General features: G+C 51.6%; 6 protein-coding genes across 7 annotated transcripts; 4 read left to right on the top strand and 2 right to left on the bottom strand.

Moving 5' to 3' along the window:
- The first annotated feature begins 446 nt into the window (after nt 1–446).
- Nucleotides 447–5175, top strand: OXTR (oxytocin receptor). Its single transcript, XM_026074999.1, has 2 exons — nt 447–1377; nt 4928–5175. Exons 1-2 carry the CDS (start codon nt 447–449, stop codon nt 5173–5175), a joined length of 1179 nt encoding a protein of 392 aa, XP_025930784.1.
- Nucleotides 5176–7281: 2106 nt separating this feature from the next.
- Nucleotides 7282–9530, bottom strand: CAV3 (caveolin 3). Its single transcript, XM_026074933.1, has 2 exons — nt 9417–9530; nt 7282–7623 (listed from the first exon to the last, which is right to left on the bottom strand). The coding sequence occupies exons 1-2, from the start codon at nt 9528–9530 to the stop codon at nt 7282–7284; spliced, it is 456 nt and encodes a 151-aa protein (XP_025930718.1).
- Nucleotides 9531–22791: 13261 nt separating this feature from the next.
- Nucleotides 22792–29599, top strand: LOC112970476. Of its 2 annotated transcripts, none has more exons than XM_026074930.1 (6): nt 22792–22864; nt 25332–25390; nt 27014–27112; nt 27320–27374; nt 28297–28426; nt 28967–29599. In XM_026074930.1, exons 1-6 carry the CDS (start codon nt 22842–22844, stop codon nt 29276–29278), a joined length of 678 nt encoding a protein of 225 aa, XP_025930715.1. In that variant the 5' UTR covers nt 22792–22841; the 3' UTR covers nt 29279–29599. The 2 variants fall into 2 exon arrangements, with proteins under 2 accessions (XP_025930715.1, XP_025930714.1); XM_026074929.1 differs by lacking the exon at nt 22792–22864 and adding an exon at nt 23844–23973.
- Nucleotides 29429–39561, top strand: LOC112970514 (protein SSUH2 homolog). Its single transcript, XM_026075000.1, has 8 exons — nt 29429–29498; nt 29625–29776; nt 30480–30542; nt 31980–32071; nt 32766–32858; nt 33694–33799; nt 34598–34699; nt 34911–39561. Exons 1-8 carry the CDS (start codon nt 29429–29431, stop codon nt 35049–35051), a joined length of 819 nt encoding a protein of 272 aa, XP_025930785.1. The 3' UTR covers nt 35052–39561.
- A 6229-nt stretch (nt 39562–45790) lies between these two features.
- LOC112970515 (protein SSUH2 homolog) lies at nt 45791–54206 on the top strand. Its single transcript, XM_026075001.1, is given in 9 exon segments — nt 45791–45913; nt 46711–46780; nt 46875–46990; nt 47581–47643; nt 48559–48644; nt 49838–49930; nt 50474–50579; nt 51715–51822; nt 54045–54206. Coding segments are annotated over 9 exon segments (924 nt in total). The 5' UTR covers nt 45791–45793.
- An 11055-nt stretch (nt 54207–65261) lies between these two features.
- Nucleotides 65262–83084, bottom strand: LMCD1 (LIM and cysteine rich domains 1). Its single transcript, XM_026075002.1, has 5 exons — nt 82996–83084; nt 79700–79955; nt 72298–72633; nt 65996–66211; nt 65262–65420 (listed from the first exon to the last, which is right to left on the bottom strand). Exons 1-5 carry the CDS (start codon nt 83082–83084, stop codon nt 65262–65264), a joined length of 1056 nt encoding a protein of 351 aa, XP_025930787.1.
- Nucleotides 83085–102444: the final 19360 nt, after the last annotated feature.

The raw sequence follows: 102444 nt of genomic DNA on the forward strand, positions 1-102444 counted from the left end.
GTGCTCCCTTTTTCCCCTAGTGCTCCCTTTTCCCCCTAGTGCTCCCTTTTCCCCCTAGTGCTCCCTTTTTCCCCTAGTGCTCCCTTTTTCCCCTAGTGCTCTGTTTTCCCCCCTAATGCTCCCTTTCCCCCCCTAATGCTCCTTCCGCCTTTTGTGTTTGTTTGGGGGCAGGAGTCTGAGGAGACGTCAAGTGCCCTGGGAGGGGACAGGGTGGAGTTGCTGGCCGAGAGCATTTCTGCCCCGGGAGGACGGAGCCCTCCGGCTCATCCGGAGGGAGGAAAGGACGGGCTCCCCGCCGCCGGGCAACGGCACACCGCCGACGAGATGACAGCCGGGAGGGGGAAGCTGTAAAGGGGCCACGGCTGCTTCGCATGGGGACACGTCCATAGAGGATCTTTCACCCGACCCCTCTCTGCTGCAAAGCTCTGCATGGGAAGGAGCTGGCCATGGGTAAGCTGTACCTTGCAGGGAACAACTTATGGACGATCAACAGCTCACTGGGGAACAGCAGTCTCATCCTGGAGAACCAGACGTCCGGGAGGAACAGCACCACTGACCCCTTGAAGAGGAATGAGGACATGGCTAAAGTGGAGGTGACGGTCCTCTGCCTCATCCTCTTCCTGGCCCTGACCGGCAACCTGTGCGTGCTGCTGGCCATCCACACCACCCGGCAGAAACACTCCCGCATGTACTTCTTCATGAAGCACTTAAGCATTGCTGACCTGGTGGTGGCCATCTTCCAGGTGCTGCCCCAGCTGATCTGGGACATCACCTTCAGGTTTTACGGGCCAGATTTCCTCTGCCGGTTGATCAAGTACTTGCAGGTAGTGGGGATGTTTGCTTCTACCTACATGCTCTTGCTGATGTCCCTGGACCGGTGTTTGGCCATCTGTCAGCCGCTGAGGTCTCTGCACAGGAGAGCTGATCGGGTCTCTGTCCTCCTCACCTGGCTGCTGTGCCTGCTGGTCAGCATCCCTCAGATCCACATATTTTCCCTGAAGGATGTGGGTAACGGGGTCTATGACTGCTGGGCAGATTTTATCCAGCCCTGGGGACCCAAAGCTTACGTCACCTGGATAACCCTCATGGTGTACATCATCCCCGTGTTGATGCTGAGCATCTGCTACGGCTTGATCAGTTTCAAAATCTGGCAAAACGTGAAGCTCAAGACAGCTCACGGGCCRAACATGAGCCTGAGCTCCACCTCCCGCGGTGGGACAGCGTTTGCCAGGGTCAGCAGCACCAGGCTCATCTCCAAAGCCAAGATCCGGACAGTCAAAATGACCTTCATCATAGTGTTAGCTTTCATAGTGTGCTGGACTCCCTTTTTCTTTGTGCAAATGTGGTCCGTGTGGGACACGAATGCGCCGCAGGAAGGTATGTCCTCTCTTTTCTCGTACCTGCAGGTCTGCGTGGATTGCTTGGTCTGAACGATCCAAGCGACACCTAAGGTCCGCTCAGCTGCCAAACAGCAGACTCGGAGGCTGCGCGTGGCAGCCAGAAACTCCATTTTGAGCCGGGTCTCATCAGGGGGCTGGGAGGGAGAAACGAGCAAGCCTTGGACCTGGAAAAAAGTCTGAAACGCAGCCGTAACTTCACGGGAGTGTCCCCAGTGCTACGCGAGGGCTGGCTTAGCAGATCCGGAGGCGGCAGGCTCTCGGGATCCTTGCTCGGCAGCTCCCCGCGGAAGAGCTCTGCCTGTGCCCGGAGAGCTCCCGTCGCTGCCGCTTCCCCCGGTGCCGCCGCGGTCTCTGCCCGCGAGCGCGCCTGCTGCTGAGCACCACAGGCTGGGGCATCCTCGGCAAGCGTGGGCAGACACCTCGCTCTTCGGGGGTAAATCCAGGGTCGCCTGTGGCTTCGGCAGCTGGGCTTTCTTGGGAGCAAAGGCTGGATGCACAAGCAGAGCTCTGCCTGGGGTGTCCAACGCGGAAACTGTTCGCCTCTCGTCCTGCTCGGCAGCGCAGCACTGGGCAGCAGCTCTCGGAGCTGGGGGAACCGCGGGAGAAAACCCCAAATCTTCCTGCGATGCCTGACATCCTTGCTTTTGCATTTTGCCCGCTTTGCTTGCTCCTTCTTTGCTTTTCTTTCCCTCACTTCGGTCTCCTCCTGTTTTCGTTCCCACAACTGCCCTGCTCTTGTTTTATTGCTGCCTGTAGCACTGCTCCTTCGGAAACCTGCTGATTTATGGGGAAAGGCTTTTCCTAAAGGACGCGGTGTCGCTGGTTTGCTGGTTTTTATGCTTGGCCCCSGCTGCCCTGTCGTTAAGGTTGCAAACAGTAAGATATATTAGCCTGCTCGGTGTCGCATGCTCGTGGCTTGACACGTCTGCGTTGCGGCCGGGGCGGAGGTGCCCGATGGTCTCCCTGCGCCTGCGGGAACCGGCCGGGGAAGTTCGAAAGGAAAACTCTGCGTGGTTGGGGAGGGAGAGGAAGGGGGCAGGCAGCGCCTCCKGGGGAGAGCGGCCCCTCGAAGAGCCCGGCCGGAGCTCGGCAGGAGCCGCTGCCCGGGGGGCTGCGAAAGGAACGTGACCGCGGAAGAGCCGCGGCTCCCGGCCGCGTCCCCCGGACCCTCTGCCCCAGCGGGGCTCCGCCACCGGCAGCGCTGGCGCAGCCCCTTCGCTCCGGATATTCTCGTCTCTTCTTTAACCGACCCCGTTTCGGTTATAAATCGCTCCGCAGGAAGCCTGACGCTTTGCAGAGCGCGTCTGCCCTCAGATGAAGGAAAGCAGATGCGCTGCCGGCGTGACCGCTCCTTGCTTCTCCTTCACGTCTCCCTCCGCTCCTTTTATTGCAGCTGCAGGGTTAAACCGCAGCCCTGAAACCTTCCCACATACTCTAAGCGTTTACCTCGTGGTTCTCCACCTGCTTTAAGCTGGTCAAAACCTCTGGTTTTCAGATGCACCCCGAGATGAAGCAGCACCTCTGCCTTTTGCTGTATTTTAGATGCGCAATCTGGAGGAGCTGCCTTTGGCTCATTCGCCGGCAAACCCCGCGGCCGCTCGGCTGCTCCCATCRGCAGGCTCGCCCTGGAGCGGTCGGGCCAGTCGCTGGGGTTGCTTGCAAACCGCTTCCACGCTCGTGTTTGTCAAACTTGCTCCCGCTCGGTCTGTTGAGCGGCAGCGCGAGGCTTTTTATCGCTTTGCATTTACGTGGCCAGGCGGGTTCCCGCGGGCTCCTGCCTCCGCGGCTGGTGCTGGGCAGCCACTGGCTGCGGGAACCGCGCTTGCTGGGGAATTTCCTGGCGCGGGGAGGGAAAGCCCTCGGGCGYGTTATTACGAATAGCCAGCGCCGGAGACCTCGGCAGGGGTCGGCAGCAGGAGCCGCGCGTAGGTGTGAACGGGGTGAATGGCTTCGGGCCGAGCTGGGGAGGGACGTCCCGTCCCTGATGGACGGCAGCCCTCGGCTCGGGCCCCGCGGCAGGCGGCCTGCTCCAGGCCTCCCCGGGGACRGAGGGATGGAGGGACGGAGGGACGGACGGAGGAGAGCGGGGGCGCAGGTCCCCTGCGGCACGCAGCACCCGCAGCCCTGCGGCTCGCCCTYGCCGCTGTGCCAAACGCACGGCGGGACGCGTCCCTGCGGAGCAAGAGGAATAGGTTTCCCCTGCGGCATTTCTGGACGTGTTGTCCCACTCGTGGGCTTTTTTTTCCTTTGCCCAAAGACCTGCAAAAGCATATCCGAAAGGCTGCGTGRTGAGGCATTGCTTGTTCCGGAAAAGGTTTAGTTTGGTGTTTAGTTTGTTCAGTTATGTCAAACAGAGCATCCCCAGCAAGGCGAAGTCTGCTTGGACTTCACCGAACCCTAATTAATCCTGATGAGGCGCCCTGCAGCTTTTTGCCCTGAGTTATGTCTTGGCGAAAAGCAGGTCTCGGGAATTAGCCCAGGGACCTGGAGCAAACGGCCGCTCCCTGCTCCCATCCCGTCCCGGCGTGCAGAGCCCGGAGCAGCTCCCGGCTGCAGCGCCCCATCCCGTCCCGGCATGCCGCTGCAGTCACATGTGGCATATTGGGCTTTACAGATGCTTCAGGCCAACTTGGATTTAAAGATAAGAAGGAGGAAAGAGGGGCGCGCGCCCCGGGGCTCCCGCTGCCCTGCAGAGAGCACCACGACATGCGGTTCAGCTAAGTCGAGAGCAAAGGGCTGAGGCAGCAGGGCTTGCGTGTGGGGTTTGTTTCTTTCGGGTTTTTTTGTTTTTTAAGTGGATTGAAATGCTGTGATGCATTTCAGGCCTCGTGCCGACGATTCATAAGCAAATCATCTTGGCTTTCTTCTAACGCATACTTGAAATTAAGAGCAGTTGGACTAGACGTCGCTCGAACAGGAATTAGGCAGGAGCCAGTAGAAGGTGAATTTGGAAACTACTATTCATTATTCATACTTCTTTTCTAGCTTAAAAACTTTAAGTGGATTTTTGCAGAGGGTTTTTCAATGGAAAAACAAAGTTTTCTCTTACCTTTTTCTCTTTTCTTAAAAAAAAAAAAAAAAAAAGAGGGAGAGGAAAAGGAGCCAACCCAAACTACACGTCCTTGTTGCTAACACAAGGAGACGAGAAGAAGGACCGAGAGCTTTGGGGCTGCAAAGCAAGGGCGCTCTCCCCACTGCTTCCCCCGGTGCTCAGCGAAGCCCCTGTCCCGGTGGCCGCCGCTCCRGCCTCGGCCGCGCTGGCAGCAGGGAGCTGGCACCGGAGCCGGGCTCGCTTCCAAAGCCCATCGCCTCCTCGGTCAGCTCATCCAGCGTGGAAGTTAATCATGGGGGGGGGCGAAAGGCTGCACCGCGAACAGGAACCGCACGGACGCCCGGCRCCGCTCTGCCTCTCGGCGGAGCGTTTCCAGGCTGAKGCACGGGGGGAAAGTTAAAAGCGAGGTGCTGCGGCGGGGGGCGGYGCGGGCCGGGGGCGCCGGGCTAACGCGGCGCTGCTCTCTGCCTTGCAGCGTCGCCCTTCATCATCGCCATGCTGCTGGCCAGCCTCAACAGCTGCTGCAACCCCTGGATCTACATGCTCTACACGGGCCACCTCTTCCACGACCTGGCGCGCCGCTGCCTCTGCTGCTCCGCGCGCTACCTGAAGGCCCGGCCCGCCTGCGAGCTGCCCGGCAGCCGCCGCAGCAACTCCTCCTCCTTCGCCCTCGGCTGCAGGAGCGCCAGCCAGCGCAGCGCCGCCCGGCCCGCCACCCCCTGAGCGCCCGTGCACGCTGCTGCTGCCCGTGCACGCTGCCGCCGCCGGTGCACACTGCTGCTGGTGCACGCTGCTGCCCGTGCACGCTGCCACCGGTGCACACCGCCGCCACCGCGGGGCCCCAGGCAGCACGGAGCGGCACGCACCGACCGCCTTCCTGTGCAATGCCTCCTCCGGGAAGGCAGCGGGCTGCGAGGGAGCCTCCCCCCCCCCCGGGTCTGAGCTTTCGCTTCGGGTCGGCCGCGGGTTGCGTTTAGCCCCTCGCGCCGCTGCGACGGTCTCGCGCTGTAACGCGCCGAGTCGCGACGGCCACCCGGATTTTTATTGCTAAGACGCGGCTGCAATAAAACGTCCTGACTCTGGTTTGAAGGCGAGCGGGAGCGGGGTGCGGAGGGAGCACTGTGCAGCGAAATGCCGGAAACCTGGACGGGGGACAAGGCGTGTTCAGTGCAGCGGTGCGTTGGCACGTAGCAAAGCGCCCAGCGCCGCGTTACCAGCATGCGGCAGAGCCGGCCGGGGCTGAGCGCAGGGGTCCGGCACCGACCCCGCGCTGGGGTTGAGCGCACATCGGTTTTGTTTTCTCATGGTCACTCCGTTACGGCCTTCCTTCCACTTCTCTTTTTTTTTCTAGCAACCTCAGACGCATTTTCGGGCGCGTGCTGCGTGCTGGCTTGGCACGTTCAATCCCGCCATTCCTGCATCCCGCGGGAGGAGCCGGGTGCTGGGCAAAGCTCCCATGCGAGGAGCAGTGGGGCTGGTCCGAGCGACGCCTCTCGGCCCAAACAGCCCCAAAAGCGTTGCCCCAAAAGGGGGAAGCGTTCGCGTGAGCCCTGTRATTTGGGGCAATCGGTACGTTCATCGCCTTTCCCGGCATGGGGGAGATGCTCGCGCTTTCAGGCTTTTGCACCTTTTCTCGCGGCTTCGGCTCTCRGAGCGGCTGCAGCGCGGCTGGGGGACGCTGGGCGCCCGGCCCGCGGGAGGGGGTCCAACGCGCTGCCAAAAGCTTCCCAAAAGGGGCAAAAGTGTGATGGGCTGCTGCCGACTGAGCGGCACTTGCGGCCCACGCCGATCCCCYGGACCACGGCTGCGGAGGGAGCCTCATTTTGGAGATTTTTTGGTTCAGGCTGTGAAGCACTAGAGCGTAAAAACATTAAAAAATAATAAAATCCCAGTATTGTTTTTAATTATTTTTCTCCCCACAAAAAGCTTGAAAAAGATGCTCACGACAAAGTGGTTTTGGAGGTATTTGCTTTTCCCATGAATATTTTTCCCCTTGCGCATGGCTCCATTCGAAGGCCCGGTGTTGGGGCGTTTGTGCCACGCYGCTACGGGATAACTGGAGCCTGCGGTTGATCCCGCACGGCTGGAGCTGCTCCAACGGAGACTCTGGCTCCTCCTGGTGCTTGGCACAGCGCTGCAGGGGGCTTCGGCTCCGAGCTGCTGGGAGCCAAGGGAWGGAGGCCGTGGAGGGAAACGACCTCCGAGCCAGGAGCCCCCTGGACCCCGATTCAGCAAAGCRCTTAAGGCTGGAGCCAATAAAGCATTAAAGAGCCTCAGAATTAAAGTGAGGCTGATTTAAGGATGGACTGAGCAAACTGATTGACAGCTCAGGGGAGGAAACAGCTCTGAATGTGACTTTTATTCCTTATCCCCGTGTTTCTGCTCGAGTCAGAGGCGCCGGGAACATGCAGCTTTCGCCGAGGAGATGCTTTCTCCTCCAGGGAACGTGAGCGTGAGCATGGCCCGGCCCTGCAGAGCAGCGCGGGAAAGGTTGAGCCCTGGGGACGGGTTCGACCCGACGAGCCGCGTCTGGTGCAAACCCCCGCAAGGCCGCGCGATGCCCGTTCCCACGGGCRGTAAAGCCGCAGCTCGCACGGGGCGAAGCCTGGGGGCCGCGGCAYGTGGGAACCGCACAGCCCGGAGCCTTCGCCGAGAAGCAAACACGGTTTGAAAGCTTTGCTCGGATGCAAACACACACGGGCACCACACGCTTTATTCGTTGCTATTCGAGCCGCACACGTGCGCCGGCAGTGTCTGCCTCCGCGCGGGAGCCCCAGGGAGGGGGACGGGAGCGGCGGGAGCGCGGCGGGAGCGCGGCGGCCCCTCCGCCTAGGTCTCCTTGCGCAGGGAGACCTTTATGCTGCCGCAGACCCTGGCGAGCGCCTCGAAGAGGGGGTCGCAGAAGGTGTGGATGCACAGGGAGTAGATCCGGCCCACGCACTGGATCTCGATCAGGTAGCTCTTGATGCAGGGCACCACGGCCCAGATGTGGCAGAAGGAGATGAGGGCGAAGAGGACGCCCCAGAGCACGGCCAGGGGGACGCCCAGCACGGCCGACAGCAGCCGGTAGCACCAGTACTTGCTCACGGTGAAGGTGGTGTAGCTGGTTTGCCAGACGCCGTCGAAGCTGTACGTTCCCACCGGCTCGGCGATGACGTCCTCGAAGTCCACCTGGAGGCAAGAGCAGGTGGAGGCAAGGTAAGGGGGGGGCACCGCGCGTTTCGGGGAGCGCCCGGCCCCCGGGCAGCCACACGTGCACCGAGTGGGAGCGTGCTCTGCCAGCTGGGGAAGACGAGCCCGTTCCCACCCTTTTTTAGCAGTCGAGGGCATGGGCTGCCACACTGCAAGGCGGCAGTTTGTGCTCGCGGAGATGCAGCGGTCCTCCTGATTTATGGTGTATATATTATTTATACGTGCGGAGGCAAGGTTCTCCGTGCTGCCCGCCCGCGTGCTGCCCAAGGAGGGAGGGAGCTGGCTCGGCCGTGTCCTTACAGGGATATTGCTGCTGCGGGCCGGCACCAGCGCCRTCCCTGCGTTGCAACAGTCGGAAAGCCGCGGAGCGGGAGCAGAGGAGGCTCCTCGCGCTGTGGCTCGTTTTTAGGGGATGCACGAGCCAAACTTGTCGTTCTGAGAGACAGCAGGACGTTTGGGGGAAGGCAGGCGTGTCTCCCGGTGCATTTACATCAAACTATCYGCGACACCCCTCCTGGGCTGCAGTTTGAGTGTCGGATCGTGTTCCGGAGCGGGCAGGGCTGGAGGAGGCTTGGGGCGACGGGACGGATCCTGCTGGCGCTGAGCCGGGGCTGTGGGTTTAATGCACCATGACTGGGAATCGGGGGGTTCCTGCGCCCGGGGAGCCGGCTGCTCTGCTCGCTGGGGCTTCCCGCCTGCGCGGCCTGGCGGGCGCCAAGGGCTGGGCACGGGGGGGCTGGGTGCCGGTCGCCCTGCGCGGGGGCCCGTTCCCGTTCCGGGCTTGGCTGCACAGGCGGAGCTGGAGCCTGCGCGTCCCTGCGCTGTGCTCATCTCCCTCGGGTGCTGGCGGGGACGAGTTTTAAGGGAAGCCTTAAAAACCCACCCGGGGGAGAGCGGGGGGGGGGGGCGTCTGCTGCTCGCCTGCCAGCCGCCTCTCAGGCTTTCTCCGTTTCTCTGTTTTGCTCTGTTTTCGAGGCCAGAAAGGACCTTGGGCAGTTTGGGCAAACGCCGGGGAAGCTTCTGCAGCCGGTGGAGCGGTAGCACAGCCAGGGCAGCCCGGCCCCTGCGCTCGGCCCATCCGCAATAGATAGACAGACAGATAGATAGATASATAGAYAGAYASATAGAYASATASATAGATASATASWYASAYASATAGATASATASAYAGACAGAYAGAYAGAYASATACATMCATACATACATASATASMTASMTAGATASATASAYRGAYRGAYAGAYAGATAGATAGAYAGACAGAYAGRYAGRYAGATAGATAGATAGACAGATAGATAGATACATACATACATAGACAGACAGATAGATACATACATACATAAATAGATAGATAGACAGACAGMCAGACAGATATATAGATAGATGTTTGCAGCGCGATGCCGCTGGAAGGCGCTGGCGGCGCAGCGCCCACGGGGCTTTACAAGCCTGATGGGGCACCGCGCTTGCAGCGCTCGGCCTTCAGCAACGCGCCGTCCCGTGGAGCCAGGCCGGGCCGGGCGCTCGCTGCGGTCAGCGCCRGCRGAGGAGGCCAGTAGCGCCCGCGCAYGGCGGGAYGGTGCCGCGAAGGCGGCCACGCGCGGCCGAGCGCTCTGGCACGCAGCTGCCGGGGCCGGAGGAGCCGCGCTGTTTTTTCCCCCGGGTTCCCTTTAAATCAGCCATAGGGGCTGAGCCAGTTTTATTTTTGGCGGCAGCCGGCCGGCCAGCGTGCATGGGGGCCTGGCGCGAGCCCGGGGGCCAGCACAGCCCTGCGCCCACCTTCACCACGTCCTCGTTGATGCGCCTCGGGTCGCGGTTCACCAGGTCGATCTCCTTGGTGTGCTGCTCCTTCGCGATGATCCGCTCCTCCAGCTCGCCCCGCTCCGCGGCCATGGCTGCGCCGCGGCCGCCCGGACGCCTGGGCCCCCGCAGCAGCTGCCGCGCATAGCTGCGCCCCCGCCCGTGGCGCCGCGCCAGGCTAAAATTAACGCGGCGCTGCCGGGCCCCAAGCCGCCCTGGGAGCCCCGGCACCACCGCCGCCAGCTCTGCTCCCCGCTCTCAGGGCAGCAGCTTGGGCTCCTCCGCGCTTTCCACGCAAAAAACCTCAATGCAGCAAAACTACCAAAACCGCAGATCCATAACAGTCAAATGTGTCTTCCCCATGAACACGAGGTGCAGAGACATTAAACGTATTAACGAGGAATTATTTAACCCGTGACATGTTCCGGTGTTCCTCACCGCCTCTCTCCAGTGCTCTGTTGGTYGGGGTGGCTGAGATTTAAAGTTAAGGGCTTCTTTAAAAAAACCTAARGTTCTGTTAAGTCGGTTGTTTGGGAGCACTTTCACCTGAAGCTGGGGCTAACCAGCTCCCGTTCTCCCATCGCGCGCATCCTTGGATAAGTGAGGCCGGCGGTGCCCCCGCGTGCTGGGGTTCGCTGGAGCGAGCTTCCTCCCCTGAGCTCAGCGCTGGGCTTGAGCCTTGAAGCCAAGCGCAGATAAGCAAAGATTCAGTGAAACGCGAGCCAGCTGTCCGCCGGGTGTGTTTTAGGGCAGATTGCACATTAATGTCAACTTTCCTTGCACGAGCCCTGCTGCTGCGAGCGGCTTCGTCGCGCCCCGCGTTTGCCTTGTTGCAGGTGCCCGGCGGCACGGGGGGGGGGGGTGCGACAGCGCTGGGAGCAGGGGCGGCCGGCYGCCTTGCACCGTCCAACACCATCAGTGCCCGAGCGGTGGTGAATTGGGCCTTTCTCGCAGCACAGCACCAGGCACGGCTGTAGCTCGAGCGCCTCGGAGCGGGCTCGGAGCAAGCTGCCGGCCGGGCTCGGAGCGAGCTGCAGCCGTCTGAGTTCAGCTCCCGCTTGTCGCAGGCTCGTGCGCGGGCTGAGCACGGGCGAGCACTGCAGGGCCAAAAGAAGCACTTGGACGCCAGCTTTTGGGCCAGAAACGCTCCGTTGCAGCCGCGTCCGTCTCTGATGTAAAGCTCTGCAGCGGCTTCGGCCGGGCAGCGCAGGAGCAGGGAGCCTGCRTCTGGCTGCCGGGTATCCGCACAGAGCGCGGACGAATCCGGAGAGTGTTTCTTCCTGCAAAGGGAGCCCCAAAGCTGGGCTCGCCCCTCGGAGCTCATCCTCCTCCTTCCATCTTTATTTGAGAAGCAAAACAAAATCTACCTGCCGGGTCTCACTCCCAGGAGCATCTTCCCGCTCTTCCAACCCTGTCGCAGGTGGGAGCTCGGCTTTCGATGTCCGTCCTCGCGTTTCCTCTGCTCCCCGGGAAGGCAGCCGGGGGCGGCAGGGCCTGACACAGGTCTGAGCTGCCGACGGGGTCCCCGCTGGCGGTGGGAGAACGCTAGCGAGCGCGGGAGAGGCGGGAGGGGGGGATTTAACAGCATCACCGTATCAGCGGCAGCTGAAGCGAGCTACTTGCCAGCGAAAGTTTGAATAGCAGCTCTGTTGCATCTAATGTCAAACAAAACCAAGTTTCAAAGAGGAGGAAGTGCAGGAAAACATCTGTTTATCATTCAAGAYGAGTCTTCCCCATCCTTCATTTCAACTCAAAGCAATTTGCCCTTGGAAAGAGGGAGGAAGCCCTTGCACGCCGGCCCCTGCCCCGCAGGCGCGCGGCACCGATGCTCTCGCGTTCCTGCTGCGGGAGCGGGAATGGGAGCAGGAATGGGAATGGGAGCACTGCTTCCCAGCGCAGCCTGCAGGAAAAGCGTGCGATCCTTTTTTTTTACTTTTTCTTTTCTTTYTTTTGATGCCRTTCTTCGCCCGCGGGGGGCACAGGAGGACAGGTTTTGGAGCAGMCCCCTTTCACCGTGTGCTTATATTTTGTTTTCACCTCAGCTCTTTTTCCTCCCGCACCAGCATGCTCTAAATCCCTTTTGATTTTCATCTTGCAACAGCCTCACTTGGCTTTTCCTTATCAAGTGGGAGACTTTTCCTGATTTATCACTCRTGGCACGACCAGCTGGGTAGTCCTACAGTCAGATTTAACTAGTTCGTGTGCTGCCGAGTACAACTAGGGTCCAAAATTGCCTTCAGCAGTTATTTATCCAGGGGTTCAGGGCCTTATTAGTTTTTTTTTTAACTGAAAAGTCCTGCTTTCCAGCCCCAGCAGCGGCGTGGGAGGAGGATCCCCCACTGGGTACGGAGAGGTGGGGTTGGTGCCGCCTTGCTTTGCAGCTCGCTGCGCCGCGGCGTCCCGGCCCCCGGGTGACGGTTTGCAAGGAGCCGAGCCGGGGCGCGGGACGGGTGCGCGCACACCTGCCCCGGCGGGTTTGGGGGGGGCTCTAGCACGGGGAAGCGTTTGGCGCCTCGGGAAGAAGGGCTGCGGTCCGCTCCCCTTCCCGGCCCAGCTGGGGGGCTTGCAGCGCTCTCCTGTCCGTCCGCACGCCTATTTAGAGAACGGTTCTTCCTCGGAACGAGCCGGGCCGCCTCGGGCTTTGYGCAAATAAAGCGTTTGCACGGAGCAGACGGAGCTGAAATGCCGGCGGCAAGGCCCGTCGCCGCTCGTGAAGAAGAGGAGATATTGCTGTTCGGGTGATGTCACCGCCAAGACGCGCGGAGCCGTTCCCGCAGTGTGAATTGACACCGCCCGGCTGCGGCACGCGCAGGAGGCTGCCGGAGCCTGCGGACAAAGCTGTCCTTCGCAGAGGTGGCAACGCGGCTGCTCTCCCGGCGCGGTGCGGAGCACAGCTGCCTGCCGCCGGCCGCCAAACGCCGGGACAGATCCGGGCTCCAGTCCCACTGCGGAGTTTTTCCCCCCCAAAACAGCAGCTCCGAACCGAGGTCTGCGGGTGACAAGCTTGGCAGGAGCACGTGTCCCAGGCCGCTGTGTTGACAGCTGCCCCCAAAAGAAGCTGGGGAGACTGGCCAGTGCGGTACCCGGGGAAGAGCTTCCATCTTCCAGCCGGGTCGTCCCGCCGGCGTCGTAGCCCAGCGCTGCTCTCGCCCCGGGGCCGTGCCCTGCRCGTCGCTCGGCGCCGGAGACCCTCGGCGAGCGCCGGTCGGCCGCGTGGGAGAGGAGCCTTGCGGGGCCAGCCGGGTCCTGCGGCCGCCGGGAGTCACGCGGACTTTCCCCTGCCAGCGCCCCGGCGGCCACGAGCCCGTTTCCACCAGCAGCCGGTAACACGGAGAGGAAACGCTACCGCCTTTATTTATTTATTTTTGTTTTCTTGCTGCTAAACCTCAGCTAACCAAAATAAAACAAACCACGTGCCTTGCACAAACATTATGACATTTCGTCCTTCACACCCGGCGCGATAAGGGATGGAGTTGTTTTAGGGACTGCAGTGCATGATTTATTTAGCTTGGATGCGGGCACACGTTCGGTCTTCGGAGGCGGCGCTGTAGCTCCGTGGGAATGCGGATGCTCTCGTGTCCGCTGGAGCGCAGCCAGCGCCCAGCACCCGGTTTGCGCTGTTTTAGGGTAAACAGGGCACACAAGGCCCCTCGCACCACGTTGTGGAAACCAGGGGACTTGGCCGGTGTCTGTTTTATAAAAGCTGAGAAGTGGAAGCGCCGTGTCAGAGATCACGTCTAGCGTTGAATTTCTTTAAATGGGAGAGGGAAATTCCAGTTTTAAGATAAACATTTCTTTGGTGCATAAAATTACTTTATTCTTTACTACTTTCATGCTAAAACAAAGAAATAGAAGAAATGTTCTTCTCTGTTTTTCCRTTGTTTTTATCTTGTGGACAGATGGGAAGCGTTCTGGGGGCAGGAGCATCCTTCTGGTCTGTAGTTAATTTTCATCCTCCGTTGCTCGGTTTTCCCCCTTGAACGACCGACCTTTTGGGGGGGTGCACTGGTGGAAAGTTCCTCGGAGGTGCTGGGTGCTGGCTTGTGTTTCTGTAGGTTGTTTAGTGCAATGTGTTTAATCCTTAAGGGCTCCCCGCAGCTCGGGCCCTGTGCGGCTCGGGCCGTGCCAGGGGTTTCTGTGCGTCCTGCTGCCTGCGGGCACCTTCACAGCCCGACGCGCGCCAGCGGGGTGCGCCAGGGCTTCTGGTGGGCTCGTAGCTACCGAAGCGGTTGCTTCTTCTACGACTTATTTTTTCCACGTCAAGGTTTTAGTTTTTGCTCAGAAGCCCGTGACACTTTCCTAGGTCTGGGATGGATAGCTGCTCTACGAACCAAGCCATGCTCTGCTGCAAGAAGCATTTAGGCTGCTAAACAAGGTGGAGAAGGCTGGAGAAACTCATACTTTTTTCCTTGCCATTAAGCGTCAGAGCGCAAACCCTGCAAACCCTGCGAGGTGCCGACACATCTGTCACAGTCAAAGCTCCTGCAGGCAATAACGCCGGTGGGCGTTTGGCCCCCGCTGGCGAGCCGTGAGCGGGTATTTCGGTTTTATGCTGGAGTTTGCCAAGAGTTAACGCTGGGCTATTTGCATTTTTATGGGTGTTGGCTGTCTCGGCCTATTTATGATGGTAGAGCCAAATGAGTTAATATTGATGGAGATCGTCCTGCCTGTGCAATACAAATTGTGAGCAGTTCTCGCCGTGCCCTTGCTCGGACCACTGTGTGGCCTTTGCTTGGACTTAGCTGGAGAGTCGGTGGGCACCAATGTCGGATGTCTTGCAGGAGCCCTGCCCGGCCGGGATGAACAGGAGTTTTGCCCTTGCCTTCGGCAGCCCAAGAGCAGGTCTGTGCTGCTGCCAAAATAACGTGTTCACACCCAGCTAAATACCAGGTCTGGTGCAGCACAGGTGATCCCCGAGATGCTCGAACACCTCGATAATTAGATTGAACCTTCATCCCTTGAGTCGCTGGGTGAAAGATAAGAGAGGGCCTCGAGGAAAGAGAGGAAAACCAGCCAAAAATAATGAGGAGCGAAGGAAAATCAACAACCACGTAGAGGGAATAAAAGACAGCAGAGGGTCTCGCAGGGTCCAGGTGTGCTAGAATCGGATGGGATGACACCTGGGTGGGTGCAAACCCCTTACCAACACCGGCATCCGTGTGCGGGAGGAAGCGTGCACAAGGAGACAAGCGGCACCACTCTTTTTGGGTGATCTCGCGAATCCTGCCCCAGGCTCTGCAGGGCAGAAGAAAACGTTCAGTCTGCAGGGAAAGCAGTGCCAGAGTCCAGAAAAATAGACACTTTAATAGCTGCACGATTGAACAAATGTTATTCTTTCCCTTGTTTTTATAATAAGAAAAGAATTTTGCGAGAAAGCCTTGTCACTTTTAGAGTCTGGCATCTTCCCTCATCTAAACCTTGCTGCTAAAACACGGAGAGAGGAGGGGGAGAAGCTCACGCACTGCGGCAAAAGCCAGCGGGCGCGCTGGGGTCCCAGAAACGCTGCGGTTTGGGGGCGGCGCTGCCGAGCGGCTCGGCGAGCCGCCGGGAATCGGCCTCCCTTCTCTCTCTGAGAAATGCAGGCATTAAAAATACAGTAAAGCCTGAGCTAGTGAGAAGCACAAGTTACCTGGCGGGAAAGCTGGAGGACAGCGCTGATTTTTGGAAGAGCCGACGTGCTCCCATGCGGTTCTGCGGGGACGTGGCGGGTGGCTGGTGCCAGCTCCCCCAGCTGGGACACGGATCCGGACCCGGGCACGGATGCGGAGCTGGCCCCAAACCGGTGATGCTGCTCTGTGCCGAAGGGACCCGCTCCCATGCCCGGCATCAGCCTATGGGGCCGCTCCCGGCACTCGGTGTTTCAGCACCGGCATTCAGAAATGCTGGAGTCTCGCAGGGTAAATGGGTATCTGCAGCACGTTTTGCAGTTGGCAAGTTGGGAATTTTCCTGGAAATGGTCTTCTCGTGGGCGTGCGAGCTTTCTGAGCAAGTTCTCTTCGGTGCCTCAGTTTGCCCGTGTGACACGGAAACGGTGACGCATCTCCTTGTGCTGAGGAACRACTGGGCTCCGGGTGTCTCCTTGAGGGGAAGAAGCGAGTGTGGCACAGTCGCAGCACAGGATATCCGCATCTGATTTATTTGCACGTGGTCCCTTGGGAAGGGCAGTTGGAGCCTGTTGGCCAAGGCCAATGCGTGGCTCTGGGGGCAAGCTGGCTTGAGCCCTGGTGCATGGACCATGCCCTGCAGCCCCCACCGCGCTGCCCATGCCCACCGCGGATGCAGGACGGCATCCTGGTGCCTCGCAGCCCTCCTCCAGCAGCATCCAAAGCTGCTCGGCACCGCGGGGCCGGGAGCAGCACCCTGGGAGCTTTGCATCTCCATGCATCTCCCCTCCGGCGCCGGTGGCCTCCAYTGAGACTTGCTTCCACAGATGGAGGCTTTGGAGTTAGACCCTTGCGCTTTCATCTCACGTTTTCTTGTTTGAACGGGTTACAGGGCTCCGCGCAGGGGTGATGGTGGGAAGCTGTGGCCTCTTGCACAGCAAAACAGGCTGTGGCRATTGCCCCCTCCTGGCTTCGGCACCCGCCGGGGAGGCCCCGCTTCGGCAGCGGCCCGTCTGGCGGCTCCAGCTTCTAGCTGCTACCAAGATCTAGCCGCTTGATCCCAAATGCAGGGTGCTACGCAGACACGTGCACAGGCGACCTACCCTTCCTGGAGAAGTATCAGCACTAATAAACGGCCCGGACACGTCCCTTGGTCATGAGAAGTAGCCTGAAGCCCTGCTATTATTGTTGGTTTGGAGTCCTTTCTTGGAAAAAGCCAAAATTATGCATCCTCGGGACACAGCGGTTCTATGCAGAAGGGTAATATTTTCCAACAATTTTTTCCCAAGCAAATATAAATACAAATGTGAATATTTTGTGTACTCATGTCTGTTTTGCCATGTTGTTGGTTGCAGATGCCCTTCCCCCACCTAGGCTGAGCAATCAGAAATGCCATTTTGACATTTTCAGCTCAATACGTTGTTCTTTTTTTCCAACAGTGTTCTGCAAATGCTTTCAGGCCTGCTGCACAGAGGAAGGGCTTGCTTTGTCCGTTTGCTATGTCCCGCGTGAGCCCAACAAAAAGCGATGGGCTTAAGCGCCCTGGAGAAGACCTGCGTGTTTGGAAGAACCTTTCTGGAGGTGACAGGGAAGGTGGCGAAGGGCCACCTTGGTCCAGGTCAGACTCGCAAGGATGGAGATGTAGCCACCTCTGCTGCAGGGCAGGGTGATGGCTTGGATGACCTCTCAGGGTCATTCCACCCATGATTTCATGATGGGTTGTCAGCCAAAGCCACCTCRGAGGCCTGATACCTGGTTACATGCAGCTGCTTTTGCAAGAAGGGGAGAAGCGCTGGCCCTGATGGGCTCCACCTCCTGCGTGAGGACAGCTCGCTTTTAGCTGTTGGTTTAGAAGCATCTCTTATTGGGGCTTAAGAATAGTGAACGTGCAGCATCGTAACAAAAAACTGCAGTCAGGACAGAAATGGTTGTGTTGATCCAAAAGGCTTTTTCAGAATTGCCCCCGAGCCAAATGTGCATCAAGTCTTTCCCTGGGCTCTTTGGAGGGGGCGATGCAGACGGGGTCCCTTGGAGCATTCCCACTGCCGCGCACCCTCCCTCCCCCTCCGGCTTGTTTTTTCACCATATGCTAGAACTATTTGTCTTTGACAACAGATGCAATTTCTGGGTTGGCCAGGGGAGCTGTGTCTGCTCCACCTGCGAAGGACAAGGGCGATTGCTGAGTTACACGGAGCTGCAAGCAAAATGGCAAGTTTAATAAAAAAACGTTAAATCTCAGGTGGGTCTTCCACAGGCAGAAAAACCTTCCTTTTTGTGACAAATATGCTGTCAAATACTCTGGCGGGCAGAGGAGGACCAGGAGCTGTTGGTGTCCCCTGGGGGACTGGGTAAGGTTTTTGAAGTGCAGTCACTGCACAGTGACAAACTCACATTTCCAAGTTTTGCTATAACTTGTAGCAGCAGACAGGGCTGTATACGGCTGCTGAGGGCAAACTTGCTTCTGAAAACGCTCCGTGCTTCCACCCCAATCTCCTATTTTTCAGAAGCAAGGATACTTGGTTGCTTGTCTTGCCATTAGAGATGGTCTCAGCCGCCCCGGCTTTAGGCACTTGACGCTTCCGCCTTTGGAAATCCACACGTGAGAGCTTGCAGCTTGGCTTGGCCAGTTCAAAGGTAGCTGGAGCGTCTCGAATAAGAAACGGCCGGCGGAGAAGCAACGTGCCCTCCGCCGGGACAGCTCGCCTGGAGGACCTCCGCGTGGGCCTGGCTCCGAGGGTGCACCGGCCAACGGCGAGCGGATAAACGCCAGGTACCGTGAAATCCCCAACGGCTGTTCAGGGAGGGAACATGACACATGGGGAAACCTGTTCCAGCTTAGTGTCTCCTCCTCATTGGCCTCTCGCTGTCCGAGCTGGGGTAAAGCTCCCAGATTGCTGCGCTTTGAACCAAAAGCGTTACTGCGTGGAGGCCTTGTCACCCCTGTACGCTCTCATCCGTCCTTCTCGTTTTACTGTTACTGCTTCTGGAGTTTTATTTTTTCAGCTGATGGTCATTGTAAAACAGTAGTAAAACGAAAACAAGAGCACTAAGCCCACTGAGGATCTGAGCATAACGCCTGCTGGAAACAGGATGGGACGTGGCCCCAGTGGGTCTCAACGTTGGCTTTCCAGCGCCACATGCCTCCAGGGTATCATGAGGAGGTAGAAACCGATGATGGGAAGATGTTCACCATGGGCAGCGCAGGAGCGGTTGAGGAAGTCGTTAGCTTGGCCTCCTGGCATCTGTGATGCCCTTGCACCACCGGGATGATGAAGAGCATCCTTCTTCGGTTCCTTCTGGATCTCCTCTCCCAAGCTGATGTGGCAATGAGTAGTGCGTATTTGTTCTTTCAGGATGAATAATGTTTTTGAACACATGGAAGACCAAAGAGCCGCGTTTCCTGACCAGCTCTTCAGGCAGTCGGTGGATTGAAGATGCTGTGTGATGAGCCATGCCTGGTAATGAAACTTCTCTTATCAGCTCTTAAAATAGCATAGCTGCAGGTTTGGAAACGGAGCAACTCGTGTAGCCTGAGGTGAAGTTTAAAAAGAATTTGGACTGTCAAAAGCAGAAAAGGACGTTTGAAAACATAGCGCTCTGTTTTCCCAGTTACTTGTGTAACTAAATCAGCTAACCCATGTGTCATCTGCAGCACGATTCTCCTTTTATAGTAAAAACAAATATTGAAAGGACTCGGGGCCAAATGCTGCTTTTTTTTGTCAATCCACACTGCTGGCACGATTTCCAGAGCTGCAGAGCTATCGCATCTCCACCGAGGTCAGGAGACACGAGGACAGCTGCACCTTTCTGAGCCRGCCGTGTCGCTACCATGCTGCGGGGAAACCTCGTCGCGGGCTGCCCACCGGCATCGCTCGCTCTTTCCCTGCGGATATGGGCCAAACCCGCCCTYGGCACGGGCCGGGGGAGCTGCACCGGGGCCGGTGGAGCTGGGCAGGTGAAACCCTGTGTAACACGGTCCACGTGTCTGTACGTAGAACCGGGTTCGTTATTGTTGCCTTCTCTCTCCCTCAACAGAGGCAAACCATTGAGCAAATTCCTCTTACGAAAGTGGAATCCGTGTGGAAAAGGACACGGTAAGTCTGCTTCACGTAYGGATGGGAGAACAAGGTGTATGATGACAACCACCCCCAGAAGCGCTGTTGCTCCACCTTGGAGCGATGCTCGGTCCCCAGAGCGCCACGGACAAGGGGTGCTTCCCACCTCCAAGGCAAGAAATTAGGTGTTCAGCTGCTGTTTGAGCTATCTGCCAGCAAATCTCACTGCCGTGTGCGAATGCAGGTGTAAAGCAGTGTGGAAGGAACAGCAAACCGGGCAGGTTTGTCAAACCGCTTGCTGAACCTCAGGACTGGGCTTTGAACAACGGTCACAAACCTTCTCTGTCTCTGGGGGATTTGCTGTATGAGTCTCTGTCCCAGCCCTGTCACTAGTGAAAAAAGTAAATTTAGCCCTGAAGAAAAGTGTCACTTAATTTTTTTCCCAGCGGCTTTTGCCATTACAAAATACTGTTATTAATAGGAGTAAATCTTAGCTTAATATCTTGGGTATTTAGGAGTGAAGGAACATGGACATGCAGGTCCTTAAACTGTCTTCCCATGGCAATACTAGTGCAAAAAATATGTGATCCTATGAGCCAAAATTGGCCTGGCGTTGTACCAGGACCCAGCTGGCTCCAGTAAGGTTGGATCAGCGCAAATGAAACTGCACTTTGGACCTAAGGTATTCGCAGTGGATCAAAAGCAGTTCCACTTAGGCGGTGGCTGCACGCCAGCGAGGATGACTACAGCTTTCCTTTTCTTTGTGGACTCTTTCATGGCTTTGTATCCTTTGAGGCTGGATGATACCACTTGCTGACTCACTGACAAAGTATGACCCGGTCATGTTACAGACGAACTGAGGTGGACTGCAGTGCAATAATCGTCCTAAAACTAATGATATGGAGATCTTTTATTTGCTTTAAGAAATAGAGTTGGTTCATCAAATGCAACAACGCCAWGCCTTTACTTCAGTTGGTTTAAATGCCATAGCAGCTGGGCGGGAGCTCTAGAAAATCTCTCTATGAACGTATGCAGAGCAGGGGTGGAGAGCTTATGCTTTCACCCATGGTTGGGAGCTTGACGCTTGGCGTGGGCTGGTCAGCTGTCGGGGCTGGGAGGGCACTCGGGTAGCGCCATCGGCTCGCACAGCTGGTGGCCCTTCCCGTAGGCTCTGCTCAGGATCTGCAGAGCGTTGTGGGCCTTGCCCGGGATGCTGCATGGGTGCTGCACGATGGGGTGTTGTGCCAGGCCGTGCTGCCTGGTTTTGCTCACTGAATCGCTTGGGCATAAAAGACCCTAAAATATTATCTATGATGAGAAATCCCTTGGTTTGGAGCAAGGGCCGGCTAACATCCAGCAGAACTGCTGGTCTCGGGGAAGACTGTTCTTTGCTCAGCAAACGTACCCTTAGCTGTTCCTGAAAGTTTTACCCTACGTCACACAGCAGTGACTTATTGCAGTTTCCTGACCAAAAACAACTTTCAGCTTGACTTAATGATGCAGTATCACCTCTGTGATGGGAGCAGTTGTGCATGAACTCTTGATCTAGCCAGCAAGCCTTTCTCGAGATGATTGGTGGGAAAATCACGGAAAAGCCGTACGCTCTAGGACGCTCGAGGCACCGTGCTAAGCGCCGTGCAAGGCGCGCAGGGAGCTTTCCCTGGCCTGTCAGAGAATGGACATTTGGAAGAGGCAATTGGGCACTGGAGTTTGCTGCCCAGATGACTCGGGGCAGAGATGCTTGGTTCGAGTACAAGCAACTGGGTTTTTTGGTAGGGTGCAAGGAAGTTTTTGGCCACGCGGATTTTGGAAGGGTTCCTCTGAATTCACCGACATTTAGTTGGAAGTAAAATTGATCCTGGGACCTCAGAAAAGTGTCATGCTTTTATCCAAATCTTCAATTTTGGGGGAAGAAATGTGATTGATAGGCTGAGCAACCTTTAAAGATGGATCTAAGCATTTACCATTGTAATATTCTTATAAAATGGTCTTTATTTTTAAAAAGCTTTAAACAGGCTCTTTAAAGGAGATAAAAGAGAGCCTTTTATAAAGCACCTACATGACTGGAGAACAGATGTGTTCTTTGGAGCTTTGAATGAAAAATAAGATGTTGGATAATACAGATGTGCCAGCCTTAAATATTTTATCAAACTGGACTGACTCAACTGGAATTTTGCTTTGGATTAATAAAGTGTGGGGGATAGAGCAGGGGCTGAGCATAAGGGATTTTGAAACTATCAAAATATTGCAGTCTTTGATTTGGAAATGATTTTCCACTTCAAAGTACAGCATTTTGCACTTTACGTACCAAATAACACAAACCTAAAAGCCTCAATATTCCTTCTGGAATCGAGAGGGCTTGTTACGGTTCAGAAAGAAACTGAATTTTCAAATCCTTCAACACATTTTTCAAAACAAACGTAGGGGCTCAAGGTCCCAGCTTGTCCCAGAGGTCGGCAGCACTTAGCATCCTCTCTCTGTGTCACAAAGCTCTTCCCAAATTGCTAGGCAACACTTAAAATGTTACCTAAACTCCCTTCAGGAAGACAGCTTAGATGCGCCGATGGGCAAACATCGCAAAAATTTTTTAAACCAGAAGCATTTCTGTATCGCTCTTTGAGGCGCAGGACAGATTTATGCCCTTAGTTACTTTTTCCATGATTCTTTCATGGCATTGAGATTGCACTGTATGGAAACAAATAGCTCAGAAGAGCTAAGAGCAATGTTCAGAGCGTATCTGCAAAAAATAAAGAGGAGTATATTTAGTTTATTATAATAAACACATTCATGAACAAAAATTAGAGTTGCGTTGGCTTCCAACAATAACTTCGCCGTGGTTTAGCGTCGCTGGGGTGGTCGCTGGCGTTTCGTGGTTCAGCAGCACCATCTAGTGCGCGGCTGCGTCCAGGCAGCGCTGTCCGTTTTTCTCATAATCTTCCACGGATTTGTTCTACTCGGTCGCCCCAGTTTTTGGCTGGCAGGACCCTGGCAAGGGCCCCCGGTGCGGCCCATGAGCAAAATGCAAAAATCCCTTTTGGTGAGACCAGAATCCGTGTGAAAAGAGAGGATCTAGGGAATTTTCTTGCAGCAGTAAAAGCCCAACTTGTGCTGTGTGTCTCTGTCTCCTTTGACGTGGGCAGTTTTCCTGAAAGGCCACCGGGCAGCGGACATCCCAGCCCTTACGTCTCCTCTCGCAGGCTCTTGCAGACCTGCCGGGGTGGTGGGAAGTGGCTGGCCGGCTGCCCTGGCCCCGCGACTGGCGGGAGAAGAGATGGACTCAAGGAATAAGGCTGCGTGTGCAATGCCGAGGCGGTAAAAGGGATGCAAGCAACTCTCTGAGCTGGCATAATTTTAGTCTGTAAATCATGCTTTCTGCACGCTGCTTGGATGCCCGGGCCRTGGTCCTACGTGCTAGTGTGTGGTGCCCTCTGACGCAGAGGGAGAATTTGCATTTGAGTCCTCCAGAAGGACCATCCTCAAAGTCAATGTCCTGGAGAAACCCTGTTTGCACAGAAGAACGATAAATGCGCCTTTTTGTTCCCTTGCTTCCCATAAATGGGGCCTGAGTTGGTTTTATGAACCCTAAACTGCGGCGGTGGCTGCAGAAACACCAGCGAGCGTTGCAACATCTGTGCAGAGCCTGGAAGTACAGACTGGCGCAACTTCCTCCGGCGACGTGGTGTCGCCAGCCTGAGCACCAGCACGAGAGCGTCGCTTTTCCAGCAAACACCAGCCCTGGAGCGGCGATGGAGAARGAGGAGCTGGTCAGGTGAGCTCGGGCAGGGGGAGGTCTCCCTCGAGAGAGGAGCACAGGCCGCCTGCAGCCGAAAATACCGCGGGAATAACTGGGCAGCTCTAATCCGGGAGCAGGGGCAGGGAGGGAGGCTGCCTWCTGGCTGATCAGCAATCAAGAGCTTTATTTCAATAAAGCACTTAGGGAGGAACATGTGTTAATATTTCATAGTTGGAGATTTAGTAATACTAAAAAAATGGAGGAAATTATTTTCCCGTTGTTTTTGAAAAGCCTGGTGGAATGGATGTTAACTAGGAATGTTAATAATGTTGCTCGTTCRTGATGTTTAAAAATGTTTTCATTCTGCACTGTGCACTTATGAGTCACTTTTAGAATTTGTTTTCACCAGAAACTCCTATTTTTGTAGTTTTTGTTGCTTGGGAAAATAAAATCCATTTTGGGTGGAATATGACAGATTTATTTTCTCTAACTAACTTTTTGAGAACAAAGTACCTCTGTAAAGTGATGGCCAATCGCTTCACATATGGTAGTTACAGAGGATGTCTGTAAAATACTCACTTTTGGGGAAGGTTAACTTTTTGCACTGGYGTGAAAACCTTCCCCCAGTTTTCCATACTGAACCCACAGAAGAGTGGCTATTGGAAGAAGGGATTAACTGTGTTATATGGCACCCAGTTGCATCAAAAAGGAATTGCAAAATGTAGTTCACGTAAAAGCTGCATCTCACAGCAGTGCTCCTATAGTGCTCTGCCCCCTTGTTATGGAAAGAGGTTGCATTTCTCTTTGGGGATGCTTAAACGCAGTGTGAGCACAATTGCCTTCGCATGCTGGATAACATAATTGCAGTGAAGCTTTAAGTTCCTTTGCTTAATAAAATAGTTTTGAATTTTCTTGATARGTAGAATCAGTGTATTCATACACACAAAGTTGATTTATTATGTATTTAACATCCCATCATAATAGCTCCAAAAGAATTTCACATTTTTTCTCAGGCTCAGGTGGATATTTTATGAAATGATGTAAACYGGTGGATCGCTATTGAAGTCTGCATTGACTTGATCCTAACCCAGTTTAATGCTTCTTGTGCCTCTTAAAAGCAGTTTATCTTTGATCTCTTTGACAAGGTTGGTAATCCAAGATTTTTTTTTACCCCCTGGTTAATCAAAATTAAATGTAACTTCTTTCCCCAATTATCTTTTTGGTCTTGTCACACTTTTGTTTTTGCTGCTTCTGCTGGGATGAGCYGAAGAAATGTTTTTGCAGTATTGCCCTGCCGGGAGCATGAAGACCTAGAAGTGCTAGAGAATTGCTTCGCAGCGCTTTTAGCGATTTGGGTGAACACGTTCTCGTTCACTCACATCATTAATTCAGCAACAGAAGGTTATCTCTCTTCCCCGCCGACTTTGATAGAGCTGATTTTTTTATTTTGATATAGATTTTTTTTGTTTTTTTTTGGACAAAAATCACTTTGAGGTTTCTCATTTTACAGCTGCTGCAGCATGTCGTGGTGTCGTCAGGGATTTCTTTACCGCTTTGTGGGTCCTTGAGCAGCCCGGGAGCGCCGTCCCCCGGCGGCCGTCCCCGCGCTCACAGCGCGGCGAGCTGCGGGCGGCGGGTGGGAGAAATGCAACCGCAGGCCGGTGCGAAGRGCAAAACCAGCTCGGCGCTGGGTCTCCCAGGGGGCCGGGCTGGTTTTGGTGACAGCTGATGGCCCCGTGCAGCCGCTGGATCCCGGCGTCGCGGCTGGCTTTAGCCGCTCGTACCGCTTGTGCCCGGCGCGGAAAGGCTGGGAATCCCGTGCAATACTTTTAGCGCCTGTCCAAGGCTCCTCCAGTTCTCTCTGTCACAGATCCTTCAYGSGGCATTTTTAKCTYGGTTCATTAGTGGAGGATATTTTGYGTAGTTATTTGTTCTGCACGTCCACTAATTTTTGATTTTATTGGTCTAATTCAGACGGACTAAACAGATTCATAGAAATCTAATAATGACGCTTTTGCAAGCCAGATAAGAGCAGGCACGCGGGGACAGGACTGAGCATTTGTAAGTTTGTTCCTAACAACTTCTGAAGCTTTCCTGCAGTTAAACATGCCACACACTGCACTGGCTGTCTCAAAATACTCTGTGATGAGAGGGTTTGTAAGTAGGAAAGAGATGAATTATACATCTATGCACAGAGAGCAGAAAATTTGAGCACAATTTTGTCAGGCTCCATCACCACGAGACAGATCTGAAGGAACCCAAATCTCATTAGTTCCACCGCTCACCGAAGTACATTTGCTTGCCTTCATTTTCCCGACATCACAGAACAGATAACTCTCCCCTAATTTCCTTCGCAGAGATTCATTATTCCCTGGCTGCTGCCGTCGCTCTGACGGAGACAGGACGGAGATTGATGTAAAGCTCCCCGGCCGGGCCGTGCGCGCCTGCTTCCTCCGGAGGAGATTTGATTTGTGATGTTTTGTGTTTGCATTTCTCAAAACAGGAACAAACACRCTGTGAGCTATGGAAGCCAGGATCCCCCTCCGCCGTGCGGCAAGCAAGGTGCGGACAGTATTTGCAAACCAAAACCCTGTTCTGCAGCGAGACCGCCCAGGTCGCGGCCCTGGTGGACCCTTGCTGCCTACTTTGACGTATGCAAGGGGTACGAAGTGCAGGTTCACCGGGGCTCCCGCCTGTCTCGGTGTGGCTGGAGGTAACGTTACGAAACTGCAGTTTCCCAACAGGAACCGACGTCAGAGGTCTCGTCCCTTATGCCGGGGCTCTTGCCCCGGAGCGGCAGCTTCGGGGCCGTGCTAGGGCCACGCTCGGCTGGCGGCTTCCTCCATGCAGCTCTGCCAGATGCGCTGTGCCGCAGTGCTTTAAGACCAGCCCGGCATCCGTTTAGGGCCTTCTGGGGTAAAACGGGACTGATCCCATTTAACGGGGTGCAGTGGTTTRGCGCTGTCTCGAGGTGGACGAGGGACAGGTTGGGGTCGAGGCGAGGAACTGGATGGTCACAGATTCGGGAACTGAGAAGTTCTCCAGCGTCCAAAGCACGATCCGCAGCAGAGTGAAATGCCGGGAACTTGAAACTGGGTGTTTATAAGTTTTTAGACCTAGTGATTCTATTCCAATTGATCAAAAAAGAGTGGTCTTATTCACAGTGGGCTTTGCTGGTGTCTGAGTGAGTTTGAAATCAGTGAGGAGACTGTTCACCACCAAAATAACTTCGTTTGGCTGTTGATTTTGATAAAAGAGCACTGAGATGGGCAGATCTGCCTGGATGAATTCCCCTGGAAGCTCCTTGCTTAGATCCACTTCTTTTCTTCCCCTAGCCAATGCTTCAAAGCAGTGGATGAGATCAAACAGCCGAGAAGGGATGCGGCTGGGGACATGCCTTTGCTCCTCTTTGCTGGCCGTGCATCGCTTTCGTGCCGCTGTCTCGCCTGTTTGATCCTGCCCGCGGGCTCCGGCAGCTGCAAACCCTCCCCGCGATCCCGTGCGGGCGGCTGCTCCTGCCGCCAGCGGCTGCTCGCACGTGCTGCCGGCGGCGGGGAAGGCCTGATTAGTACCGTTTCGTGGTCCGGAAAGGAAGAACCTGAAACTACATGTCCTGCTGCATTTATTGCAATGCAGCTGAATGTTGTTAACCAGAAGTTTGGGCGTTTTGGCACTGCTGTTCCCCCCCTTCCTCTGCGTTGTATCACTGCTGCGTCTCTGCTCTTTCCCAGACAGATCTCATGCTCTGTGGTTTAAATGCTGCAGCGGGATTGCTGACACCAGAGGCTGGTTTTGGAATAATTTGGCCAGGGACTAATAGTTTCAGGAAAAATGCCTGGTTCCCAGGCCTCATCTCTGCGGCGGCGGTGGGCTAAACGCAGCGCTCCGGCGCGGGTCACCGACCTGGGCAGCGCGCCGCTGCACAGACCGTGTCTCCAGCCCATGCGTGGTCGATGCAAGGTGTCCTGCTGGACAGCACGCTTCTCACAGGCTCTCCCATCGCTACACAAACGTTGGGGAAGATCTCCCTCTATCATCTGGGAAATTAAATGCTCTCTTAGATACTGCGCATGCTATTTGCAATGCTCCTAGTGGCTATTTTCTTGCAAATCAGCGGCACATTGTAACTCTGCGCTTTTGAGAGCGTTTCTGGACTTCCCCTCTGTTGGACCTTCTCTTGTACAGACGTGGCTGCAGGTCCTGGTGCCTGGCCCGGCGCGGAGCCCTCTGCACCCCCTCTGGAGCTGGTGGACCCCGGGGCCGGAGCGGGAAGCGTCTGGGCAGGTAACTGTGGAGGGTGTGACACCGCGCGGGGCGCCGGATGCAATCGCTGAGTGGGACTGAAAGGGGCGGGAAGGCGAGGGAAGAGCAAAGGACGCCAGCGACCGTCTCGTGGGGAGGCGCCCGACGGAGCCCGTCGTAGCGACGCTGAACCGCGGCGTCGCAAGTCGGCGAATGCGAGCAGGTAATCTTGCTGCTCTCTCCTCCCAGGAAATGCAAACTTTCCTGCTCCTCCAAACGCCGAAGCGTTTCAAGCGCAGGAGAGGTAACGTGTCTTTTTGATCCGTTGCTTTTAACCCCAGCAATGTAAAGGTTTATGTGTTCAAAGATAAGCCAAGGCATTTTCTTCCTGCTGCGGAAAGCAGCGGTGGCCGTAGGGGACGGATGGGTTTGAACCCAAGCGCATACCTCGATTCAAGCCAGCCGTCCGGCGCTGGGGCTGAGCGCTCAGCGCTACGGAGCCGAGCAGCTGGAGGTCTGGGCGGAGGGAGGGATTTCGGCGGTGGCGGCGTTGCGGCACTGGCGGGACCCGGCTCCACCRGAGAGGCAGGCACCCGGGGGGGGGATCCTGATGGAGCCGGTGCGGGAGGTGTCCCGGCGGACTCGGCCCCCCGAGGCGTTATCTCCCCGTCTGCGCGCATGGGGCCAAGTCGAGATTCATCAGCAATTTCCGTGCTTCGTTTAAGCGTGCCCGGGTGGGATTTCCTTTATAGGCTCCGGCTCCGGAGGGACCCAGGGGAGGAGCTGCTGCAGCACCTTGATGGGGCACCCATGACCTGCTCAGGACCTTGTGCTTTTTGGGCCCTTTTTTTGTTTGTTTGTTTGTTTTGACTTAGTTTCTTGTTAAAAACAAACTGTGAGATTAGTCCCAATTACATAAAAAAGGTTGCAATGTGTGATGACAAGCAAACATGAGATCAAGTGCACCGAATTCTCGTTGCTTAGTGACAAACCGTTGAGCAACCAGATCTTTTCCAGGACGGGGCTTGGCTCTCAGGGAAAATCAGAATGATTTAGCCTATAAAGGAAATCTCTGCCTGGGCAAGCTTAAATGAAGCATGCAGATTGCTAATGAATCTTGACTGGTGCTTTAATTTATTTTTTTCCCCCCCTTGTGATTAAAAAAACTTCAGGAGAGCATGTCAACTATACATTCTTAAACTACCTGGTTTTTGTTCTTTTTCCAGCTTCTTATATATTTCTGAGGATGAAGCCAAAGCCGCCTTTATACGGTATGCAGCCAGCAAATGCTGCTATAGGACTGCCCCAGCAAAACACATGGTGATCCAGAAGTTGACTGCGTTAAACACATACAGGGTGAGATGACATTAATAAGTGCAACTGTATGAGAGGTTTATACCTCACCCCACTGTAATGGGGAATTGTTTCAGATATATAGTATATTTTCAAGGTGTGTAATATAACACGGTCAAAAACTCTTGAACTTTCAGCTTGTATTATGCTGCCTGTGTAAAAACAGTTCCACATCATTATTTTTCACATATAATCGTTTTGTGCCGAAAACGGGCTGTCTTTCCCGGTTGTGTGCAGAGGCCGTTGCTGCGCACCCCAGGGAGGAGCTTTCCCCACGTGCGGCCGATGGGTGAAGCCGCAGGGTCCCGTGGAGGGTAATTAAATACCACTTCCTTAATTAAGTGTAAGGACTCTTTGCAGAGGTCTTCTCCAAGCAGAGCTGCTGGTTAGCAGCACTTATTACTGCGCAGCTCTTGCAGCGGGGATGCTGGGGGTTATTGCAACCCCAGACCCGCTCCGGTCCCACACCGCGCGGAGCCGGGCGAAGCCCAGGGCAGTTCCCCTTCCAGCAGGTCACCGTTAGCTCCTGTTTGGTTTTACCAGTATCGGCTGCACACGTTCACGGAGAGCAGGAGCACGCTGCCGGCCCGCGAGCCCTACCGCGGTAAGCAGATGCCACCCGGGGTGCAGCTAAGGCTGCCGTCCTCCCCTGCCGTGGCCGTCGGGAAGCCTTCCTCCGGAAAACTTCCAGCGTGCGGTGCGAGACGCGTGCACGAGTCGGGCTCCCCCTGCCCGGGCGCTGGGAGGGACCCTGGGCGGTTTTTCCTGTCCGGGTCTGCTGAATTTCGGTTCCTGCGGAAAGTCAGGCCCTGGAGGCATCTCACGCTGGTGGGAACGGGGAACTGGAGGTGCTAAGGACCGACACAAGCAAGCCGGCCACAGCAGATTTTGCTGACTAGTTTGGCACCTATGGGAATAACATTGACCTAATCATGTGCCTTTAGCACGCGGCCTCTTGCGCGGGTGTGCATGGTGCGGTTACGTGCTGTTGTAGCCTTTAGGATGATGGATGCCGAGCCCTTGGCAGCTGATGGATGGTGTCTAAGCCCATCCTTCATGTGTAACACCAGCCCAGGTCGGCCACTGAAAATTAGGGGCGTAAATGGCAAAACCGCAGTGCTATCGACACCCTCGGCCGGCGCAGCGGGGGGCCGTCGCGTCCCCGCCGCAGCCCTCTGCCAGCCTCGCTGCTCTGCCCTAGGGGGGCCGGTGGAGACGCCGGCCGCGGCTGCCCCGCCGGCGCCCTGGGACGTGGCCGTGGAGCCGCCGCCGCCGTTCGCCGCCTGCGAGACGCCGCCGCCGTTCGCCGCCTGCGAGACGCGCCTGCCCGTGCCCCGCACCTTCGCGGTGCAGGTGAGCCCCAGCCCGCCGCTCCCCCGCGCCGGCGCTCGCTGCGCCGCCGGGAGTCATTTCTGCTCGTTGAAACGGCCCTTTCGGGGGGGGATGCAGTTATATTTATTGCTTCTTCCTTCCATGACTTAGGATGAGAAAAGATAACTCTGCTTCTGGCAGGAAACGTTGTTTTTCTGCTTGAACTAACAATAGTGTTTTAATAGCTTTAGATAAAGGATTAGCACTTGTGCTTTTGGCAAAGGATTGCTTTTACCACTTGAAATAGTTTCTGCGTTCTGGATGGGCGAGTCGCCATGAAAAACGACTCGTAGCCACCCAAACGAACGAAACCCGACTATTTTCACTCCGGGGATCAAAYGAACAAGACCAGGCAGACGAGCCCGTCCGGCCGCGTTTGGGCGAGCACGGCCAGGCGGCGGCGAGGGGCAGCGGCCGTTCCTGCCRCCTGGCGCGGTCCTGCTTTCCCCAGCCTCGTGCCGGGCTTGGTTAGGCGCGGAGGGCGCTGGCTGCGTCACAGACGTTGGCCCCCGTCGCCGCCGGTCGGAGCCTCCCGCTCCCTCTTATCCGAGCAGGAGCCGCGGGCTCACCGGGGACGGGCGACTGCCGATGAGCGACGGTGGCGGCGGTACCGCGCATCCCTTGGGGAACCCGCGGCGTCGTGAGCGGCCGATGACCGTGTTGCCTGTGTCTTCTTGGCTTTCAGGGTTGTCCCGATTGCTCCAGCTCCGGCCTGGCTCTGTGCAGCTCTTGCAGAGGATCCGGAAAGGTACGTGGTCTCGAGAGCCACGGAGGATCACTCTCAGACATCGCTTCCTCTGCGCCAAAGCACAAAACGTGTGTTTTAAGTATTTGAAAAGGACGCGAAAGCAGCTAACCTCCCTCTTCCTCTTCCTGAGCTCTGAGACGAGCAAAGAAGTTTATGCGCAAAGAAGCCCTGCGCCAGGCACGGCCCCGCTCCGAGGTCTCCTGGACGTTGGGCCGGCAGCCGTTCCCCAGCCCGAGGGAGCGCGCAGAGCTGGGAGGTTGTTGTGCGGTGGGGGAACGCGTTTCCACGCGTGTTTGTGCTGCCTGCAAGCAGACAGCTGCYGGGAGCCTCTGACGGGTTCCTCCACCAGAGGAGGAAGATGTGAGGAGAGGGACGTAAATCACTGCACAGCAGGTTAAGAACCACAGATTATGGGGCTGACTCAAAACCTGTAAATCTCTGGAAATCCTTCTGTTGGCAGGAGTTAAATCAGGCCCTGTCTTATTTGAGGAAAACAAGATCCAATTTGCACTAAATTGGGTCAACACTATTAATGTCCTAAATTGAAAACCTGGTCATGCAGTAAACCCATTTCACCTTGACTGCTCAAGGAAACGGGGCGAATTAGCAACCATCCAAAAAAAAATGGCACCTTGATAAAGTTAGAAACGGAGCCGGGATTCCCGGGAGGCTTCGGGACGGAGATGGATGGCGGTGGAGCAAAACCTTTAATACAGGTTTCGCTGCCCGTCCGGACAGATGGAACGGAAAGATAAAGCAGCAATGCCGACACCACGTTCCGGCTGCTGCTGCCCAGAGCAGATGATATCGGGACGTCGCTCTAATTCCCCGACGTGAACGTGCCGGAGCAGTGGCGACGGGATGGTGGCCAGGGACCTGGTGGAAGACGGCTCTGGCCGTGCTCCCAGCGGATGGGGCCTGGGGCAGAGCGCACAGGGCAGCCGGGAGCACCCCGCGCGGGGGGACCCTGCTCCGGGGAAAACCGGCTCGTAAACCGCCTCTTCCTGCTGACCGAGGGAGCTGATGGGCCTCCGACGGAGCCATTTCTGCAGCGTTTGGGACGGTGCTGCCCAGGGCAAGGTGCACGCAGCTTTGCCTTTGCAGTAATTCAGTCCTCTACGGGACTTACTGTGGAGGGGAAATTCAAGCACAAAATTCACGTTGGAGCAGAGAACTAGCAGGGGAAGCTTATGAACGACCTAAATGCAATCCTGAAAATAGGATGCGTGTTCTCCGCACAGGAATAAATAATTGTTCGTATTGTTCTGCTTATGGATGTATCATCATAAATGGTTTTAAATGAAAGAATGCACTGATCAGCACATCTATCTTTTTTTTTTTTGCTTCTATAAATGAGTATTATTAAGAAAATGGCTCTCAGCAATTGCAAATGAAAGAATTAATATTTTGTATTCTTTGTTTTCTTTCTACATCTAGAGAACCTGTATTTTCTGTTGGGGAAGTGGCAAGCATACTACTGATGGAATTTATAGTGGTTGTCCATATTGTAACAGTTCAGGACAGATGAGGTAAGAAAAACCAAAATACCAGACCAAAAGGCAGTTTGCTTTTCTGTAGTTTTGGTTTACTAGGGTCTCATTTCCTCTCTGGCAGGGGAGGTAAATAAATAGATGCTATCTGCAAATCCAGCTAAGCGAAGAAGACACCCCAGTAATCTTGTGGGGCCAAAAGGCACGTTTCTAAAAGAAAGTGCATGCATGCAAAGCTTGCAAAGTGCTTTATGCGGCAGGATAGAACCATGGGGTGCTGAGACGTGGCGGTGTGCATGGGCGTGCTCATGAGATGGTTTCTATGCCCACTTCGTGCAGATTATTGCTAAGGAATTGTGCTATTTTGATGCCCGGTTTTCCCCAGCCGAGAGCACTTGCAGAGCTGCTGTGCTTCCCTCTGTATTAATAAACAAGACGTGGGGTTTTCCCCCTTTAGAGCTGCTGATGGAAAGCTCAGCTGACAGCTCTCTTGGGTGCTCGGCTCTCCCACCCGTTGCTCCTCGGCACGCGCTGGCAGTCACGGATGCGCCTCCGTGGCGTCGGATCGGAGACATCCGAGCCTCGCCAGCGCGTTTATTGGGTGTTTTCCACCGTGGGCTGGAGCAGCCCGGCGGTGTCGGGGCTGGGGATCGGGCACGGTTCGAGCGAAGCCCCGGCGCTCGAAGGCCCGGTTGCAACCCGCGGCTGAGTCCGTGCCGCTTCCCTCGCGCAGGTGCTTCTCCTGCAGGGGCCGGGCCCGGGTGCCCTGCGCCCGCTGCGACGCCAAGGGCCTCCTGCTCTGCTACGTGGAGCTGACCGTCGCCTGGTGAGTCGCAGCCAGAGCGCGTCGCCTTGCCTCTCGGTAGCCTCTTGCATAGCGCCCAGCGTCCGCAGAGGTAGTACGAAATGACAGTATTATCTGCAGTGCGGGCTTTCAAAGCATTCGGAGACCGGGAACGTGCAACCAGAGTTATTAGAATTAGGGGGAAAAAAAAAAAAAAGAAGGGTGCTCAGACCCGAGCGCTTGTGTTTTTACTGAAAATAACCAAGGATGTTAAAGTAGCCCTGTCCTCAGGGCGCACGTCCACGCGTCCCGGTGGGCATTCAGGCGCTGCACGGCTGTGCTTGACTGCATTAGTTATGCCGCTGCTTCTCCTCCCTTTGGTGCAGTTGTTAGGGGATTTGAATGTGCATACACAAAATTTCCGCTTCGAATAGTAGCTTTTCATGAAATTATTAATAACATAAATAGAAGAGAATTGTTAAGCTTATCTAATTAATTAAATGTTCAGAAATCACGGGCAGTGTAAGTTACTGCTCTCAGGAACGTGGCTGATGCCACAGCTTGATGCACAGGGCATTTTCCTTTTCCTTTTCCTTTTCCTTTTCCTTGCGGCTTGCAGTAGGCATCATGGAAAAGCAGAGGTTAAGGGCTAAAAGGAATTTTTAAAGTGCAGCCAACTTCTAGATAATGGAAGGTGAAGGGAAACGTGCGAAGCTTGAACACTTGTCCATGCGGCGTCCTTGCTGCAGATAGATAGGCTGTGCAACGGAGCATGTATTTAATATAATATTTAATGTACTATTTAGTATAAAGCTAATATTTCTAAATGGGAAAAATAAAAAGCAAGCAGTTTCAGCCTTCCCTCTTTTCCCCGCAGGAAGACCAGCATCGCCGAGTACGTTGCTGAGGAGCACCACTGGCTTCCTACATCTCTCTTCCAGGAAGTCACCGGGAAGGAACTGTTCAGTGACGAAGATCACTTGGTAAACTATAAATTAACACGATAGCTTCGTTATTTGTCTAGAAACTGCAGCACACACTGATGTATTTATGAACTTTTATCTAACCATAAAATCATTTTTGGAGGGACCGAAATCGAACCGATACACAGTAGAATTTCTCCAGGAAAGTCTCGCCGCTTTTTAGCCCAGAAAAGTTACGGCAGTTTCCAGGGGCTGCACGGCATGGAGCTGCTATTGGGCCTCGCTATGTCCTTGTGAGACAGCCCAGAGACAGGTCAAGTTGTAGAAATATCTACAGGTTCACTAGGATGAACATAACAGGGACAAACCAGAGCCGTGAACCAGAGTTACGAACCACAACGCTAGGAATTCGAGGGAAATATGCTGCCCCCAAAATGCCTGCGCAGCTTGGGGTGGTTTTACTTAAAGCAGGAGGAGGTGGCAGTTGGTTGGTGAGCCGTCCGTGGTGACCGGAGCAGGCCAGCATCAAGCTAGATGTGCGCGACCCTCCCCAGGTTGCTGCCGTCCTGTTCGGCTGCTGCGGCCAAGGGTGCGTTGGGCAGGTCTTCGGAGATGCTGCAACACTGGCTCCTGCCGGGAGCCCCATCAGCTCAAACGTGAATGAAACGGTTATCTCTAGAGCAGAGCTTATTAAAAATATCTGCAAAATATGTGCCAAAGAGGAGATGGACGGTGAATATTTGCACCTTGCTGTGGACTGAAATTAAAGTGCACGCATTGCAGGTTCATGAGCGTTGGTTAGAAAGCCATTTTAGAGGATCTGTAAATATGTTCTTTGCAACGTTGCGATTTTTCCAGGTGAGTCCTCTGAATTTTCCCGCGTCGGTTGTGCGGGGCGCGGAGTCCTGCATTGCGCTGCATCAAATGCAGGTGTCRGCAGAGACGCGGATATTGAGACAGGTAGGTAAAAATGCCCCCAGAGATGTAGCTTCACGCAGATGGATYCCCCGGGGCATTAAAATAAGAGGTGTTCGGAGGAGACCTCTTCTCCCTAAAGGTGTGCATGAAACAGTGGTTGCTGCCCCATTGCCCTGCGCGGTGAAGCTGGGCACCTGCACTCGCTCCTCCTATCRGAGGCTGTTAAAATATCCCTTTTTCTTCTTTTTTGCAGAAGCATGCTGTTGAGCTAATTCCACTCACTAAGATTGAGTACRAATGGAAAGGGAAGGCGTATTCCTTCTACGTCTTCGGTAACGAGAAGAAGGTGCACGCGGAGGACTACCCAGAAACGTGCTGCTGTTCCCTCCTGTGACGCGTGGGCAGGTCCTGCGAAGAGCTGGGGTGGGCAGACCGTCCCGCTCCACCGCAGCCTCCCGAGCTGGGGGGGGAACCGAGTCACGCTTGGCTGGCAACGACAAGTCAAAAGCTGATAAGAGAGGAGGAGTCAGGTCTTTCATTCCAAGCAGCCTTAATTCTCCATTAAAAACACACCTAGATTTAAAGCTGAAAAGGATATGCTTTGCAAAGGGATAAAATTGTTTGAAAAGGAACAGCTTTTGCCTCAGATTAAGAGAAAAAAATTTGGTCAAAGAACGAAGGTCTTTTTGCTTTAAAAATTAATTTTGGTGAAATGCATACTTTTTTTTCCTCTTATTTGTTTGATGGAGGAGGGAAGGGAATTAGGGGAAATCCATTATCTATCTCTATGAAGAACCTCAACTTTCTTGTTAAGCAGCACAGCAGATGAGTAATTATGTACTCTTCTTAGGTTAACCACATATTCTTTTCCTAATTTTTCCTGCTGTACATACAGAAAATGTCACCTACTAGTAAAGTGTAAAGACTCTGCTTTTACCAGTGCAATAGCAAACTGAGGAGCATTTCTTTAGGCCATTATTCTCTACTTGTATGAATTCTGCGGAGAGGGAAAAAYGGCTTAGTACAAAGCAGCTTGGAATTGACAGTGCAAGATAGAGAAAAATTTAAAACCTTCTGTTTTTCCTTTAAAACCTTGCATTAAAATATTGTATTCAGTTTGCTAAATATACATATATATTTTTAAATCCCAAGTGTGAAATGCCCACGCTAAACTGATGGGACCATCAGCTTTGTCAGGCAGTTTCACAGAACACGAGAAAGCGGAGGATCGTGCCCTGTGATTTCTAAATGCACTTATTTTGCAGCYGTTTCTCAGGATCTGCATGGTGCGTGGTGTGAAGAACCACCCCAGGAGAAAGTGGGGAAGGAGGCAGGTTTGGGGGATCTGGGTGTCCTGAGGACAGGACATGACAACATGCATCTCGCGGGAAGAGCAGGGTCTGTGTCCCTGTGTGACGGATCTGGATGAAGCCCCCAAATCTGCTCCCGCAYTGGGAAGAAAATCCTCCTTTTCTCAAATAAGAGCACTGGGTTTTTTAGCTCTGTAGGACCTGAGCTCAGACCGCCACTGTCAACCACCAAGGCTTCCCGAGCAGGACCCGACGCAGGCACCTTCCCGCTCCTCGATGCAGCTTTCCTTGATCGCCCGCTTGCAACGGCGGCTCCTTGGCACAAGGACTCCGAATTAACCTGCGGAYCAGGCAGCATCAATTCTGCTTGACCTTTCTTACCGGGACTGAAATTCCCATATGGTGAATGCGAAACCACAGGCCGGTCCTTGGTGAGGAAACGCTTCCTGCAGAGACGCCGTCGCAGCTTCCTCGTCCGTCCCTTCTTGGAGGGAACCRTCTTTCCTTAAAGTCCTAATTCAAAAGCCATTAGTTCAGAAAGGTGGATTTAAAAAGTTGAACTTAGCAGGACCTCTCAAAACACGTGGAGGTGAGATACAGGAGAGCTTTAGGTGCCTTTCGGTGGATGCCAAAACCACCTGTGAACCTGTAACAGCAGAGGCTGAGTAAGTGGCTCCATTGACATTTTCCTGACACTGTAAATTAAGATTTTTTGCTAGGTATTTCTCTTTGTGTTTTGCAAAAACAATAACTTTCAAGAGCTACTTTTCTTTCTTCTTTTTTTTTTTTTTAATTGCAATTCATCTACCAAACTGCAGCTGTTCAGATCACAGGAATTTTAGGGCTTTGAGCATTTGACTTTGCTCCTTATGGGCCTTGTTCACTCCCTGTGGTTAAAGACCGTGGGGAGAAACCAACCAACAGCCTTGGCAGCTCGTCTAAAATTTACTGTACCCYCCTGTAAGCAAGGCTAACCTGCCTTTAGAAAATAATGCTGATATATACCCTCCGCTCTGGCCTTCTGCGGTAAGTGCTGGAAGGGAGGTCAGCTTGCTCACGCTCAGCTACAACCACATCACATCATTGCTAATTGTATATATTGCTCCAGAGAGCCTGTTGTTTAATGCCTTTAAGCATAAACCATTATCCTATTCCATGGAATCTAGATTTTTCTTTGCCAATATTTTTTTTAGTAATTTGTTTTTTTTCAGTGAAAGGGGACAGTTCAGTAACAATGTTATCACAACCCAACAGGCCATTTGGTGCAGCTTTGTTTATATCGCGCTATTCACATGCATTTAAGGGTGTGAACACGCCTAAGCAGCTGTGGTTTTTGAGCTGTGTTTTTAAAACGGCACAAAAGAATTTGACTCCTGGTAGATTTGAGTCCCCAATATAATACGCAGAAATAAAAAAGGTAGTTTCTAAAAGTGTCTCTTCAGAAAAGCATGAAAGCCAACAGTAAACATCTAAAATATGTATAAATAGTGCTTTATAGCTGCAAATTCAATGCAGCAATTATAACAATATTTCTCAAATGTTCTACTAACATTCAACCTTTACTCATAAAGTGCAGTCCCTACCTAGAATATGCAGCTGTATTTGTAGACATATGGTACATACTGTGCTATATAGTTGTCATAAGTTTAGACAACGATGCCCGGAAATTGAAGGAAGCGGAGCTCATTAGCAGAGCAAACCTCGGGAAAGCTGACAGCGATGCAGCTCCCTGGTGGCTATATTTACTCCACGTTATTTCTATACGCTCCCTTTCCAAATGGAGCTTCATCCTTCTTCTTGCTCAGGTGGTCTTCCCGTTTTCCCCGCGAGACCTTGGTGCATGGAGGGGGTCTGCCCATAGGCAGGCATTAGCTGAAGTTTTCTGCTAATGGGACAAGCTCTGAAATGGTTAATGTGAATATTGGTATCTTTGTTCCTCTGCCTCAGAACCAAAGCCCTATTAAGCGGAATGATGGGTTTCCGCTCTCTGGTGTTGTTCCCGCTACTAAACAGAACCGTGGTGGAGGCTGGAGCTGCACAGACTTTCTGGACATGATCAAACCCAGCTCGTGTTTGCAGTGCTCATAGGCTGAACCGTGTTAATTATATCTCCAAACCAAGCTGCCTGTCTTCTCYGTCCAAGTTTGCAGCGTGCTGCAGCCTACGAAGAAACAAACCCAGGCTGGCCGTCACTACGAAAGGCTCCAACGTTCAGGAGGTGAAGTTCGTGTCATAAATGAGCTGCCCTGCGGGAGGACTGAGGCTCCCGTGCTCAGAAAYGCTCGTGTGGTTAATGTTTCCGGAGGCCAGGTGCCGCCGAGGACCTGGGGCCACGTGGGTCTCCAGAGTGCCTCTGCAGAAYGGCTCTCCCCCACCTTCCCAGTCAGTCTTGTCCGTGTTTTTAAGAGCTGATGCCTGCCGAAGGACGTCTCCTAGCCTCTGGCTCCGCGCTGGACGGGCTGCAGCAGCCCTCGGCAGGACGCTGTTAACGTGATTAACTCCGGCTGCGACGCAGCACAGACACGGGCAAAGAGCAGAAACTCCCCCGAGGAACACGTGGCTAACAGGCTGCATTGACACAAAATCCAATTAGGCATTTATTAAGACAGGCCTGGGCTGGATGGGAAAGAAGAGGTTGGTGTTAACAGCTCTGGACAGGCCCTGACCCCCCTGCTGTCTCGTGCCAGGGCAGAAGGAGCAAGCGGGCACGCTGATRGACTTCATTTCTTCATCCTGCTCTCCCCGGGCAGGTGCTGAAGCCCTGGTAGCTCTAACAAGAATCTACCCTTACGAGTGGCATCTGGAGCCTATGAACGCATTTAGAATGATAAAACAGTTGATTTGCATTAAAAAAAAAAAGAGAGAGAGAATTATTCTCAGTAGCTGCACAACTGAATTCAGCAGGGCCTGGAAGGATGGCGCTGGTTGGGCTGCAGCGGTGATGGAGCGGCGCTGCTCCTCGCGGGGCGACTGCAGCCAGCGCCGCGGGAGAGGGGCTTAGCGCTGTCGGCRCTGCCCGCTTTGCCCCTGCAAAAGCAGCGCTCGGCGATTCCCTCGGTGTTTTCCGCTAGCGCCCCACAGGGCTTAGTATTTTCCATTCTCTTTAAATTCTGAGCTAAATCACAGACCAACAAGGCACCCGGTTGCACCTCTGCAGCATTAACGGAGCTACTCAGGCAGCAATTTGGGTGTCCGGATGTCTGCAGAGACTCGTTCCTGTTCCCTAAGCGAGAGAAGCAAATCCCTCTCCCCGTCGGAGCCCCCGTGCAGACGCACCTTGGCCTGGAGGCTCGGGCTCGTGTTGGACCAGGCTGGAGTGCCCCGGCAGCCCCCGGTGCGTGGACGAACCGCATCCCGYGGCTGTGACGTCTGCACGCCTCCCGGCCAGGCAGGGCCCCTCTCTGGGGCCGGATAAGGCGAAATCGCGCTGGTGCCTTGGAGTCCCAGGAATTCACTGTGCAAAGTACTGGGAAAACCCCCGCGCGCAGCTCCAGAGAGTTTAATGGTTAAATATACACATGGCAGCGGCAGTTTTGCTGGGCTATGAGCTTTATTAGACAAGAAGGTGTATGTGCAGCTGGTTGAAAAGCTATACAAGGGAATATTTTTCATTAAATCAGTTTTGTACAATTCAGCCTGTTCCTTCCTTTCTTTTTTGTCTGGGTGGTTTGAGAGGGATCAAACTCTTTCATTCAAATACAGTCATTTGGAAACAAACCCTCCAACATTAAAAATTTCAGGAATATTTGTTGCCCAAAGGTTCTTCCCTGAGATGTTGGGTCTGAGTTGAACCTGTTGAYGAAAAAAGCAGCAGGATCTAAGGAAAACACCTGTGTTCTCCTAGACACTTGCATGGCACTCCTGCATATTGGCGGGGTAAACTGTTTTTCCCCTGCTTGTTCAAGTGGATAGGAGMCTTTTGACTACAAGAACAGCTATGGATGGCTCCTGAGACCTGGTGAGTAAGGGCAGCTCTGAAAAACAAGCTTTTTTCATRATTTATGATCATCAGCTAACTGGCCAAAGCATCTTGTTAGCTGGTTTCTCGGGCAGTAGTCACCAGCTCGCAGGCCYTAACCGTATTGCACTGCTCCCGTTCTGCCTCCTCGCAGGATGGCAGGTGCTTTAGGGAAAATGCTGCTTACCAAAGAAATGCTCCCAAGCGCGATGCAGCACGCTTTGGTTTTCTGGATGAAAGGGTATTGAAGAYGCATGCTGCTGAAAAGAAAAAAGAGCTCTAATGTAAGATGCCCGAGGGGAAGGTAGGAAAGCTGAGAATAGCTGGGCCATCATGCAGTCATCAGCTCACTTATGCAGCTATTCCCTGGGGCCRCGCTGAAGCAAGGTGCAGGATTCACGTGTGTACACACATACACGCACACATGCACGTGTGGTGGCAAAGGAAAAGGCAGTGAACGAAGCATTGCTCAGGTCTTCTGTAACCTCTGCTCTCAAAGCAGCACGCATTTAACGGCTATAGTAGATACTGGAAAGCAGCTCAGCCCCAGAGCTTTAGCTAGGTGGACGGTTCATGAGATGTCCCCAGCGCGAGGCACCTGCTTGTGGGTTTGTGGGACACGCGACGGTCCCTCTGGGCAGTTCGAACGGCGCCTGGAGCCCACGCTCGCAGGCCAAGCCCAGGCTGAATAGGTCTTGTGCTTCGTGTTACTGGCTCTAAACCGTACTGGGCTGAAGGATCTTATGGTGTCTTTGCACCGCTCCAGCTGTAATCTGGTCCCATGTGCAGGCCCCGTGGTTCCTGAATGTCTTCCTCTCCTGTGGCTTTCCCTTTGGGAAGCCGGCGTGGTCTGCATGGGTGGTTTGGCACTGTCTTTCCTGACACGCTTCTGCTGCTTCCAGCTTTGACATTAATTCATTAATTCCTAACATCTGCATTGTTTGCTGGGGGGAGTGGCTCCAGGGGCTGGGTTTCATTTCTGTGAACACCGAATTTGCAGAAAACAGTGTATTCCATGGGATTGCTGGGACGAGATCATCTTTGCTCCTACCCTTTGAAAAATGGAACAAGCAATGAAAGCAGACAGTAAGTAAAACTAAAAGAAATATTTTGCATGCCATACCAACAAGTTTCTCTGATTTTACTCAGTTGCACTTCTTGATTAATGCATTCATAAGCTGAGTTTTCAAGTCATATGTTAAAAACTAACTGTTTCCAGAACTGAACGAACCCTTCTTCTACCAAATGTTAGTACGTGCAYGCTCCCAGGCGGTGATTGCAGGAGCTGAAAGGGTCAGCGCGTGCCTTATGCCACATCTATGGGGCTAAAGACACTGGCACATGGTCACGTCCAGTGCAAAGTCCACTGATTGCGGTGAAACAGGTACTTAATCCTTAAAAGTGTTAACTTAACCTTAACCCTGAACCGCTGCTCCTGGGATGCTTCCTGGCTTCGTCTTTAAGGTAGGATTCTTGGAGTCCAATATAGACTGCATGGCAGGGGTTAGAGATTAACCTGGGGTTTGTTATCTTTTAACAAAATGCTGCTTAATCAAAATACCTGTCATAACRGATCTTTGATCTTATGCCTCTGGCTAGATCTTTTTCATTAGATATTAATATGGTGCATGAAGAAACTCTAATTATGTGAAACATTGCTGTCACTGATACCGCTGAAAAGTAATTGAGTTCTGAGGTTCCTTAATTTATGAATGATAGAAGCCTTGATTAGGTTTAGAAGAAATAATGATAGCACAGGAAGCCGCTGTTTAATCAAATGAAGAAAAGTAGCTGCTGGCTGCTGTGCTGAAGGCGCTGCGTGGAAGGCTGAACGCCAGCTCTGCCGGCCAAGTCGTACGTGGTGACAAAACACCGCGTGTTATCGGCTGGGTTTTGCCAAGGATGGAGGCTTTCCAGAACTTTTGGCTAAGGGCCCGATCCTAAACCCACCGAAAAATGGGAGCGTTTCCATTGCCATGGACAGGCTTTTGCTCGGTTGCGGTTTGTCGGCTGCAGTGTTTGCTACCCGCACGGCTTGCCCGGAGGGTGCGCGCGGGGGCAGAGTTGGGTGCAGTGTTTTATACGTGTCTACTGCTTGTCCATCCTGCACCTAGAATTGCCCTGTTTGCCTAAAAAAAAAAGAAAAGGCCAGACCTCTTGCAACCTGACTTTCAACCAAATGCAAGACGGTGCTTTGCCACGGGGTGGGTGGAGGTCGGTCAACGGGAGCTTTGTGGCCRGGGCTGAGCYGCTCCTGCGCCGCTCTGCCCCATGGCAACTTCWCCAGCTACTTCTGTAGCTCCAGGGTGGGATCCCTGTTGCACAGAGCAAGGCCTGAAATATCTGATGAGTAACAGCCCAAGCGCTGAATTTCCTGGCTTTGGTCAAAGTGCATCTCAGGCTCATTGTTATTTTAAAGCGGAGCTATGTGTCCGTGTTTATGCACTATTGTGATTTCCAACAACRTCGCCATGGCAACAAGCGTGGTGTTGATCTAATTGCTCCGAATTTGGGATATTTATAACCTGGTCATTTAAACCATTTCCACTGGACTGCAATATGGGACTCATGCTCTTATCTCCAGTTTTTGTTGAAGAAAGGTTATCGCTTAACATTTACACATTAAAAATAGGTGTTCGGGTTCTCTTGGTCATGTGCATAGAAATCTAGTTCAATTTAGAACTAAAAGAATTTAATTTTTTTGTGTGATATAATAGTTAAAATAAGAACCTGGGAGTTCAAGCTTCCAGAATATTTCTCTGCAAAAATCCTTGGAAAACCAGCCCTCCTCCCTCTTAGTCCTTTTCCCGCGTGCATGCTGAGGACGGCACTCGCTCACCTTCACAGGGCAGTGCAGGCCTCAACGAGCTAGGGAAAAGGAGCCCTCCATGAAAGCGTGCAAAGCCCTTTCAATAATTAAAGGTTTGCAAAAGCTGCATTTTCTGAACGAGGAATTCACAGCATTTCCAGTGATACCCGTATTTCCTTTTCTTCCTTACTGGACAAATGCACGTGGGCAATCCGAACTGCCATGCCTTAGCCCACATCCCGCTGTCTTGGCTGGGTTGATTTCTCGGGGAATCGGGAGCGAACCTCGGCCCCCGTCTTGCCAGCTAGCGCAGCGAGGCGGTGGCCACGTCCGGAGACGGATCTCCAGGCAGCTCAGCTCCCGTGACTCTCTGCAGACTTCCACGGGTGGGGGGGTTTATCTACCTTAACGCAAGGGTGTAGAAATTACGGGTCGAGTTCTGAGCTAAAGGTTAGCAAAAAGGCAGCTCCTCTTGTGCCGAGGCAGGGCTCTAAGGAAGGCAGAGGGCCCTTCTTCCCAGGCGTCTAGTCCTCTCCGCCGGCAAACGAGAGCTCCCGGACGGGCGCCCGACTCGCGGACACCCGCGATCTCCGCCGGGAGCCCCCTCCCCAGGGACGAGGCATCTTACTGATGTACTTTTTTTCCCGAGAAAGCCCGCTGCAGCGCTCGGCGCTCGGCGCTGAGCCGAGCTCCTCGCTCCTCCAGCCCAAGGACGGCCGCGTCTTCTGCCCCAGGAGCACGGCATTTCACATGAGGCGTGTGGCTGCTTGTTTTCCTGGGAAGGAATAACGGCGCGATTAATTTAGCCTCCTGGAAGAATGGAGAAYGGTCCCGGAAGAAAAGCCCAGTAAATCAGGGTGATGGATGAGGGCCCTCGGCGTCCTCCGCGCTCGGGGCTGCGCGCTGCTGCTAGCCTGGCGTTGCCGGCCTCTTCCCRTGCTCCTCTCTTTTACAGGCTGAAGCTTCGTAATCAGCTACTGTGATACGAAAGATCACTGGATAAAAGGCCTCTTAATAAAAGGGATTGTTCCTTTGTTAGGAAGCAGGAGCAGCGATTGTTGAAACCGGCTATTTTTAGGRCAGTACCTAGGGAAACAGCCCACAGATGTCCCATGAACAGAATCGAAATAAGTTGGAAGCTTTCAGAAAAGGCGGTTGCTTAACGACTGGAGGGTCATTACCGTTCAAAACGAAGACTGACCTTTCAAAGACACCAAGAGATTCYGGCATTCAACTCTCATATGTTTAATGGGACCTGGACACAAAAGTTTGGGCAATTTTGAGCTCTTCAGCTATAGCTTCTTATCYGCTTTCCAAACAACGCATCCGGATCTTTGGAAAGACCCTGATGCCGTCTTCCTGCAGGTGCACGCTGTGCTGTGCGGTGCCGTGCGGCCGGCGGCGTGCTCCTGCGGGCTCAGCCGGAGGCCAAGGCAGCTCCTGACCTTCAGGGCGTGCGATGCCTGGAGCCCTCTGCCCCCCGGGGGCACCGTGGGAGCCGAGGGCACGGGGGTTTTGTCATCCACGCCGGGTGCCAGTATTGCTCCGTTTTGGCGTGGGGACGGCGCTCGTGGAAGGCAGGGTGGAGGGAAACGGCAGCGCGTCCTGCTGCCTACGGGGCTGCTGCAGCTTCTTGGTCTCCGCAGGCTCCATCTCTCCTCCGTGACGCCCCCCCCCGTGCTGTCGTTCCTCTGTGCTACAGGTGCCCTGGAGCTGGACGCGGAGCCCGGACGTCCCCAAGAGCCTCCGGCCCCCTGGGATGGCTGGGAATGGGCTGTCCCAGACAGAGGTATCTATGCGGCACCAACTTCTTGTCTTTACGGCAGCTTGCATGCACGAGACTTGTTTCCGCGCTATCCCAAGGACAAATAGCGCCCGCCTAAGCCAGGGTGGGCAGCGCGGGAAACCCTCCCTGCGGCACGCTCCCGCTGTGGTCCGTGTCCGCCCGGCTGGGGAGCGACGTCTCCTTGGGTTAAGCCTGGCCTGAGTTCCTCTGCTGTCCTTTCGCCCAGGAGGAGAGGAGCCGCCGCCGATGCCTGTCTGGGACGCGCCGCGATGGCCGGCCGAGCACGGCCGCGGGAGCCTGGCCGCCACGCCAAGGTGAGCCGTGGCTCTTGGGAAAGCGGTGCCGTGCAGCCCTGCTTGTCGCCTTCGTTTCGCTCCCAATTTTCACCTTGAATTTCAGGGGAAAACATTTTTTTTTCCTTTTGCACACAAAGCAAAAGCAGCACTTTATCAGACCCRGCGGGGGCGGGTGGGAGGCTGTTCCCACTCGTTTTCTGCATCTGCACAAAGCTTCGGACTGGATATCCCACGGCATTACGTTTTTAAACCTTAATGAGAGGTGGGGGGGAAAAAATGATCGCAGGACATGGTGACCTGCCCAAAAATCTCAGAAACACGGTCTTGAAATGACAGAAAAGCAAATAAGCAAACATAGGAGCTTTGAATTCGATAGATGCCCGAGAGCAAGTGTGTTTTAAATTTCCTCTGGATAGCATTGAACTTGGAATTAACCTATGCGCCAAGGGCGGAGGCGCTGCAGCAAGAGCGGTCAGGACCCAGGTCTGCCCCAGGGAACCGGCACRGCTTTGGTCCCGCTTGCAAACAAAGCTGGGAGGGTTTTGGAGAACCAGCTTTCAGGGTCACCTTTTCCTGTTTGCAAGGTCTCTGCTTGTGTGAGATGACAGGCAGGTTGCTGATTTGCAGCCTGCCAAGTCCCGTCACGCTCATCTTGYGGAGTGGCTCTCCTCTATCCCGCCTGCCGAAGGCGAGGGTTTGCGCACCCGCGGATTTGTTTTAGGCCTTTCTCTCTAATAATGATCTGGTTGATATTGCATGGGGATATTTTTAAGGATGCCAACCTCTTTCTTTATTCTGTAATAAAAAAATGGTGCTGGCAGTGATTAGTGTAAAAGATGTGGGTGCTCCCAAATGAGCTCCACTCCTTTTTYGTTTTTGCAGCATATTGAATGTTTCTAGCTAATTCTTATAAAAAAAAAAAAAAGGTTAGGAGCTGAAAACCTGCTGCGTTTCTGTTAACGCTCAGCATCCCCCCGATGACGGAGGAGGCGGCCAGGACAGCCCTGCTCAGGTTCCTTAACTCCAAATGCTGCTACGGGAGCAAGGCTGCGGGCGAGCTGGTCATCCAGGAGCTGAAGCAGCTGACYGTCTACCGCGTGAGTCCATCCCCCCGCCGCGCCGGCTCCTCTCTCCTGAGYCACCGGCATCGTTTCCAGTCTCATGGGGACATTGGGATGTGAAGAAATGGCTTTGGTTGTACTTTAGGTGTGGTCATGCAAGTGCTCTCCAAGGGAAATAATCTACCTAAGGGTTAACGACAGGCTTTTTTAAGGGAAAAGTCCTTCTTCCTGTGTAGGACAACATCACCTGGCACAACCCCTGAAACACTCCTCTTCTTGCAGCTTAGTTTTGCCCAAAGAGGCCATTTCCTTAGGAAAATCGGAGGTAGCTGCTGTTTAGCTTGTAATTTTGGTCGCGTGCAAGCACAGAGCGCGAGCTGCGATGCCACACGTCCTCCCCCAGCGGCAACCGTCTTCCTGCAGGATTTAATTCCCCAGGAAGCGCGCGGAGCTTCGTTCCTCCTCGCCGTTCCCCTGCAAGTGGGAAATGCCCGTTGCAGATCTGGTGCTTGCCRTGGCTAACAGCGCTGGGAACGTCCCTGGACGAGCACGTCGGGGCAGAGATGCTTCGCTGCTCGCGGCCGAGGTTATCCAGAGCGCGCTCCAGGGCTTCGTGTCAGCTGGCCCTTCCCTAAAAAATAAGCCACGGGATTCTCTGCATAATGGGAAAACACGCTTTTGCTGTGAAAATGCCAACCAGCTTTTCTTAAGCAAGTAGTACGTGGAGCTGGGTCTTGGCAATATTTTCAGGCTCTTCTGTTGCTAGCAAGTCGGGGTTAAAATGTAAGCGGTTCCTCTCCGTGGTAAGTGACCACGCGGCTTTTCTCTCCTAGTATCGGCTGGAGACCTTCCACGAATCTCGGCTGAGCGAGTGGGCGTTCGAGCCCTTCCCGCGTGAGTGATGCCCGCGGGGCGGCGTGGGGGCTCTGCAGCCTGGGGTCTGCAGCGCCCGAGCCTCCTCTTCCTCCTCCTCCTCCTCCTCCTCTTCCTCTTGCAGCGGCCGGGCGGCCCCGCGGAGCAGCGCCGCTGCCCGGACCCCCCCGGCTCCCGGCGCCCCCGCCGTTCCGGGAGCGCACCCGGAGGCTCCGGCTGCCCCACGCCGCCCTGGTCAAGGTAACGGCGGCGCCGCTGGCGCGGGGGCTTCAGGGCACGGGGGTGTCCCGCGTCCCGGCATGCCGCCCCGGCTCTGCGCCCGCGAGGGAGGGCGCCTGCCTGCCTGCCCGCACCACTCTGCGGGCTCCCCCCCGTTAAATTCCTGGGGAAATGCTCAGAATTTCCTTTTCCCCGGCGTTTTATTCATTAAGAGTTTGAGGACAAATTTTGCTTCGGCCTTCTCAGGCACCAGGACTGCATGATTCCCCTTTTCTCTTTATTTCCTTTCCCGCATCAGCAGCGCATCTGTTTGCATGACGTCCCCCATTTGGCTTTTGGCACGTCTACAGCGGGCCAAATTATTTTACTTTTTAAGTGAAATTCTGAATAAAGAAAAAAAAAAGACTTTCCATTGACAGCACTAGATATACATTCAGTAATTATTATTTATGATTTGTTTTATGCTCTTACAGCCCAGTTTTAGGGGATTGGGACTGTCCCGTCCGGACGGGGATGGTGCCGCGGGCTCGGCTGCAGCAGGAGTGTGTGCGCAGCGCGAGCTGGCCCGAGCCCCGTGGAAGCTCGGCAAATAACCGGTTTTCTGGTTTCAGGAGTGCCACGGATGCCACGGGCACGGCCGGTCCAAGTGCAGCGTGTGCCACGGTGCGGGCTGGGTACGGAGCCGCRAAAACCTTCTGCCAGGCGTTTCCTGCTTTTTCTCTTCCTTTTACGTTTGGGTTTCACCTGCAGAACTGCAGCAAGCGCTGTCATGTAACTGTGCTTGTTATGTGGGCTGGAAGCCTGGAAGAAAATTCTGTTAAACTCCAAATTCCTCACAGCAAACCCTGAGTGTACRTCTTGCTCAGCCCAGCTCCAGCTGGGGTTTCCGGGGTTTCCAGGCGGAGGCTGTGAAATCCTGCCCCATTGGCAGAGACCTGCAGCAACTCACCCCATTTTTGACCGATGATAACCTACGTGTTATAATGAGGGGAGGAAAAGGAGAATTTGCTTCTGCGCTATTGAAACAAACCTTAGACGTAAAATAGAGTGAATTGTTTGCTGTCTTTCAAATGCTCAGTCCTGCATTCAGGGTTTCCGAACGGAAGAGTAGCCTTAGGCCAGGGGTGCAAGTGCAGCCGCGGGTCCGGCCTCCGGTTTGCTCTTCTGCGCGGGTATTCCCAGAAACTGCCAAATGATGTRTTGTTATTGCAGACAAGATGCAGACTGCTGCTTAAAGTTAATCTCATTAAACACAAATACTTAAAAAAAATATTCTACTAACTACATGAATAAATAAAAAGTAGAAAAATATATATCTAAGAAAAAAGGCATTTCATCTTAGAACGCATCCGATCGATTGATTGATATCACTAGTGAATTTGACTGAAACACCTAAGCAGTCTAGAGTTACACTTTGTGAGCTATTTCATATGCTCACTTGCAAAGCACCTACTYGGCATGATGTTGTCCTCTGCAAGGCTGAATTAGCAAATCTGCTGATTATGGGCGTGAAAACTTTTGCTCTGTAAACCCGACACCTTCTTATCCTAGCAGTCGCAACCTATTTTAACGCGTCGGTGTGCTTGCAGACGCGGTGCGTGACGTGCAAGGGGTCTCGGCGGAGCCTCAAGCAGCAGAAGAGGTGCCAGCTCTGTTCAGGCACAGGTCGCAAGAGGTAGGATGGGCTCCGCTGCTCTTCATCGATTCGGGCTCTCATCTTTGGTTTTAACGTCTGTTATTCACGTTGTATGTCCCACTTTCAGCATTCAGAAACCACGCTGGTGTCCCAGACTCATGAGATATATTGAAACTTTGGAAAATGACATTTTCTTTGGCTCTCTTTTTCCCATGTTTTTTTACCTTTCTGTTACAAGGCTGTCACGTTTCCTGTCTTTTCTTGGAAACTGGAGACGCTTTGGGTTTTCTRATGAGAGCAGAGCTTCTCAGCGCTCCAGGAGCTGAGGCGGAAAATAGGCTCCAGCTCTCTCCRGGYTCRTGCTGAACCTCCAGCYGGCAGCGCTGCCCGCGGGTTTTGCWRGGCGCAGSGTGGYCYACGGCGCRGCGAGCAGGCGGAGGGAAGGAGAAGACCCTCRCGAGACTTCGCCAAGCCTGTCCACGGCAGCGGAAGCCTTCGCATCGATTTTTGCAGGCTGCTCTTTAGGCTCCGTCTCCRCAGAGCGTCGTCTGGGGCTTGGCAGGTTTCGGAGCTGCTGCAGCTCGGAGAATTACCACTCTATTGCTTTTCCAAGCGTGAAGCCTAACAGGCTTAAAATGATCTTTAAGTGACAAAAAAAATAGGGCCCTGTTCTAAAACTATTTTGTTTATGCGGCTCCACTAAATTTAAAACCACAGAGATGGTATCGTGCATAATCACGGCAGTCATTTTAAAGCACGAATCCACCAGGGCTAATGACGTCTTGAAGAGCCTTAATGAATCAGTTGTTAACCGCTGCTAATCTGTGCTGCACCGATGCAACCCAAACGCTCCATGCACAAACATATGCCTCCTGCATCTGCTCGGAGCACAGCTAGCAGCGCCTTCGACCGACGCGCGGCTTCCCGCCGCGGTGCAGGGAAATTGCTGTTATCCTTAATTAGATGTACAAATACATTCTTTGACTAATTCCACATTTACAAATAGATTTGCAGCTGGCATTAGTCATTTGTTTTTCCCAACCGATATGCCGTATCCCTTGAGTCACAGACCCGGGGAAGACGTTATGCGCAGTGCATGCGGTATTATTAACTCCTCCAGCAGCTGGCACAGCTGAGCTAAAGAAATAGCCTTAAAATCGCCTGCAGCTCTGCAGGCCTCTGAGGGCGGACAGCTCGGATACTGCTTAAAATCTTTGCTCTTGCCTCAAAAGGTGTAATACCTGTTCCGGCCGGGGCAGCAAGACTTGTGCGATGTGTCAGGGAGAGAAAAAGCTCCAGCATTTCAAACAGCTGGTGATAACCTGGTGAGTAGCACAGCTGTTCATAGCTGTCGTTTTTATTCCTTGCCTGCCCCAGCGGGTACGTCCTAAGTGCTTTCCCACCTTTTGACGAAACGCCTTCCACCAGCCCTTCTGAAGGCCTTCACTTTTCAAAATCCAGAACCTGCCCGTCCTCACAGCGGCCTTGCGCTGGGGAATTGCCCCGGAGATGCTCGTTGCACTGCCGGGGTTTGGGGGCCACCACTGGGGAAGGCGTTGCAGACCCAGCCGGCACCAAACGCAACGCCGCCGGCAAGAAAAGAGCTAATAGGTCTAGAAGTTATTCTGAAAGCTGATCACCATGAAGATCCGATTTCTGGATTACGTATGCAGGAATCATCCGTGGCTGCTGAATATACGAGGTTGTTAAGAAACTGATGCGGGAGAGCACAAAGATTAGGAAGGCGTTATCACGGTCCTCAGAAACCAGGGAGCACTCGAGCACTGCTCAGGCATTTAGGAACGTTTTGGTAGACGGCTCCGTGTCTCATAAAGAACCGCTGAGCGTTTGTTCCCCCTCCCTTACAGGAGGAACAACGTCTTTGAATTTGTTTCTGCGCATCAGCTGGACCTCCCAGGAGAGCTGCTCAGCAGAGTCAACGGGGAGAACGTGTTCAGGGACGAAAATGTTCAGGTGAGCGTGGGTCCCGTCCCGCAGACCCAACCCCTTCCCCCTCGGAGCCTCTTGGGGAGCTCATCCTGCCRACGAAGACTTGCCCAGCCAGTTTTGGGCCTGGGATTCAGCGCCCGGGAGCTGCTGACGGCAGCRGCTGCTCTGTCCGGGCTTTTGCGGGGATCAAAAGCCACAGAGCCCTTCAAGCAAAATGCTAATCAAGTGCTTGGCATTTACTCTCTTTCGCTCCTCTAAATGCGGGGCTTCCAGAGGGAATCTTCCTCCTTATACCACCAAAAGYGTGGGGGAAGCAGTCCGGAAATGACTGAAATGCAGCATTTCCTCCCCTTACAGCCACTTCCATATTTGTGCAGTTCTCAGTCCAATTTTTGTTTACGTGAGTGTAAACGAGTGAGGATTTAACTGTGCCTTTTTATTATTTATTAGTTGTTTTGCAGTGGCCTGCAGAAACTTTAGTCATGTACTAAGGCTCTGAGCTAGGCGCCCTGCAAGCACGGACCAAACGGCCCCAGAGAGCTATTACTCAGTGTCATGCCTCTCTGGCAAGGATTTTGCAACTGGTGCTGCAGAATCCTGCTGGGATTTGTATGATGCTTTTGCATCTGAGTCACTCTTCCACAAATGCTTCAGATCTGAAGGCCTGTGGGTATTGAAATCGGTGCGACCTTAACATAAACGGCTATCACTCATGACTAACTAACTCTGACAGGTTTTGCCGCAAGCCCAACATTTCTTCTGTAAATTGCCCACGTGCTGGGGAAAACAGAGAGGCTTTGCACAAAACCCTTCAGGTTTGACTTGAAACTCTTGGATCAAGGCGAGCACGAATCCCCTTGGGACGTCGTTTCTATAGAGTCGCCCAGCGGCAGGCTTTAATCTGAGGCTGGAGAGCAGCAGCTCCTTCCAGCAGCAGYCCTTCTCCACGAGAAGATCGCTAGCCTGGTCCCTACGTTGGGCACTCGTGCATTTTTCTGACTGGGGTACCGTGGTGGGACGGACGTGTCCTTGGGGCTTAGCACGTATTCTGCATTATTCCATTTTGCGCCCGGGTCCTTCCTTCCTTGTGCGTTTGATGRGGGGTGGAATGAATGTGTTTGTGCCGGACGAGCAGGGTGGCCGGGTCTCTCCGCTCCAGGTGTACCCCGTCGCTGACTTCCCCGAGCCGGAGATCTGCCTGGCCTCGCAGCGAGCCGTCGCCGAGCACAGCGCCGCCTTCGCCGCCTCCTCCCGCATCCTGCAGCAGGTGAGGGGCAGCCGGGGCGAAACCCCCGGGAAACGGCCCGCAGCCTCCGGCCCTCAAAGTTTGCTGCTTACGCTAATTGTGGTTGATTAGCGAGCTCGATTAGGCACAATAAGATGCTGAGGTTAATCACCAACTTTTTGTTATTTATTTAGAGGTGATTTTCAGCAAACAGAAAGGAAATTTTTAAGTGAAATAGCARGGAAATCATTTTTCAGGAATGGATTGAACGATGAAGGAGATGATTGTGGTTATCACTGTTCCTTTTACCTTTTCAAAGCTCTGGCAAACATTATTTATTATCACTATTTATATCTGAGGAGCTAATTTTGAATAAACATTAGGATTCCCTTCAGTCTGATTCTTGCTAGAATATGGTGATCGCTGTTGCTCCTATTAGAAAAGTAATTACAAATGCAAAAGTTTGGCTGGAACATACTGTCTTTTCACCTACAGGAAAGATGAGGTTTCACGCTAAAAATACAAGTAAATTCAGAGACCAAAATAAACTTAAAGGGAGGTGATCTGAATTTCCACGTGGTCTCTCAAAGCCAGCTCTTTGGCAAACTCCAGTCTTCCAGCTTAATTCCAGGCTACGATTTCCACTTCTCAGTGGCAAAAGCAGTTTGTTCGCTAGGCTGACACACACCGCCCAAAGCACCCTGCAGCTGTACGGGAGAGCAGGTGCCAAAAGTCTCCCGCAGTGCCAAATCCCCAGCACCACGTGCTGTTTACTGAGGTCCGGGCTGCGTTCTGCCGGCACTTTCCCCACTGCCTGATTTTTCACCCCTTCTGCTTGTTGTTGGCTAAAGCTCCTCTGCTTAATAATCAGCATCTTTTGCAAAAAGAAAATGCTCTTCTTGCTCATTTGCTTGGCTGCTTCAGTCCTGGTTTCTTATGAAGTCGGCCATATGTTGGAAGTAAATATCAGGCCCGTAAATATTCCCTTGGCTTCGGGCGGCCAGAGCCTGGCAGATTTTGCTGGCTTCGTCRAGCTTTGTTTAAAACTAGGACTTTGTGCGTAATTGCAACAAGAAATTAGGATGAGGAGGGACGTCCGGGCATCSTCACTCGGCGGGAGCGGCGGGTCGCTGCTCGGTGGCCTCCCGCAGCCCCTCGCTGCAAGAGCAGACGCGGCCGCGCGGCCGGTGCGGCGTTGGCTTCCCGCGGCGCTAGGTGGCAGCGACTTGTCGCGCTCGGGGCGAGAGGGACCCGCGGGGGGAGCTGCAGGTCTGCGCATCGCTCCGGCCGAGGGGRTGGGAAGAGGCTCCGGTGTCCGGGAGCCGAGGGGTGCACATCTGGCCCCAGACAGGGTGATTTTTGCTGCCGCGTTGCGGGGAAGGAGCTGGAGTTTCAGATACCCCAGCATTTCCRCTGGTGCGGGAAAGCAACCCGACGTGCTGCCGTCGCTCATCGCTTCCCTTTTGTATTTTACCGTGAGAGTCTCCAAGCGGCCGCGTCAGGCTGAGCACGTAGTATATTTGTGCTGGTGGCTTTCCTGTCTGATCGGGTAGGAAAAATTCACCAAAACTTGCGTTTGGTTCACGTTAGGAAAAGGCGAGAATTGCTGAACTCATTTTGCACAGAAAAGAGGGGAACGAAAGGGGGATCTGCAACGCGGGAGGTAACGTGTCGCCACGGGGTTGGCACCGAGCCGCCTCGCGGCGCCTCGTCTGCCGTGAATAATAATTGCCGGATAAGCGGAGCCGAGAGYGGCTCCTCCCCGCTGCCGGCAGCGAGGTGGGCGAGCGGCGGGGGTTAAATCTGCAGCAGTCCCTGCCGCAGCGCGGCGCACGGTGCACGGCGCACGGCGTCTGCTGCAGCCCCGCGCTCCGCCGGCGCGCGCCGTGCCACGGCTCAGGCCTCCGCGCCGCTCGCCGTCCTGCCCCCGTCAGCCCTGCAAYGCCGCCGCCGCCGCGCTTAAAGCTCGCGGAGGAACCTGCGGCCGCGTCGCAACTGCTCAAAAGCTGCTGTAGCCGGAGGGTTGCACGGCCGCCCGAGCAGCAGCGCGGCACTAGCAGCGAGCTCACCCTTGCCCAGCACTTCGCTTCTCCCCTTCTTGCTAAGCAGCAGCTGTCTYGGACCTGCACCGCTTACGGCTAAAACCTTGCGGTTGTTTTTTCTTTCTTTTCCTTTCTGCATACGTTGCTCTAAAAAGAGACGCGGCGTCTGCTCCAAACTCCGCTCGTTAGCTTCGAGCTTGTCATGACGTTTTCTTTGCCCAGCGTCAGACCATCGAGCTCATCCCCGTCACGGAGGTTCGCTACCGGCACGCGGGGAAGCCTTACGCCTGCTACGTCTACGGGCTGGAGGAGGAGGTGCACGCGGCGGACTACCCCGCGCGCTGCTGCCGCTGCGGCTGCTGCTGCGCCTGCGCCCTGCTCTGAGCCGGTGCTGCTCCCGGCACGCTCCTCCGGCCGAGGCCGGGCGCTCCAGGCCGCAGGCAAGGGACTGGGAGCCGCGTGGCGACAGGGCACGGAGGCAGGATGCGGCTCCCCTCCCCTCGCGTGGCGATTCCCCCAGCGCACCGGTTCCCCTCTCGCTGCATCGTCAAAACGACAGGTATTGGCAAAAGCATCTTCAGTCCCAATGTGCAATTTATGGCGGGGACCTTTCTTCCTTCCCCCGTTTTATTTATGATTTTTTTTTCCAAGTTACTACACAGTCTGCAGCGATATACTTCAAAATCTATTAAATCATCAAGCCTGACTTCAAAGGGTTTGATTTCGGCGTGGCCGGACCGGTGGTGCCCCGGCGTGAGCGTCAGCGCGGCAGAAGGCAGCGCCGTGCCGGGGCCGAGGCAGCGCGCGACGCTCCGGCAGCCCAGGGCACCGGCGGGAATCGCCCGGCCGGGAAACGCGGCGTCTGCGCAGCCCAGGTTTGCGTCTCCCGAGGCTGGTTTGGCCCAGGATAAAAGCRGGAGCGATGAGGAGCTGGGATGGTTTCCCTGCTTTGCCACCAAGCGCTGCCGGCTGGGGAGAACATCCAGTTCTGGGTCCCGAAGCAGAAAATGGGTATTGGCGTAAGAGCCTGGAGAAGGCTTTTCTGCCAGGGCTTGGGTTTTTTTTTCTTTTTTCTCACCCATCTTGCAACATTTCTCTTAGAAAATGTTGGAAACAAAAGCTCAGGCGAACCTCAGATCACTGGGTTTAAGGCTAATTCTAGCACTTCGGTTTGCAGCGTGAAGCTTGARAAGCCGAAGCAAACAGACCCTAAAAAGCTACAGAAAAGTGCAAGCAAAGAGAAAGCCATCAACACTCATATTTAAAAACAAACCAGAGCTCTCCTCCTCCCGCAGGGTTTATTATTTTTTTTGATGTAGTTCTCACGCCGTTTGGGGCCTAACCGAGGGTGTTTGCAGGGGTGGCGTTGGCAGCAGCGGCAGGCGGCTGCGCCGGGCCGGGCTGCGCTTGCTGCACCCCGGCTCCGTGTCTGCTGTCGCAAAGAAGGCTGAGACGGATGAAGCTCAGTGCGCCAATTCCTGCCCGTTTGGGGCCGGGAGCCGCCCCTGCTCCGCGGAGGTGACGAAAACCCGGCCATTCCTGGCATTTTTTTTTTGCTAGAATTTCRACTATATTTAGCTTAAAAATAAATAAATTCTTGGCTCGGGCGCGCTTTTTCATGCCTGATGAATTACCAGACCTCCTTTCACAGGAAACTGTAAAATTCCTCGGGGCGATAGCTTGCCTCTATCCCGGCTAAGGAAAACAGAGCCGGCGCACACACACCGCCCGCCGGCTCGCACGCAAATGGCTTCGCTCTGAGAGCGAGCTGCTTATTAGCAGCATTAATAACGACACCGCTGCGCTTGTTGTTAACATTGCACGAGAATGAGGAAAGAAACTAGCAAGGAAAAATGAAGGGAAGGGGCTTGCGGAGCCGCGGGAAAACCCAGCCCAGAGGCACCCGCGGCCCCCGGCACCGCACCAGCCCTGCTGGGACGGGGAGCGAGCGCAGGTCCTTCCTCAGGCGCCAAACCRCCTCGGGTGCAAACTCGCCGGCAGCCAGGCTCTTCCCGGAAAGGGGCGGCGAAGACACGGTTTTGTAACACCTGCTCATAAGGGGCCGGTTCCGAGACGCCTGGTGCAGCCGGTGGCCCCACGCTCCGCGGGGAAACCGGAGAAAAATGAACGATTGCAGCAGACAAATTGATGCATCCCTTGGTTCAGTGACCAAAGCGTTTTTTGAGTCATTACTGCTATTGCCACCGCTCAAGCACGTTTGCAGCCGCAGCTGCAAACCTCGGCGGTCCTTGTCTTGCCCCGTGTCGGCCGCTCCCGGCCCTGCTGCCCCTGCGCTGAGGGACCCCGCAAATCCCGAAACACACGTTTGTGGCCTCGGGCTCCCCCCACCTCCCTGCCCGAGTTGTCAAGATTTTATTGAAGAAAAGGGTCAATCTTCCGATAAAACAGCAAGTTCACTGCTTTGAGTCGAAAAGCCAAAAACTTGCTGAAGAAACTCCTCGAAAAACAGTATCTTCGTGGAAAAAGCCTGCCCGGTGCCTCGAGGTGTCTCGCGAGCACCGGGAGGCTCCGTGCGCCGACCAGACACGGCCGCCGGCGCGGGGAAGCGCCGCCGCGTTCGGCTCTTTTTCCTCTCATCTTTCCCATCCTAGAGGCTTTTCCAGCCGCCTGGCAGCGAGCCCGGGGCTCTTGCTTTCTCGACATGGTAACATCATATCTCTGTTTCGCTCTGGCTAATCATCAGCCAGACTCCCGTTTTAGCACATATTTCCACTAAAATGCTGCCATATTTGGCTTTTTCCTCTCCACGATTCCGGTGACATCATGCCCGAAGCAGCCGATTCACGTAAATACCRGAGGAGCTAATCGCAGCCCAGTGCGTCCCCTGGAAAGGGGGGCGCCCACCCTGGCCCCCGTGCCCACCACCAGCCTCCACATACCCTTCTGCTGCCCCGTGCCCATTCCCGGCACGCGGAGCCGCACGGACGCACCGGTGCCGGTCTCGGTGCCACTTGCAGCGCCCTGGCGGGCAGGCAGTGCCCATAACCGAGGAAGCATTTGCGGGACCTAAGCGCTTAGCTGTTCCCATTTCCRAGCGTTGCGCTTCTCCGGGAATCCGGGGCTGGAACAGGCCCTGGCCCATCACGCCCAGCCGTGCTGCGGAAAGCCCTGCTCCCTCCCGGAGTTGCACACAGCGGGAGTTGCGCACGGCTGCGGCGYGGGAAAATCAGGCTTATTTCCCTGCTCCGGCACTTTCTCCTCGCCTGGTTGGAAATTCACAGCCCGGCTCCATAAATCTCCTTTTGGCTGAAAACCCCACTGTAAAAAAAAAAAACCCTGTGCCAAGAGCTAATTAAAAATAAAAAGAGGAATAATTTTGAAAAGTTAAACGAAGTGGGGTATTTCTGGGTTAGGGATGCTTCCCAAGGACATAAATCCAAAGCAAACAGAAATTAATGACTCCAGAAGCATAAACCAATCTATTTTACTGCRCTTAAGAATGAATCTGACATGACATGCTCGCTTGCAAGCCGCGGTCTGGCCGGCTGGCGCTGCCGCTGCCCCCCACGCCGAAGGGACGGGCACCGTTCCGGATGGGTCRCCAAGCAGCACGTTTTCCAGAGCCTGGAAATGCATGAGTTGGTTCCGGCCCCAAGACCACGCGAAACGAGTTGCATTTCCCCTGGGCATCGGGGAGGACGAGCCGGGGAGGCTCCGAGACAAGCGTGAGGAAGCACACAAGCCGGCGCTAAAACTGAAAGGTTTCAACCCCATTTCATTTCTTACCCGTTTGAGGTTTGTTTCCCGAGTCAGAGTCACCGTGGGAAGCTGCGGGGCCTTTCTGCTGGGAAGCGGCACGGCGGCAGCAGCGCTTCACCGCCGCGCTCCTTGCGCGCTTGCTGGCGGTACCGGGGCAAGATTTACGAGCTGCGTGCAATAAAAAATGCAGTGTTCTGTTTTATCACAAGCCACTTGCAGGGAAAAACTACTTTCTGCATTAAAACAAATGGAAGAATGGAGACGCCGGGGCTGTTTTCACCCTCAGAGGCGCAGGCTGTAAAAGCGCTCCCGTAAAATTATTGCAGAACGAGGACCTGCCTCTGGAGCRGCACTTGGCAGGTTACAAATCCTGTTTTATGTAGTAAATCATAAAAAGAAAAAAAAAATCCCTTCATCATTATTACTGTCATTTTCTCAGCAGACATTAAAAACCGCAGTTAAGAGTGAAAAAGCCGAAATGAAGCTGACCGCTGCCTTGAGCCCCGCGGCTGTTGTCAACAGTCAGACGGTCGCGGTTGTGCTCGTCGCGGAAAGCGCATCAGCAGCAGTCGCATCCCGCCGCGCTTGAGCCGCCCTCGGAGGGCGGCCGCCGCGCGCTGCGATACGCGGGCCGCTCGTCTCAGCAGGGGCCCCGAGCGACGCAGCGGCTCCCTGCCACGAGCGCCTGGCCGGGGTTTCCGGCGTCTCCCCTCGATCCCTGCCGCACGGCGCTGGGGCTTTGCCGGCCCGTGGCGCCGCACCTGGAAACACGGCGCGGGATGCCCGAGGTTTTTCTGCAGCCTAAGTGAAACCAAGAACCGGAGGTGATCCAAGAACTTCATTTTAAAGGCAAATTTACTCCTTCCTTGGAAGACGATAAACAGCCCAACACGCGCTTTTGCAGCAACCTTTTAAAATCACCTTTTTGGCAAATAAGAATAGCAACCGCAGGTAAAACATGTTTCTTCTGATCCGACGTTGGCTGAAACTTGGCTGTGCAGCCGCGCCGGAGCTGCCGGCGTTGCGGAATTTGTCCCGAGCGAAAACGAAACCTTCTTTCCCCAGAGAGCAGCATTTCTGGGAAAATCCTCGCGCCRCGGGGGGAAGCCTCGCTCGGAGGGTGCGGGGCTGGTGGCTGGACCGTGTCTGCGTCCCTCGAACCGAGGCAAGGTGTTTAAAAAAAAAGGGATCTGAACCAAGATCCGCTCCCGGCCCCTCCACTGTGCCTCTTCCGGTGGCTACAACAGGAGCAAAATCCCTAACAGCACRGAGCAAGGTGGGTAGGGGACCTCCGCTGCTGGCCAGGCTGGCGTGGCTGGGAGAGACCTGTGCCCCGTTTTGGGGCAAGATGAGGAAAGCTGGCGCGAGCCCCGGTGCAGCCGTACACTCCCCAAGGAATGAGGCTCCTTAGCGAACGCCGTGTGCCGGGAAAGGGCTGGGGAAGCAGGCACATCTCTGCAGCCAGCATGCATTTGCATTTTTTTTGGCTTGCAAACTTTAGGCACACTATTATTAAAAAAAAAAAAAAAAGACGCTAAAGTCAACGGGGGCAAACTGATAGCGATGGGTGGACGAGTTAACGCACGACCAGCGTCTCTTCGTGTGGGATGATGCCCCAGCGCGGCCGGTTCGACACTGCTGCGGCGCGGCATGCATGCAAAGCACCCATCAGCGCCAGCAGGAGCAGCGCCCGGCACAAACGGGCCGCGACTGCAACCCGCAGGGGAATGATTAACCCTGTCAGCCAAAAATATTTGGGAAAAGCTGTTCTGCAAATTCATTTTTTCCTGGAAATAAAAAAAACGTTTCTGAGGTTTGTTCACTGCGTGCATACATTAAGGATAAATAAGGCTGCAAACTGTTGACCCTTGGGACTTAATCTTTCGTTTCCCACATTTATCCCTTGCAGGAAGAGCTAAGTGACACTCGCGGCCCGTTCGTGCCCCAAAGCGCGCTGTGCCRTGGCCGTGGCGCGCGTGCGCTGCGCGACGCCGCTGTGGCAGCGGGATGTTTCTGCATGCAACAGCGGGCGGCGGGCTGCAAAAACTCCCGGCGGTTTGCTCGCTTTGGTGGCGCTCGCCTCCGCCGCCGGTTCCTCCCCAAAGGGAAGGTGCGATGCTTCAAGCCGGCCCAGGTCTTGCTCGGCTCTTGGGGGTCACGCGTGCAGCGCCGAGGGCAGCGCCGCGAGCGTCCCGAGCTGCCCCCGTTCAGCCCCGTTTCGGGTGGGTTTGTGTCGCAGGTGCCCAGCGAGGGCTGCGCAAGGGCAACGCGCAGCAGTGACACGTTGCGGCACTTTGCACAGCTTTTGCAAACCCGTATTTTTGCAGAGCGCGTGAGGCAGGACACGAAAAGCACTGTAAGATACGTGTGGTGCCAAAGCGCTCCTGAAGATGTTTGCATGCCTAAACTCTTAAAATAAAGATACATTGCATAAAAAATCTAATTGTGGAGAGATTTACTTTTGGGTGATTTGACTGGAGAGGTTGAATTAAAAAGTGAATAGAAGCTCAAAYTAGATTTATAGAGGCATAATTAACCCTGCTTTTTATAGAATAACACATACCCATGTGAACGTTGCTATTTTGCAGAGCCCTAAAGCAGCAGCTGTTCCGGGTCTCTGGAAGAACGCCTTCAGGGAAACACACGAGCGCTTCATGAATACTTGTTCTTGCACCTCTAAATTTTTCTCGCTGGGGCTTTTAGGAAAGTTTTATTGTGGTGTTTATACAGCCACCTCGGCCTGCCTTTGGTTTATGTTTTTCTCACCTGACGCCACCGAGTTTTGACGCTTAGTTAAAGGAATCTGAAACTACATTATACTAAGGACTGAGTGCACTGGTAAAACTCTGCAAGGTTTCTAAGACAAGCACCTTCCACCCGAGTAGCTGATAATTACTGAGTTGTTACACTAGAGATAACAAGTTTTCTRTGGCGCTCTGTTACCCCAAGGAAAACAGCCACCATCACACTGAGTCCAGCAAAGCAGGACCAAGTCAATGAACTGGAGAAATTCCTGAGCAAAGAGGATTTTTCCTAATAAAGGAGAGTTCAGCTGAGTTTTCCTTGGCCGGGATGCTGCGAAACGCAGCCCCATCGCCATCCCTCTCCTCCGCAGCGAGCTGCGCGTCAGCAGCTTTGCAGAGCCGAACCGGAACAGCTTCCTTCGGGCTCAAAACGAGGATCCCACGCAGCAGAGCCACCCCGACGCTCCGAAGCCGCACGCTGCAGAAACGGGGCGGCAAGACTTGTCCCCCCTTGCAAGGCTTCCTCCCGGGCTTTCCGCACCCCGGGGCGAGCGCGGGGCAGCGCCGAGGCTCACGTCCCGCCGCTTCTGATGCTCCCTGGGGCATCAGTCCTTCCTCTGCCAACCAAATGTCATATACATAACCAGATAAGATACAATATTCTTTAAACAGGAGCTTTTATTTGAAACAACGGACGGGAAATGGCTGTGGTACAAGATGGCAGTTCCCATCATACATAGCAACCTTGTGAGACACCTCGATTTTTATTAATTTACAGGAAACTTCTTCTGTATACTGCTGCTAGCCCCCCGTTAGACAGGCCGGCATACCAGCGTAACTTTAACTTTCTTGGAAACCACAGATCATGACGCACTGAGAACGCAGCTGCAGCACTGCCCTTCCTTCTAGACCATAGCAAAGCAAAACGTAAGGTCTTCGCTTGGGGTGAATATCTCCTCATGCGCACGCTGAATTTCAATTTTAATAAAGACATTAAAGACTCACATATGGTTTGAGCTGTTAAATCTGTTAATTTACCGCACAGTATTTTGCTAAGCTGTTTAATCGCAGTGAGGGTTTTTTTGTTTTTTTTTTAAGCAGAAAGTATTTTACAGGCTATAGGACTACCTGGAAGGCTGGAGCAGATGCCAGCAGTTCAAAAGACCCAAAGCAAGCATGTGCATCCTGAAACAGGGACGTTAGAGGAGAATTACAATTTACGTTTCACAAAATCCAAATCCAAACCAGAACATGCTGCAATGGTATTTTATCTCAAAATAGCTGAATAAAGCCATTAGCAATGGAGTATTGCTGCATTTATGGAGACAGACTGAAAACAAGCTGATGCTATCTGTAGTAGGAGACCAGTAGACAGTGATCACAACCCAGTAAGACAAACCCATGACAAAGGCACTATCACTGAAGATGATCCTTGTATGCAAAATGGACTTTATGCCAGAACACAGTGAAGAGCAAACAGTTCAATTACCGTTGTCCACAGAGGATGAAAAAGCAGGACCAAATTTAATGAGCTTGAGAGCACTACATTAGAGAGTAAGAGATCAAACTMAAAMWMAAAAAAAAAAAAAAAAGTATCTGCAGCATTATGTAGAATACCCCCCAAAAGGTGTTGATTGCTGATATTCAGGATTTTAGACAAGTATTTTTAGTTGCAAAAAGTTTTAGGACAGTAATAGCTATGTTCTCATTCCAGTAGTTCAAACATTGGGCTTAATTCTGCTCTCATTCRTACAAATGAAAACATCATAATTATAATTAATTCAGTTATACTAAATTTACAGCTATGGAACAGAAAAGAAATGGCAGATAACAAAATATTTCAGAATGCAAATCAAAGACCCTGATTCTGCAAATCCTTACTTGCAGAAACGGCCTCATTTGACAGACTATTTACGTAAAGACAACTTGCACGTCAAGAAGGGGCAGAGCCGGGTGCTCACAGAAGAGCTACAGAGAACACGAATACAGAAACCAAAAGCTTTCATTTAGGGTTTGTATAGCCTGCTCTGGTTTCGTTACCAGCTTGGCATCATTAACGGTTATTTGGGAGATGCAGGGGGAGAAACCCACAGGAAGGATAAGGTCCTTCTCCTTCCTCTGCCAGATGGGACCTGGGTGAGGGCAACGTTCACAGGAAAACATGCCCATGCCCCAACCACCCCTGCAGCCTCACCGACTATTCACCTCCCCAGGAACTCACTTTGTGTCAAATACTTATTAAAAAAAAAAAAATCACTTTTTGCAGCGCTCRRTYGTGATCGTTAGTCCCGAGMCCCAGCTGCCTYTGGGCTGGGGACTTCCAGCATCCCMGTTCAGACACGGCATTTCAGAAATATCCTGTTTTGCTCATGGATCTGGCTCACCCCTCCTCTGCATTCGTTTTAACACAAATATACTGCAAGGACTACGCAGCCAACCAAGGCAAGGCAAAACAAAACAAACAGCCAGGGAAAGGACTGCAGCAACCTGAGTTTTCTGTGATGGTGGTAGTTACTTAATAGTTTTTCACTTTTAAGAACTCAGTGTTCTATTGATTTTTGCATTTGATTTATACGTCTCTTGAAGAGGTTATCTCTGTATACCTAGCTTGTGGGCAAATTGCTCTGTAAGAGGCAACCAGCTGCGAGCACAAACGGACAATGACTTTCTAGCAAGGAATGCTGTTTGGATGTTGGTGTCTTTGCCGAAACAGCGTTTCCTAAGTGATTCAGGCTATTTCCATCATTGCTTACTTCGAGCGTACGCATGTTTGGCTGCCTTAACATAGCAGGGTTTAAGAACTACATTGTGTCTTCAAGAARAATTACAAAGGTTTGGGGAAGTTTCCATTTTAACAAAATAAAAAAAGAGGCAATAAAGCTAAGCATCGGGTTTAATTCTTCATCCCCCCCTTTGCTAACAACCAAAGTGCCTGTATCTAAAGCTAGTCAAAGAGAGCTTAATCCTAGCGTGACTTGAGGGCTACGCATCTTCTGACTTACAGCACCCTACCGAGTTTCCAGAAGCGATGCCCCCAGACGCTGAAAGCAGCCGCTCTATAACCAGAGACGGGTCAGAGCGGCACAAGGGCCACGGGCAGCCCAGGAGCGCGAGCACCGCGATGCCCTGAGACACATGCCCATCTCCCCTGCCATCGCCACCTCGGGAGCTGGGTGTTGCTGCTCTAGTTCTGGAGGTAGGATTTCACCTACTCATTTTAAACATCCCAGTGTTTCCAGGAATATCAAGGATACAGATGGATGGAGGGGGGAAGGCTGGAGGCATCCACCAGAGCAGCCCACACTCGCCCCCAGGAAGCGTTTGGATACGTCTTTTACACCAAGCYTCTATCTCACCTACTCCAAAACAGTGATCAGCTTGGACTGACTCCTTTCTAGGGGCAGATATCGTCACCGCGGGGTGCGAGGCTCCAACAGGCTGCACAAAGCAGGGGCTTGCGCGCAGTCGTGTGAGCAGGACAGAGGTGGGAGCTCGCTTCGTGCATCCTGCCGTCAAACTTGCACGCCCTCGTTTGCGAGTTATTCTACAGCAACCAAGCAAACAGTCACAGCAGGGAGCATGCTCTGAAAGTAAGCAGCCAGCATCTTCTGTAGGGGAAAGAAAGCTCAGCAGTTGTGAGCTCCTCACACCTCTGCAAACGATATTCCAGTTCTTTCTGGCAAGTAATGTAGACATTTAATACAAGAAAAAAGACCAAGCACACAGACATCTACCAGTCTGGACTACTTGAGAGTTTCTGTGGCTAACAGAAGCGTTGCATGACACAGGGCACAAATAACAAACAGATTCAGTGCTGGATTCTAGGACGACGCCATCCCTATTCGGTCTGAAACGTGGCAGCRATCTCACCTAGCGAGTGGAGAGCCGAGCCAGAGGCCACCTCCGGCCCTGCCGCCACCAGCGGAACAGAAGTTCTGCAGGCTCCGAGATGGAGACGCATTTCCCTTTCTTGGACAGCATCATTAACATATTACAGGAAAAAAGCCGGCATTGCAGTATGGCAGGCCCCCCCAAAAAAACTAAGACAGCTCAGGCTAAAAAGTTTTCTACAAAATTCCTGGTCAAAACAAGCTGAAATAAAGGTCCATACTTTAGATGCTTAACTACCCCCAGTATTACTGTGGGAACACAATGCCGCTCTTCAAACACACTCGCTTGAAACAGGGTAGTAGGAGGCAAGCGAGAGAGACTTGGGCAACAAGGTGCTGGGAGGAATTGCCAGGAATGTCTGCATTCCAGTTTCGTGTCTAAAACTCAAATTAGTTGAATTAGTCAGCTGTCCATAACTAGTCTGCCATTTGGGTAGATCTATAAGGTTTTTATCTTGCTAAGGTTAAATCAATCATTCTGTATGCCAGTCTTTACTTATTTTTACATTATTGTAAACTTATGAGGAGAAAGCTACATATTGCTGGTATTTTATATCATTTGCTTTCAGAAATTAATCACTTTGGTTAACCGAATTCTTTAAAACCATTGATTTAGCACAATTGTCAGCATTGTATTAATGTAAACTTCCAGTATGGATTTCAAAAAAACACCTTGTTATTGGCCATCACCATAAGTTTATTATATCAAAAACTAATTTTGAGATGTGTTATTTCTAAAAGGATATTGCAAGACCTTAAACATGAGAATTGCAAGACCTTAAACATGAGAAGCTGAGAGGTTTTTTCGTTGTTTTTTTTTAAAACAAAAAATGAAAATCTGTGATTAAACCCCATCCTAGTAAGATGCACCATGTACACCTCACCCCTCAGACATGAATAGGACGCAAGGGGGTAGTTAGCTGCTTGCAAGTGAATAGCCAGGCTCTAATTTGAGCCCAAAGAGCAATTTTTTTTTATTTTTTAATTTTTTTTTTTAAACCCACCACTTTCTCATGTACTTGTCAAACTACACCAATTCTGGCTTGGATCTGRGAGCCAACCGCGCTTTCTCAAGCTGCTCCGGTTTAGGGATGCCTGCTTTTACTGCAGGCCGTGCATAGGAGGCTGGCTTCGTCGAGACTGAAGGGCTTGCCGGCCAGCAGCGTCTCGCACCCCAGGCAGGCGAAGTGCTTCTTGTGCCAGGTCATCCCCTCGGCCTGCTGGTAGTCCTCCGAGAAGATCATCTGCGGAGCAAGCGGACAATTGTTCGCTCCCATCGCTTCTGCCTTGGGCAGCCTGACCGACCGCCGCAACCCTTGGCGACGCGGACAAGGAAAGCGACACCCTGCCAAGCCGGAGCGCGTCGGGAACAGAGCGGCCCGACGCCAGGCGCACCATTAAACCCATTAGCTGCTGAGATCAGCCTTTAGAGAATGCGTAAATACGGAGCAGGGGACTACTCGCGAGCGATTAAGCCAAAATCAAGGGCTGCAATTACAAACTATAAAAGTGTCAGGCTTTAAACGTGACGAGCGTTGGATGCCTGCTCTGAGATAAATACAGCACAGCTAGCAGAGGTGAAGTCACTAACGTTATACTTTCCCATCCCAGTTTCTTCAGCCTAGGTCCAGCTCCCTAGTGAAGCTGCGTGTCCTAGTGACCGCACCAGAAGGCTAGAGCTAGCAGAGGGCTTCCTGGGGAGCACAGGTAGGAAAGAGGCGTTTAAGATGCATGTTAGACAAGCCCCGAATTAASCCGCGGAGAGGAGCCCAGGAACGTGCCGGGCAGCAGGCGGCAGAGGGACAAGGTCCGGCCCTACCTCGTCGCAGCCGGCGCAGCGCGGCCGCAGGCTCTCGCAGTAGTGGCGCCCACACCAGACCGCTCCGTTCTTCCAGAAGTAGATGAGGTCGACGAGCGGCTCGGAGCACTTGCAGCACACGAAGCAGGCTGGGTGCCACTGCCGGGAGTAGCCGGCTCTGTCCGCGTAGACGACGGGGCAATCCGCCGGCACCGCCTGCTTGCAGATCTCGCAGCACTGCAACGGAGAACGCTTTATTAGTGTCTCAGTCGCTCCGAAGCGAGCGTGGGGCTCGCTGTGCATATGGCATAATCAAAAGCAGTGATGCTCCATGCACGTGCCAGATTTTTGCTTTTTAGGCATTCCAATCCACAGCATCTTTGCAATGCATCACTCAATTACGCAGTTGGTAAGAACAGCAGTTAGCAAAACAACTGAGTAACGTATGTAATCTCACTAAATATTCTGCAGGGACCTACTGTGTTCCTGCTTGACATCCCATAGCACCAAGGAGGAGAGCAGAAWTAAAGCGTTTAATGCCAGGATCGTTAAAGCGTGTAGCTTAGGCTGTTTTATTTTAGCTCTTGTTCTGTGAAGATAAGTTTAAGAATGCAAAAGGCAAATTTTACAGCTATACCAGCTTGAAAGGCACAGCGAACAAAGAACAGTCTGCAAGCGGGCTRCTGAACAGCTCAGCAGGGTGGAAGGGCAACGTCTGCAGCTGGAGAAAAATGCTGGGGAAAACGTCTCCACCGCGCAGCTGAACTCAGGAAACACTGGCAGCGTCACAGTGCTCACGGTTAACACAAGCAGCGCCTCCAGATCAACGGCCCACGTCCTGCGTAAACKCCTGGAGCAGCGCTAAGTACAGACACAGCGGCAGATTATAATTTAAAAGTCATTACAAATAAATTTAAGTTTGCCAGCCCTCATTTGGAAAACTGTTTCCTATCTTCCAGCCAGATCCTCAGCAGGCAAGAATGACACTGCCCACCATCAGCTAAATATCTAGCCTTGGGGGAAAAAAGCCCTGAAAAGTAAAACCAACCTTCCCTAAACTCTAAAGGTTTTCCAAGAAAGCTATAAGACATCCTTGTGCAGAAAGGAGATGGCTACATCCTAGTGCAGAAAAATGCAGCATGTCAAAGAGGCAGATATTTTGGGTAGAKATTAGAAGCTTGGTCTTTTCTCTTTACATACTTTTTTTTTAATAAAAGACAGATGTCACTCTACGGATTTCAGCACAGTGCTCTCGATTTACAACATTTTAAAGAGGCAAAATTAGAGCTGGCTCATCTGAGGATTAATTAATGTCTGTGCATATCACASAAGACCAATTGGCTTTATTCTTTACCTGTAGCCCACAGTGTGATCCTGAGATTACTTAAAAGCAAGCTTTAAAGCTTTTCTCTAGAGCTGACAGACTGCTGGGGGTTGCCTGGCTCACGTGAGTTCCCGTTTCAGTCCCGATAGCCCAGGTCGGGCTAATAGCTGCTGAGCCTGCACTTTGTTGGTCTTTAGAAGTGCTGTAAGTAGCAGCTGGAGCTTCTTCCAGCAAAGCCTTTGGCTGCAAGGCTACACTTCTACTAGCAATCATCGAAGCAATCTGGCTAAAGCTTTTATCAAAACAAGATGTAGCGTTTAAGCAACTTGTGTGTCACATGTGTTACAGCTTAAGTTGCTCTGCCTGATTAGACAACTTAGAGCAACTTTCTCACTGGCCCTTCCAACAAGTCCTGTGCAGCGAGCGTTCTGGATGATTCCAACTGGGGAATTTACCGCCTCCCAACTCCATGATTTCACTTATAAACACTTTGGATTTAAGCTGACAAGTTTCTAATAGGTGGGTAGGAGAGCGATACAAAAATAAATTTCTCCGAAGAACGTAAATAACAGCTTCTGAGCTGCAGGAGGATCTCACGGATGGAGACGGGACACGGGCAGAGGAGGTGGGCTAAGTGCCCCACGCCGCCCTTGGAGCGTTCCTGCCGAGACGGGGGCCATAACCTATCCCACCAACAAATCCAGCACTGGAGGACACAGAAAATGCTTCCTGGCTTAGGTTTTCATGTGAGGATGAAAGGGGATATGTCTACTTATACCGTGCCTTCCATTTCAAAGGGTTTCAGAAGCATTTGTAAGGTACACCCAAGAACTACGCAAGTGAATGAAGAAACTTCTGGGTGTAGGAGCCATACTATTTCTGTTCTTATATGAAATAAAAGACATGCAATTACAGTGCTCAGTGTAGGACTGCTGGCAGAGCATTAGTCACGATACACTGGCCTCACTTTCCGCAGTGGTAGACCTGTAGCGATGAACTGCACACTTGCCATGCAGGACCGAGGCCTTATTTCTCCTTATGTCACCGAYGCCTCCCTAAGGCTCTTCCACGAGATTTAAGCAGAGATTCAGCACACCAGGGAGAACCCTACCCAGGCTATCGTAAGCTAACCCRGCACTTCCACCCTTAGAGAAACCTCCAGGACGCATCCATCCTGCTCCTACTTATCTTGCAAGATCTAACAGTCAGGACAGAACATAAACACCAGCAGCTTTCCAAGTCCCCGCTCAAATTTCCTGCCAACAAGAACAGCTAAAACACAACTTATTTCTTTCTCTATGGCAGTTATTCACAGGGCTTCCACTAAGCATCAAAAGCATTCTACAATTTCTGTTCTCCTGCCATTTACCACACAAAATAAAAAGCAGGTCTTCAAATTTAAGACTGGATTACAGCTTGGTACTCATTTTACTCCCTTGTGTTGGGAGATGAGGACTTTATTAGCACTGCTACCAGCGGCATTGGCCAAGAGCGTCCCTCCTCATCTCCCGGCTAAGCTGTTTCTAAGCTTGTCTCTCCCTTGCCGCTATTTTAAAGCCACGGCTTCCAGAGTAGAAGCTCCTTGGACAAAGCTTGGCTTCCACTCAGTAGTTATAGATCGCTGGCCTCAATCTTTTGGGGACAACAGCTCATTTTGATCAACTGCTTTACCATTTGATTCGATTCCAACAGACAGGCTTGTAACAGCAGGCTTTACAGTTCTGGGAGGGTTAAAGACTATTTTCTGCTTGGTAGAAAACATGCAGTGAACAGGACAGAGCTGTTAGTTATGGGCCCCTCCCTGCAGCAGAAAAGAGTTCAACGGGTTGTTTGAGCTCAGATGCCTTCCTCATGGTGATTTACACTGGCCCAGTATGTTTTGCTTTACACACCAATTTCAACACAGCTGGCCTGAGTGTGCAATGAGAGGTTTAACCACCTTAGCCCAGGGGCCACACAGACACCTGAGGAAATGGTTCCAGCTTGTTTCTTGATGTAGCACTTGGTCTTTTCTTGGTTGCTCTCTTCTAAAGCAAGGGTAGTTTTACACCTAGTCTTGGTAAACCTGTAGTACAGGCTGATATCCTAATCTGAAATAGGGTGAAATCAAGCCACTGGAGTTCATTTAAAAGCTTAGTATTAAATAGATTCAAATCTGCATCCTACTTTTAACAGACTCAGTCAAGAAACATCACTCAAACTGCTTCAGAATCAGGATCTCCAGAAGCTGCCATTCAGCACCGCGTTAAGCTCCCCTTCGCCAAAGGCACTCATGTCTTCAAGAAGTCTTGGGGCTCGGGGGCAAAGACATCCGCAGCGGGAGACACCACGCTCTGAAGATGACTCCAGGTGGCACGACAGTTTGAAACCGCRCGGCCTCGACCACGGCTCCTGGAGAGCAGGAAGGAAGGGGGCTCCGAGGGAGCTTCCCCACACTTGGGTACAGTGCTTACGTTTAATATCCTGGTTTTAGGAGATGCGTAGAAGATGGTCAAACAAGYACAGAGGTACCCAGATCTCTACTGACCTACRTTTCAATCCTGAATACCTTTACAGCATTAAAACTTCCAATGTCTTTGTTTTTGTGTACTTCACTTCTCAGTCCCCTTTACATTCATTCTGCGTCTTTCCCTAGATAGGTTTTTTTTTTTCCATTTTGCTCACACCTCTGCTTTTGGTCTCATGCACACTGCGAGGTAAAGTGCTATATCATAATACCATTTGCAGCTCTCTTGGACCGTCTCCTCAGGACTATAATATCTATATGCTGTCCTGTTTGTCTTGTTAAGAGATGCATTTGAATGACACTGTTACAAAGCCCCCATCTTTTTTAAGAATTTAAGACRGGTCACAGAATTGGGTATGACTTGATGGAACTGAAGAGCCTGGCACCAAGACAAGAGATCTGCCCTGGACCAATCCAGGCAAGCTTCAGAGTATCTGCAAAGCCAAAGGCTTTTCTTGCATATTTACTACAACACTCACGTTTCAAGGACTGATTCTTGGCGATGAAGAATATTCATGACATTTAATTTTGGCCATCTATAGTGCTCTAGGCACCTCCACCCTTCCATTAACAAGGCRGAGAAGTTTTGCTCCTAACTTTACRTTACCTCAATCACAACCAAGGTAAATGCCTAAATGAGATTGCTTGCATCTCTTATTGCATTGGTGCAAARAAATAATGTAGCCTGCATTAGAAAAAAAGCAAAATTTTTTTTAGAGACACATTAGGAATAGAAAATATCAAGTACTGAATGAGGAAAGCTTGCATGGATATGATAACAGGGAAGAAAGGGAATTTATGACGTTTTAGCAAGGACAGCAGGACTCMAGTTAGCATGGCTGTGTAGCTAGGAAACAACCTGCTTCACACATGGTATGGTGTTGCACCACACAGAGCAACAGCCTCACAGAAGCAAGGTTTGGGACACACAAAGAAATGGGGAACATCAACATGAGCCAGGCCAGCCCAGGGCRCACCTAGCCTAGGTGACAGCACTGGCAGGGAGGTAGCTGTCTACTGCTCCAGCTCAGTAATATTTAGCACAGTCATAAGCAACTATGGAAAGATAGAGGGAGTTTTGCTGCCTTATTTTTCTTCCAGTGCAGTTGTATGAAAACCAATAGGCCTTCTGGAAGCTTAGCCTATGTCATTTCTTGGGTCACAGCCCACTCCTATCACTTCAGCAGCATCAATTTCTGCATGATRGATCATATTACAGTTGGCTGCTCTTTTGTTAGAGTGGGAAACAGGAGGTTTGTCTTTGGTACGGCAAGAAACTGTAGCATTTTGCAGTTTGCCCAGAACTTGGCTGCACAGTGTTAGACTAAGTGGAACTCCTGCAACTCCTCCTGGTTTTGAAGCAAWTCCATGTTTCAGCTAGTGCCTCTAGAAAAATAATGCTTTAAACTCCACGGAGAATAACATCACTGTTATGTATTTATTTGGAAGCACAAACGCGTAGTCTAAATAAACTCTTATTGCCAAGATGACTTTTATTAATGAGCTTAATGGAAACCTTCCTTTTTTGGCTGATATTTTTTAGCTTACACTTTGTCCAATTCAATGTTTTGTTGCAATAGTGAAATACTGTACCACTGGACTTTGAAAGTCAGATACACGTTAATAGAAAAGGACATAGCAAATGGGAGACATTACCCAATATGGAATGAAAATCGACTGCACTTAACGTGTTACAATGTGTTGTAACRGCCAGAAAAATGTTGCTTTAAAAACATTCACATGCCTTTTTCTTCCCCAGCTTTAAATCCTCTGCTGCAAGATATTCTCACAAGAGCCCGTAGRAAATACAGTCACTCAACATATTTTATGATAAGCATCTGTTCAACGATCCCAATGGCCACTCCAGACCCCTCTTAGTCTGTGCTTGGAGAATGAGAGTCTAAAAGAATGTTAGCAAATCTCATTTCCCTAYGGAAATGTGTTTTCATGTCCAGAGACAGGCATGGCCGAAGCTCTCCAGAGTTGAAGTTTTTGGAGTATTMTCTCCACGTTCACAGCTTTGCGTTAGACTGAGACACCATGCACTGTTACTTGCATTTTCTACTTGAACTAGTCTAGAAAGCTCAGCTGAAAACACTCGCTAGCTTGCAATGAAATGCAGTGTCTCATCTTGAGTACCTTATTTTCTCACAATCACCCTAGGACATATCAAGCCCAATTYTTCAGAGTTTCCAAGAATCCAAAGCTTCTTGGAAATCAGTGGCTCTTACCACTAAGAGAAAAAGGGCATTTCCTTACCTTGGTGGTTCAGCACAGCTTTTGCTGCGGAGGGAGGAAGAGGGGGAGAGAAGGCAAACCCTCCTGCTGGCTATTAGATGGAYGCAGTAGGGATGGCAGGAGCACTCRAGGGACGCCACCCGGGCCACCCACCAAAGGATGCCGCGATGCAGCTAAGCGTTGCRGCACGGCTAGGCTAGCCTGGAAAAGCACTACAGCTTTTTGGAAAAGCGTTACAGCCCGCGCGGCACTTACCCCCTGCCCTCCCGCGGGCGCGCTGTCGATGGCTCCGTTGGTGGACTCGGAGGGTTTGCTCGCAGCCAGGGTTTTGTCTTGCTGCTTCCCGTCCTCCTTCGCGCCGCCGCCTTGCCCGGGGAGCGCGACCTCGCCGACGCCCAGAGCATCGGCTTTGTATTTCTTTACAAAGTCTTCCATGAGCTTCGCCTCGCCCTCGGCGAGGCCGCGGCAGTGGGAAGGGTCCTGGTCGTAGATGGGGAGCTGCCTCATCAGCTGCCGCCGGCGATAGTACGCGCCCTCCGTGCCCGCCACCGGCTGCATCTCCTTGGGGATCAGCTCCATGTACTGGATGGCCTAGGGCAGAGACAAGACCACGCGGTTACCTTGGAGTCATCTTCTTGCAGGGAAACACGGGYTTTCCTCGCACTGGGGCTTCTGCAMGCAGCYGTGCTGCTCACGGTACGGATGCACTGCAGAAGACACGTGCCCTTCCCACCACTCTGCTCCATCCCACACTTCAGAAATAAGCGGCTGAACTTTTCAGTTGCAGTTATCAGCCAGGCTGTCAATAGCCACCYGCAGTTTTCCTCGTTGGAAAGCAGAGCAGTTTTACCCAGTGCCRGCCGCGCAGCTCCCCGGTAGAGCGGGGAAATGCCTCCCATCGCCCCTCGTGCCCAGAGGCCCGGGTTTCCCACGGCCAGAGCCAGGAGCRCCGGCCCCATCCCAAGCGCATCAGGTGAGCCCTTGCGTCTCCACGCAGGAGCGAAGCGGAGGGAAGGAGGACCTCATCTGAGACGCACGTCCCCGCCAGGCTAGATAAGCCTGGATTCCCTTATCCTTGCACATTTTCTGATTTGAACAGAAACCTCTTCCCAACTTCAAGGGTTCTTGTCTGGATAAACAAGATACTCTAATTAAGGTCATCGGTCGCAGAGAGATCTCTTTCAAGCAGTAATTTCTTCATGCAGCAGTGCTTCTGCCAAGCACAATATTAACATCAAGGCTATTCAATATGCGGTATGAACGCTGTGCCTTGATCTTCAGCTTTGGATGAGCAATCAGAGTGGAACATGTGCTCCGCTAAATTACATCCCAGCAGCCAGAAGGAAACTGAGCGCTTGTTAGAGCTTTGCACAGAGYAGTCCTCAGGTTTTGTGGCTCTCCGTGCATGGGAAACAAGCGGCCTCACCTTTTATATTCAGACAGCTGCAGGCGGGTGCAGACACACACAGCCCATCCCAGCTGCGTGAAGCAACACTTAAGTAATTTAAGGCTTTGACAGCTTCATCTGATTCCCACTCACTTAACTAGTTTGCAACCAAATCTCAGCACACCCTCCCTTGCTGACATCAGGATGCCCATATTCCACATAATTATGGAACAAAACTGCTGAAGAGGCCAGAAACCCACAAACATCAAAAAACCCAAATACGTGAACAAACCCAAGAGCAGCCAGTTTCCTACTCCCCTCATGCTAGGTACCGGTGTGCTTTGGGTAGCAGATAAAAAGCTGTAACAAGAGCACCCGGCTCGCTTCCTAGGGCCGAACAGTCATGCGTKGGGCCACCAGCCCAAGGGCACAGCTATCACGGGCCGTGATGGAGAACGGCACCTCATACACCCCAAAGCTGGCACACACAGTGCTTGGGTGAGGTGTTAATGAGCTGGACAGGTTAAGAGAAAAGGCTCTAAACCTGCMGGCAGCCAAACCTTAGCTCTGGCTCTGCCCTTTATAGTTCACATAAAACCTTAATCCATGAAAAAAGYAGTAGTCAGATGACTGCTGAGTCTCCATCTCTAAGACCAACAGCCACCAACTTTACTGGACTATTGATTTCGCAGTAAAGGGAAGGTATTTGTTCATAGACGCCTTATAAGGTGGGAAGCAAGCGTAAAGAAAGGCTCTGCAAAGTCAAGTCTCCTAGTCAGCAGGCCACCAGCCTCTACCTTAAAAGAGGAGTAAATGGTGATCTTGCCACAGGTTTGTCCAGGCTGGATTAACATTTGCAGGAAGATGGGGTCTGTACAGTTAACTTTTTTCTGGCTTGGAGCTTAAAGGAAAGGGAGTTTCCCCACTCGAGGCATTTTTCCTATTGTAGTGTGAAGAGCTAAGGGGCAGCCAGTTGGCCGTTTGCCATAAAGTTTTAAAGACCAGCATCCAGCTGCATTAGATTTGTTTCTTACTTGGTCAGCACTTGCAAATTTAATTTTAATGAAATGGAGTGATTAACTGTTTACTGTACATAGCCTAGTTTGATGCAGCCTTTTAGATCCAGGAAAGTTTACATGACATTCAGCACTGAACAACCCACCATGCTTATAGGAAACAAAGTCAGCTTCCACTTCGACTACATTCAGGCAAATAGCAGTATTTCAGGGCTCCTCCCTCTTTCACTTTTGCAACAGCAATAGATAAATGATTTAACAGAGTCAGGGCCTCTTCCCTGTTTCAGGGAGTGCATGTTAATGGTGCTGCAAGTTATGACACTAGACATCAAAACGCAGTCTATCACGCCACCRTGCAAGCAATGATTGATGTGTGGAAGCTTCCTGGGCTGCAGCCTCACGTTGCTCAGCAGAAACTGCTTACAGAGCTGGAGGACGCTGTAAAAGTGATCTGCTACAAAGATGGTTTTCACAGAAGTCCAAAGACGTAATAGGAACTACAGAAGCAAAAGGCAAAATAAAAAACTCAAAGCTCATCCCAGGCCTCACACAGATATTGCCCTGCAAAACATACTGCCGTCAACATTTGAGCGCTGGAAAAACAAGCAGAAAAGTCTAGATGCTGTACAGTCACGAACACTGTGACAGTAACCCCCGGCCTGCTGCAGAGACACGAGCAGAGCGCAGTAAAACGGTGCATCTTAATGGAAGAAATTCTTTACTCGCAACAAATGTGCCAAGGCTAACGTACACCTACACCAAGCTACAAGAGCAGCAAAGTGCCAGCAGATGCATCTGAGACATCCTGTTCCACTCCAGGGCCAAACCCTACTTTTTTAATACAAATGAAACATAAAAGCAAAGTCAAGCYTTTTTCAAAAGTAGAATTATATTGGTCAGAGGCAAGACTGGCACAGATATTCAGTATGATTTCACTCCCTGATCAAGGGAATGCTTAAAGTTATAATTGTGGATGTCAAAAGATGTGTCTAGAGAATAGATCAGAAAAACAACATTCAACCTGACACCAAAAACTACAGTGAAGGAGAATAAAAAGTTGTTTCTTTTGCTGCTACAGTGTATTATTACTGTCAAATGCTTTATGATGTTGCCTTAGCTCAGATAATTTTGAGGAAGAACATTTTAAGTTTTCACCACTGTTAACTACTGGATTTCTCAGATATTTTATGAACTGTTCTTTTCACTTTCCCCAGGGACTTTGGTATTTACCTCATAACTTATCTAGGCACAGCTTAATGAAAACAAGTTCTGAACTTCCTCCTATTATTGGACCATCCACTTCATGACAATAATATTAAAAATCCCAAGTTTCCACTTTGCCTTCAGAAGGAAATTACTGGAGCCAAGTTAGTTGTGCACWAAAAGCTTTTTGGTTCAAAAGGGACTTTTGCCATCACAAGAACTGTCGGCATCCAGAATTTTTCCTGAAAGTTTGTTAAGTTCATCTTTAAGCCAGAAGTTATCAAGGTTGTCTTCAAAGTTACTGAGCTTTTTTTTTTTTTTTTTTTTTTTAACTTGAACTAAGATATCTCCCAGTCTTTTCAGACACTATGCCAATTTACAAAAGCTTTCATGAAACATCCGCTCAGAGCCTCCCCACTTGCGAGCTCTGCAGGAATCCCACTCCACTGCTCTTTAGGAGCTGGATTTAAGTGGCACGAGCTCGCCGGCACGCCGGGAGATGCCCCGGGCGTTCGATGCTGCGGAGGGGATAACGGCTCTGCATTCAGCMACACGTCCTCGCCAGAGGGCACGTGTCTCGGCTGCGGATCATCAACGAGGAAAACAGCTGCCTTCGGGCTCCTATCACCAGGAGCAAGGAAAGGGCCCTGCCCAAAGGTGCCAGCTCTGTTCGGCAGCCGGCTTTGAGCAGCGAGAATTGGATTTCTGATAAATCTGGAGYTGGGCAGGATGCTTAATAAATCACGTTAGGTTGGAAAATTGCCATTATTGTTCTCTCGATCCCTCAACAAGTTCCCTAATTCCCCCCGGGACCTGTGGAAGGCAAACATTGGTTAAACAAAGATCCCAGCTGTGCTAGTTATTACCAAGGGGGGGGGAGGGGAGAAGGAAAAGGAAAGAGGAAGCTACCAGCAGTAGCGCTGTGATTAAACAGCCAGACAGTCAAATCAGTGGAAGCCCTGGTCCCTTGTTAAAGCACAGTGSTCTGCTCTGATTAGCACCACGACCAGGTCATACAGCTACACGACGATTTCCAGCAGGATCCGCAGGCCCCCTTCCATCCAACCTTTCCAAGAGGGTGAAGGCAACTGAGTTAAAGACTAAATATCYACTCTGGCACCCTGGTTTGTAGTTGCATGCAATTTCACATTTTTCTCCTCAGTAATTCTTTAAAAAAGCTGGTTGCAGTTTCAAACAGTTTTAAACTATTTCTTTAACTTGAAGAGCAAAAGCTGTCCACTAATGACAGTGTAATATGTAACRTTTTTAGTACCACAGAGTTTAAAATCAGTTAAATACTTTCCCTCAAGAAGTCCTCTGCTGGCTAACTTACTTCCACATGCCTAAAAACACTTCCATTCGTTCCCATAATTGCATTATATGCTCGCCAAGACCAAATAGCAGGCGCAGGAAGGAACGTGGGGCAGGACGTTTGCTTGCTTTGCAGCCATCCCGATGGCGTGGAACGCTTGCTATCTGCCCTTCTTAAGCCTGAGGTCATTCTTATTTGGTCAAGACTGTGTTTAAGCTGTAAGAAAAACAAATCTCATCTTCAGTGGTGAATTTGGGAGGGGTTGCTCTGCCAGCAACCTTACGCAGTGGAGACGGGCAGAATTAGTATCCATAAGCTGGAAGCTGCATCTAGGAGGCTTCTGGCTACAGATGTCCATCTAGCTCTCTTTTAGGCTAGTCTAGCTACGCTTTAGTGTATATTGTCCTAGTGTGCTTTTACGTTCCTCTTCCCTGGGGAAGAGATCCAACTCTAGGGCAAACAGCTCCAGCTACTAAAAATCCAGCAGAACACTGGAAAAATGGAATCGCAGAAGAAACTTGAACAAGCAAGATCGCACACCAACGCATGCTCATTGCCTGCACCACGTTCTCTTTTAGAGCCTAAACATTTCAGTCAGCAAACTGTGCTAGGTTTAGATTTAGATCCAACGTTTGCTTCTCACTGCACTGATTTAGTGACCTTGCTTTGGGGAAACCGAGTCGATTCCCTGCCCTTTACGTCCCAGTCTTGGACGAGGTGACAGGGAGAAGGGGAACGAAGGCCTCGGGAAAGGGGACGGTGCCTCCGGCTGGAAGGCTGGCACAAGCCTGCAAGTCGTTTCTTCTGTATCCCGGGGGCGGTTGGCACACTGCAAACCCTCGCTGTCCGTGACCCGGCTCCGTGCTGGCAGACCGTCTCCCGCAGACGACGAGGGGCTGCCAGCGTATCCCYGGGACAGGTGGTCGGAGAATCCCTCCCGCTCCTCTGCCGTGACAACGAGCCCTTCAAACACGCGGCCCGAGGTCAGCCGCCCCCATCCGTAATGTCATACGGCCACGCCGAGCCGCTGGGCAGGGATATTTTCCATTGAAGTGATGCCTTTCCATGAAAAGAAAAAGAGCTTAATGGGGGGGAGACACCAGATAAGGTGTTTCAGTAGCTTCCGGAGCATCACTGTTTCTTGGGATTTATACCAAAGCCAGCTGCACTTCCCAAAGACCTAGCAGTGCAAAGCTTCAGTCCAGCTGGAGACCCTGGGGCTGGGAAAGAGCTGCTTGCACTCATCCAAGCTGTGAGGTGGGACAAAACGCAAGAGGAAGGTAGGAGCAGAAGCCTCCTCCTGAAGAGGAGATCCCCACCTATTGCCTGGCCCTTCGTGGATGACGGCTGCCTTTGGAGCGCAGGCAGAGCCCTGGGACAGGCCCACGCCGTCATTTGCTTACGCGGGTTTTGCAAGCCTAAGTGAAGCAAACGCTGTCAGCATGCTGGCTGTTAAGTCTTGGCTCCATTTAGATATTTCTATGGGAAGTTAATGCAAAGGCCTAGGTGATACCTTATTCGGCAGGAAATAATTCTGCATCTGGGGGAGGTTTAGGGCCATTTAGCGATTTGCAGAGGTACAACTGAGCAGCGGTCACACTCCTGGTTAATAAAAATAGGCATGGCATTTCAGGTTAAGTCTAACATTATTGATGCTAGCAAGCAAGCAAAGAAAATTACTACTATAGTTATTTCTCCCTTATCATTAAAGCCCATTTTCATAGCATTCAAACAATAATTTACAAACAGTGATAGATTTATATGCTGCATTACTACTCTCTGCATCCATTGAATTTCACTGCTTTTGAGACATGGACTCAAGTATAATTTACTGAAGTGTTAGCTGAAGAAAATCCAGATTACTGGAAGTGTCACAGATAACTGCCTCCACCCACACTGGCCAGCATTTCAAGACAGTCCCACACCTGGATTTGTAGTAAACCAGCCTTTCAACAGGTAACTCATGGCTCCTCTCACTTGGTGGGATGTCAAAGCCCTAAAGGACTCCTCCTCCCCGTTTTTTCCCCCAGTTACGATACAATCCTGAAGATAAACATAAATTAAGACTTTGCTAAACCACACAAAAAGCTCGTTTCCACCGTTCCTCCTGGAAGCCTGTGCCACCCCCTCATTCCTTTAAGAGCATGGAAACAGGTCTCTAAAGTGAATTCACAGCCAGATGGAGCTCCATGCTCCCCATGCTTTGGCCTGTAGTTGCACAGCTTCTCTCCTTTGGTGACCTCCTCCGGGTGTATTTAAGGAGAGTGATCATATCCTGCCCCAGACTTTGTTATGCAAGGCTCAGACATCCTGCAAAGGCCTGCAGGAATCACTTCCACATATAGTTTGGGATTTCTGAGCTCAAAAATGCTTATGTGGGCTGTGCAGGCATTATACAATTGGCAGGACAGCAGAGATGGGTTCTCTTCTCAGCAATGTTTTTTTTGGGCATGAACTATACTGATGTGGTGAACTTYCTAGTTGTAAAACACATTAAGACTTCTCCTAGAAATGTAAGCAAGCCTGTAAGAACCCACTAGAGGCAACCAACTCCTCTCTTCTACCTACCTCGGTTATTTATGCGGTTTTCCCAAAATACTAAGCATTACGCGCATTTTTGCTCTGTGAGGCAAACCATGTGTTTTACTATTTTTCATGGTAACTTTATTCCAAAGCTGAGTTATGTTCCCCATTAAGCGACATTCCTCCACCAGCCAAACCCGTTGCGGGTCGCCTTACCAGCTTCTGGGTCAGCCCTGGCGGAGCCCATTCGTAGGTGATGGTGTCGAAGGTTGGGTCTTTCCGGGATACGATGGGATTGGTGATGATCATGCGGTTTCTCTTGTAAATGCGAACTCCGTCACCTCCTTTCACCCTGGCGGTGAGCGTAGCGTACTTTGAATCTGATAACAGGCGGCCAATTTTCCGATCGTCTTCCACGTCAGAGCTCAGGCTGTGATCCTCCTGGCTGCATTTGCATGACTTGCATATTTTCCTGCGGGCGACAAGTGAGATCATCCTTTTGATATAAGCTGGACCGCAGGAGGCACGCGAACTTTTGAGGGCCCAGCCACCAAGCTTCAGTCGCTTTAAAAGGTTAAACGCAAAACTGGGTTACGACACAAGACAAAAGGCTTTTGTGGCATGAACTGCACTCGGGAATCCAGCATGATACGCCCCGGAGGAATTCGCAGCGGTGTGGAACATAAAACTATAAAACCCTAAGTGCTATCCCAAGCAAAACGACAGCAGCAACACTGATAAACTGTTCCTACCAGCCTGCTGCAGGCAGCAGTTAGTTCCCGTGAACTTTTAAGCGATGCTCAAAGGGATTTTTAATCTTCCAACTTCACCACAGAGTCTCCAGCTGTAAAGCGTTAGCCTTTGCTGTTACTGCGTTTTATACTCCATTAAAATGGAGACTTCCAGAAGTAGAATTGATAGCTAAATGTCTATTTTAATAATGGCTATAAAATAGAAAGGTAAGTCTATGGAGCCATTTTCTCATGGTTAACCCCATTCTAATGCAACCCCAACTATTTCAGCATGATTCTTGAATAAACAGGATTCAAACTAGCCTCTAACAGGATTAAAAAAAACACAGTAGCGACTGAACCAAATGAGCTTTAAAGCTTGCATTTCCATGCAGCTTAGGTGTTGAAATCAAGAACTGAGGGCTGTATGACACAAAATTAAGTGCCGCCACCTAGAAGCCTGCTGCAATACTTAAGGGCCACAAACAGCACAGCATGCATAGACTGCGCAGCGCTCCAGAGCAGAGGCAACGGCGGCAAGCTGCACAACGCGCAGCAAACAGAGGTTCACGGGGCTCAAAGAAGTGAGCACAGGGTTTGCAAGATGATCTCAGAGGACGTTAATTGTTGTTCAATTAATGACATCTGGATACAACCCTTCTGCTTCAGGAGCCCCATTTGTTCTTGTTTTTCCCTTTTCAGTTTGCCAACAAATAGGGCAGGCCAGAAGTTTACTGCCACAGCTCAGAGATGAACATGCAGTATTGGTTGGCTTCCATCAGCTACTGATATTAGCAGCTTTTTACCTAAATTGTGTTTTTAAGAGGAAAAATTGAAAATAAAATATCAAAGTGTTTGCGGCATGATGCATATTACTGCAGCCAGCCCTGAGCTTTGCACAGCTAGTAGCAACAGCTACTTTGCTGATATAGCACCAAGCTCCTGAAATAAGGTGACTTTTTGCTTTACTTTTGCCAGTTATTCCAGCCACATACGCCGTCAGGAACAAGCGCAACAGCGAGGCACGCTGCGCAACACCTACCGCAAGCGCAGAATTATCCTTTCAGGTCACATTTCCCCACCTCAAAAGCAAGCAAGGACTTGTTTGTTTTCATTTTTTTAAGCAGTTTTCAAACAGTTTGACAAGCTTGGAAGCCAGTGCACAGCACGCACAGCATTTGCATYCCAGTATAACATGCATTTTCCCCGCGTGCAGTGCGTCAGGCAGCTGGGGTCCGCGTGCAGCCGCTTCGGCACCGTGCCCGCCCTCCCGCCGCAGCAGCGCCCCAGCCCCGCGCCCGGGGCTTCTGGCACCTTTTCCCCGCCAGGCTGCACGAAGAGCGGCTCCGTCAGGGCTCTGGGTTGGGTCAGGGACGGGGAAAGGAGAAGGGCGCGAGGTGTTGCTGAAACTGCCGAAGAACCTGCTCCTGCGAGACACCGCAGTGACCCGTTTTGACACTTTTTTGGCGTTGTGAGAAAAACTCGTCTCCTGCACTCACAGGCAGGAGCGGCTGCAAAGCGGTGACGGTGACTTGGGCTCCGACTTTATTTCCCTGCTTCTCTAATGAGGCAGGAGGTAAAATCCAAGTCCCAGGGCATCAGGCGGGGCAGTAACGCCCCGTATCCCTGCCAAGCCACAAGCACATAGCGGTCCCCGCTCCGACCGTGCGGAGCACCGCACCGGTGCCAAACCTCCCCRAGAAGCTAAACACATCGCTGGGGACGGACACCAGCTCCACGCTGCCGGACTGCTCCCGGTGCCCCAGCCGACCTGCTCAGAACTAGTCTGGCCAAGGTCCCGCAGCGCTACGGGCAGCGGTGACCTAGGCTTTACGGGGTGCTTTCCCCCAGCGTAACGGCGGCAGGGAATATTCCTGCATTACGCTGGGCGCTGCGACGCGCTGCATCTCTCACAGCTGCCCGGGAACAGCGGGGAAGGAGGGCTGACGTGCAGAAAGGCACGTGGGTGAGCAGGTTACGGACCAAAATGCATTTTCACACCTCAGCCGTTATGTATTTCACCAGGGTGCACTGGCAAAGCCTGCTGCTCTTTGGAACAAAAATAGCCTGTTCAGAGAGAACAAGAAAAAAGGAAAAGAAAAGAAAAAAAAAAATCGATCGTGTTTGGTTTCACAGGTCTTCAGCTGCCCTGTGCAGTCTCACAGGCTTTGCAGCGCAGCCCATCGCATCCGCAGCAGGCAGCCTCTTCACGGGTGTTAGAGCTCTCAGCTCTGAAGGAGTGGGACAGCGTGATCTTACGCATCGTGTGCACTTACAGGAACCGCTGGAGCATCTCATCCCTTTCGTGCAAGCCGTCTAACAAAAGCGCCCTAGGCATAGCCATCCTTGCAGGTCTACGCTACTCGGCACGTGCTGCTAAGCCCAGAGGTCCTCTGCTGAAGGGACCGTTTTAGGCAGCATGTGGTCCCAGGGTCAGATCCGGTCAGTTTATTCGTCCCCTCCAAAGCGGTCGTTAGCTATTCTCTGGTGCCGGTCGGATGGACACCGAGCGCAGCACTGCGCCCTTCCCCAGCCGCTCGCGGTTTACGTCCATCTCAAGGACGAGCCAGCAAAGGCCCCCGAAGCCCCGGGCAAGGCCGAGGAAGCGCCGAGCCACGCTCGAGCGGCGCACGGTACGTCCGCGCAGGAGGCGGCACGCCATCCCCGCGCCAGCCCGCTGCCTCGGAGGAGACGGGCATCTTGCACAAGACGCTCGCCACTCGCGGTGGAAGCCGTCCCACCCCGTCTCCCCCAGGGCCGAGCCCGCCGCGCAGACGTTACCTCCAGGAGTGCGGCTCGAAGCCCGAACACGTCCCTCGGCAGCGGGAACACGGCGCCCCTCGGCCCGCCGGCGGCTGGCTCCCCGACATCTGCAAGAGAAGAGGACGCGGCCGTTTGCCAGGTTTCTCCGCCGAGGCCGCRCGGGGTCGGGGGCCTCGCAGCGCGTTTTGCTCTGGAGACGAGCTCCCCACCGTCAGGCCCTGCGCGCTGCGGGGCCCCAAATCCCCCAGCCCCTGCCGGGTTACTCGGCATCCCCAAGATGAGACTTTTTACCTTAAAATGAGTAAGACCGCATTTCGGATGCGGAGCAAGTCTTGCACACCGTGAGGTGCTGGTTAAGGAGATGGTGCACCAAACACAGCGAAGATGCACCCAGCGCTGGCAGCCCCCCTGCTCCAGGCAAACCAGCCTTCGGCTTGCTGAAACGTCAGGTTTGGTGCCTGCTGCAACASGAACCCGTGCAAGGGAGCAAGGCTCCACAGTACAAAGCCAAAAAGGGGGGGGATCTTTGGTACCAGCCTCCAGAAAACAGGCTCCACTTGCACTCCCAAAGGGGGAGAGGGCTGTTTCTCAGGAACAGGCACCACGGGGCCAAAGAGCACGGGCAGGGGGGCAAGAGCTCAAATCGCAGCCCGGTACCACCAGAGGGAACGGCCGCACGTGCCCTGCCTCGTGTTGAGAAACCAGCCTGGCTCATCAAGTTACACCACAGAAGAAACTCCCTCATTTGCCTTTTGTAGCTAATGTAGCAGAAAAAAATCCATCTTTAGCAGATGCTATGAGGTTAGAGGAGGATGGGACAAGTCTTTCTACCTGCCCAGTGCTAGTGATGGCTGCAAGGTGCCTCCTCACTCTGCGCAGATTCAAAATCACATGGGATATCAATGTTTTGGGGGGATTTTTTTTTTTAAGCCACGCTCAGTTTCCAGCTTTCCTAGCCCTCGCCACCATGCATGAGTGCAGCACGATGGCCAGTCCCAGGCCAAGGTTGCCCAACCTCTCGAGCAAGGAGCACCGCTGAGCCACAGGAGGGTGACGGGGGGCCGTGGCCACCTGCTCCACAGGGGCTCGCGTGGACTTTGCAAAGGGGGCACGTTTCCACATGGCCGCTGCTGTGCTTCCTGGGGGATTTCCACGGAGAACAGGAAACACGGCTGGGGAAAGGACTCCCGGGGGGGAAAAGGCAGAGGGAGTTAAGTGTTGAGATCATGACGCACTTTCTGCTACTCATCCAAGCCAGAGGAAAGTCTCTTACCTACAGGTGCTCCCAGCCGCCCAGAGACACTACTAACAACCTCCAAGCAGGAAAGACGAGTGTGAAATCACCACGAGAGCCAAAAACATTGAAAATGGACCCGAGCCTCTGCACCATTAGGTTTATCACGCGTGGCTTCCTAGAGTCACTCACACATGGGCATATGTAGAGGTCTCTGCCGACATTAAAACTCACGTTCCACAACTTTCAAGTGGAAAAGTTTATTTGGTGACATTCAGGTATAAAAAACAATTTACTTGGAAAATGTAGTATTGCTAGTAAGAATGAAGCCGTTATAAATAGATGGCTCTAAAAACTGTGGGACCCCGGACTGCCAGTTTTAAGGCATACTATGGGCTTCTATAAGCCCTTTTTTTCCTTCTGAACTTTAAGTCTACATACAGGACTGCTCATCCTTGAGAAACAGAGCCCTAAAGGTACAAAATGGTCCATTTCAGCTCACTTTTCCCAGGGGATTGCCATTCATTTATGCTCAGTTTTCCCCCAAAGCTTAGTCTTTCCAGGACGTTTTGAAAGCAGGCGTTCAAATCCTGGGGCCCACCATCAATCAAGCTCTTGCACGCTCGCGCTGCAGCAGGACAACGTGCGATGGGGAAGGGTGGCCTGGTGGCAGCGTTCAGATTTCTCACATCAGTCTTATGGCTATGCCCAAGGGTCTTCTCTTCCATTAAAAAAGACTAGAGGCACTTTTACAGATATGGATAAAGAATTTTCTGCTGCACCATCTCAGATGCAAAGTTCAGTGTTATTTTCCCATCTTTAAGCATGTCGCCAGGACCTAGCATTTCTCACGTCACTGCCATTGCAGTATAATGGGACAAGCAAGTTTACAACGTTGCTGTGTCCTTGTTTTGAAGGCCAAACATAGGAGACTAACCTTAGGGGCCATATCTCATTAATCACTGCAGCTAGAAAACACTGCATTAGTCACTGAAAAAGAGACCTCCCACCCCAGGAATTCATAACAATACAGCTTAAAATGGTCTTAACATGCACACGCGTGTGTGCACGCTCCCTGCACCTCTCATATCCACAGAATAGGATGTTTCTAATTCAGCTCCAAGCCAGCACTCGAGAACAGATAAAGACATTTAAGTTTCCAGCAAAGACCACTTGGCTATCTAGCACACAGTTCCAAAACAGACAAGGTTTTAACTGATTTTTTTTTTTTAAACCAACTCTGATCTTGAGTCAGACAGAAGCTGAGTAGAGGCAAGGGACCACAAGTGTTTATTTAAAATACAAACATCTGGATTAAATAATCTCATTTAGAAAAGTTACATTACAAAGCCCAAACAGGAAACAAGCAAATGGCAAAGCATGGTCAGCAGCCTGTCCGTGGGACCACTGAACCAGACAACTGGATGGCTTCAGAGTCAACAAGCAAGAGCGCCAATGTAAAAATTCGAAACAGCGGATGGCCTCGAGCCTGGGGCCTCCAGCTCCAAGCTCCATATTGGAATTTAAACCCAATATTTTGCTTTATTACTTGAGGGTTTGTTTTTTTTTCTTTTAAACCAACTTGGTAATTTTACTTGTCCAAATATGGCTTCTGCTTCATGTTTGGGGTTCAGGCTTGAGGTTAACTTCTCTCTACTCAGTCTCAACACCATGGAAGTACCTACTAAATCAATACTCTCCAAACACCCAAGTATCAGATCTCAAATGCAGGCTTGCACTACTTACCACCCAAGTCAGCTGTATGATCTCCAAGCTTTTGTGGTCATATCTGACRGGAAAGCTGTTACAGGAGCCAGCAGCCAGACTACCAGATCTGAGCTAGACACCTGCCCTACCATGAAGGCACAGACCCCCRGTGCTGCCGCACGACACCGTGGACATGACTGTCCATCGCCCAAGGCAGCGCAAGTGTCCTGCAACACCATCAGCGACCCGCAGAGCCTGGGGTCAGCAGGACACTGCCCTACGCCACCACGCACCGAACAGCCCGCAAATCGCACACAAGAGACAGGTCTAGGGGCCAAAATTTCCGTCGGGCTAGCAGGTTCTTCAGCCACCATAAATGCTGTTGAGGACCTGGYGTACGAGGAGGTACCAGGTGTGCAGATACGGCCACCAACTCCCGCGCCGTACAGGCCTGCTGGGCACAGCTTGGCTATAGGCATGCAGCAACCAGCATGGACCTGGCAGCCAGCCCCAGAAACACCTAGCCCACGGTCCCTAACCGGCCCTTCCAGCTGTGAGATGGCAGGGCGAAACTTTGCCTTTCCAACAGAGCTCTCACAATTCCCCCCCCCCGCCTCGGGGCAATAAACACCCTGCAGAAAACACTTCCTCTCGCAAGGCCCATCAGAACAGCAGAAGCAAGGCAGTTTTCACCCTCCCACCTCCAACTTGACAATATCACTCCCAGGGGTTTGTTTCTAAACTTTCACTATTCTCTAATCACAGTCAGATGTTTACTCAGCTCAAACAAATATAATAAAATGGGTCAGAGAGTGAAGTCTCAGCTCTTATCTTCAACTGCCATTGCTTCGTCTGCAGAATTAAACCCATCAGCACACAGGCAATCCTTGCCTTCGAGCTTCAAAACAAAGGTTGAGGATCCGTTTCCTGAAGAACAAATGAAGGAAGCCCAAGCCGCTATGTTTGCTCACATACAAATTCAGATGACTTGGTCACCAGCCCTCCTATCTGTTTAGCTGCTCTAGCCAAGGCTTAACTTGCACGCTTGAGCAATCAGAAACTCCATATCCCCTTGGCCTCTCTCACCTGCAGGTTTCGGTAGYGTGTCTTGCTGCTCCTCACCGCGCACACTAGCTGCAAGTCCAGAACTATAGGACAACATCAGGGAGCAGAGGTTATCAGAACAGCGCGTGGGGCTGGACCCGACACCTCAGAGGCTCTTGGAGGTAACATGTGGCTCCCAAGATGGTTGAGGTTCTTCTGATCGAGGTTCCTCTGCTTTGGCAGCGGAGGTTTCCAGAGAAGGAGAAGGGGCCGGGCCGGTGGCTCACCTCCACTGCTTCCTGCGTAGAACTGCAAGAACACACCAAGCCCCCAGGATGTAGGAAGGGGCACTTCACTACTTCTCCAGCTGCATTTTTGCCTGCAAGCCTGGACCTCTCTGGGCAGTGACTCCCCTCTCAACGACTAGCAAAGCACAGTAACATCTCTGTATTTGGAGGACAGCATATTTCCCTCTTCCTCAAAAGTGAAGGGAGGTTAGAGCCACTCTTTATTTCCATCCCTGTGCAAGGGCCAACCATAATATGAGCCTCTGCCCGTTTCTGGCTGCCTGGTCAGCAGTGCTTCCTGCCCAGATATGGAACGTCTCTTCGCAGCTCGCAATTCGCACTCTTAGAATATGCATAAAAGGAGATTTTTTTAAAAAAGAGATGCATAAATAAGACATGGCAAAAAACCCCAAACCCAGCAAGATAATGTGAAACAAATGCTYGCTGACTATCTTAGACTCCACCTATGCCCAAGACCATTTCAAAACACAGTATTAAAAGAGGAGATATAACAGATCTGAAGTGAAAAGAGTTCAAAGAAATTTATAATGCCTTTTAAAAAATGCCTATGTCAACAAACTGCTTGGAAGAAAAGCAAGTTCTGCTCACCATGGCTGGAGATACAATGCATTTTAAGATTGCTATTTTGGCTTTTTGTATGTTACAGCATTCTTGCCATTAAAAAAAGAAAGCTAGTCTGTGCAGAGGAAATTCTTAGCTAGTGAAATGACAAAGTTGAGCCCATTCTACCCACAAAAACATCACAGAACAATCCCAGGAATATGCCAGCTTCTCAGTGTGTTACACCATGGTTCATTATACCGGCCAAAGACAGGGCCATCCTAGACACTGGCAAGTTTGGGAAGTGGCTGGAAAATAGAGAGCCTATAATGAAAAGAAAGTAGGAAGAAAACCCAAGACATGATTCCACCTTGGATTAGGGTYTAAGAACCCATTTGTAAGGGAGTGGTGAGGTTCAAGGACAGGTCTGGCAAGACAGACATCTGGTTAGAAGTTGAGATGGGTCAAGGTCCAGCTCTGCCAGCCTTGCTCCATTCACAGCTCAGCCGCAATTTCAGGAGGTTTTTCCCTGAAGTACCATTACCCTCCGACCAGTCCGGCACCCCTTGGCCAATGACCCTTTGACACAGCTTCCGCTGGCATCAGCTTCACGATGGAGTTCGTTGCAAGGGGAATGTCCTCAAAGGYGCATGGAGGAAACGCTGATCTCGCATCCACATGACTTGAGGATCCTTCTACATAAGCTTCTTCCCGCTCTCCTCCCAACAGCRGTTTTCAGCGCCAGAGACTTAGAACATCAAAGATGCTTCACTTGAAGACACCGRCCCAGGCTTGGTCCGAACGCTCCTGCAGCAACGGCCACGCCATGCACAGGCTAGCGTCACGGGCTAAGAAGCCAGACTTCCGGACCAGGGGCAGGCTCGGCGCAGACCTCACAGCGCTGAGCAGATGCACTTGTATCGTAAGCACAGGCCCTCAGAGATTACTCCACCCTTTCTAGGGTTACGTCTACGGGAACAGGCACTTTCCACTGTTATGTAATTGGCTCTAACTGGATGCAGACCCTGCTAGGAGTCATGGCTTTGCGGTCTGCATGCATCCCATCTAAAGCTGCAGCGAGAACAGCTCAGAGGCACTGCCAAAAGCACCAACAGCCCTGTTGGCTGCGGAGATCTTTCTGCAGGCAGTGATAAACAGGCAGATACACTGCGCAGGAAAGAACTGGTCTTGCGATGTGTTTAACTTCACTGCTCCATATAGCCCTCAAAGTACAGGGGTGACTGGCACACTGCACCATGGACACCGTCCAGCTTGGAATCTGGAGCCACTGTTTTCCAATATTTTAAAGACTTCTCAGCAAAAACTGCATCCTGCTCTGTATAGCAGAGCTGACTCATCTCAAACATCCCATTTGGGGGAGCTGGGGGGAGAGGGAAAACTTCTCTGGTCTTCTTGTAAAATCCCAGACCTCCCCTCCCTTGCCTCCGTCTTCCAGTTTTTCTGGAGATCGGAGGCTCTGTGCTCCCTACGCACCCGCTCGCAGCCCAGCACACTGAATCCCTTATGTAGCTAGGCAAAAGCACAGCCGTGAAATCGGACTCCTGCTCCCTGCACGGTGAGCTGGGCCCGGCCTCTGGAGAAGCGGTGAGGTAAAGCAGTATTTCAGGATGCCGACCACCCAGTTYCTGCGGGTTTTAATAAGACGGGGGAGCACAACACTTCGAGTTGATTCTCAGTGGCTCAAACCAGGGTGTTGCACAAAATTTTCTGTACTGCTAACCACCATCAGACCTTCTACCTGCTCCTTTCTTACAAGGAGAAGCAGCAGAGTTTCTCTCACATCAAATTTGTTGTTCAGCAAGGCCAAACTGCCCAAACTTCGTGGTGCCTCACTGCACATATACCAAATATCAAAATAAATAGGTTATTCACAGGTGTTGAACACATTTGCAACAAGTGTCAATCCAGTGGCCTCTTGTCCCAAAAAGGTACAACAGCCAAGTCCAAATTAGATAAGATTTATTCAGTTGCCTAGACAGCACTGAAAAGGCAAGTTTTATCCTAAGCAAAGACAAGCAGCACGGCTTCAAGAGTACTTTGTTGCTTTTGGAGTATTCATATAAGCAACAGTCATTGAAATATTTGGACCATTTTACAACAGCCACTGAATAGACATGATTGCGAGTCGCATGGATATCATATTTGTGAGCAAGATGCATTGAAGATGCAGTGGAAAACAATGTTGTCTAGTAGTGATGTGCCAGATAACCTGAAAAATTGTTTCACGGAGTAATGAGTAGAAGAGATGTAATGCTGTTAACAAAATTTAAAGGGCACAGCAAGGCGCAGCTAGGGAAGCTAACCCCTGCAGCTAATCCCCCTTGCTGCAGAGAGGTTGCTTTATTTCAGGTCATTCCCAAATCCGGAGGCGGCACTGCACTTCCGCAATACAGATTAACCTCTGGCGTGCYGTTAGGACTCGATCATAATATCCTGCTTTCCTTTAAGGACCTCGCTGAGCTCCAGAGACCTGAAGGGACTCAAGCAYGGTAACAGAGCAGACCTGGGTCTAGCCAGGTTCATCCACCTTTGCTGAAGAATTTGCTACCGAGGTGGCCCGAAGGGAAACAGTCTCRAGTCTGCCACTTGCTTTTAGTGATGCTGAGGGCTTTCTTCCTTTTCTTTTGCTATTAAGACTAGGCTGCTCCTTACACCACCTCTCTGGCCATGCACGAGGCACAGGCCAAGATGGACTTGATAAATTAATTTGACCTGCAGCAGAAGCATGCTACATGTCATGAAASAGCAGCACAGACTGAGGACTTGATAAAGTGACTCAGAACCAAGGTGGAAACAGAAAAGCGGAGCCAGCTCCAGCTGTGAAGTCATTCACTGTAACAAAAGGACATAACTTCAGTTAAGATMCTTATCTGATCAGGGATGCTTAAAACATGCCCACCTGGAAGACCTTTAGTCATCACTTCTGCATATCCACAAGGATCTCCATTTAACCATAAAAAAATACATATAATAACTCTGCAGATGGAAAACAAATACCCTGAAAGGAAATGGGCATCTTCTAACAACAAGGTTTTGTCATTAACAGTACATACACCATGTGAAAACAGCACATACACCAGAAGAAAACACCACGTTACTGGTGGCAGCAGCGCTGGTAACATGCCACCRCCGATGGCGGGAATTGCCCCAAGGCATTTACGGATGAGTTACTTATGGCACTGAGGAGTCTGGGACACAGAAGCAGGACACACCRCAGAAGGGGGTTACTGCGGAAAGTCTCAAACTCCAGAGTTTTTGCTCTGCATCAGACCCGATCAAACTGAAGCATAATTTTGGTCATACTTGTCTGTCACCCTCAGTTTGCTTTAAAGAACATCCCAGGTAGTAAATGCATTACGTTCACAGGGACTTTCATTCCTGCTCCAATTTAGGGCTGTTTCAAAGGATCAGGAACCTGGAGGGATCGACAGTCTGTACTGCTTGACAGACAGGCACAATTTGGCCGAGACACATTTGCTAGCTGACAGGACATGTTAAAAGGGAAAGCAGAACCTATTGCCAGAAGAAATTGCTTTTTTAAAGCAGGGTCTTAAAGAGCTTCAGCCTCCAAAAATAACATAGAAATGACCCTTTAAAAGCTCTTTCCTTGATTCTACCCCATTTCAAAGGGATACAAAGCAGGGTCTGGAGGTTTATGAAATCTGTAKTAAGAGAGCGCTGTTACATCTTCGGAAATGTTAGGTTTCCAAGAAACTAAAAATTGAGTCTCTTAAACCCTAGTTTTAACAGTGTTAAGTTCTCCTGTACGCACATTTTCTAGTTAATAAGAACAATCTTGAAACTGATTGCAGGCCCAACAGGTTAGGACTTTCTTCATCAGAAGGAGCTGTAGTGCGCTTCGAGCAGCAGCTCTGCAGTCCTTCACCCCACATTTTGCTCATTACGGTGCCTCATTCGACTGCTGTAACAAAGTTGTGCTAGCAGCCATGTAAGAGGCGCGAGCCTGTTTCAGAGCAAGGCCAATCACACCTGAACGTAAGGAAAATTTTAGTTTTTATGTTAGCATGGATAACATCATTCTACTCGGTCAGGCTTATTTGAGCTACCCTGCATTGAAAGTCTGAGGAAGGAGAACCCTTAGGACTGCACAGTGAACTCTAGAAGAGAGGGTAAATTTTTAAAAGCAGAAGCAGCCTTGTTCCCTGTCCTAGCCTCCAAAATAAAGCACTTTGCAGTAATACCTTTCTGCAAGGTTCATGTGCACTTTGTTCCTTGCATTACTGCACTTAGATATGCTTTGACTGAAACAGCAAATGGAGGGCAGGCTGGAGAGTCAACACAGCCTGGGCTGGGCTGACTGCAGCTAAAATAACTAGCGATATGTTTGGAGATGCAAACATTCCAGAATAGCAAATAGGAAGACCTTAGTGCCTTTACATGTGCCACAGGTACATCTACTTCTGAAGCACTGAGGCCAAGCGCTCCCTTCCGAGGAACATACTGAACTATYGGAAAGGATGYAGAAAGAACAAACAGYAATATCACAAGAACTGGGGAAAATGTCATGGCTTGAACTCTAGGCATATCTCACAGTATTTAGCCTATCACAGAGGAGCTAAAGGCAGGTTTGATTGCAGTCGATCCCTCTACCAAGCACTTGCATTCAAAACCCGCAAGCGCCTCAGGAGGTCAACAGATGCTAGAGCACTGATTCATAACCCCAGCCTCCAAGAGTCCTCTTCTCCTTTCTGGCTGTGCATTACCAGCACCCCTTAAATCACATCTGATGAGCAGCGGGTTGCGAGGCAGATTGGCAGAACCACCATTCRGTCAGCAAGGACTAAGACAACTCGCACCCCAAGAGTTATAATAATTTTCCCGAGGATCAGCAAGCTCTGCTCACGGCCAGAGTCATTGTTCCTGGTGCAGACGTGGGGCAGGAACTAGCAGGACCCCCCGTTTCTGCAGCGGTCCCAAGCACAGGTGACCGATTCATCTGGAGTGGCATCCACAGAGGAACTCAGGCCTGAAATAAGATTCAGTTTTGGCAAGTTTGGTTAATATGGCTACTAATCAAAGACTACACATCTTCCCASAAGACAGTTTATTTTAATCTATCAGACATGAAGCAGCAGTTGATTCAGCTAGCTCAGACTTAATCACTGCATTTAATGCCAGAAGAGAGCACAGTTACTACCAAAGCAGATTTACGAGCAGGCTTAAGGGTACCCCCACGGAAGCACTACTCCTCCTGACACATTGCCACATGAGTCACCGCGCGCTCGRGCCTCTTTAAAGGGCGTTTCGGAAGGACTACCCGCAGCGCGAGCTCCAGAAGGGACCGCCCGAGCCAGGCACTCCGCTTGGGCAAAGAGCTTTCTGGATCCTGACAGCACTTATTACACAGAACCTTATTTGGAGACTGAAGACAGTGACGGAGACACGTAACTACCTCAAATATGTTTTTTTTCCCTCCTTTTTAGGAAGGGAGCAGAAAAAGCTGGTTTCCAAGAAGTTRCTACAAGTTTGCAGCAGCATTTCAGAGCCGAGGTCCTTGTTTCACCTCCCTCGATGGGCAGGCTGCTTTCCCCCCAGCACCCACACCAAGCCTGATTAATGTTAAACCTCCGGCGTAGCTTCCAGAAGACCTTCACACAGCCTCAGCATCTGATGCTACCCTGATAAATCACAGTCAGGACAGAAGAGAGTTAAAAGGAAGCTGCAGGGGTGTCTGAACACTTTGGGTGGGGTTCCTCCAGCTGCAACAAATTTGAGATTAACAGTTCTAACTGAGAAAGTCCCTTCAACAAAGAGGGGAAAAGTCATTAGCATGTGTGGGACTAGCTTGCTTAGCACAACTGTTTAGGAATATTATTGATAGGAACTGATTTGTTGTCATTCAGAGAACATTTATTATATTATGGAAGCAAGCTTGTATAAGAAAAGGAAGTTTGAGTTAGCTCCCTAAAGATTTAKGCATAGGCTGTACATTATTTGGAGTCTTAAATAAGATATCAGTGCTTCAAATAGCTATAGTCAAGCTAGTATAGGGGATATTCACTCTGGACTAAAATTTGTGTCAGATATATTCTTACTCATATCTGCATTTCTCTAATTCAAGCTGAAAAGCAGACACTAAGGGAAAGGAGGTTCTAAGGTGCCTGGTTTGAATTAGAGATTGTTTTTTCCTAAACTGTCAAGGTTTGCTTCAGTCTCACAAAAATTTGAGGTTGTGGCTGCTTGTTTGAATGAGACTCTTTGCAATTTGTATAAACATATAAAAAACTAATCAAATGTAGTAACAATTAGCAAGGTGAAACTTCTGAAGGTACTAATGCATCATTATGCACATTGTAGCACAGCAGTATGGCTCAGTAATTCTGAAGGCTGATCTATTAAGACTCACCAGTCACAAGGTGAAACTGAAGCAAACTTCAAAAAACTCATTTTTTGTGTAGTAACTGAAATTTTGGACCATTTTTATGTTAACAGAAGGCTTTGAAAACTTGGCCTAAGTGTTCCAATAGCAAAGGCAAAAAAAAAAAAAAAAAAGCTAAACAAGGGCTGTGTGGGTTGGTATCTAGTCAAAATAAGTCATTATTTTGCTGCCTACAATACTGTCCTTCTACTGCATGGAAGAGCAGTCCTGCTCAAACCTCTCCTGGGTGGCAGGAAACCTCCATTCAAGAGTTTGGCCTCAATAATGGCATCTCAATTCACAATTTGGAGCAGTAATCCATCYCACTCAGCATTTTCCTAGATAGTTCTCCAGTCTTCTAAAAATCTTTTCAGAAAGTCTGCAAGGAAGGGGACCACCTGCTTCTAATTAAACCTGCCTCTCAAAGACTGGGGGGAAAAAAAAATGCCCCCAAAAAGTCATCATTGGAGAGCTGAAACCTTCCAAAGAGCTCTCTGGTAGAGCCACAGTGCTAGGCACAACGTGAGGGCAGGCATCACCCAAGCCTGAGAGGGCTACCTGGTCCTCTGAACCACTGGGGTGGATAAAGAGACCAAAGCAGCAAGCAAACAACCTTGGCTCAGTGCAGGTTTCATGCCTGAAAGCTGAATGTTGCACCTACGCATGGTGTTTGGTGCTACGGGTCTCTGAGGATCTCAGTTGCTGAGCGAGTGAACCTTGGGTGATATCAAGCACCTGTATCCATAGCCCAAGGAGAGGGAACAGAGCCCGAGTCAGCTTTGAGGTTGCTCTGGAAGAGACATTTGATGTGTCATGGGCAGGCACCGCTGGGTTTCATCGCCCCACCATTTGTGAAGGAAGATGTTTGCTTCTGCTCATCAAGCAAGGCTGAGGGGGACAACACAGGGCTGATGCCCACTGTTTGCGCGGAGCTGATGGAAGTGTCACTGCCCTCCCAAAAATACACCGTCCTGGGAGGTTGCACACAGCAGACAGTCCAAAATAAAGCACTTGGACTAATTAAAATATGAAAAATACTAACTGTAAAGGTGCTCTAGGGGTGCATGTATTTCCACTTTCTGTTGGTGTTACCATTAAGGAAACTGGTAACACAGCACAGCAGCAGCAGGCTCTGCCTCTTGTGCAGTGCTCTGACCTTGCTTAGCAGTTTCACTCAGAGTATTRCACTCAGTAACATGACTGTTATGCTCATGTTTCCTCCTGACGATGAGTGACAAGCCTCCTTGATTTTAGCAACAATATTATGCCAGGTGCAGTTTCAGGTGTGGTGCTCCACAGCCAAACCATGGTATTGGCACAGAAGAAAGCCATCTGAAACTACCATTGAAAACTAACCCCGTATAGAAGGGATTATTTTCAGAGTGGAAAATTCAGTGCTGTAAAGGACAAGGACAAGCTTTCCTTGATTTTAGAAGGGGCTCCTTGACAGTGTTTGCAAGTGGAATAAATTTATGGAAGTGTGACCAATGATTCTTGGAAGTGGGATGAATCAATACACGAACGTGCTATGATCATTTTGACTCTGAACAGCAAAGGATAGTTCTGATTTGTTTTGTTTTCATAGATGAAAAACATTTATTGTAAACATGACCTAAAAGTAATTTGTTTCCCTACCAGATCCAGTAAGCAAGCACATTTATCCAAATTATCAAGCTCACAGGGAAAAAAAAAGTCACTTGCAAAAGGTCATCTTAAACTTATTCCATAGTGAGAGAATTTGAAGTCATCAGTGAATGAGGTAGCATCATCCGGAATACCACAAGCACTAATTGATATTACACTTTCCAGAGGGAGAGGTTTATTGCCTTTTGTTTTGGCAACACACAAAGCCCAGGGAAAGGCACTGATATCTGAGGAAACTATTTCAATAGAGCTGCCAGATCTCAACCTACAGGATGACAGAGATATAATAGACCCAGAGCCTCTGCAAATATCTTGCTCTCCAAGAGCACATAGTTGGCAGGATTCCCTTCTCCAGTAACAATGTGTGAATTAATGATAAGAAAAGGGCAAACTTAAAAATAAGGCGAACAGATTTTTCCACTAGCAAGAAAAGACAGCTTCAGACCCTTGGTCTAACTTATAAAAACAAGCCGTAAGTGTATGGAATGAATCATATAGGATTATGTAAGAACCCACCCAAATTTAATTAAGCGGTAGCTGCACTAAGTTCCAAAGTGTTCAGGTAAGTGTCTTGTTTTAATCATCAATTATCCTTTGGTTAATCAGTTCTGTTATTCCTGCTTCCAGCAGGAAGAGCGTTGAACTATGAGAAATGGGGGGGCTCCCCCCCTGTACATTGATATTTTGCACTTCAGTAGCTGCTTCCAGCAAGTTTCTACACCTCCTAAATCTCTCCTCAGCTCTGCTATTCTAATTTTATAGCTGAGGAAATCAAGATGTGAAGAGTTAAGAGATGTGCCCAAGGGCACGAAGGAGTCTCAGGACAAGGCGCACACATGGTAGAGGCATGCCTGAGCCACCGCCTCACCTCTCCTTCAACAAGTCCTGCCTGCTCTTCTGCRTTTCTGGCTCAACTGCCCAGGAGCTAAATTATCCATGGGCTCTGGCCACTGTCACAAAAAAATCCTTTAAAGGCCCCTCCAGCTGTGGAAGAATGCAAGAAATGGCTTTTAGGCAGGAAGAGTTTCAAAGGAAAGGTATATTAAATTAGCTGCCCTTTGACAGCTAGCGAGAACTCGTGGCTGCCACAGCCATCTCTGGGACTGCAGCCTGTGTCCTGGATCAGGACATTTAGCACAGGAATGGGTACTTTAAATAAGAAAATACTACTACTCAGTTATTATATCCTGATGATCTGAATTAAGACACACGGCTGGCAGTAGCTGCCTGGCTGTTTCCCCTCTGAAGACTCCCTGTTTGAGTTGGCACTCGCGGGTGCTCTTTTGTGGAGCAATTGCAAAGCAGGCTTGGTAACGCAGGGCAGGAACAAGGGCTTTTTGTTGCCTGGAGCTTCATAATCTTGATACATGAGTTACCCTTATAYAGAGGAAAATAAAGCTTTTGCTTCTGAGTGAAACTGCTCCAGGTTCTCATAGGCAGCACTTGAAAAAGTGAGAGTTCATTCTGTGGCTGGTGATACCCAGCAGCTGAACACAGGAGCTGAAGGGTTGTGCCACCTCAAATGTGGTTATAGCATCATGGTCAGTTGCCCATGCTTTCTGGCAAATTTTGCTCTTGCATGCTCCTGCTGATAAGATGGAAGTAGATTTTTTTTTTTCCCCTCTTCCAGTGACAGGCTCTCTTGCAAAGAAATGCTCTGTCAGAAGCACTTTAAAGGTTATGCTAAAGCTAATCCTGAGAGAATTTAGCACATTGCCTTAGTAGGTTCTTCCAAACACAGCACTTCCACCAGGACAAACTGAAGCTAGATTTAGCTTTCCTTTCATCTATTCAATGGGAGTTTTGACACTTTCTAATTAAGGGCAAAATCAAGTCCAGTGAGGCCTCACCAGGATTAAGATCCATTCCAGACAGTTCTCCTAGAGCATTGGGTCCTGTCCTGCCACCACTCTGGCCAACATCTGCATAAGCATGCTGGAGCTAGGACCATTTCCCCACAGAGCGGCTGCTTCTGGCCTTTCCAGCTTGCTTGCTCAGTCTCCTCCGCTTCCTTCAGGAAGCTTTCAGAGGTCCGAACAGCCTTGAACCCCTTACGCCACCAGCAAAGATATGGTAGCCCATCTCAGCACGGCTGCAGGAAGCCCTCCTTGCATACCGAATTGAAGCATTTTTTCCCCAAGATGAGTAACTGCGATGTTCAGCCTGGCCACCCGCACCAACAGGCACATTGCAGGGGCACAGAAGACAGGATGGACATGGTGGAGGTGCTCCCACAGCATGGATGTCCTCTCGAGCCGGTCCTCTTCCTCATCCTGCCACCAGTCTCACATCCCATCCAAAACTCAAGCACCTAAGACATCCAACAGCCGTGCACAACTGTGCTAGAAATAAATACTACTTTCATGGCACTTTTTAATACAAGAGCCATATGGCTGTTTCATTGCAACACGCAAAGTCTGTTTCTCTAAACCATGGCAAGAAGTTTTAACATGTTGCAGGCAGAAGCAAAACTTATGCAAAAATGCACATTTCCAAAAAATATCCAAAAGATGCAGGTAACAGCATCCAGAATTAAGCATTAGCAGAAAAATCCCTTTGTAATTTTATTATTTCCAAATGCTCATCAGCTGTCCTCACCCCATGCCTTAGTATTTTTATACATAGTTTTGACTTACAAGTAGTCACCCAGCACATGCACTCCTTATGTTCCTACTGCTCATTTCTAGTTCACTTGGATCTCCTATCCCCTCCCCAAAACCATGGAAAGGGCTTTCCTTTTCCCTGTCCCTTTCATCAGTTTAGAACTAATTTCTGCAATATTGCACCTGGTGAGCTAAGCATTAACAAGTTACCATGCCTTATCTGTCAGCAATCCTAAGCCAAAGTGGCTATTAATTTCAGTTTTAGGAACTTTTTTAAAAACGCACTTGGCATTTCACTCTTGAGACACTAATGGGTAGAAGGGAGCAGGAACAGCGCATCTGGCAAGAGGGAGGAGTGTAAGTAGAGGCAGATGATGGGTCTGCGCCTGTTCGGAGGCCATCCGTAGCCCAAGCAAAGGAGCTGGGGTTTATACCAGGCAAGGTGGGAAGAGCACAGGCAGTCAGCCTGGTGACCTGCAAGAGAAAACTCCTGAGATCTTCCCCCTTCTTTCAGCTTTTATCTTTAAATGAAGCAATAGCTTTGAGCTGGGACATCCAAATACCTCTTTTCCTGGAGGGCTGAAATAAAAATATCTTTCCCACTTTAAAAAAGAAAAAAGACAAAAAACTCAGCCCAAACAAATACTCCAGACACTCCCTCCATGCAGGATGAGAGGATTTTAACTTGTAAATTGTGATTTATGGGACTAGATTTAGGTCCAAGTCTGAGTCCCAAAATAAGCTCTTTAACCCATGTGTTGCTTTACGGTTTTGTACCTACACTTGTCAGAGCCAAGCAGGTTTCTACATCAAGATCAACATGTTTCTCTACGTGGTGGCTGCAGCAGTGCTTTCCCTGCGGCTCCAATGCAGTGACCTGGTCACCTGGAGCAGAGATTTGCACCATGCAGGAGCACACACCACCCTGCAGCGAGGGGTGTGCAGGGAGACATCGCCACCGCCCTGGGGCAGAAGCTGCCTACAACCCACCCACCTACAGAGGAGAACCCTCGTCAGGCAAGAGGGGCTGCACCAGCCTTTCCTCGTGAAACTCTGAGCTTCTGGTCACGAGGACTACAGCCAGTCAGCACAAACCCCCAAGAAAAACCTGCCAGGGATAAATAACTATGATCTAACTGTTTAAAATTATGAGGTCTGACTTTCAACAGCAGAAGTGAAATTGCTTGTACAGTTACTGACACTGTTTACACAAATGAGCATTGCATATTTAAATGACTAATGAGATTGCTCTGCATGCACAATCACCGCACTTGCAGTGTTTACTATCTTCATCGCTGCATACCCAAATTGCTTGAAAATGCKTTGGATGGAATAGGGGTTTTGCAGATGCACTCTGCTGAAGACTACTCGTAGGCACAACCTCTATTACTTGAGAGCACGGTGTCTTCTCCAAAGACGGAGCAGCCATCTGTCACAGAGCTCCATGGAGAGCTGCAGAGGAGCACTCACAGCAGGGACGGAAGGGAAAACATCTTCACGGATTCAGTTCAAGTATCCTGTACACCTTGATCAAGCAATACAGTTCATGAAGTGAATAAAACAGCCGAGTCTCCCTTACCCTCCTTGAGTTTTCAAAAAGCTTTAAATTTTGGACTTAGAGGACGAGTTCTCAATCCCTAGCAGAGCGGTGCTCCCTTGCACACCTGATGGAGGCTCCTGCCTCCTCCCGAGACACCCCGTCATCTTGAGTCCCACATGTAGTTGATCCAATTTATCACAGCAGCAACCATGCTCTCCTCCTTTTCTATAGCTTGTCTGCTTTGCAGTTCTGCAAAACCCATGCTAGGGAACTGAAGAAGGACGAAATATTAGGAGGAGAGAAAAAACCCTAATATTTGTATTAACTGAGCAAAACTTGACATTGGTTTTGAATGGTGCTTTTTGATTAGCTGGGTTATTTTCTTCTCCTGAAGTTACTGACTGAATTTAGCGAGAACAGCATACAAATCCTGGTGCCTTTCGCCTCCATCGTCCAGTTGAAATAGCTCCAGTAAAGCACAAAATGCCAGCCATCATGCTTTATCTTTGTTTTCAGTTTTAACTCTCCATTTAGGATTTAATCTAAACAACCCATTTGCCAAACAACGCCTTCCTGCTCATGCTGTTTTAATTTCCTCAGAAAGAATCCCATAATATGCTAGGCAAGACATCAACAATAATTAAACCCAACAGTGATTGAAAAATCAAATTTTCAGGGCCTTGCAACAAGCCCTAATGAATTCCAGACTTGCCCTCACCGACTTGCTCAAACTGGTTGCGCGACACTGCCAAGCCAAATTAAAACTTGACAGTATTTCACCCTGTGCCCAGAAAAAGTGCCCTTCTCATGATTCAGGAAATTAAACAGCCGTCTACTGCGAAGACGCCCGTGTGTCTTTGGACATACATTACTCAGACAGCGATCCAAGTTCTGTATTTTTTCCCCTTGTTTTTATTATGTCATTTCATTTCCCTTCTGAAGCACAAACTAGCTGGGACTTTTCCTTTTTTATACGATTGTGCTTGGTTCCAGTTGAGGCGATACGAGACCGACAGCTTGTCAGAGGAATTACGCGGACGCGCTGCGCTACATCCCCCTCGCTCCCCGCGGGTTTAAGCTCGGCGGGGCCTGGTTGTGAGCAGCCGCGAGAAGACGGGTCGCGCCAACACCGCACCCCTGTGCCGCGGGCAAGGTGCGTTCCTGCCTTCACCGCTTTAAACCAAATTAAAGCCAAAGATGCCATCTCGCCCTTCGCCCTGGCGCCCAGGGGAGCTACATATCAGGCCTTACGTTTTGGGAAGGCTCCGGTGGGTTTGTGCATTCGGAGGAGTTTCAGAGTGTATTTTTCCCCGAGGGCAGGGCGAGGAGGGGAGGCAAAGGCCCCCGAACCCAGCCACGCAGGGGCAGCGGTGCCCAAGCAGGGGTCATGGGGAGGCTCCACCACGCGACCCCCACGCACCCCCTGCCGCGGGGAAGCTCCTGCACCAGCACGGGCCGCCCACCGGAGCCACCACCTTCCCCCCAGCCCAGGCAGGACTTTTCCCTGGATTCACTGGTGGCACATTTCAAAGCTAGCAGGACAGAGGGACACGTCCACCTCCGGGCCGGCCGGCGCTTCCCACCCTGCAAGTTCAGGAAGGATTTCTGAGGACAGCATTGGCAAGAAGCTCCTCGGCAGCTGGCTCCATCCCCTCGGGGRAGCCAGAGCCCAGGCTGCGCCCGGGGGCCCTGCGGGGACCAGATTGGGACACAGTCCCCATGGCCCAGCTCAGCCACGTGGCACCAGGATGGGATGACCTTCGAGGAACCCAGAAGGGCTGACAAACATCCAAATCTTCTCCTAACCATTCAATGACATAGGCATATCAAGTAAGGTCACAGGAACACCTATTTCTGGGCAATCCATCCTACACATTTTTATCCAGCAATGAACATCCCTTCCCTTCAGTTTGGCACCACACCAAGAGGGGCACTTGGTTATTCCAGGTCACTGGCTCAGAGGACACTGGGATCTTCTGGGTCAGAGCAAGCCTCTGACAGCCTGATCAAGGAGAGTGAACTTTTTCCAAAGTGCCTTGAAACAATCGAGCGATTCCTCCAGAGGAGGCAAGACTAGGAGAGGCAGTGGGCAGAGTCCTTACACAAGCTAGTTYAGATGACAAACGGTTGCTTTTCTCACTGGAGTTTTACTGAAGTAGATTTCTTGTATAGAAATAAGAGCAAATCCAGACACACCTTTGGACACGCTCGCTTGTGGCTGGGCAGGACCARAGAGGCCTGTGTGGCCACATCCGCCCAAGCGCGACGCACCGCTAGACGCGCCCTGCGCTGCGTTTCTGCCCTATATGTGCTTTCCCACCGGAACGCAGAAAACCCAGCTTGTTTCAGCACTTCAGACTCCTTCCCCCACTCTCAGCCGCGAGCATTAAAGGTCACAGGGCAGGAAGGGCCCCGTTTGTAGCGTCCCTTCTCCCCGCGCGGGCTGC

This window comes from Apteryx rowi, unplaced genomic scaffold, assembly GCF_003343035.1.
Source record: "Apteryx rowi isolate R43461 unplaced genomic scaffold, aptRow1 scaffold_4, whole genome shotgun sequence".
Taxonomy (NCBI): domain Eukaryota; kingdom Metazoa; phylum Chordata; class Aves; order Apterygiformes; family Apterygidae; genus Apteryx; species Apteryx rowi.

What these genes read in the sequence shown, in the direction of transcription:
- CAV3 (XM_026074933.1), bottom strand. Translation starts at nt 9,530, where the DNA reads ATGGCCGCGGAGCGGGGCGAGCTGGAGGAGCGGATCATCGCGAAGGAG. An exon ending in TCAACGAGGACGTGGTGAAG is followed by an intron (nt 7,624 to 9,416) that starts GTGGGCGCAGGG and finishes TCTTGCCTCCAG; the next exon opens with GTGGACTTCGAGGACGTCAT.
- LMCD1 (XM_026075002.1), bottom strand. Translation starts at nt 83,084, where the DNA reads ATGTCGGGGAGCCAGCCGCCGGCGGGCCGAGGGGCGCCGTGTTCCCGC. An exon ending in TTCGAGCCGCACTCCTGGAG is followed by an intron (nt 79,956 to 82,995) that starts GTAACGTCTGCG and finishes TGTCGCCCGCAG; the next exon opens with GAAAATATGCAAGTCATGCA. An exon ending in GCTGCGCCGGCTGCGACGAG is followed by an intron (nt 65,421 to 65,995) that starts GTAGGGCCGGAC and finishes CTTGCTCCGCAG; the next exon opens with ATGATCTTCTCGGAGGACTA.